Raw genomic sequence first — 131,397 nt, forward strand, 5'->3', positions numbered from 1 at the left:
CCTTCTGCCTCAGGGTCAGGGGTAACCCCTCACTGAATAAAACCAGGTTAAGTCGCCCCAATCCTCTGTGGACCCCCCGCCAGACTGATTAAAGCTCGTCCAACCAGAATCAGGGCGCTGCTCAGTGGGTCGTGTTTGTGTCCTGCAGCCTATAGCAGCACAGCTATGACCTGAGGGACAAACAGGGACAAACCACAGGATCAAAGACTCCGAGGTCCCTCACAGTCAGACTGGAGGCTAAAGACAAGATAATCTGGATCTGACCCTGTTTGGGTCCAAAAACTGACCTCAGTTTATCAGAGTCTACCAGCAAAGACTGCAGGTCAACCAGTCCTCCATGTCCTGCAGACATGTCCTTTATGTCCTGCAGACATGTCCTTTATGTCCTGCAGACATGTCCTCCATGTCCTGCAGACATGTCCTCCATGTCCTGCAGACATGTCCTCCATGTCCTGCAGACATGTCTGTAGTCTAACGGCTCTGCTTCTTCAGGCTTTACAGTCTGATGTTGTCATTATTGACTGATGACTAGTTATTGATCGCCTAATGAGGACTGCTCTTCTCCTCTTCACAGGTGTGTTACCGGACAGCAGTGAACTCTGGGAGCGCTCTGGAAGTCCAGCTGTCCTGATTCAGGCTCACAGCTGTTTGTGTCTACTTGCTGCCATCTGGTGGGAAAACACAGAAACTGCAGAAGGAAATATTTTCAGTAAACCCGGCTCGGTGCAGGCAGAAAACTAACCACTGCACACAGGTGTGCAGAAACAGCACCACCTATTGGACCACCTGAGCCACGACAGACCAACTGATGCCTCACTGAAAGACCTTAGGGGGACCATGGTTTCTTCCTGGTCCTGGTTCCCCTCCCAGAGGAGGTCAATGCAGGCGTTGCAACCTTGGACATAAAGTGAGGACACAGCATCCACATTCAAAATGAAACTTTATTTCGTGAACAGGAATGTTTGGGTGAAGCTGCACACGGTGCAGACACACACCTTCTGATTCAAAAGACCTGCACGGCACTTCCTGTCACGTCTGTGAGGAGCAGACAGTCTGCCCATGGAGACAGTTTACAGAGACAGGCTGGACTGTGCCCCCCCCCCCACTGAACTGATATGGCATAATCAGAGGAGGCGGGGCTTATGGCACAGGGCGAGGCGACACGTGGCCTCCTCACAGATAAAAACACTGAGAAGGTCAGCGCGCAGCGACATGTGAAACCAACAGAGATAACAGGCTGGTGGTCAGGGGGTGGGGCTTTGTGTGGGCGGGGCTTGTTTGGTCATTTGTGTGCAGTGACAGCAGACGCCATCAGAGTTCAGGAATGTTTCTGTGACTTCAGTTCGCGGGGGTGGGAAGGCAGCAATCTGCTGGCGACGGCGGTCGAAGCTCCTGGTCGTCCACGGCATTCAGCAGCCCCGCCCCCGCTGGTGACGTCATCTACATGCCCATTCTGATGCTCTGGATGATCTGAAAAATGGCTGCAGAGGAAGAGCGGGAGTCAGACCAGAAGCAGACCGCTACATACTTCAATCAATACAGAGTGATCAGCGATCAATGATCTGCAATCATCGATTACGAAACGTGTCAAAGTATCGGAGTCGATCACCTGATCGCAGACAGCTGGACTTTAGTGTTTGTTTTGGTGAAACAGCGTGAGACTTCTGCTCGCCGCTGAGCATGCTCAGATAAAGTAAACACACACCTGAGGCGCCAGGTGTTTGCAGAGGTCACAGTGACATCACAGCTCAGAGACAACAAGCTCCGCCCATAGGGAGGCGTCATCGCCGTCTGAACTGATTTCTACCATTATTGGGTGAAACAGATGTTCAGACCACCGCCACATAACTCCATCGGTTATTGATCCGAACAGGAAGCATCAGAAACAAACAGGAAGTAGAAATGAATCACCTGATCCACAGACAACGAAGATGAAGAGCGCCAGCAGCCACGGCCCCACGCCTTTATCATCAGTCAGGTTCCTCTGAAAACAAAGCATCACTGGTTAATGTTCAGTAGACCCTTCATCAATAAGGTCATTGATTGGCTGGGATTATGAATCTGTTCACAGGCCTTGATCAGATTGGCTGATCTGTTCCTAGGTCACTGGTCACAGGTTAAAACACAAACCTCCTGGATCCATGCTGAGTGCTATTGATCTCTGATTGAACACTGAGCTGATCATTCATGTGTGAGCCTCACAAACTGAACTACTGATCCAGCTGATCAGACGTGATCGACGCTGTATTGATCACAGTACTGTGCCGCGGTGGCGCCCTTTCTGCTGCCTGCTGTGAGCCGGTCCGGCCGGTACCGGGCCGGTTTTCCCGGTTCAGACACTTTGAAGATGAGAAGACTTTGTGGAAGAGCTGCTGTGGACTCACCGTCGACTTGGCCACGTTCCCACGCTGCGTGATGTTTTTGCTGTGTTTCTCGTTCGCCATGCGGATCCTCTGTTTGGCCACCATCTTGTTTTCCGCTTTTGGTTCGGTTCGGTCGGTTTCTTCTTCGGCGGCTCGGACCAGCTGTTTACTCGCTGCTTCACGGACTGGGACAACTCTCGTTTGTCTACGTACTCAAAAACGTGAAGCCCCGCCCGCCAGCCGGTGACTCCGCCCACAGGCTCCGTGGGTTCCTGGGTAAATTTACTGCCTGCCAAAATAAGACTTCCTGTCCCGGCTGTCACAATAAAAGCCCGGTCCGAGGCTCTGGTGTGAGATGTCTTATGATGATCTCGTGTTAATAACAATAGAAGAGTGAACTTATTATTATTATTATTATGTTATTATAATATTATTATTATTATCATTACAAGTCAAGTCTTATATAACTACAACTATGACGTGGTCAGACCGTGTTCGGGAAAAACGGCCTTTTGTTTTGAAGGCGGAAGTCACGTGACGGTGTGTGACTTCCGGTGACTTGATGGATCTTTCAGACTCGGGTCGAACGTTAGCTTTGATTAAACTCTGCGCGGCGGGTTATTGATTTTGTCCACGTGATCTTCCTGAGGACACTCGGACATTCAGCGCAGGACGATTCACTCGGCTTTTATCTGTGACGTCAGCGTTTAAAAATCACAGATCGTATGCTGATGTGGCACTGAGTGACTCGCCTCCTGGTCATATGACGCACTTCCGGGAGGCGTCATTATTCTTCCGGCACACGGAAACATGGCGCCGTGCGTCCCGCTGCTAGCAGGTGAGTAGCTGCGGTTTTCTCTGGTCTCTGTGAGTCTGTGAACGAGCCTTCAGGCAGGGGGACGGGTCCGACAGCCAGTACCAGGTCCGGAACAGGCGTGCTGAGGGGACTGCAGAGTCCGTTAGAATCCATGAACAGCTCGGCTTGATGCGGCCTCAGTGAACCCAGCATGCTGGATTCAGATACGAAAACCTGTGGAAGCTGGTTACACTGATGGCCCAGAACCAGAACCAGAGAGCTGAGGTACACTTATCAAAGTACACGGCTGATGGCCCAGAACCAGAACCAGAGAGCTGAGGTACACTTATCAAAGTACACGGCTGATGGCCCAGAACCAGAGAGCTGAGGTACACTTATCAAAGTACACGGCTGATGGCCCAGAACCAGAACCAGAGAGCTGAGGTACACAGTGTGAAGGGTCCGCCTCCATCAGTGTGTTCTGTAGGTTCCTGTGGTCTGCTCAGCCTGGAACACTGTAAATGAGGAGCTTTCTGAATGGAACTGGGCCAGTGAACAGAGCGGGTCGTGTGAGTGTGGACTGGGTCAGTACATGAAGGAAAGGGGATCAATGTGTTCGTAGGCTCACAGGACCTGCATCATGATGATGTTTACATTTGAACGTCATTGTTCATTTCAAGTAGAAACTAAGAGAACAGCTGTGACCTGATAACAACAGGATCAATAAATCATAATGATCAGGATCCAAACGCCTCCTGTGTCTGTTCCAGTGCGAGGATCAGAGGGTACGGCTCTGCTCTGCGGCCCGCCTCAGTGTGAGCAGCACCCAGCCTTCCAGAGGTACCAGCACAACCAGCAGAGGCCTGCTGTGGAACACACACACAGACACACACAGACACACACACACACACACACACACACACACACACAGACACACACACACAGACACACAAACACACACACAGACACACACACACACACACAGACACAGACACACACACACACACACACACACAGACACACACACACACAACCAGCAGAGGCCTGCTGTGGAACACACACACACACACAGACACACACACACAGACAGACACACACACACACAGACACACACAGACACACACACACACACAGACAGACACACACACACACAGACACACACACACACACACAGACACACACACACACACACAGACACACACACACAGACAGACACACACACACACAGACACACACACACACACACACACAGACACACACACACACAACCAGCAGAGGCCTGCTGTGGAACACACACACAGACAGACACACACACACACACACACACACACAGACACACAAACACACACATAGACACACAAACACACACATAGACACACAAACACACACATAGACACACAAACACACACACAGACACAGACACACACACCAGCTAACACCAACACACATGTGTCTGTGTGTCTCAGGGACCCTCGGGTCAGCAAGACTTTGACCTTCAGCAGAGACGGGACCCTGTTTGGCTGGTGTAACGGACAGAGGTAGGTCTCCATCCAGTCAGTGACACTGTTTACTTCTTCAGACTTACTCCTGGTGTGTGTGTGTCAGTGTGTCTGTGGTCAGGTCTTCAGATGGGTCAGTGGTTTCGACCTTTGACCTCCCAAAGACGACCCTGCTGGAGTTCTCTCCTCTAGGGAGCATCCTGGTCACGTGGCAACCGTACACCAGTAAGGCAGCACGCAGGACGGAGCGATGACTGTTGTGTTGTTGTCGCAGCGTTAAAATAACGGTGTGTGTCTGCAGAGACTCAGGACAGCCCTCAGGGGGAAGCCAACCTCCAGCTGTGGGACGTGCAGAGCGGCCAGCTGCTTAAAGCTCTGTATCAGAAGAAGGTGGACTCCTGGTCAGTCACATTCTGCTGTCATGCATGGATGGATGGATGATTGCTTATTGACTGCAGCTGTAATGTGTCTCATGGCCTGCAGGTGTCCCAGCTGGTCTGAAGACGAGAAGATCTCTGTGAGGAGTGTGAACAACGAGCTGCACTTCTATGAGAACAATGACTACAGTTAAGCTCGTTACACACACGGAAACAGAGAAGCCCGTTCTGGCTCTCAGCGCTCCGACAGGAAGATGTGGCGCTGTCTTCTCGGAGCGCTGCTTTGGGAGTTGTGCAGAATCCGCACATCTCAAACGATACTGTGTGCCAGACCGGTTGTTCACTCTGGTATCATGCTACACGCTTGTTGTCATCGTTCAGGCACACAGATCTCTGGGGAATCCTGAACTGTAAATTGCTTCAAGCATGTTCGCCTAAACTGCTGTTTCTGCCGTTGTTCAGCAGCGAGGCGTCCTCACAGACAGATGTCTCTGTTCACAGGGACTATGTAACAAGCTGAACACTTTCAGACATGTCTTCTGTCTCAGACAGGTTTGTTGTTTTTCAGACTCCATTGCCAACAAGCTGCACATGCAGAAGGTGTCGGACTTTGCGCTCTCACCTGGAGGTCAGCCCAGTAAGGTGAGTCCACATTTATTGTGAGCTGTGGTGTTCTGAGCCGCGCACCGACACGTCTGTCCCCTGCAGGTTGCAGTCTATGTCCCCGGCAGTAAAGGAGCGCCGTCGTTCGTGCGCCTGTACCAGTATCCTGTGCTGGGAGGACCCACTGCTGCGCTGGCCAACAAAAGCTTCTTCAAAGCAGACAAGGTGTCCCTGCAGTGGAACCGGAAGGGTGAGTCCAAACACGAGCAGACAGAACCCCCTGTGAAGCCATCTGACCCCTGTCTATGCGCTGCAGCCTCTGCAGTTCTAGTGACTGCGAGCACTGAGGTGGACCAGACCGGGGCATCGTATTACGGCGAGCAGACGCTGCATTATCTGGCTGTGAATGGAGAGACGGCGGTGGTTCAGCTGGGTAAATATTCAGCCTGACGTCTCAGCCCTGATGGTCGTTGGATGTGCTGTGACATCGCTCTATGTCTCTGAAACAGCTAAGAATGGTCCCATCTACGACGTGGCTTGGAGCCCCAGCTCCACAGAGTTCTGCGTGGTATACGGCTTCATGCCGGCCAAAGCAACCGTCTACAACCTGAAGTGTGACCCAGTGTTCGACTTTGGAACCGGACCACGAAACGCCGCCTACTACAGGTGAGCGAGCACCTGAGTTCAGATGCTGGTCTCTGCACTGTCTGTGTAATCTGATTACAATGCCATACTTCAGCCCACAGGGCCACATCCTGGTCCTGGCTGGCTTCGGGAACCTGCAGGGTCAGATGGAGGTCTGGGACATGAAGAAATACAAACAGGTGAGGACGTGTCAAACAGAAAACGATCGATGAGTCGCCGGTTATAATCCAGCTCTCCTCCTCCAGGTGTCCAAACCTCAGGCACCAGATGCCACTTACTTTTCCTGGTGTCCTGATGGCGAGCACGTTGTCACGGCGACCTGCTCCCCGCGGCTGAGGGTCAGTAATGGGTATAAGATTTGGCACTACACTGGCTCCGTGCTGCATAAGTGGGACGCTGCGGCTGGCTCCGAGCTGTGGGAGGTCCGCTGGCAGCCGTTCCCCGAAGGCAGCTTCCCTGAGCGGCCAATCAAGTACCAGGCAGCTCCCAGTGGGCTGGGCAGCACGCAGGCCCCGCCCACTCAGGCGTACCGCCCCCCGGCTCTGAGACACCTGCCGGCAACGGCTAGTGCCAAACTGGTGAGGAAGAAACATTCATGTCACTTAGTAAGATGAAGATTCCAGAAACAAAGCCCTCTGCCTGTCTGATGCACTCGCTCCCTCCCTCCCTCTGTCCGATGCTCAGCATGAGGAAGAGCCTCCTCAGGACCTTCGTCGTGGACCTGCAGGGGAGAAAAGTCTTTCTAAAGCTGCTCTGAAGAATCAGAGGAAGCGAGAAGCAAAGAAAGCAGCCAAGCAGGTGACTGATCACAGACCTGTTAACATGCGCATGACAGATGCAGCCTGATTGGCTGCTAGGGAAGGGACACCTTTACTGCTGGATAGATGTGTTATGTGAACATTTGCAGGAGGGGAAACCTGAACCTGAACCCGAACCTGAACCTGTGTCCACGCCTGTCAGTAACAGCCAATTGGAGACAAGCAGCGGTGACCCAGAGACAGACAAGAAGATAAAGAACTTAAAGAAGGTGAAGGGTTGGTCTGTAGAGGTGCTCTGCACTCTGATTGGTCAGAGCCATGATGTGTTGGTGTCTTTCAGAAACTGAAGGCCATCGAGGAGCTGAAGGAGCAGCAGGCGTCTGGAAAAGTCCTTCAGAAGAACCAGGTGAGGAGCATGATGTCTTATGTTGTTAAAGTGACATCAAAGAGTCTGAGGAACATCACACATCAGATTGGATTAGATCGGATTGAATCAGATGGCATCAGATTAGATCATAGTAGATCAGATCGAAGCAGATTAGATCAGATTAAATCATCTTGGAGAAGATCGGAGCAGATTAGATCAGATTAAATCACTTTAGATCAGATCGGAGCAGTTCAGATCAGATTGGATCATAGTAGATCAGATTAAATCAGATTAGATCAGATTGGATCATAGTAGATCAGATTAAATCAGATTAGATCAGATTGGATCAGATTAGATCAGATTGTATCATAGTAGATCAGATTAGATCAGATTGAATCAGATCGGATCAGATTAGAGCAGATTGGATCATAGTAGATCAGATTAGAGCAGATTGGATCATAGTAGATCAGATTACATCAGATTAGATCAGATTGGATCAGATCGGAGCAGATTGGATCATAGTAGATCAGATTACATCAGGTTAGATCAGATTGAATCAGATCGGATCAGATTAGAGCAGATTGGATCATAGTAGATCAGATTACATCAGATTAGAGCAGATTGGATCATAGTAGATCAGATTACATCAGATTACATCAGATTAGATCAGATTGGATCAGATCGGAGCAGATTGGATCATAGTAGATCAGATTACATCAGATTAGATCAGATCGGAGCAGATTGGATCAGGTTCATGTTGTGTCTGGTGTCTGAGCTGCTGTGTGTATCTGCAGCTGGAGAAGATGCAGAAGGAGGAGCAGCTGCTGAAGGAGCTGCAGCAGCTACAGATCGGACAGTAGGAGGCGCTGCAGGATCAACAGGCCACGCCCCCAGTGGGGCCCACTGACTGTGTCACACACAAACACAGAGGAGGTGTGTGTGTGAAGCACCGTTTGATTACGAAATGTTCCGTTTGGTTACGAAATGTTCCGTTTGGTTACGAAATGTTCCGTTTGATTACGAAATGTTATTGCAGTGGGTGGGTTTTTTGGAGTGGGTGGAGCTTGACACGCCTCCTCTGTAAATGCGGCCTCGGTTTCCATTTCCTGCCTGTGAGCGCCGGGTCTGTCTGTCCAGAGGCATTCTGGGAGATGTGCAGCTTTAATAACATGCAGAGGAGACAAACCCAGCGGCAGACACCTTTTCATATTTTGGTCTTTGTTGTGCTGACATGAGGCGGCGGCCATGTCGGTGCGACTTCACTGAGTGTTTATTAAACTAAATGTTCACCAAACATCAGCATGAACTCTCAGTACGGGACGGCCTGGACTCCAGGACTGTCCTCAACAGGTGTGTGTCCACTGAAGCCTGTAGACTGTTCAGTTCAGAATAAAAGTGTTCTCTCTGCCACCAGAGTCCTTCAGATGTCTGAGCACACACACACAGACACACACACACACACACAGACAGACAGACACGCACACAGACACACACAGACAGACAGACACACACACAGACAGACAGACACGCACAGACAGACACACACACACACACAGACACACACACACACAGACAGACAGACACGCACACAGACACACACACAGACACACAGACAGACAGACACGCACAGACAGACACACACACACACACACAGACAGACACGCACAGACAGACAGACAGACAAGCACACACACACACACAGACAGACAGACACACACACACAGACAGACAGACACACAGACACGCACACACACAGACAGACAAACACACACACAGACAGACAAACACACACACACACAGACAGACACAGTGTACAGAGTTACATCTTTAAGTCTGTCTTAGTGTAAGGTGTGTGTGTGTGTGTGTCTGTGTGTGCTCGGCTGCTGATCAGTCTAAACCAATAACACACCACAGACTGATCTGAACGGACCAATCAGCAGCCGTTAGCAGCATGCTAGTGTTTGATGGGCTAACTCAGCTTCAGCTGTTCACATCCAGCTCTGATACAGGATCAATACTGACCTGCCTGACCTCTGATGACGTCACTGATCACTGCTGCTCAGTCAGAGCGCCCTCTAATGGAGCTGTGGACAGCTGCAGTGGAAGTGTGACTGATTGACAGCAAACTCTCACGGTTACCATGGAGACGGCCTATGAGCTGCCTCGACTTGTTCCGCTGCGTGTCCAGCGGTTCTGCTCTCTCATTGGCTGGTTCTTTTACTTCCTGGGGTTAGCGCGAGCGGCTTGTTGTGACTCCAGGCCCCGCCTCCGTCAGACGGTGTGAATACTGAACCCCGGAGAGACCCGGTGCGTGTGGCCGTGTGTGGACCCAGTCTGAGGGGAGAACCGCGTCAGATTACGGCAGGTCGTAATCTCTGAGTTTACACAGCGGAGCTGAGCTGAGCCACGTGCAGGTAACACCGCAACAGTTGGACTGGTGGGTTACGGGTCCACGTGGAGTCCACGAGCCGAGTGTCGTGCTGTGGTTCTAACGACCGGTTCTATCTGCAGGTTCTGCTGATGGAGGAGGAGGACCCGCCTCCAGTTGTGGGTCTGAGTCTGTGTCATTCCGCCCCCCTGCTATGGCGGGCGCCGGACCTACGGGCAGTGAGGTCACAGGGTCTGGTCGGGGCGCTGCTGGGTTCACTACCCAGAACTCCCCGCCAGAACGGACGACTGGGCCGACCGCTGCTGCTCCTGCCAGAGGAGGAGCGGCTGCTGACGGAGCACCGGGCCGCTGCGGCGCTGCCGGACCACGACCAGGTCAGTTCACCAGAACACACTTGGGTCAGGGTGCGGCGGCGCAGAGGGTGCGTTTGATTTTCTTATAGTGTCAGCTGAGAGCAGAGGGTGCGTTTGATTTGGTGTCAGCTGAGTGCAGAGGGTGCGTTTGATTTTCTTATAGTGTCAGCTGAGAGCAGAGGGTGCGTTTGATTTTCTTATAGTGTCAGCTGAGAGCAGAGGGTGCGTTTGATTTTCTTATAGTGTCAGCTGAGAGCAGAGGGTGCGTTTGATTTTCTTATAGTGTCAGCTGAGAGCAGAGGGTGCGTTTGATTTTCTTATAGTGTCAGCTGAGAGCAGAGGGTGTGTTTGATTTGGTTTCAGTGTCAGCTGAGAGCAGAAGGTGCGCTTGATTTGGTTATAGTGTCAGCTGAGAGCAGAGGGTGCGCTTGATTTGGTTTCAGTGTCAGCTGAGAGCAGAGGGTGCGTTTGATTTGGTGTCAGCTGAGAGCTGAGGGTGCGTTTGATTTGGTTATAGTGTCAGCTGAGAGCAGAGGGTGCGTTTGATTTGGTTATAGTGTCAGCTGAGAGCAGAGGGTGCGTTTGATTTGGTGTCAGCTGAGTGCGGAGGGTGCGTTTGATTTGGTTATACTGTCAGCTGAGAGCAGAGGGTGCGCTTGATTTAGTGTCAGCTGAGAGCAGAGGGTGCGTTTGATTTGGTGTCAGCTGAGTACTGAGGCTGTGTTTTGTTGATCCGCTGCGCCAGGATCGTGGATGGGTGGAGCTCCGTCAGCAGCATGAGGAGGAGCAGCAGAGGAATTTTGAGGAGCAGAGCGTCCTGGCTTTGGAGGACAGGAAGGCGTCGCTGCTCCGTGCTATGACTTCTTCACTGACACGTGAGTATTATGACAGCGTCGTCTTTCTATAGCAGTCTGGTCTAACCAGTCTGGTCTCCTCAGAGTCTGGAGCTGGGACCACAGATGAGGACCTGCGGGGGCATCTGGAGGCCTTGGACCGGAACTTCTCCTTTCCCTGTGCAGCGCTGGCGGTCCAGCTGAGCACGACACGGGCAGGCCTAGGTTACTGTCCGGAGGCCCGGGCCCTCCTGCTGGCTGACTGGCCGATGCGAGAGCTGGACGCGCCCAGCTGTGACACCAGGTACCAGGTGTTCAGAGACCTGCGGGGGCGGGGTTTCTACCTGACGTCAGCGGGGAAGTTTGGAGGAGACTTCTTGGTGTATCCAGGTCAGAATAATTCTGTGCAGTATGATGAGAAGCCGTCACACACTCAGCACGGAGGTTCTGATGGTCCAAACAGAACCAGTCAAGATCAGACAGGTTCTCGTTTGTCCCTCCAGGCCTCCATCCACAGGCGGGTACTGATGTCTTCATGTCCTTCATCAGGTGACCCCCTGCGTTTCCATGCCCACTTCATCGCTGTCTGTCTCGCTCTGGACGAGTCCCTCCCTCTGCTGGACGTCCTCGCTGTGGCTCGATTGGGGTCCAATGTGAAGAAAACGGTCCTGCTGTGCTCGCCTGGGACGGACAGAGTCCGCTACACGTCAGTGCAGTGGAGTGGAATGGTGTAGCACCCACACCCACTGGGACCAGTGGAAGGGCCAGCCCTGGTTCTGCTGGTCTGTGCTGTGTTGAAGTGCACAGACTGTGGACTCGTTGAGTGCGTCCCCTCAGAACCAGCAGAGTTCTGAATGTGAGTCCTGAGCGGTAAGAAAACCGTGCAGCTCCTGGAGCTCGGACCAAGTCTTACCGGGTCTGTGAGACCCACTCGTTCAGCATTAACCCTTCAGAGCGGCCACAGGGCGGCGTTCGTGTCATGTGACAGTTAGTTTCATTCTTTTCTGACATTTTATGGACCAAACATGTGCTGAGTTCATCCAGCAGGGGGCGGAACACGGAGCTCCAACAGCCTCATACCTGTAAGGAAATATGAAACTGAGAAAAGGAACGTTTGCAACAATCCATTTGACCTCAGACTCTCAGACACATGTTGACCAGAGGTGAACGTTTGTCCTTTAAAACCTCAGTTAATAAACATCAGCTGCAGATGAAGACGCTCTGTTGATCAGTCATGGTTTATTGTCTTCATTTAAAATGCTACATGTAGGAAAATCAGGGGTTGGTGTGTGGTGATGGGACACAAGGGGGCGCTGTCACGGAGTTCAGTAGAAGGGGGAGGTCCCGTTCCAGTCAATGGCAGCTCCGTCCCACTTGGTCCTGATGGCCATTTCCAGTGAAGGAAACCTTTTCTCTGGGTCCCCGCCAGGGTCTGTGGACAGAGCCTCCCAGTGGTGGGAGTGAGTATCTGTGCAGAGAGCAGAGGTGAGTTAGGCATTTACCGGATCGGACCTTAGGCAGCAGGTCCACGGTCCTCACCAATGGTCAGTCTGGCCGTGGCGCTCTGTGAGCTCTGCCCGTTGTAGTAGTACAGCTGGAACTGATGCTCCGTTCTCCAGTCAGAGAGCAGCGAGCGGGTCAGGCTGAACAGGACCGAGTGGCTGCTGTTAATGCAGCAGACCCAGACCGGAACACAGGGGGTCTTCAGCATGCTGCCCACATGCAGGAGGACGTTCAGGAAAGCTGTCGGTCTCAGAACAACATGTGGTCACCTAATGAGAGAGCGCTGTGGACCCCTCATCAGAACCCTGTGTCAGGCATCCTGAACACGCACGGTAAGATATTTACAGTGAAGGTGATCGGGTCGATTAATCAGATGGTAAGAATGAGTTCTGATTGGATGTTCAGCTGCAGCAGGTAACACATGTAACCACTGGGCTGGACTTTGGAGAGGGGCTGAAGCCTCTGACTGTGTGTGGAGGTTTAGCTGTGTGTCATTAAGCTGTCCAGGTTTACACCGAGTGGAATCAGAGCTGGACCGTGGCTGCGGCGGGCCTCGGGTCGCTCTGCTCTGCAGTAACTGGGACTCTACCTGCGGCAGTTTCCCTCGGTCCACCTGCTCTCTGCTCCAGTGCAGATATCCCACGTCACTGCGAGTCAGGACGCCCTGCAGGGGGCACTCTAGTGGCAACCCATCCTCCCCAAAACACAGCTTCCCATTGAAGACCTGGGGACTGGCTCTGCCCGTCAGCAGCAGGTTCAGCAGAGCCTGTGAACACAGCGGTGTGAGCATGTTGCAGCTCTGCCTGCTTAAACTGTCAATTCAGCTCAGGTCAAGTTGTGTGGCGTCTTTTAGGATTAGTCTCTGCACTGAACAGTTACCTGACGACAGACAAAGTTTCCCAGACTGAGGTGAAGCAGGTGAGCAGTAGTCGAGTCCAGATCCTCCTTGAGCCTGCAGGGAAGACGAGCACATCCATGGCCAAAGCACAACACCTGTCCTAGTCCCTGAGGAACCAATGGCGTGTTGGCGTGTGGTGATAGTGATGTGGTGTTTACATGGCCGTTACCTTTCGACTGAGCGGGAGCAGATCAGGCTGTACAGGAAGAGGATGACGCCATGACCGCCCTCCTCCTTAAACTGCAAAGACAGGGGTCAAACAAAACGCCATCACTGAGCGTGTCGGGTCTCACCTCAGTCCGCTGAACGATGATCACATGACCGAGGCCCAGCTGTCTGTGCCTGCTTTAGTTAGGAGTGTTGGACTGGTGCTGTGCTGCTTAACCCGTCACCTGGATCAGACGTTTGCCCGGGCAGCCAAGCTAGCAATGTGCCGCATCACGAGACGTCTGTGTGTGTGTGAGGTGAAGGTGCTAGTAGTAGTAAAGCAGTGGTGCGGCATCCATCTTGGATTCTACCGTCGTAAAACAAGCGTTCAATCTGACATCATCTGACATCATCTGACATCAGCAGCTCAAGATGGCAGCACCTGTTTGTTCTGGCAGTGTTCAGCGGCTCAGGGGCTTTTTAAAGGATCTTTTGGACTCACACACTGGATGTGGTCGAGGATGAACTCCCGGACGGCGTCCTTGGTGTCGAACGTGAACAGCTGCAGCTGGAACACACGATGAAACCAACATGTGACAGAACTCCGATGTTAGAGCTGCATGCAGACTGAGCCGTACCCGCTCTGTGAAGGTGTCCAGCTTGTAGTCCAAGTGCGGTGTAATGCAGTAGTCCTCTGTCACCAAGGTAACGGTAGCGCTCTCCTCCTGGCCAGCCAACCAGAGGCTGTCGGACAGCGAGGCCGCCAGCGCCCTCTCCTGCTCCCTGTGACTCACATCGGTCAGGCTGAAAACAGGTGGACAGAACAACACGCATCACAGCCATGACCTCACATGTCCACTGTGACATCACTGTGACATCACTCAGCCTTTACGTCACATTTCAGGCGTCATGTTGTGGTCACATGCTGGTGTATGTTTCCTGTCATGTGACCTGTGATCAGGTGGGAGCGTCACCTGTCCTCACCTGTGCAGCGTCCAACTGTCTGAGAGCAGGTGTTTGATGATGCGAGCCTGGATCACCATCTGAACAGCCCGAGCCCCGCCCTGAAAGACACCGGTTCAGGTGAGACCCTGGTAGACACACCTGGACTCTGACAGACCCTGCACCTTCTCTGATTAACCACTGGGGGAGCTCACACTGAACATGAGCAGACTCTGTGGTTCTTCCTGCAGTGTGAGCAGAGCCATGCTAACAGAACCTCTGAGTGCGGTGCCGGGTGTTAGCCGGGGTCTCACCCTGTCGGCCCGCAGAGCGTACGACAGCTGAGAGTCCGGCTCTCTGAACTGGAAGCAGGATTTCCTCCACTCATAGTTGAAAACGTGGAACGTCCGTCCGAACAGAATCCTCCTCAGGCTCTGACAGGACACAGAGAGCAGCGTGTCATTGCTGCTCCCTCCACCAGGTGGAGCTGTTTGTTCTGAAATGTGGGTTTACCTCGGTCAGGTTGGGGGTGACCGGGGTCCCTCCGAGGCCTGCTGAGATCGCCAGCCTCTGTGGGATGGAGCAGAGGGACGGGAGCGTCCTGCTGCGTGGAGGCAGCTCCTCCTGCTGCTCCTCCCTCCCCACGTCCAGCAGCCTCTGAGGAGGAGACAAAGAAGCGCCTGGCTGTTCCTCCACACACGAAGAGGCCGCATGTTTCAGAGCTCACAGAACACACACAGCACAAACACACAAAGAGCCTGTCGGCAACCTGTGGAGCCGCAGCAGTAATCAGAGTAACCAGAGTAATCAGAGTACACATGTGACTCACGTCAGGATTCTTCTTGACTTCTTGTTGAAGCAGCTCGATGTAGCCCAGCCCTAGGTCTGTCATCACCAACTACACAACTACACAACTACTGCCTGCTGCTTTGTCTGACACTCAGAAACACACAAACACACAGCACCGACACACCGGACCGCCTCCTCCTGTCAGACCGGACGGAGCAGCAGGAGCAGCAGGCAGACGCCGCTGAAACTGGATCTGTCACATGCTCACGTTCCCTGATCGCTGCCACACACACACACACAGACACACAGAGACAGACACACACACATGCATGCACACACAGACACACACACACATGCATGCACACACAGACACACAGAGACAGACACACACACAGACACACACATGCATGCACACACAGACACACACACAGACACACACATGCATGCACACACAGACACACACACACAGACACACACACAGACACACAGAGACAGACACACACACAGACACACACACATGCATGCACACACAGACACACAGAGACAGACACACACAGACACACAGAGAGAGACACACACACAGACACACACACATGCATGCACACACAGACAGACACACAGAGACAGACACACACACTAAAAGCTGAGCTAAGTGGACCACAGTGAGCTTGTTTGTTTTTGTTGTTCAGAGTTGTGATGATGTCACATATGATACTTACAACTCGGTGCTGTGACTGCAGCCTGCAGAGGGACACACAATACAGTACAGCCGACCAATCAATCAATTGTATTGATCTTAGTTCAACATGAGACTTGCAATTTTAGAGTTGGAGGTGAAAACTTTCCTCGTCCGCTGCAGGTCTGACACCTGTACCAGGATCTGCTGAAGCTCTGCCTCCATCTGAACACACACAGATACATGGAAGTAATCATTACTTTACAGTGTTTGTGAGGAATGATCATGAATCATTCCCGGGTCCTGGTCTCAGTCTGTACCTGACTCAGATCTAACCCTCGGGGCTGTTTCCACCTTCAGTGTTTTATTTTACTGAAGTCAAGAACTTTTAGTTCTGTTCTGTCACAACAGAGGATGATGGAGAGTTTAAAGGAGGCTCAGTGGAACAATGACCAGAGAGCAGCACATTACACACACTGCATACACACACACACACACTGCATACACACACACACACACACTGCATACACACACACACACACACTGCATACACACACACACACTGCATACACACACACACACACACTGCATACACACACACACACACTGCATACACACACACACACACTGCATACACACACACACACACACACTGCATACACACACACACACACTGCATACACACACACACACACTGCATACACACACACACACACACTGCATACACACACACACACACTGCATACACACACACACACACTGCATACACACACACACACACTGCATACACACACACACACACACACTGCATACACACACACACACACACTGCATACACACACACACACACACACACAGCATACACACACACACACACTGCATACACACACACACACACCTGCATACACACACACACACACACCTGCATACACACACACACACTGCACACACACACACTGCATACACACACACACACACACACACACACACTGCATACACACACACACACACTGCATACACACACACACACTGCATATACACACACATACACACTGCATACACACACACACACACACACTGCATACACACACACACACACACACACACTGCATACACACACACACACACACACACACTGCATACACACACACACACACACACACTGCATACACACACACACACACACACTGCATACACACACACACACACTGCATACACACACACACACACTGCATACACACACACATACTGCATACACACACACACACACACTGCATACACACACACACACACACTGCATATACACACACACACACACACACTGCATACACACACACACACACTGCATATACACACACACTGCATACACACACACACACACTGCATACACACACACTGCATACACACACACACACACTGCATATACACACACACACACTGCATACACACACACACTGCATATACACACACACACACTGCATACACACACACACACTGCATATATACACACACACACTGCATACACACACACACACACTGCATATACACACACACTGCATACACACACACTGCATACACACACGCACTGCATATACACACACACTGCATACACACACACACACTGCATACACACACACACACTGCATACACACACACACTGCATATACACACACACTGCATGTACACACACACACACACACTGCATACACACACACACTGCATGTACACACACACACACTCTGCATACACACACACACTGCATACACACACACACACACTGCATATACACACACACACTGCATACACACACACACACACTGCATACACACACACACACACTGCATATATATACACACACACTGCATGTACACACACACACACTCTGCATACACACACACACTGCATATACACACACACTGCATATATACACACGCTGCATGTACACACACACTGCATATACACACACACACTGCATATACACACACACTGCATACACACACACACACTGCATGTACACACACACTGCATTCACACACACACTGCATGTACACACACACTGCATGTACACACACACTGCATGTACACACACACTGCATACACACACACACACTGCATACACACACACACTGCATGTACACACACTGCATATACACACCCACGCTGCATGTACACACACACACACACTGCATGTACACACACACACACTCTGCATGTACACACACACTGCATGTACACACACACTGCATATACACACACACGCTGCATATACACACACACGCTGCGTGTATACACACACACACACTGCATGTACACACACACACACTCTGCATGTACACACACACACACACACACACTGCATGTACACACACACACTGCATATACACACACTCTGCATACACACACACACACACACACACTGCATGTACACACACACTGCATGTACACACACTCTGCATACACACACACACACACACTGCATGTACACACACACACACACTCTGCATACACACACACACTGCATACACACACACACACTGCATACACACACACACACACTGCATATATATACACACACACTGCATGTACACACACACTGCATGTACACACACACACTGCATACACACACACACACACTGCATACACACACACACACACTGCATACACACACACACACACTGCATATATATACACACACACTGCATGTACACACACACACACTCTGCATACACACACACTGCATATACACACACACTGCATATATACACACGCTGCATGTACACACACACTGCATATACACACACACACTGCATATACACACACACTGCATACACACACACACACTGCATGTACACACACACTGCATTCACACACACACTGCATGTACACACACACTGCATGTACACACACACTGCATGTACACACACACTGCATGTACACACACACTGCATGTACACACACACTGCATACACACACACACACTGCATACACACACACACTGCATGTACACACACTGCATACACACACACGCTGCATGTACACACACACTGCATATACACACCCACGCTGCATGTACACACACACACACACACTGCATGTACACACACACACACTCTGCATGTACACACACACACACACTGCATGTACACACACACTGCATATACACACACACGCTGCGTGTATACACACACACACACTGCATGTACACACACACACACTCTGCATGTACACACACACACACACACACACACTGCATGTACACACACACTGCATGTACACACACTCTGCATACACACACACACACACACTGCATGTACACACACACACACACTCTGCATACACACACACACTGATGCTCTGAATGCAGAGACTTTGATTTTCTCCGAGCGCCTTAAGAAGAACTTTCAGTACATTCTGTCCTCAAACGATCAGATATTTACAACATGACTCACCTGCAGCACCGGGCTCACACCTGAAGCGTCTTCAGGACTCCGCTGTCTGCTGCTTCACCGTGGTCCCAGCAGGATTTAAGATGGCTGACCTCACAGGGGTCCTGCTCAGTCTCAGTCTGCCATCAGCTGGATGAAATCCTGGCTTTTAATCGGTCATCCTATTGAACAAGACACCACCATTAAACACAGGGGGAGCGCTGAGTGGCTGTTTGATTCAGCCCGTTCTGTCAGCGTGTCCTCGTCTAAAGACTGATGGACAGGTTCGGTGTCACTGCAGGGGGCGAGACGAAGAAAAGCCTTCACTGCCTCCTCCAGCGTGCAGCTTCAGAACCAGGTCAGAGGAAGCGATGCTTCACGGCTGCAGCCAATGCTCACGCTGAGTGCACCTCCCCAGTTCCCCCATCAGCAGCTGGGGGTCTGAACTGGAAAGTTTTCTGCTCAATAAGTGGAGCTGAAAGTCACATTGATGAGATGTGTGTGCAGCAGGAGCTCCAGGAGCAGCACTGATGGTTCTGCTGCTTCCTGTTGGAGGAGGTTCTGCTCCTCACTGTGTTCAGACTCAGCAGCAGAGGGTCAGTGAGCCGTGTACAGTTAATGAAAGTCCTTTAATGGTGCATGGAGGGTTGGATATGTGCAGTAGTAATGACTCCCAGTGCCCAGCATGGAAGAAGACACACACGGCTGGGGGTCGGTTACCGGCCTTTACCCTAACATGATTGTTTTTTTAATACTTGCATTAATCAGTCATTGTTTTGCTTTATATGTTGCATTTATTGCCACTTCTTATATAAATGCTACAACAACCTACAGGGATGATCAATTATCTTGATGAAGGCGTGACCTTCAGAACCCACACAGCAGAGCTGCTCCTGTGTCCAGGGAGTCCCTGAGCTCAAGGACTGGGGGGAGCTTTAAGGACAGTCGTCCCACATGGACAGATTCTGAGTAAGAGTTCTGCCGCAGAGGCGGCGGGCCGGACTCCTGCTGTGAAGAAGTGAGGACAGAGAGGGTCTGCATATGAACTAGAAGCACAGTGTGTACACAGAGAGTCCAGAGTCCTGACCGGGAACAGACAGAGGTTCTGCTTTCAATGGCTGATGAACACAGCCCCAACATGAATCAGAACCAGAACCAGAATTCCTTTATTTATCCCCGAGGGGAAGCAGGGAAGGGCTCTTCAGGCTGATGATGGACACGTGGTAAACAACACGATAACTTCATAAAACCCATAAAGTTTAGAAACATTCAAATGATAAATATCAGTCAGCAGCTCCACCAGAACCAAGCGTCTACAAGAGTTCACACACACAGTGGAACAGGGCAGGGGACATGTCCCTCTGGACAGGACCGTGTGTCTGTCCTGAGTGTCTGCGTGGCTCCTCCTCCTCCGCCTCCTCCTCCTCAGTACATGAGGTCAGCGCCCCCCCCGCTCAGCTCCACCTCTTTGCTGTCCTGGAAGGGAAACTGGACTCCCGCCAGGCGGATCAGCAGGCCGTTCAGCCCGTGGACGAGGAAGATGAGGAAGAAGAGCCAGAAGGAGCGGTCGTAGCGCTCTGTGTACGTCTGGAAGACAAAGTTCACCTCCTTGAAGTTGGCGATGCGTTCGGACAGATGCTGCAGCTTCACTTCAGCGGCGAACAGGACCAGGACCAGGCAGCTGCTGACACCTGCAGGACAGACGCAGACCGCCCGTTAACCAGCGGACGCAGACCTGTGCTGTGTGGAGCTCTGCAGAGCCGGATCACACTTTACCAAAGTTTTATTTAGTTTAAATTACGGATTGTGAGCAGTTCTGATGAAGAACCTACAAGTTCAGCTGAATGAAAAGGAGCTGGATGATCTTCATCCACATGTTACTCTTATCTTATCTTATCTTATCTTATCTTACCTTACCTTACCTTACCTTACCTTACCTTACCTTACCTTACCTACTTGCCTTGCCTTGCCTTGCCTTGCCTTGTCTTGTCTTGTCTTATCTTACCTTACCTTACCTTACCTTACCTTACCTTACCTTGTCTTATCTTATCTTACCTTACCTTACCTTACCTTACCTTACCTTACCTTACCTTACCTTACCTTACCTTGTCTTATCTTACCTTACCTTACCTTACCTTACCTTACCTTACCTTACCTTACCTTATCTTATCTTATCTTACCTTACCTTACCTTACCTTACCTTACCTTACCTTACCTTACCTTACCTTACCTTACCTTATCTTATCTTATCTTATCTTATCTTATCTTATCTTATTTGATGTTCCTAAAGCTGCTACATTACATATATATATATTTATCTGGTCCTTTCAGAGTCAGAAGCACTTCCCTCATTTTTTTCCTTACATCTCTATGACAGATACTTTATTGATCCCACAGGGGAATTGTTAAAAGCCCCTTAGATGGGGAAGAAGTGGGGAACCAGGTGCATTGTGGGAAATGTAGTGTCCCCCGCCAGCAGCTTTCACATGCCCTTGATAACCTGAGGAGGGCGCATAGCTGTCTAAAGTCCTCCGCCTCTGGCTTGCTGAGCTCTGCTCCTCCTGCTCTTCTAGCTGTGGGTGTGATCAGTGTGTCCTTACAGCAGATGAAGGTCCACAGGTAGAGTCCCAGGGGGCCCTGCAGCGTCTCGTAGGGTCTGCCGAAGGCGTTGAAAAAGAAGAAGCCTGTGGCCACGGAGGAGAAGAGAATGGTGACACCACAAAAGAAGATGACGGTGACATGGAGGCCTGCAGGGATGGCGCTCAGGAGGTCAGGAAAGACTGATGGAGACCAGAGAGAAGGACACAAACTCACATCAAAGACACACAACAACTGAAAGAGACACAACAAAACCCCGAAACAGAGGCAACGTGTTGACAAATCTGCAGGCCTGCTAGAACCAAACCAGAAGCGAGGAGTCCACCCTGTCCCCGAGCTTCTCTGAGTGAATGAGCATCCTGCCGAGTGCCCCACGGATTCCTCGGACAGAACAGAGACGCTTTGTCCCTCAGCAGTGATCCAGTCAGGCAGAAACTTTAGTGCTGGTTGACTGCAGCCTGGACCAGAAACCGGTCTGTTCTGGTCCAGGCTGCAGTCCCAGAACCCCTCAGCACGAAGCTACAACTACTGAGCACCAACACAGCCCTGAGTAATGTAACGTAGTATTTACACTCTTTACTATAGTATCGGTGCCTCGCGCAGGCGCAGAACCTGCCTCTAAGTCATCGATCTCTCCTTCATCTTTGATGAGCAGCTGGTTCTCAGCTGACCGTTCACACTCACAAGAGAACCGGGACGGTCTGCCTCCCAGGCCGCACTGCTTCACCCTCTGTCCGTGGAACAGGCCGTAGCTCAGGTCTCCCAGGAACTTGTCTAGTTCGGGTCCCGTGGCGTTGACCAGGTCGGCGCCGGTGCGGCACAGCACGGCGCCGCGCAGCCAGAAGGGCAGGCCGGTGGCCACCGCGGCCGTCAGCGCGCAGCAGAAACCCAGGAGCCCGGACACGGAGAATATGAGCTGCTTCTGTCGGCTCGGCATGGTGGGTGTAGGTGGAGGGAGAGAGCGGCCGGCTCAGGGTTTAGGAGCCGGGGGAGGAGGACCCTCCATCACCCGGAACAGCTCCACCCGTGGAGTGACGGACGGAGGCGAAAGAACATTAGAGACGCTGCACTGCGTCTCCGCGTCACCACGGCAACAAGGCGTTCGATTACACACACACACACGCAGACCTCCATCAGGTGGTTCTGTGGGAGTGCGGCGGCGCCCTCTAGCGGCAGCTTCTGTCGGACCTCCGGTCATTCTGTTTAAAGTTTCATGTTTATCCACAAATGCAGTAAAATCAGCTTTTTTGTCACACGTGACGTGATGACGTGTTGGCTGTCAGTCACGTGTCAGACCTCAGCCCCCAGTCCGCCGGCGTGTCCGTGCAGAGAGGAGCGGAGCCGCAGCGGAGCGCAGCCATGAGGTAAGAACTGACAATACGGAACTCAGCGCTTATCGATTAGCTTGTGATCAGCTTGTTTGACCCTCTGTGAGTCACACAAAGACTGAGACACTGAGAAGCTGGTCCACGAGTGGACGGGTCAGAGGCAGACTCGGTGTGTATAAATGTTTCTGACCTTTCACTGTAGACTCAGTTCATCCTGATAAGTCTGGAGACACGCTGCAGTGACTGAAGCTCTCTAACCCGGACTGACTGCAGCGTTCTGGGTCAGCTGCAGGCTTGTCCTGGTGATGAGTTAGAGGGCTGGGAAGTAACCTGCATCAATCTGTTGTGATGTCACCGCTCTCCTTCAGGCTCGTTGTGATGTCACCGCTCTCCTTCAGGCTCGTTGTGATGTCATGGCTCCTCTCCCTCGGACTTAGCTCTCAGCTCCTGTCAGAGATGTACGGCAGCCTGCAGTCGCCAAACTTCCCGGAGGCTTATCCCAGTGAGACCGAGCTCTGCTGGAACATCAGCGTTCCTGACGGCTTCCAGATCAAACTGTACTTCAGCCACTTTGACCTGGAGCCATCCTACCTGTGCGAGTACGACTATGTCAAGGTGAGGAGCTTTTCCTGAGTAATCGGCCGCTCTTTGTGATACTTTCTGCAGCCATACGACAGACAGCGGACAGCATGACCTCTGATGACCTCTGGAGGGTCTGTGGACACATAGATTATCAATGTAAGAGTAAAGCTGTGCTTTTTAGAGCAGACAGAGTGACACATGTCGCCTGCAGCGCTGCATGAGCTTTTCACATGATTTGCATGAATGCATTGAAGGCACCCGTGGGCCCATGCAGCGTACTTTGTCCCGGCCATTGGACAGAACATTGGACATACACAGACACGTACTAACTTCCATCCCCATGAAGTTTCTTAGCAACAGTCCTCCTGCTACACCACATGTACAGATTAGAATTCGACTGATGTCACAGGGCACCGTGGCAACAGGCCCTACAAAGCAGCTACGTTACACAAAGGAGAGCATCGACTCCCCACAGGGCGCCGCTGCATGTGTGTAGAATGTGAAAGGGTTCCGTGTGGATGTGGGTCAGGGCTCCTGAGGATGTGTGAGTGTGGCCTGCTGTTCATTGACACTCAGAGTAAACAGATAAGCTGCAGTGTGTCTGAGCAGAGGCCTGTGTTTGATTGTGTGTGTGGTTCTCAGGTGCAGGCGGAGGCGGAGGTCCTCGGATTGTTCTGTGGGAAGGAGGACACGGACACGGAGGTGGTGCCGGCTCAGCAAGTTATCTCCTCTCCCAGAAACTCCCTGAGCATTCAGTTCTGCTCCGACTTCTCCAACGAGGAGAGGTTCTCCGGGTTCATGGCTCACTACAGTGCTGTGGGTGAGCAGCCGTCACAGACCCCGCCACAAAGCAAGAACCAGCCTGTAAGGTGCAGGCCGGCAAACACAGTGAAACACATCAATGATAGAGAGCGGCCGGCTCTTCGGCTGATCTGGTAACTCTACCACAGAGTACCAGCTGAAACATGGAGGACAGGTCGCCACACACACACACACACCTATGAAAGAAGGCATTTCCAGAAGTGGATGTTCCCACAGCCACCATCCAAGAAGGAGAGCATCAGCTGAAACATGTGAAGGCAGATTCAGCCTCAGCCTGTGATGTTCTCTGTCTCACACACATTTTCTGCAGAAATTCATCTTAGAAATGAGCACAGACGTTACAGGGAGTCTTAGCAGATGAGGACCTGAATGTGCGCTCTGGGCCGGCTGAAGGGAGCAGAGCTGATGGGACAGATGTCTTCTTTGTGTCTGCAGATGTGGACGAGTGCAGCGAGCGCAGCGACGAAGATCTGCTCTGCGATCACTTCTGTCACAATTACATCGGAGGGTACTACTGCTCCTGTCGCTACGGTTACGTGCTGCACTCTGACAACCGCACCTGCAGAGGTGAGCCCACACAGCTTCTGGTTCTGGAGTGTGTGTGAGGAGGCAGCCGCATGTTGGACATCACTGTAAGAATCTGAGTGTGCTTGAAGAAGGCTGATGTCAGTGCAGTGTGTGCGGTCACGTGTGTGTGTGGTAACATAAGGAGATCAACATCTGAAGTGTTTCAGAGCAGATTGACATTCCAGCAGTCTGATCCAGATTATAGTCTGCTGCCAATAAGTCACCCTCACAGCAGCAGCCGATCACAGTCACACAGACACAGCACTGCTCCTCTGATCTGTGTGAGATGGAGGGTGGAGGATCAGTGAGCATGAGCTGCACCCGCACGGTCTGTGAACTTTGTGTCAGGGAAGGTCCTCATGTATACAAAGATGTTTGTGTTCACATCTGTAACCTCTGTGTGACTGATAGTGGACGCCGATCGGCTCGCACTGTTTACATTCTCTGCATGTTCTGATTAAGACCATCGAGATAATTAGCATGCAGGACGTGTGAGGAGCCTCACAGTGACCAGAGGGTCAGAGGAGGAGCAGGAGTCAGAGGAGGAGCAGAGGAGCAGAGGAGGAGCAGAGGAGCAGAGGGTCAGAGGAGGAGCAGAGGAGGAGCAGGAGTCAGAGGAGGAGCAGAGGAGCAGAGGAGGAGCAGAGGGTCAGAGGAGGAGCAGAGGAGCAGAGGGTCAGAGGAGGAGCAGAGAAGGAGCAGGAGTCAGAGGAGGAGCAGAGGAGCAGAGGAGGAGCAGAGGGTCAGAGGAGGAGCAGAGGAGCAGAGGGTCAGAGGAGGAGCAGAGGAGGAGCAGGAGTCAGAGGAGGAGCAGAGGAGCAGAGGAGGAGCAGAGGGTCAGAGGAGGAGCAGAGGAGCAGAGGAGGAGCAGAGGGTCAGAGGAGGAGCAGAGGAGCAGAGGAGGAGCAGAGGGTCAGAGGAGGAGCAGAGAAGGAGCAGGAGTCAGAGGAGGAGCAGAGGGTCAGAGGAGGAGCAGAGGAGCAGAGGGTCAGAGGAGGAGCAGAGGAGGAGCAGGAGTCAGAGGAGGAGCAGAGGAGCAGAGGGTCAGAGGAGGAGCAGAGGGTCAGAGGAGGAGCAGAGGAGGAGCAGGAGTCAGAGGAGGAGCAGAGGAGCAGAGGGTCAGAGGAGGAGCAGAGGAGGAGCAGGAGTCAGAGGAGGAGCAGAGGAGCAGAGGGTCAGAGGAGGTACAGAGGGTCAGAGGGTCAGAGGAGGAGCAGAGGGTCAGAGGAGGAGCAGAGGGTCAGAGGAGGAGCAGAGGAGCAGAGGGTCAGAGGAGGAGCAGAGGGTCAGAGGAGGAGCAGGAGTCAGAGGAGGAGCAGAGGAGGAGCAGGAGTCAGAGGAGGAGCAGGAGGAGCAGAGGGTCAGAGGAGGAGCAGAGGAGGAGCAGAGGGTCAGAGGAGGAGCAGAGGGTCAGAGGAGGAGCAGAGGGTCAGAGGAGGAGCAGAGGAGGAGCAGGAGGAGCAGAGGGTCAGAGGAGGAGCAGGAGGAGCAGAGGGTCAGAGGAGGAGCAGGAGGAGCAGAGGGTCAGAGGAGGAGCAGAGGGTCAGAGGAGGAGCAGAGGAGGAGCAGGAGGAGCAGAGGGTCAGAGGAGGAGCAGGAGGAGCAGAGGGTCAGAGGAGGAGCAGGAGGAGCAGAGGGTCAGAGGAGGAGCAGAGGAGGAGCAGGAGGAGCAGAGGGTCAGAGGAGGAGCAGAGGGTCAGAGGAGGAGCAGAGGGTCAGAGGAGGAGCAGAGGGTCAGAGGAGGAGCCAGGCACACAGACATGTAGCCATGAAATGGAACGGCAGCGTGACCTTTAGTCCAAGGTCCTCACCGAGAGTGTGTGTGTGTGTGTGTCTGTGTGTGTCTGTGTGTGTGTGTGTCTGTGTGTGTGTCTGTGTTTGTGTGTGTCTGTGTGTGTGTGTGTGTGTGTGTGTGTCTGTCTGTGTGTGTGTCTGTGTTTGTGTGTGTCTGTCTGTGTGTGTGTGTGTCTGTGTGTGTGTGTCTGTGTTTGTGTGTGTCTGTCTGTGTGTGTGTGTCTGTCTGTGTGTGTGTGTGTGTGTGTCTGTGTTTGTGTGTGTCTGTCTGTGTTTGTGTGTGTCTGTCTGTGTGTGTGTGTGTGTCTGTGTGTGTGTGTGTGTCTGTGTTTGTGTGTGTGTGTCTGTGTGTCTGTGTCTGTGTGTGTGTGTCTGTGTGTGTGTCCTAAGTGGAGTGCAGCGGTGCTGTTTTCAGGGAGCGCGCTGGTGTTCTGAGCAGTGTGGACTTTCCTGGTCCATACCCAAAGAGTTCTGACTGCTGGTACCGTATAGAGGTGGATCTGGGCTTCAGGCTCCGCCTCCAGTTTGACCCCAGCTTTGACGTGGAGGATCACCCCGACATAAGCTGCCCCTACGACTACGTCAAGGTGTGGAAGTCACACTCGTGCATCCACTGTGTGTGTGTGTGTGGTTTACCTGCTCTGTGTGTGTGTGTGTGGTTTACCTGCTTTGTGTGTGTGTGTGTGTGTGTGTGTGTGGTTTACCTGCTCTGTGTGTGTGTGTGTGGTTTACCTGCTGTGTGTGTGTGTGTGTGTGTGGTTTACCTGCTCTGTGTGTGTGTGTGTGTGTGTGTGGTTTACCTGCTCTGTGTGTGTGTGGTTTACCTGCTGTGTGTGTGTGTGTGTGTGTGGTTTACCTGCTCTGTGTGTGTGTGGTTTACCTGCTCTGTGTGTGTGTGTGGTTTACCTGTGTGTGTCTGAGGTTTAATAATAATAATAATAATAATAATAATAATGCATTGGTCTTATATTGCGCTTTTCTGCTCTGTTGGGCAGGCACTCAAAGCGCTTACATTGAGATGCATTATTCTTTCACACCACATTCACACAGTGGCAGTGGTGAGCTACCAGTGGTGGCCACAGCTCCCCAGGGGGAGACTGACGGAGACGTGGCTGCCTCTCCGACCACCACCGATCCATTCATACGCATTCATACACCAGTGAGTGCACTGGAGGCAATGCGGGTAAAGTGCCTTGCCCAAGGACACACAACAATGACTAGGGAGGAGCTGGGGTCGAACCGCCGACCTTCCGGTTATTGGACAACCCTGCTCACCACTGAACCACTGCTGCTCTGGTTTACCTGTGTGTGTGTGTGGTTTACCTGTGTGTGTGTGGTTTACCTGCTGTGTGTGTGTGTGTGTGTGGTTTCCCTGTGTGTGTGTGTGGTTTACCTGTGTGTGTGTGTGGTTTACCTGTGTGTGTGTGTGTGGTTTACCTTTGTGTGTGTGTGTGTGGTTTACCTGTGTGTGTGTGGTTTACCTGTGTGTGTGTGTGTGTGGTTTACCTGTGTGTGTGTGTGGTTTACCTGTGTGTGTGTGGTTTACCTGTGTGTGTGTGGTTTACCTGTGTGTGTGTGTGTGTCAGGTCAAAGCAGGAAGCAGTGAGTTCGGTCCGTTCTGTGGAGACCAGTCGCCAGGACTCATCCAGACTGACAGCAACATTGTCACTGTTCACTTCCTCAGTGACAACTCTGGAGAAAACCACGGCTGGAGGCTCAGCTACACAGCCACAGGTGAGGACCACACACACACACACACACCTATGAAAGAAGTCATTTCCAGTGGATGTCTGTTTCGATGCTCTGCCGAAGGAGAGAATCCACTGAAACATGTGTTTAAAGGCAGACTCCATCCATCCTTCCATTAGTAATCATACTCTGAAGATGAACGGCAGGTATAGACAACAAACACAGGTCAGCATGTAGCTCTGAAGGCGGAGATAAAGTCAGCATAGACTCACTGTGAGTAAATGATTCTTGTTGTTATTACATGTGTGTGTCTGTGGGAGGCAGCAGACCTGACTGTAAAGACCACAGCCTGAACACACGGGCTCTTACTCGCTGTGCGTGGGCGTTGGTTGTTCAGCACAGAAAGCAGGCGCCTGTTCTCCACAGCAGGAAGTGAGTGTCCCGTGTCAGGCTGGGTCTGCCGCTGTCTGGGGTTGAATCCATCTGGGCCTGGCACTGTTACCTGGTTATGAGGGGGGTCTGTCCAGTGATGCCTTCATGTCCTTATGACCTATGGTTTCTTACCAGGAGAGCAGAACAGAGGACGGGAAATATCAGAATGACATGTGCATCCCACTGTACCACTAATGGACACTGCCTCTTTAAATGCTTCTATTTGGTCATGACAGGAAGTCAGTGTCCGGCGCCTGAGGCTCCACCCAACGCACTGATGACGCCTGTCCAATCAGAGTACTCCTTTAAGGACCACGTCCTGTTCACCTGTGAGCCTGGATTCAGACTGCTGCAGGTGACGCCTCTCATTTAAAGGGCCAGTTCACTTCTCGTCTGTCCTGACAGGAAGTGTGCCTTCTGCCTATGAGGGGGACCCGCTCATCAGTGAGGACCATTCACAAGCTGAACCCAGTCAGAACCTTTATTTTGAAAAGTCAGACTCCAAAATACAGAAATTCCTGCTATGTCAGAGAACTGAGTCTGAACAGTCTGTCTACTTACTTACTGTCAGCTAGAGGGCGCTCTGCAGACAGTCTGAGCAGCAGTGATCAGTGATGTCATCAGAGGTCAGTCAGGTCAGTATTGATCCTGTATCAGAGCTGAATGTGAACAGCCTGATGTCCTCTGGTCTCTCTGACAGCTGAAGCTGAGTTAGCCCATCAAACACTAGCATGCTGCTAACGGCTGCTGATTGGTCGGTTCAGGTTGATGGGACAGGAGGTCCTCCCTCCATGAGTCATAGGGTCTCTGCTGCTGCTGCTGCTGCTGTGTCCAATCAGAGCGGAGGAATGTGTTGGATGTGTGACTTAATTTGAACTATTTCCCCCCCTGCTGGCTGTGGAATGATTCAGATATTAAATTAAATATACTGTTTATATTTGTTATATATTTGTTATATTATTGATTTGAATGGTTTGTGTTTATTAATGATCTCCCCCCTTCTCCTCAGAATGGAGAGAGTCTGGATCATTTTCAGATCGATTGTCAGGCTGATGGATTGTGGAGCAGCCGTCCTCCTCAGTGTCAAAGTAAGAACTGATTCTGATAACGACAATAATCCAGACTGTTGTTGTTGTTATGTGTCTCTGTGATGCAGCAGCCTAAATAATCACCTGAAGAGACACGCTGCATTAACTGTCTTTGTCCCTGTGACAGGAAGTGACAGCGGTCCTTCAGAATAAAAGCTTCTGACCCTGAACTCCTGCTCTCTCCTCTCTGTAGAAACATGAGGAAGTGAAGATCTCTGTCCAGCTTTTAGCTAATCAGAGAGAAACAGAAGTTAAATCATTGGCAAATAAAACGAATCAAACTGGAATCTGCAGTCATGTGTCCCTGAGTCGTCCAGTCAGTGATTGATACATCAGTACAGACTAATAAGTGCTTAAAAAGCAGAGTACACATAAATTAAATTGTATTTATAAATCAATCCATAATCAATGAGATACTTTCTCAGGTCTCTTCAAAGTGCCCCTGTAGCGCCCCCTTCAGGACAAACCTCGATGTTTAGATCTGTACTAATGTACCTGATGTGACTGTAAACAGCAGTTTGAACAAAGCGTCTGAAAATGTGACGGAGCTGCAGGATGAGGATCCGAGTGTTTTGTCCTCATGTCCCATCAGGTCATGCAGTCCATGTCCTTATGTCCTTTATGTCCTTATGTCATTTATGTCCTTATGTCCTTTATGTCCTTATGTCCTTTATGTCCTTAATGTACTTGTGTCCTTTATGTCCTTATGTCCTTATGTCCTTTATGTCCTTATGTCCTTTATGTCCTTTATGTCCTTATGTCCTTTATGTCCTTAATGTACTTATGTCCTTTATGTCCTTTATGTCCTTAATGTACTTATGTCCTTTATGTCCTTATGTCCTTTATGTCCTTAATGTACTTATGTCCTTTATGTCCTTAATGTACTTATGTCCTTTATGTCCTTATGTCCTTTATGTCCTTTATGTCCTTAATGTACTTATGTCCTTTATGTCCTTATGTCCTGAAGACCTGCCTGCGGTCTGGCGGCTCTGTGTCCTCACTGTGGGAAGCTGTAGGAAGGCTCAACAGAGCGGACTCTGTCAGTCTGGCTTCAGTGTTAGAGAGGAAGCCGGGTTTTTGTTTTGCTGTATTAATGATGAACAATCAGCTGTTGCAGCCTCGGAGGGCCTTCGTATGTCAGGACGAACGGGGCTAACCTCCTGTAAGTCATGACTTCGTTTCAGTGGGGCGACCCTGTCCAGACCTTTATGTAATGTGACTGCTGTGTTATTACCATGACGACCATCTGATCTGAGCCCGCCGTGTCCTGCAGAGTCAGAGTAACACGTCGGCCACTGAGCGGCTCTGTATGGATTAGCATGTGGAAGTAGTGATGGAAGCATCCTGAGTCTGGTTACATCTTTATCAGATGTTTGTCTCCAATCTGTCACAGAGGTGGATTGTGGGAGTCCAAAGATGGTTGACATGGCAGACGTGGTGTTTGGTAGCCATGACAACAGCACGCTGTTTGGAGCAACTGTCCAGTATGTGTGCAGGGAGGACACGCTCCATCTGAACAAGAGTGAGGATTTAATTTGTAATCAATATAATCATTATTGGAATCAGCATCTATTTACACATTATGGGCTATTGATTATTCATTCTCCAGAATCTACAGTCATCCAATATCATACAACAGATTCAGCTCAGTTTGACTGACAATAAGCTGATCAATAAGCTGATCAATAAGATGATCAATAAGATGATCAATAAGATGATCAATGTGTTGCAGGTTCGTACAGCTGTGGACTGAATGGAGAATGGATCAGCTCAGAAGGACAAACCAAACTACCCACCTGTCTACCAGGTTGTCCATCCTGTCCGTCTGTCTCTTTACCTGTCCGTCTGTCTCTTTACCTGTCCATGTGTTTGTTTACCCGTCCGTCTGTCTCTTTACCCGTCTGTCTGTCTCTTTACCTGTCCGTCTGTTTACCTGTCCGTGTGTTTGTTTACCTGTCCGTCTGTTTACCTGTCCGTGTGTTTGTTTACCTGTCCGTCTGTCTCTTTACCTGTCCGTCTGTTTGTTTACCTGTCCATCTGTTTACCTGTCCGTGTGTTTGTTTACCTGTCCGTCTGTCTCTTTACCTGTCCGTGTGTTTGTTTACCTGTCCGTCTGTCTCTTTACCTGTCCGTCTGTTTGTTTACCTGTCCATCTGTTTACCTGTCCGTGTGTTTGTTTACCTGTCCGTGTGTTTGTTTACCTGTCCGTCTGTCTCTTTACCTGTCCGTCTGTTTGTTTACCTGTCCATCTGTTTACCTGTCCGTGTGTTTGTTTACCTGTCCATCTGTTTACCTGTCCGTCTGTTTGTTTACCTGTCTGTCTGTTTACCTGTCCGTCTGTCTCTTTACCTGTCCGTCTGTTTGTTTACCTGTCCATCTGTTTTTTTACCTGTCCGTCTGTTTACCTGTCCGTCTGTCTGTTTACCTGTTTACTTGTCTATTCACTGGTCGGTCTGTTGTTCTTCCAGCCTGCGGACGTCCGTCCCGCACTCTCCCCGTTCAGGTAAAGCGGATTGTGGGTGGTCAGAGTGCTGTTCCTGGTCTTTTCCCGTGGCAGGTCCTGCTCAGCGTGGAGGATCTGTCCCGGGTCCCTGAGGACCGCTGGTTCGGTTCTGGTGCCCTGCTGTCGGAGTCCTGGGTCCTTACAGCTGCCCACGTGTTGAGGTCCCAGCGGAGGGACACCAGCATCGTCCCTGTGGCCCCTGATCATGTTAAGGTCAGAGGAAAGAAGCCCAGCTGTTGGCAGCTAATTAGAGAAGCGGCTCCGTGGGTGTTGTTGCCATAACTGATCGGCCACTCTCACCTCTTTGTCCTTCAGGTGTTCCTCGGTCTCCACAATGCACGAGACAAACGTCTGGCCACCAACCGCTCTGTGGACCAGATCTTTCTCCATCCAGATTTCCAACCTAACAACTACAACAATGACATCGCTCTGCTGAAGCTGAGGGAGCGGGTGGAACTCAACCGGGACATCCATCCAGTCTGTCTGCCACCCCGTCAAAGACAGGTATGGTGTGAGAACAGTGTGAGTGTGGAAGCGTGGGTGCTTTAGAAAGACGTCTGATCTTGTTAATGACTTTATGTGATCACCTCATGTCTGTTCTTTCTATCCAGGATGACCCTCTTGCCCCTCTCCCCAACTCTCTGGGAGTAGTTGCTGGTTGGGGAATCTCCAATCCCAACACCTCCTCGTCCTCCCCCTCCTCTGCCCTGACCGCTGACCCTGCAGCAGCTGCTGACTTTGGGACGTCTGACCTCCTGCAGTACGTGAAGCTGCCAGTGGTTTCTCAGGATGAGTGCCAGGCGAGCTATACCTCACGCTCTGTTAGCTACAACATCACTGACAACATGTTCTGTGCCGGTTTCTTTGAGGGGGGGCAGGACACCTGCCTGGGAGACAGTGGCGGGGCATTTGTAATGGAGGATGAGATCACCCATCGGTGGGCGGTGTTTGGGTTGGTGTCCTGGGGTGGACCAGAGGAGTGCGGGAGTCAGAGGGTGTACGGAGTCTACACGCGAGTTTCGAAATATGTGGAGTGGATTCAGACACACCTGGATCCTGCCCCCTGGTGGTGAGATACAGGAGAGCTCGCATCCATGCCCAATGTTGTCTTGGCCTTCTGCAGGCTAGGAACAGTTCAGTGAGGCTGAATGGCTGGCTCAGCATGCTAATGGATTATTAGGGTAGTGGTGGTGTGGACTCTTGCATCTTATTCCAACATGGCAGTGCCCATAACTGAGGTATTTTCTCAGAGGTGGAGCCGTCCATCTGTGGTTCAGTCTGAAAGGCCCCACCCACCTGCTACTACTATTATATAACATACCACAGGACAGACGGGGTTAATAACACTCTGCATTTCTTTTTATTAGTGAACTGATGTCATCGGTGCATGGTGATGTTTCACATACCACAACAGGACCACGAACATGTTTTCAAATGTACACAGCTCTGTGGTAGACCGCTGCTCACAGCGCTGCAGCGTGACACGCTAACGTTTTTTTAACAGTGATAACTTGTATAACTTGATAACTTGATCATATTTGAAGGGACATGACAGACTAATCTCATCATATATGTGACACGTGTGTTATGTGTTGTGTTTAGTATGTCAGCAAAGCCCAGAGATGTGAACAGTCCGACTCCTCCTACTCGAACCCTCTTTGTTCCACAGTTGACTTCTGTTCTGACTTGGAGCCGTCAACACGTTTTCTTCTGTATCGGACCTCTTTAACCGAGACTGTTAGAGGTCAGTGTTTGTTATACACTCCTCGTCTCATTTCACCGCGTAAGATGTTTCCTCAACTTGTATTTAGCTAATACAGAAAGTATTTTATACTCAACACTGTGACCTGTACGTCTGAATCATACAGAAATAAACAAAGACACAATTCTGTGATGACAAATGAGTTCATTCAATAATATCGGTATGTACCGGGTCTCTGTACTGTAAGTGTGGTCCACTTAAATTCAGTTCAATTTAAAAGTATTCAAACGCACTCACTCTGCAGTCAGACCGCTGTTCTGTTGCATGATTACCAGACTGCAGGCGGCTTCAGGTCATAACGCTCTGTCTTCATCAGCTTCTGGTGCCATTCAGGCCCGGTGTCTGCATGGTGTCTGTGATCCAGTTCAGGAAGTTACCCAAGCGTGTGTAAACTCCATACTTCCCACGGGCAGCACATTTCTCCCCCCAGCTGACGACCCCAGTCAGAAACCAGGTCCCCTTATAGTTCACAACAAACGGTCCTCCACTGTCTCCGCTGCAGGCGTCAATGCTCGCCTCCAGGTAGCCCGCACAGAACATGTTGTCTGTGATCACCTGCATGAAGAGGACCATGATTTATTAGAACGCAAACACAGAAACTGCTTCAAACGCTGAATGGTGGTTCCTTTTAGGCTGCACTACTAAACACCATGTACAATTTTACAACTGCACAACGCTGTACGTCTCCCCAGAACCTTAGCATACTACTGAATGGCAACAGTCTTCTGGTGCATGAAGGGCGTAACGTGCGTCCTGATTGGCTGCCTCCATGATGGCTAATATGATCAGCCAGAACAGGTCGGTCCTTTGTCACACAGGTGGTGGTTTAGAGCTGCTGTCTCTGATCACCTGTTCAGTGGTGGCAATGCAGTCTGCGTAGCTGACCACCGGGAGTGTCACCTTCCTCAGGAATCTGGAGGAGCGACCCAGGTACTGAGTCGCCCCCCAGCCCGTCACCACACCACGGTTCTCCTCCTGCACACAGACACACAGTGAGCCCTGAAGACCGGTGCCCTACACACTCAGTGTTCAAGCACAGTTACCCTCAACAGGTAGTTGGACAGGTGGGCATCAGGCAGGCAGGCAGGGACGGCAGTGGGGCTCCTGACGACGGGTCGGTCGAGGTAGAGCAGAGCGATGTCACTGTCAAAGGTGAAGGAGTGGAAGTGAGGATGGACGAAAACCTTCTGGATCTTTATCAGCTGCTCGCCTGGATCTGGACGATGCTTGTCATAGTCTCCTAAAACACAACATACACCTTTAATGACACAGTGACAATCATTTCATGTCAGTGTGGGTGTTGGCGTACAAGCTGCAGCCTGCAGGGGGCAGTGCTGAGTCTGAACGTTAGCATTCCAGCACCCACTGGTCTGCAGTGACGGTAATGACCGTCCCACGATGTTAGCATGATGTTAGCATCGCAGTCATAATGTCCCCCAGGTGAGTGTGTGTAGGACAGGTGGACATGTGCTCACCTATAGTAACGTGATCTGCTGACTCCTCAAAGCAGTGAGCGGCAGAAACAACCCAACGATCCGAAACCAGAGTTCCTCCACAGAAACCGAATCCATCAGACCTGTGGATCAGAACCTGCACACACACACGTTTCATATGCAAATGTGCAGACTAATGACGTGTGTAACCATCTGTCCTCACCTGCCAGGGGCTCCCCCCATGCTTCTCCAAGAGTCCACCCACAATACGAGGCAGCATCCCCCTGTCTCCTCCCACCCCCGTCTCCCCACTCGTTCCTGTCTGGTTCTGTCCAGACGTTGTGTTGTTCGCCGTCAGTGCCTCCGCTGCCACACTCGTGTTGAGTTTAGGGACCAAGCTGGCTGTGACGGTGTTATCTAACATTATGTCTGTCTCCACTGTATCGTTCATGTCTTTAGAGGGATCCCACAGGGATCGACCAGAATACAGCGACTCCATCAGCTGTCGACCGCAGGGGAATGCTACTGGACAGGAAAGAGATGAAACTGTCAGATATCGTCTGACTTCCTGTCGGTGGCTTTCAGCTCAAAGCTGATTGGTTCCTACTGAAGAGTGAGTTACAGAGGTAACCTCGGTTCTGTGAGCATCACCTGTCAGGGAGCAGGTCTGTCCATCGGCCTCCAGTCTGAATCCATCAGCACAGCCACACTGAACTCCAGCACCACCTGTCAGGTCTCTGCAGTACTGCATGCAGCCGCCGTTTCTAAAGTGACACTGCAACAACACTACACATAACAAAGTCAAAGGTAAATGCCTGAGTCCCAGGCGTTGTTCACCTGAGTCTAAGGCGTTGTTCACCTGAGTCTAAGGCGTTGTTCACCTGAGTCTAAGGCATTGTTCACCTGAGTCTAAGGCGTTGTTCACCTGAGTCCCAGGCGTTGTTCACCTGAGTCTAAGGCGTTGTTCACCTGAGTCCCAGGCGTTGTTCACCTGAGTCTAAGGCGTTGTTCACCTGAGTCTAAGGCGTTGTTCACCTGAGTCTAAGGCGTTGTTCACCTGAGTCTAAGGCGTTGTTCACCTGAGTCTAAGGCGTTCTTCACCTGAGTCTAAGGAGTTCTTCACCTGAGTCACAGAGCTTGCCATGGTACTGTGGAGGACAAAGACACATGAACTCTCCACGGTCCAGAGTGCAGATGCCTCCGTTCTGACACGGGTTAGTCCGACAGGGGTTTAGGTCTACAACATGCAGGAAAGACAATCAAACACGGGACTTATCAGGTAGAATGATTTCATTCATCAATAAGGTCTTTACACTCACTTGTGTATCGGTACCAGAACTCCAGCTGTGGATTCAAAATCAGAGTTAATGCCTGCAGCCAAACAGGAATGATAGGCTAAACCTGGATTTACACCAGAAGCGTCTCCAGAGCAACATCAGTTCCCACCCGACGTGTTTCTGAAGTGTAGTGTAGTAACCTGCTTATTGACCTGATGGATAATGTCCTCTCTGCATGTATCAGCATGTTCTATCATATGAAACGCTGTTTCTCTGCTTCCAGAATGAATCTCCTCCTACGTGCTGTGGCTGTGTTTCTCGGCGGTTGGGATGTTAAATCAGCAGAGTTCAGAAACCCTCTGGTGTTCTGGTGCCTGACTTCCTGTCTGCTCATTGAGGTTGGTGCAAATTGCCGCTTCTTAGGTGCAAAGCAGCACCAAAAAAGAACCGGTGGGTATCTGCGGTGGAGTGGTGCTGACAACGCTCCTGGGACGCTCTGCTACGCGCTTGGTGTGAATACTCTCTCAGACTAACATGGACGCGCTTCACAGTGGCTGTGGCGCTGTGAAGCGTCATGTCCGTAACGCCTCGGGTGTAAATCTGGCTCAACAGGTGAGCTGAGCCTCAGTTTGAACCATCGCTGGGTTTGTACCGTCTTCTCTTGTGTCTGAAAGATCTCTGAAGCCTCCTCCTGCGAGCAGCTCTCCTCATAGCACTCTCTCTCTAGGTTCCCCGGCAGCATTTCCTCCAGAAGGAAGGAGTTGGCTCGGCGCCTCCTGGCAGCCGAGCGCAGCATTTGACCCGCTGTTGGTTGATCCAGGAACACTGAGGTGTGGACAAATACCAGAAACACCATCGAACAGACAACCCGAAGTACATGTTTTGTAACTGCATTGAGTTTGGTCAGGTGTGCTTCTCACCTGTACACTGGATCAGAACCGAGCCAACCAGCAGAATGCAGAAACTCAGAGTCACAGCTGTACGCAGCCGCATGTCTGGCTCCAGTTAGGATGGACGTCTGTGTGGAGGGAACATGGAGGACAGAAGTCCTGCTGATTTATCATTAACCACCATCCAAATATTGACAGACAGGCACCACATCAGAAGAACAACAGACACCTCAGAGGAGGTCAAAGGTCACAGCACCTCCTGATGATCCTCCCAAAGCTGGTGACAGACATACAGGACGTGTAAAAGGTGATGATCACTTGGTTTCACTGGTCATGCAGGTAAGGCCTGCTGTGACCCAGTTTAAGGGCACGCCCTGCTGGTTTTCAGGCAGCAGATAGAAGCAGCTCTGTGTATGCTCAGTGTGTGTTCAGTGTGTGTGTGTGAAGCAGGGGAGGAGATGCTGGGGAGCAGGAGGAGGATGTAGCTGAAGGGGTGCAGGGCTGAGGTAGGAGGATCCAGGTGGAGGCCTGATGAAGCAGTCTGTTGTCATTCTGCAGCTGTTGTTCTAAGGAGCTGATGGAGCAGGGGTGTTGTTTGGCTGGTGTTCACTCTGCAGTGGAGCCGTAGGCCGATCCTGAGGCAGGTCTGCCTCAGTCCACGTCCATTCAGTGCGGGCCTTATGCTTTGAACGGGTCATCACTTACTCTTCCAGTCTCACAGGTCGTAGACAGCCATGTGTTCAAGCAGGCGACCTCCTATCGATGTTTAGGAGCGGCCCGCTGATCAATGATTGGACCTCCACTTTTTTGAGAAATCTTTGTTTAAAGTTCTGATTCACCCTTTCTTGTATCAAAGTCCACTTGTATCAGTGACCATGGAATAAATGCTCATGTCACTGAGCAGCAAGCTCTGTCCGTCCTTGACGGCATAGACTCTTTGTCTCTGTGGGCCCGATGTTTCTTCTTCATGTATCTCCCTCTGCAGATGTTTTATTCTTTACGTCCCGGTTCTTGTTGCAGTGCATGCTGGCTCGGTTCCAGTCAGGCGGTGGTTGATATTTGTTTCTGAGCTGTGTGCCTCATGAGTTTTGGAACAGACACAGTTACATCCAGGTTATCTGATGAGCAGTGGAACTATCATGATGAACGCTGCTTCTTGTGGAAGTTCTGTCTACGGCAGGCTGCAGTCATTCAGCAGGTCCATTAAGCTGTCAGAGCGTTAATGGTAGAATAATAGAGAATTTCCCCTCAGGGATAAATAAAGGAATTCTGACGCTGATTCTGGGAAGAAGAAAAAAGAAGAGTCTGACTCTTCAGAGAGTCCTGGTACTAAGAGTTTATTTCCAGCAGTGGAGACAAACAGCCATTCTAAGTCAGAAGTATGTGAAGCCTGAAGGTCATAATTATCTCAACACTCTAATGTCAAAGGAGACAAACTGTTTACTTATATGGAGCTGGCCAACGTGTGGTCAGTGCAGGTCTGGGTGAGGGTGCAGGCGCAGGGGGAAATGATCCCAGACTCAACTCTTCAGGTTGGGTTCTGAACGCTGCGCTGCTTCCAAAAGATGGCTGGAAAATGTCAAACTCTTGATAACATCCCAGAATCCCTCTAGAACATCATAAACATGTGGAACTATGATGAAAACACATTTTATTGTCAGATATGTCAACATACACACTGGAAATGAACTTCTGGATCTCTTTCATTCCGAACACACACAGATTTAACATTGATAATGCAGAGAGACCACGGTGGGCAGTCGCTGATCGGACCTCTGTAGAGACGTCATTCTGTGGTCACACAGATCTGCAATTAAAAAAAACTACAAAATATGTTCAGAAAAGATTTATAATACAAACTGAACATAGGCTCACAAGGACGGGAATGTAATATTTACCATATATTAGTTATTTAATAAACATGTTTTTGTCAGTATCAGATATATAAAATAGAACAGCGTGAATATTGTCGAAGAAATAAGGAACATGAGGTTTTAATACCTCTGAAATGCAATCATAGAATAATGAGAATAAAACATTTACACCCACAGCAGGTGGTTGCTATCAGAACTGCCGCCTGCTGACATCTTGGTTTTGATTCCTGAATCGTATTATGTTAGCGTGACCTTTAACCATCTGCTGTCACACCTGAACTTCATAATCAAGTATCTATAGCTTTGGTGTCGGGTGATCAGCTGACCACCTGGACAGGAACAGAGCAACGCTCCGATCTAATTCAAACTCAGTGTTTAGTTTTGTAATAACCATGTTACTGTCTTATTATATGACTATTATACAAACATTTGAAAACAACAGGGCATTGTGGCTCACAGGCGTCCACGGCAGACCTGCTCTGTTCTGACTGTCTGAACCGGCTCATCCACATTTTCTGAAGGTCCATAATCAGCCATCACATTCCAAACGTGGAGCACTGACAGGAGGCTGTCAAAACACACAGGGCAACACACTTTGTTGTGTAGCTGCAAAGCAGGCAGCGTGTCCATGCCGACCCCCGTCCACTGCTGAAAGCTCCGACAAAGGACGCATCCGACCTGTGGCTCGGAGCAGTGGAAGGAGGCGGCCTGGTCTGATGGGTTTCTTGGACATCACATGGAATCCTTGGCTCCTGCTGTTCATGTGGATGTTACTTTGACACATAGCAGCTACCTTAGCATTGCTGCAGACCATGTCCACCCTTTGATGGACACAGCGTTTCCTGATGGACGATGCTCTCTCTCCCACATGCTTCGGGAATGGATTGACCAGTTGAAGGTGTTGACTTGATTTATAGTGGTCACAATGTTATTGCTGATTAGTGAAACCAATTTAGAGTCAAGGCCTGGAAATCAAATCAAGACAAAGCCTTGAGGATTGTTGTACTGGTTTGGTTACTTTATTGGTGTGTGGATAGGGGAACCAGATTCAGACATGCAGGATCAGATCAGGTCTGGGTTACAAACCCAACTGGAGCTTTTTCCAGCATAAACCCAATAAACCCAGTCCATGGTAGCTGATGTGTTACTCTGAGACTTTGACCCGGAAAGTGACGCGACCCAGATACTTGTCTCGATCATCATTGTTGCGCAGGTCTGATCCCTCCACTTTACACTCCACCGTCTGCTCCACATTAAAGTCATCTCTTGTTAATAACAGCTTCACTGCGACGAGCGGCTGCACATAGTCGGGCTGTAAACACAGGCAGAGAGGGTTGATCAATAAACTGAGAGGATGGTACCGACTCAGCACTCAGGTGGTCTCAGCAACTGTTTGTCTGGACAACAAGATTAACAAGGACTGTGATTCACTGTAAAACACGTCCAACGTACATAACATTACTATAACTGCCTGTCAAAGCTTTACCGCAAGTAGAACTGACATCTGTGTAGGAGAGATATTCTGCGAGGTAAGTCAGCCAGACTGTAGCAGCCCTATAGTAATATCAGTTTGAACCTCGAATACAACATTACAGGGGTGCAGGTCAGGAAGGTGCAGGAGTGAGCAGCAGAAGAAAGCTAATCATTTAAAAATGAACATGAACACAGAAGTGATCTCTTCAAACTAAAACCAAAAACCTGTGAGTACTCACGTGAGCCTTCTTGCCATAATAGGGAAAAAACATTTTGTCCAGGCGACCTTCAGGTGGGAAGTACTGCATCCGCAGAGGCCTGTCTCTCTGCCAGAGTGAGCAACACATGCAATGTGATGATTAGGACAACAGGCTGTAACAGCTATAGTACAGGCTCTGCTAACTGCCCATCACTACACAGTCTTGTAATTCATGTTTAGCACATGCAACGAAACATGTTGTGTTTTACGTTTTCATGGTGATTGCGCCCCGCAGTGGGCGGTCAGCTGTAGGCATGGTAAGAGTGCATTATTACCTTGACAGTACAGTTGATGTAGGGATCTCCTTCTGGTTTCAGGCCAATGACCTGCAGACACACTGCTTACAATGACTCACAGAGCAGACCCGCAAGGACTCACAGACATGATTAGGAAGATTAAGCTTGTACTCGATACATCTAGAACTATGCAGAGATCGACTGTGCACGATCTTAGCTTAACGTCTATAAGCTCATTTCACTCATCATATTAAGAAGACGTTCTACTGACCCGGTTCATCTTTATGATGATGCAGGGTTTACCCTCCCCGTACCCAAAGCTGGTGTCGGGCAGTCCAGAACACTGACGAAGCAAACTGCGTTTAAACTGGCACACTTTCTTGACTGGATCTTCGTCCTGCTCCGTGTATTCACCCACCAGGCACAGGTCGTTACGCTCTTGAATGCTGTCATTATAATCTGGAAAAAGTGTATACATTCAGCCAGCATGTGACGTCACTGCAGCAGACTTCCACTTCTTCTTTACATACAAGGCCCACGCTGCATTACACCTGCAGGACCTAATATAACCGTATTCTCCCAGTGTGTGTGCTGTAGTTCTTCTCTTCACATACAAGAAAAAAAACCTTTCAGGGTCTTAACAGTAAAGGCTCTAGGACCTTAGTGGCATTGACCCTGGCTCCACTGATGCGTTGTTCTTGTACTTACGCTGCAGGAGGTCATGCAGTTGTTGGATGTACGGTTTGTAGTTTGTTGGGTTGGTGCGGTTATAAGAAATCTCAACAGCATGAGGGCGAACCACCAGACCTACAACACAACAAATGTATAATCAGTGAGGAAAAACCAACACAGAAACACATACTTAAGGATGCAATATTATCCAGATGTCCAGAAGACATTAGGACACAGCAGGTCCTTTCATAGGCTGAGAGGAGGGGCTTCCATCAGACTTGTTAGTCCAGACTGAGATCTGGAGGCCGAACAACTTGAGCTGGGTGTTCTTCAAACCCTTCCTTTACCATTGCTGCTTTGTGGCAGGAAGTGTTATGTTGCTGACCCAGTGATGTCTACACTGTTTGGTCCTGTTTTGGACGTCAGCTGTGAGAACGAAATGTTCACTTGGTGCTTGCTACATTTAGAGAGAAGACAGAAGGCATGATGCTCCATGGAACACCTTAACCTGCTCAGAGAGCAGGCTGTTTATGTAAAAGCTGGGATAAGGGACAGCATCAGTTCACTTAATATATGCATAAGTTAGACAGAGACTCAGTGGAAGATTTGACCCTACAACAGCAAGGGCGGTTACATGGGATGAACAGGAAATAAAATGGTTGCAACTGGCAAGCAGTGGAAGTCACCTGGATTGGCCACTCGATCCTGATAGCGGGGAACATTTTCACTGAGCGTCTGTAACATCACCCACATGGTGAGAGTGAACATTCCGGCCAGAAACCCGTAAAAGATGAGGTAGAAGAGGAGGATGAGACCTGCAGGGAACAAACAGGTCTGTGTTTTAAACCAGCAGAAGAACCAGCAGAAGAACCAGCAGTGTCCCTGCGGAGTCTGTTCGGAGAATCTGCAGCATTGCAAACATGGCAGGTTGTAGATGTGTGTTTATAGATAGTGGATGTATTTATCATAAGTTATTACGTTATAGCAAGTGTCCACTGTCCCCTCACCGAGGTGCACCAGTTATTGTAAACATCTCTGAGCAGACACACAGGATGTGAAGTCGTCGCTATGGTGACCACTCAGATGATAAATCCTACTGTGTATTACTCCTTTATATGATAAACCAATAACCAGCATTAACCAGTACACCTGCTTCATTCATAAACACTACAGCGTGTTACAGTGCACATATATAGTTATGATCAGTCCTGCCTGACCAGATTCTGCCAGCAGGAGGCAGCGTTTGGCTCAGGGAGCTCAAAGCCCGTCTGGATTGGGCCAGCCTGGTGACAGTGGGTCAAAGAGAAATCTACCTATGATGGGACAATTCTTATGTACAGGATGCTTGGCTTACCCCAGCTGCTGGCAGTCCGACCCAGGAACTCTCCGGTCCTTGGATTATAGAAGAAATCCTTCCACGAGTCCTTCTCCTCCTTCTCCTCCTTCTTCTCCTTCTTCTCTTGTTTTCCCTCCTTTTTCTCCTCCACCTTCACCTCCTCCTTTGCTTCATCCTTCTCCTCTGCCTGATTCTGTTTTTCCTCCAGATTCTGCTCCTGTTTCTGCTCCAGGTTCTGCTCCTGGTTCTGCTCCTGTTTCTGCTCCTGGTTCCCCTCCTGGTTCTGCTCCAGGTTCTGCTCCTGGTTCTGCTCCTCTGTGCTAGACGACATGTTGATGTAATGGGCTGGACTAAGTACAGCCAGGCTATTTAACAGCTGGATTAAATCGATGACAGAGATTTCTGAGCAGAGCTTGGTCGGTGGCTGCACGCATACACACACACACACAAGCCCACACACACAGTCTGCTGCAGAATGAGACGCATGCGCAGCGTGGAGCCCCGAGGGTGAGGGGCTGGGGTCTGCCGTGATGCTGCTGAGCTGCACTGTGCTGTGAAATGCCTTCCATCCTTTTCACTGTGCATGTGAATCAACGCGCACACACACACACACACACACACAGTGGTAAAATTGTACCTAAATTGGTCTTTTCAGTCAGAAAATCTGAAAACAATGGATCAAATGCTTCAAGCACAGATTGGTTATAATAGAAAGAACAGCTGGCTGAAATTATTTCACATGAAGTGAAATGGAAATTATATAATCACACCAGAGATGACACTGTGTCACATGACCACAGCGATGCCGAGTTATTGGAGAAAGCAGGATGATGTTGCGCTGATGTCTCACAAACACACACACAAGGAGAAAGGAGGGCACGTGAGCAGGAGGAGCAGCGAGCGGCTCTGGTGGGGAGGTGGGGTGGCAGCACCACAGCACCTGTCTGTAGAAATCACATCTCAGCCCCTTTGTCTTAAAGCACTGGAGCCGTCAGCAGACCGCCATCTAGTGGGGAAGTGGTGAATTGGGATGTTCTGCTTGAGGCTCCTCCTTTGTGTTGCGCCTGTTGACCGACAGGACAAAGATTTCCACGATTTCACCACAAAGACACAACACGAGTTCCCAGAAAGCTGTTTGAAGTGGGTCAGACTGTGGCCAGTCCAGATAGAGAGATAGACTTTATTATCCTCAAAGGAGAATGGCTGTGGTACAGCAGCAGAGTACAATAGAACATATTTAATAGATACATAGATAAGAATTTAAAGTGAAGCAGATCTTTAAAAATCCTTGCAATGTAAAAATAGCAGCTAGAGATGTGGACAGTTATGTGCTCATAACCGCAGCGGTGCAGAGGTGTCCTCCTGCTGTGGGTCAGTAGGAAGTGTTTGGAGCTGAACCCGTCTCTAAAAGGAGCTCCGCTGTCTCCAGTGGAGGGGGGGGGGGGTGTCCATGATGGACAGCGTCCTCTTTGTCACCACCTCCTGTCTCCTGTCCGGTCATGCTGCTGCTCTTACAGATGAGTAAGAGGAGTTCTGTCTGGGCTTTTATTTTGTAGTTTCCTGTGTTATTTTGAAATCACTGTCCTCCCTCTCCTTTCCGGTGTCTTCCCCTTCCTCGTGTGCTCCCTCCTCCTCCTGGTGATCACCTGCTCCTCCCTAATGTGTCTCACCTGTGCCTCGCTGTGAATATCATGTGTGTTTTCCCCTCACTCGGTTCCGGTTCTGTTGTAGCAGCCAGCCTTGTTCTCCAGTAGTCTTGTGATGTCTCTTGTCTCTCCCTAGCCACCTTAGCTGTTACTGTTTTTGTGCATGACCTCAGACCGTTTGACTAGCCTCTGCCGTTTGTACTTCTCACCTGACTACCCGTGTTTGACCTAGGACTGGAGTAAAGGACCTTTTCCTTTGAACTTAGCCCTCCTCCTGTCTAGCGCCTGAGTCCGCTCGGTCATCTTGACAAGTTCATCCTGGTCTCTCTGGTCCTGATGCGGCTCTCCCAGCAGACCACAGCACAGCAGGTGGTGCTGCTACAACAGACTGGTAGAAGAGCTCCAGCATGCTGCTGCAGTCATTGAAGGATCTGAGTCTGCTCGTCCCCCTCTTCAGGTTGGAAGGTGCACCTGTCATCAAATCTGTTATGCACTTAGTTAATGAAGATTCTGAATATAATTAAAAGGTAACTAGAAATCAAACGTTTGTACATTTCTACATGGGTCTCATGTTCCCATCATTAGCAGGAGGAGGGACGACAGGCGGAGGAATTCTCTGCTGCACTTCCTGTCTCTAGCGTTCAGATTCACTCATGTGACACATGCTCTGTCACATGGTGTTTGACATCATGCACACTTGCACATACACACACAGACAAAAAATCATGCTGACAGACCACCGCCCCCCCACCCCCACCCCTCGCCTCTCCCATCAGCAGCAGGAGGAGGAGCCAGCAGGGTGAGGATGCTGTCAGGTTGCCGTGGTTTCAGCCTCTCGTTTCTTTTAGTCACAGTCATCGGGGATGTGTGTGTGTGTGCGGCTGAACGGTGTGTGAGTGTGGGATTGTGTGTGTGTGCGTGTGTGTTGTGTGTGTGTAAGCCGTGATTATTACAGCTGTGAGGATACATGAGTGAAGAAGGAAAGGAAGAGGTGAAAAAAGGAAGGAGGTGTAGGGTGGATGTGGATTAACGTAGCTGCCGATCAAATTCACAGAGTCATCGTTTCCTCTGAGTTGCAAAGATCAGAGAAGATAACCGGAAGCTTCATCATTCCATCTTTGAATCTTCGCAGGGACCGCTGAGAGCTAAGGAGATAGTAAAGGAGCGCTGAAGGCGGGATGAGATGAGTCTGAGTTGTCGCTGATCGGGTGAGTGTTTCATGTCTTGTGTTCACGTTTGTCTGCATTTCTTTGTCTCTCCTGCAGTCGCGGCTTTTCCTCCTCTCTGCTAGTGAAAATCTGTTTGAGCTGCTGTTGTCCTCACTGACAGTGTCAATAAAGTCTGTTCAAAACACCGTTAGTTCACACCCTGACACTTTACATAGGAACAGTCACATTTCATTCAATATGACGTCCATGGATCAAAACAATGATGTGAAAGTCCACCAAGTTCACTCAGTGCTGAATCAATCAGCAGCAGATCCATCGCTCAGACCAACTCCTTTTAACTGCCAATATAAACACGTTTGTCCACCTATGTCCCCTGACATCAAGCTTTAGTGTCATAAAATAAATGAATTGAACTGGTAGTGAGGATGGAATGTTTGACCCACAGCAAGAGCCTTTTCTACGTTCAGTTCTACAGTAACTCTGTCTTTTTGTTGTGTCAGTGGGGACACAGAGACAATCGCTAGATCCCTCTTATAGGTCGGTGGCTTGATGTCCTATAAGCATCGGGGGGAGTCAAACGGTCCCCTGTGAGAGGAGGTGTTACAGCAGAGTACCTCACTAATCAGCTCATGTACCAAAAACACAACTGAGGAGGAGGTGAGGAGGAGGAAGAGCCACAGAGAAACTAGAGGGATTTCAGGTCACTTCAGCCTAGGACAGCTCTGCCGTCACCTCCTGGAGGAGGGAAGGCAGCCTTAGGAAGGCTGTGCCTTACAAGGGACATCTGTAGGAGAAGGTCCATCTAAACTGGACCCTGATGTGGGCATTATGTGGTGCTCCTTCGTTTCCTGCTTCTCTCCTTTTCCTGCTCTCCTTGTGTCTTTTTTTCTCACCCATGTACAGGAAGCATTACATCATGCTCCTCTGAGAGATGCTGCTGTTGCTAGGTTACCACCGGCTGACTCCCTGTTCCATTTTTAGAAGGATGCTGAGAGACAGAAGAGTGGGGGAGGGAAAGGACAGGGACACGAGAGAAAAGAGAGAGGGGAATTCAAAAAATACCTGCTGTCAAACCGAAACCGTGGGTTTTTAGGATGACCATGGACCCCAGCTGAAAGCTCTCGGGCTGCCTAACATTATTTCATAGAAATAGGATAAAAAGAGCTTCAAATGTGAATTTGGCTCCTGCTGTATCCTGATGAAGGAGAGAGTGAGTGTCAGCTGTGTTTAACCGTAACCTAGTGAATGATGGTGGTCTGCTGCTTTCACAGCATCAGCATGAAGAGCATTAGCTGCTAATATCTAACAGTATGAAGGATAAACAGGTTGTAATGGAGGATGTGATGGACTGATGTGTCCTGTGGCAGCGTCTTCTAACCTGACCACTTCTCAGGCGACATGTTCTTAGTTCCTGATGTTATACTTACCAACAGTTTTATTTGAAATCATTTAGTTCTGTTACTGACCTTTAGGATTTCCACTAACTGAGCTAAACGGAGCACTAAAGACTAAAGCTGCTCAGAGGCTTGTTGTCATATGTCCATCAACGATATGTAAAGTCAGTATCAGGCCTGATCGGTCCTCTCTGATCCTTCTAAGGTCTTTAGGGAGTCATGACATCGCAGGAGGAGGCTTCTTCCTTCAGGAAGTTTTTTCAGTATGTGGAGGACAGTGGACTTCGCACATATGATGGTCTGGTTATTCAAAATGCTTCTGACATCGCTAGAGAAAGCGACCGCGTACGCAACCAGACCAACTGGACCTACCTGCAGGAAAAACAACAAAAGAAAAGGCGACAGGAAGAGGCCATCAAGAGGTAGAAACCATAAACCTCCAGAACTGTTTCCTGTAATGCTGTCATTATATATTGTATTAATATACCAACTGAACATGTATTGCATGTAGAATTTGAACATGAGCTGCTTTACAACCAGGGAACCTTTGAGTTTGAACACTGCAGCAAGAGTCAGTAAAACGACTGTTTTGGCCCCATAGGATTGGTGAAGACGTTCCCATGGCAACAGATGGAGCATACTCTGGGAAACATTTCAGAATGGGCTTCATGACAATGCCAGCACCACAGGACCGACTGCCCCCCCACAGCCAGGGCTTCACTGTCCGATCCCAGTCACTCCATTCGGTCGGTGGTGGGGATGACGACTCCAACCACAACCGCAAACAACCCCCGCCCAAACCCAAGAGAGACCCCAACACCAAACTGAGCAGCAGCTCCGAGACAGTGGACGGAAGTTCTGGACTTACTAAGAGAGACCACCAAGATACCAAAGAGCTGGTGGAACAGGCAGAAGGTGAGAACAAGTCTGATTCACATGATGTTGAGTCTTTTACTCTGACTTCTTGTTTTCATGTCTGCACTTTGGTCTTCTGTTATTATTGGTCACAGTAATTTGAGGATGAAGCAGGAAGTGATGTGTTTGTCTGTCTTTGACACTGTTCTGTGCCTGCAGCTCGGTGCCATGCCCACTCTGAAGACTGCAAAAAGATGCCTCCACCCAAGCCCAAAAGAAATCCTAACACTCAGCTCAGCACCTCCTTCGATGACTCTTACATCCGTAACCAAGGCAACAAGAAGTCTTCCTTACGATGGGACCGATCTTCATCTCAAAGTCAGAGCCCAGCATCCAGAGACACAGACGACGAGGAGCCAGTTTACATTGAGATGGTGGGAAACATCCTGCGAGAACTGAAAGGTCAGGACACTGTGGATGACGACCAGAGTGAGTCTGTGTATGAGGAAATGAAGTACCCGGTGTTGGAGGACTTCCTGCATGAAGCACACTCAGGCCTTATCGATCCTGAAGCCTGGTCATCACGTGACTCCCTGTGCGACATCCCTCCACCATTTCCTAACCTCCTGACCCACCGTCCGCCACTGCTGGTCTTTCCACCAGCCCCTGCTCAATGCTCCCCGAATTCTGATGAGTCCCCCCTCACCCCCTTAGATGTAACTCGACTGCCCATGTTAGAAAATGCCTCCTATAGCAAGTCAGGCAGTGTCGAACATCCACAGAGCTCCACCCACCATCGCAAAGAACGTGATCGGGACCGTGATCGGGATCGCGATCATGGTCGAGACCGGGATCTGTCCTGCACCCACACCATCACTTCATCTGGTCGGTCATCAGCTCCACCTCTCCCATCTAACCTCTACAAATCCTCCGGCTCTGCCCACAGCGGCCATGGGTACCCACGCAGCCAATCTGCATGTCCATCTCCAGTCAGCATGGGTCGCTCCCTGACTCCTCTGAGCCTTAAGAGACCACCACCCTATGACACCCTGATGGCAGGAGGAAGTATACCTCGCTCTTCATCTTCATCATCCTCTCATAGGGTTGGGGACAGTGGGTCTAAACTCAGTAACTCCTCTTCTACGCATGGCTCCATGCAGAATGTGTCAGTGAGATCACAGACTCCAACGAGCCCACTGGACGACCTCAACAACCTGTTCTCTGGAAAACAGGGCTTGAAGAGAGGGTCAGGCCGAAGGAAGAGTAGAGAGGGTGAAGGTAAGGTTATTACCGCCAGCAGTGAACCACACTCGCTCCTTGTTACACCAGAACTGCGCTGTTGTTACGTCCAGGACCTGATTGTTGTGTTCTCACTTTATTAGGGCTGCATTTAATTCTTGGTATCAATAATTCAACAAGGTGCTGGAAACACTCCTCAGATGTTTTCTCCACACTGACCTGGTACCATACACAGCTGCAGCAGATTTGTCGGCTGTACATCTGTGATCTGAAAACACACGTTGCTCGGGTGCTTTGTTGAACTGAGGCCTGCTTACTTTGGAGGCCATGTGACTACACTATACTAAGTTTCATGTGTTTGAGATGATTTGGGCGTTGTGACATGGGCTATTATCCTGCTGGATAAATGTCCGTGCATAAATGGCATGGGCATGATGAGCAGAAGCACTGATTCAGGCTCTTCAAACCTTGGTGCCAGGAGGTGAGAAGGTGCTAGGAAAAACGGGCGGTGACCGTCTGCTGCTTCATGTTGTTGTGAGTTCAGAGAGTTCTGTGGACTTCGGTTGTGCTTATTTGAGTTCCTGTTGCCTCAGCTCAGCCCAGTCTCCTCTGACTGCTGGCATCAGACAGCTGCTTCTCACTGGATGTTCTGTTTCAGACCGTTCTCTGTGAACACTGCAGGTGGTTGTGTGTAACTCCTTGAAACCACCTTTCTTATCCGTTCCACTGTTTTGGCTTTGTACTTCCAGTTAATCTTCTCCATGTCCACGGGCCTATATTTTGGCTGATTAGACTTTGTGTTAATGAGTAGTTGTTATCCTGAGTACACTAAAATATTTTAAAAGGATGAGCAGCTTAAGACAGAGAACAAAGAGTTAAACATCCTGATGATCTGAGGGGTGGAAGACTGCAGCTCTGTAAAGGAGGATTATCATCACTTTATTTTGTCTCCATGGAGACCGTGTTGCCGTGGTGATGACTGTCAGTCAGCCACCTGACTGAAGATCATTGTATGAAATAAAAGAGGTTTAAATGTTCACAGTGAGACTGCCTGGACACAACTCCACATTCTGTTATCATGTTGAAAACCTTCACGTGTGTCAGCTGAACCGCAGGACCTTCTGATCCGGTTTACATGATGGGAACAGGTCAGATGTTCAGAAACTCGGTGGTGGAGCTTTGAGGGTTTGTTCTCTGAGAGGTGGTGAATACAGTCACATTAGAGAGTCATGGCAGAACGTGTGTCTTTGTTCCTATATCAAATATGTTATGATGTCGGTCTGACTGGAATGTGATTTGTTCGTTGAATCCCTGTGATTTTAGTAGTTTAACAAGCCTTCATGTAGGTGACGTTCATCAGAAGAAGACTTCTTTTTGTCCTCTCCTACTCACTCCTTCCAAAATTAAGAACTCTGAATCTCTTTGTCTCAACACGTAGCATTAATATACCGGTAATCAAAGTAGTTTACAGTTGTTACAAAATGCCCCATCTCATATGAACCGCCTTTCTCTTTTTGTGTGTGTTCAGGAGACTGCAGGTCTCTGCCCAGACATGACAGTAAAGACAGAGACGGACAGTCGAGTCCAGTTTCCAGCAGGATGGGGCGGTCGTCTGTCAGCCCCACCATGATGCTGCCCGGAGGAGGAGGAGGTGAGTCACACCACATGTTTGGTTTACAGTTGGAGACAGAATTATGAAAATGGTTTTATATTAAATGGGGCAAAGAAATGTTAACCATATAAGGTATGACATGTGAAGGGGGGGGCGTTGCTTTTTAATAACATGGAGTTTACATATGTCACCGGTTCTGTCACAGTGCTGTGATAAGAAACACTTCTCTCTCTTGTCATTTCACTGATGTTGTAAATTTGTGTACATTTGTTGCCGTGGTGATTGGTTCTGACCAGTGATGATGGCTTTTCATAGCTGTGGTGCAACGTAAGCAGAAACTGTGTCAGGGTCAATGTTCAGTCAGAGGTAGTGGAGTGGCCGGGTTAGGTGAAGGTTTATGATGTCTCTGAGATTTGTTGATATAAATAATAATTCAACACATATTTGTATCTGCAGAAACAAAGTCTGTGTGTAAACTTGGCCGCTCTGCCTCCACATCAGGAGTCCCGTCACCCGGGGCGACACCACAGCGCCACCCGCATGAGCCGCATCATCCTGCCCTCAGCCAGGTACAGCACACGTAGAGCACCTGTGTGGATTTCTGTGTTCAGTTTTCTTTGAAATGACACATTTTAAATATTTCACACAGGACTGAGCTTATCTGACAGAACATAAACATATCACAGACCAGCAGCATCGGCCCATCGGCTGAAAGACGTCTCGTTCTCATGATGTTTGTTTTGTGTCTGAATCTTTATGTGTTCTGTGTCTCAGTATAGATCCCAGCATTAAGCATTGGTAAATTAATGTTTTACTACTGGTACTAATAAATTGTAGTTTGATCACTGATACTAACACTAAACTAACACGCTCACAGATTAAACATGGCTGCCAGATGTGTTTACATGTCATGAAACCAGGACTACACTGTCACCAAACCCCTAATCCACCCCTAATCCTGCTCATTCAGATTTAGCTCTATGCCATGATCTAACCTCCTCATACAAACCTAACCCCCACCAATAATTAACTGCACTTTGTCAACATTGAACAGTCCAAAGACTCTCTGTGCTGTTTGTTGTATTGTTCAGACAAACATCTTCTCTTGTGTTACTGGCGCTCAGTGTGCAGTTATTGTGTAATATCATTCAAATCTGACCTTCACCCAGTGGAGTCCAATTAAATTAGTTCAATGCAGCATCGGTGAAAACCTGAGAATCCAAATAAATGTTCTCCTGTCTTCCATCTGTCTGCCTGTCTGTCTGTCTGTCACATGACACGTCATTGATGACACCAAGAATAAAACGATCAGATAGATACATAGATATTTTATTTATCTGAGGACAAATGTTTAAATGTATGTGAGACACTAATATACCCCAGTACGATCAGTAATCAATTCCCACTGTGTACAAAAGTGTCCACAACAACCTGTAAGCAGCCGCTTCGTGTTTATTTTAATAACCTGAAGGGTTTCACCACGACATTGAACACAAAACCAACACTAGTCACACAAATCCAGATGAATCACAGAGAGCAGTTCATTCTCTGCATGACTGAGACCCCTGCAGGGAAGGGGGCTTCCAGCAGCACCCTGAGTGCAGCTGCAGTGTGGCCTCAGTCCTCTGCGGTGCTGCAGGCGGCTCTGCCTGTCTGTAGAGGTAACGGGCTGATGAGGCTGATGAGGTAAGTGAAGGTGTGCACTGAGTGTCCGTGGAGGAATTCTGGGTCTGCTGATGTTGAGTTGTTCTTTACCTCCAGATGCCATGGCTCTGCAGCGACACAACCATGATGGAGATGATTGAAAGGAAAAGGGTTTTGTGTCGAGAGATCAAAGCTCGTCAGCGACCGGAGAAGAATTTGTGTAAACAGGACAGTATGCCCATCCTGCCCAGCTGGAAGAGGAAACAGCCGCCACCGTACTCGGCCCCGCCCACTACTGCAGGACACACCACGGTTTTCTGGGACACGGCCATCTGAAGCACAAGTAACAGTAACAGGAAAACAATCCAGATGGAGATGATGGTGATGAAGATGTAGTCATCTGCCCTTGGCCACCTGATTGGACTGATTTTCCCTCATTTCCCTTTGAGCCTGTGCGGCTGTCAGTCATGTGAGCAGTCAACAAGGAATTCAGTTACTCAGTTCCATGTCTTTCTTTTTACCTGAGCCGAAGCTACAGACAGAAAATAATCAAAAGAACTAACAAACACCAAAGGGATGTACCACGAAGCAAGGTTCAGGGGTCTGAGCCCAAAGCCAGACGTAGATTCCAGAGTCGGCCTTCTCAGGTTATACGCACACTTTTAACCATAGACCTCACGCATCGATTCATGAGGAGCCATTTTGATTCTGCCAAGTGTTCTCTGTCAGTGTGTGTGCAGTGGGCTGCTGCAGGTTCTGTTCAGAGGTGGAACATGTTCTGGATGTTCCAGCACCAAACCCAGCTGTCACTGTCAGACTGAGAATATGTTCATGTGAGGGTCACATCATGTGATCACAGCTTGGATCACAGCCTCATTCAGTCTGTCGAAGGATTTCTCTGAACTCTGAATGAACACACACACTCTTCATCACTCCAGACCCTGAGAGGTGTTAAAGTCATTAAATGATCCGCATCAGATGAAGGCTCATTCTGCCTCTCTGCTCTGATTGGCTGCAGCTGATGATGTTCTCTGTAACAACCAGCTGGTCCTCTGGATGAATCCAGACCCACAAACACAACATTTTATGGCAGTAAAAAGTGTCAAATGACACTTTAATGTGAACACACACTGTCCAAAAACAGTTAGAGAGAAAGTCCAGGTCCACATTGAGGGTTCAGGCTTGGTCGAGGTGGCTCACGAACAGACTGGCTTTGTCCAGCTTGCTTCTTAGTATATCCCTCAGGTCCCACACACAAACACACACATCCAATCAGAGTGCAGAGAAGCAGAGTTGTCCAGGTGTAGCAGAGATTTCTGTTGTTGACATGTTATTTTTCTATCTGTGTGAGAGGTTTATTTTTAACTCTCTGTAGCAGAAAACCACTTTATTTCATATTCCCTGAGTTCAAATAGAAAGTGTCACTTCAAACATGTTTTTATATGGAAAAGAAGAGAACATGTTCTGGTTGTCTGTGTGTGAACGAACAATCAGGACATGATGTTTTTATATTTCAAAAACTTTATTAAGATGGAGAAATATTTTAAAAGGAAAATATTTTATCAGGCTGTTTGTTCAGTTGATCTCACCCACTGTCCCAAAACCAGAGTGGGCATTTTAACTCCACTTTCACTCCGGATTGACTCCAGATTGACTCCGGATTGACTCTGGATTGACTCCAGATTGACTCCGGATTGACTCCAGATTGACTACGGATTGACTCCAGATTGACTCTGGATTGACTCCGGATTGATTCCAGATTGACTCCGGATTGACTCCAGATTGACTCCGGATTGATTCCATTGTGACTCTGAGTTGACCTGTTTGTTTTGGTGGTGTTGTGGTTCTTGGATCTTGGACTTTAGAATCACTGTCCTTTATGAGAAGACAATCCCACATCTGGCCTGATGCTGACTGACCTGACGATCACTGGGGCTCAGTTTGTTGTGGATTTTTTTCACTTTTCCCACAATTGCACTTCAGGTTTGAGGTAAATCATCTCAGATCATCTACAGGAAGTGAAAGAACCAGAACCTGAACTGAACTTCAGCTGGAAGTGAACAGGAGGTTGATGGGGTCAGATGTCATGAGGCCGTGTGCTGGCTGCACTTTGGGGCAGTGGGTGACTGGATGCAGAGTTTTAGCTTGATGAATGCGCTTTATTGGTCTTTGATGAACGATGTCAGTTTAAAGGTACCTTCAGACTAATGCAAAGCATTCTGGGATACCTGATAAATGTAAATCAGCCTGAAGCCACGGGGAGATTTCATGTTTGAATATGCACACATACACACACTGCAAGGTTCAGCGGCCTCTGTTGATTGTGACCATGTGATCGATGGGGTCTGGCCGTCTCACCTTTTTCTTCTGTACAAAACCGTTTTTGTTGTGAAACCAAGTGCACTTCTTGAGTTTGTCAAATTCACACAAGCACTCCACATAAAGACGATGTTACATTAATCAATGAATCAATATATTGTTTATTATAAAAGAACTGGTTTTACTACAGCACTGAGTAATACCTTTCTAACATAATCAGAGAAGACACAGAAAACAGGAGCTGAACTGGCTTCATGGTGTCTGAGGGTCATCATGTAGGTTTAGTTCTGTCCACATGGTGGCGCTCCTTCAGATACCCCTCCATCAGTGTCATGTTGTCACCTTTACGTGTGTGACGTAAACAAACCTTGATGTGTTTGCACTGTGAGGATGAGAGGAAAGTTTCGTGTTTTTGCACTCAGAGTCTTTGTTTATTTTTATTGAATGAATTTTATTTTATCGTCTGCAGAAAAAAAATCAGTCTGAATATTGTGACTGTGTTTTCATCTGTGTGGGCCATGATGATGGAAATAAATCAGATTTTTCTAAAAGTGTCTGTGCTGTGTGCTGGAGGGCGCAGCGGGTTCAGGTCATGGTGGATGTGTTTATTCATCATAAGGCACCACAAGCTGTTTTATGAAAGCTAGCGTAAGTGTCCATGAATGTGGCTTTGTATACACAACCGGGACTACACACAAAACTGTGTGATTGAGATACATTGATATAGGCTGTATAAACATGTCCCACTCCTGTGGGGCTTTCCTTCCTTGAACACCAGGACCTCTACCAGAGGTACCAGAGGGTGCTGCGTATATAAGCACCATGATGATCCACGCCTCCACTCTCAAAAAGGTTAGCCAGCCAGGTTTAAACCAGATTATGTGTTTACACAAAGGGAACTAAAGGACAGAGAGATCAGCCAAAGACAAGGAACCAGCACCTAACCCAGAGCGATCTAACACACAGCTGAAATGTGGAGAGACGAAGCAGAGAGCTGCAGTTTGAAAGGCCCCACGTCTCCCAGGACCCTGTGGCCCCACGTCTCCCAGGACCCTGTGGCCCCACGTCTCCCAGGACCCTGTGGCCCCACGTCTCCCAGGATCCGTCCCTGTGGCCCCACGTCTCCCAGGATCCGTCCCTGTGGCCCACGATCAGAGGATGAGCCAGCCTCACCAAAGCACCGCCTGCTCCTGGTTCATGCCACTCACATTGCACTCAACCTCTCTCTCTCTCTCTCTCTCCTCATCCTGTGTTTCCTCCACGCCACCAGGGGGCGACATGTTTGCTTCTTGCCAGGCAGCCGCTAAATCAACAGTCAGCGGACGCCATCTTGGAATAAGCGGCAGCAGATACGCTTCCTGCCGGGCAGTGGTGGACTTTACAGCCGCTCTCAGACCTGGCTGGGGGTCCCGGAGCCGACATGAAGCAAAACAAAGACGACATGACGGCGATGGAAACGTTTTCCTCCCAGACGGAGCTCATCATGGAGGTGGCGGTGGAGTCCGCCGTCTGTGTGCTGCAGAGGCGAGGACGAGAGGAGGACCGGGTGAGACGTTAAAGTTATGTTACTGTCCACAGAGGACCGGGTGAGACGTTAAAGTTATGTTACTGTCCACAGAGGACCGGGGGAGACGTTAAAGTTATGTTACTGTCCACAGAGGACCGGGGGAGACGTTAAAGTTATGTTACTGTCCACAGAGGACCGGGGGAGACGTTAAAGTTATGTTACACAGAGGAGGACCGGTCTGTCAGAGACAGCAGCCTGTCTGCAGTCTTCTGTTCATAACTTTGTTGAAATACAAACGTCCAGACCCAGTTCTTGAACACGGGTTCACACGGTTCAGGTTAAGCAGCTGGTTTCAGACTGTGTATTTAACTTCGACGGAACGTCGAATAAACAGAGTCCCTGACCTCAGGGGCGCTGATGAGAAGACGTCTTGTGGCTTTAATCCTTCAATAACGCCGCGCTTTGGTGTTGGTTTCAAAATAAGAGTTGGAATGGACCAGTGCTTGGGTGCAGCTGTGTCTAAGAACTGTGTGAGTGGACTCACTTCCTGTCTCCCTCCTGCTGCAGGCCCAGCTGACCGCTGTGTTGATGGCGATGTCCAGAGAGGCTGCTCGTAAAATCTGCAGCCTGTTCAGAGAACTCTGTATGAAAATGATGACAGAAAACGAAGCGCTGAAGGACCAGGTGAGGCGGACCGAGAGGCCCAAACAGCAGACAGTGTCAGCCGCTCTGAGGAGACCGTCGGTGTGTCAGATCAAGCCTGCGGGTGAGTCTGACGGGGATCTCTGCAGTCTGACCTCAGGAAAACAAACCTCATCTTCTTCGTTTGTTCAATGCTTTCACAGCTCCGCCCTCCCGATCACTGGACGTCCGGTCAGCAGCCAGCACTGCGGCTCTGGCCATTCTCAGCTCTGCCAGTCCTAGCAGCTGCCCTCAGGGCCCTGTGATCATCGTCAGGAAGCCACTTCATGCACCAACCCCAGGCAAGAGCAGCTGGCCCCAACAGGAGAACCTATGTCCACACGAGTCCATGTACAGTCAGGCTGAGCGGGGCCCAGGCACAAGAGTGAGGTCCTCACAGGATGGAGTCCAGGCCTCTTGGGTCATGGCATCGCTTCCTGTAGCTGCTGATGAGCCGTCCAGTGACCCCTCAGGTGACTGCATGTCCACAGCTGTAAGTTTTCAGATGAGTTTAATCTCTACAAACACATGAGCTTAGTACTGACCTGTCACAGCGGACCAGGCAGGTTGACATTCTGGCAGCCAGCAAGATAACGCGTCACGTTCGGACTAGCTCCCCACTAACATCTGTTTTATAATGATGTTACAGAAACTACCAGAAACCCAAACACATGTGTTTCTTGAAGCCCTGTTCTGTTGCTCTGTCAGAACAGCAGTGACCGGCTGATGGTTGCTCTCACAGAGGCTGTGGCACGATGTATCTAACGGCATGTTTGCTCGCAGGCAGCACAGGTGAAAGTGAGCAGTGAGGACCAGAAGGAGGCCGACAGTCCAGCAGGTGAGCCATAAAACACACACACAACGTTCACCAGCGTTCGACCTCTGACTGAAGATCCAGGATGCCTGTCTCACTGTGTACAGGCCAGCGTGTCTTTTTATTCACAATGTTCTGCTCCGAAGAAGGTAGGTCACATGACTGAGCTGCAGAGAACCAGTGAATGGCATCCTGGTGTATCTCCGTTTTATTTTAGTATTTAAATTAAAGTAGAGGATCAAAGGTCAGCATCTGTGCCACATCAACATCAGTCTTCCATGTTCGGTTTGTGATGCCAGTCTGTTTTGTGCAGCTGTGAGCGAGGAGGAGCAGAAGGAGCAGGAGAGGAGGAGGAGGAGGGAGCTCTACAAAGAGAAGAGGTTCTTCTGTGAGCTGTGCAACAAAGGCTTCCACCAGAAGCACCAGCTGAATAAACACGTGTCATGCCACGTCAAGCCGTTCCCCTGCACCTATTGTGAGAAGGGTTTCTACCGGGCCCAGACTCTGCACAAGCACCTGCTTATCCACCAGCTGAAGGATGCTCAGGAGAAGGACCCCAATAAGCTGCTGCACTGCGACCAGTGTGACAGGAAGTTCAGACTGCTGCGGCAGCTCCGAGTCCACCAGGCCTCTCACCGCATGGAAAAAGCCCCACTGAAGTGCCACTCCTGTGACCGCACCTTCACCTCCTCCAGCGCGCTCAGATACCACGAGGTGTGTCATGCCGACATCAAGCCCTTCATATGTGGTGTCTGCGGGAAGAGCTTCATGAGAAAAAAGAGCCTCCGAGAACACCTGACTGTTCACACCGGAGCCCGGCCGTACACCTGCCAGACCTGCATGAAGAGCTTCTCCACCTCCAGCAACCTGCGTGTCCACACGAGGTCGCACTCAGAGGAGCGGCCCTACAAGTGCGGGGAGTGTGACAAGGCCTTCAAGAGTAAGATGGGCCTGCTGCAGCACAGATTGGTTCACTCTGGAGAAAAACCATTTGTATGTCCCACCTGCGGACTCGGCTTCGGTCTCAAATACAACTTTAGGAGACACCTGCGGCTCCACAATGGCGAGAAACCCTTTAGGTACACAGAGAATCTGGATCAATAAAATTTCTATTCTATTCATACAGCACATTTACAGTCAGAATTATCTCAGGGTGCTTCACAGAGACCCAGAGCCTGAACCCCCTTAAGATCAACAGGGTCAGGAAAAAGTCCCTTTAACAGGAAGAAACCCTGAACAGGACCCGACTCATAAGGAGAACCTTCCTGCTGACAGCCGGGTAGAGGAGGAGAAGAAGAGGGAGACAGGACAGAGGATGAAGGAGAAAGAGGAGAAGAAGAGGGAGACAGGACAGAGAGGATGAAGGAGAAAGAGGAGAAGAAGAGGGAGACAGGACAGAGAGGATGAAGGAGAGAGAGGAGAAGAAGAGGGAGACAGGACAGAGAGGATGAAGGAGAGAGAGGAGAAGAAGAGGGAGACAGGACAGAGAGGATGAAGGAGAGAGAGAGAGGAGAAGAAGAGGGAGACAGGACAGAGAGGATGAAGGAGAGAGAGAGAGGAGAAGAAGAGGGAGACAGGACAGACTCTGAGGTCTGAGGGTTCTGTTAGGAACATACGGTTCTATCAGGTCCTGCAGAGATCATGGAGCTAGTCCCTCTAAACATGTGTCTCCTGCTTGTTTCCCACCTTAGGTGTAACAAGTGTGGGGAGAGCTTCACTGGAACATGGGCTCTGAAGACTCACATGCTGGTTCATGGTGTGGAGAAGCCCTTCATGTGCGACCTGTGTGGTAAAACCTTTTTCTACAACTGTCAGCTGCAGAAGCACCAGCAGCTGGTCCACCGCGGTCCAGACAGCGGGGCGTCCGGCCGAGAGATGAAACCATTCAGCTGTAAAATCTGTCTGAAGAGTTTCAGCAGCAGCAAGGCGCTGAAGACCCACGAGAAGAGCCACGCCCAGAACAAGGAGTTCACCTGCGAGACCTGTGGGAAGACCTTCTACATGCGGCACCTGTACCTGTACCACCAGAGGCAGCACAGCGGCGATCGGCCACATGTCTGCAGCGTCTGCCGCAAAGGCTTCCTGCTGGCGCCACAGCTGAAACGACACGAGCTGCTGCACGGCGGGGTCAAACTGCACCGATGTGAGCAGTGCGGCAAGGAGCTCAGGACTCTGCACAACCTCCAGCGCCACATGCTGGTCCACACCGGAGAAAAGCCCTACCAGTGTGCCGAGTGTGGACGGAAGTTCAGGCAGTCCAACCAGCTGAAGTCCCACATGCAGATCCACACCGGGGTCAAGCTGTACACCTGCGGGCGCTGCCAGCAGGGTTTCTCCGACTCCAGGCAGCTGAAGAAACACAGCTGTGGAGACCAATCGCTCGATGCCGGCAACAAGACCAGGAAGGAGAGGGACGTGTTCCCCTGGACGGACGAGTTCACTGACCAGTAACACTGAGATGATCTGGGAAGAAACCCTGCTCATCTCTTCCTGAGCAGCAGGCTGTCTTGAGCTCAGTCCGGACGTAAGAAGCTGGACTGTCTCATACAAACATCCAACAGTGAATCCATTGTTATATTCTACCTTTAAAGTGTCTAGCTGTGCTTTAGAAATAAATGCTGCAGAGGTGTCGGTGCTGTTCTGGTACTTGTGTTTTGATGTTTGGGTTCTTCCTGCTGTAATGACTGAGCATGCGCGGGGTGTCTGCAGTGTTTCTGCTTCGAAATGGGACGTGTCCACGTTCCTTCTTTTTATTATCCGGCCGCAGCGCAGTCTGAGTGACATCATCAGCGCATGCGTACTTCCGCAGTGTAGCCGCGGGGATTCGGCGCTAACAGGTTAGCTCTCAGTGGAACCTGCTCGACCCGCCTGAGGCTCGTAAGTGTTCGGAGCTCAAACTGTAAACATGAAGCTGCACGGCGTCGGTCCGAGCTGTCGGGTCTTTCGACCTCTAAATGTTGGCAGCTAGCTTTTGGTTCCTTCACATTAGCTTCTGTTTTTAAACCAGAGCCGTGCTGTTAGCTTGCAGTTTAGCCCAGGAGCTAACCGGGAGCTGCATCAACTGAAGGCAAACATCCGGAGTTCAAGTGAGTTTAACAGCTGCAGCGTCTAAAGCTGAACGGCGCAGTGATCCTAGTCAGTAACAATGAATGCTGCTGTGATGTGTGGATCTGCGCTTTCAGGCCGACTCTCCAGTCCTCCTGTAGGACTGGTACTGGAGGAGGAGGAAGATGGCACCCGTGTCAGACGCAGCAGTGAGGGGGCGGACAGAGGGGGCGCTGTCTCGGGATGACTGTGTCTGTCCGGTCTGTCTGGAGATCTTTGTGGAGCCAGTGACACTTCCCTGTACACACACCTTCTGCAAGGTAACGCACACCTACTGTAAGGTAACGCACACCTAAGGTAAGGTAACACACACCTAAGGTAACACACACCTAAGGTAACGCACACCTGCTGTAAGGTAACGCACACCTGCTGTAAGGTAACACACACCTGCTGTAGGGTCAGGGGGGTCTGCGCTGTGTCCTGACTCTGTGTGTCCCCAGAGCTGCTTCCTGGAGTCTGTGGACAAAGCCACTCTGTGCTGCCCGATGTGCAGGAAGAGAGTTTCCACGTGGGCCCGGCAGAACAGCAGGAACAACACACTGGTGAACCAGCCACTGTGGGCGCAGATCCAGACCTGCTTTCCCCTGCAGTGCCAGCGCCGGCTCAGTGGGCAGGACACAGATGACGGCGACAGCTCAGGTACCATACAGGATAAACACAGTGTCTGTGGTGGGGTTGGCTGTGCAGCTGCAGACTTCGGTCATGTGTTGTCTACAGACGGACAGTAGCTGAATCATTGATTGTATGAAACCAGCTGTTGTCAGATGTTCACCTGTGTTTGTTTGTGTGTGCACATGTGCAGTGTCTGGGGTTTTCCCCAGAGTCAGTGAGCCTGGAGAGGTGAGGCAGGAGTACGAAGACCAGGTGACCAAAGTAAGTTCTGATGTCCCAGCGTGGCAGATTGTAGACATACTCAGGAGGAAGTCAGGAGTGAATGTGTGTGTGGCCCCTGTGTTTCAGCTGGTGGAGGAGAGGCGAGCAATGGATGAGGAGGAAAGGAGGGCCAGTGAGGAGTACATCCAGAGACTCCTGGCCGAGGAGGAGAAGTCTCTGCTGGAAGAGAGGAGGAGAAGGGAGGACGACGAGCGGCTGGCCAGACTGCTCAGTAACCAGCTGGTCAGATGTCCTGCTTGCTTAGTTTAATCGTCACCGTGCTCCTGTCTCTTACCTTTTCCCTTGTTCTGTCCGTCCGCTGCAGAACTCTCCTCCCGTCCCTCAGCAGACCCCTCTCCGTGTTGATGGCACTCCAGCAAAGAAGAAGAAGGAGGTTGGCATTGGACAGATTGAGAAGTGAGTTTCATAAATAGACCAGTTTAAAGACTGCAGCTGTAGCAGCTATCTGTCCTCCATAACGCCTGGCATGATGGATCAGTCACTGTTTTCAATGACGGTGAGTTACTGCGATGACCAGTCCATCAGAATCAGACATACTTTATTAATCATCAGGTGCTCCATGCAGGAAACGGGTCAGAAATGTAAGATAAGGCACAACAGCCAGAAAGAACTGAACGTTTCAGGATCAGCTGTAGATCATTGAAGTGTTAATCAGCATGAGTTAATCAGATTCTGTGTGAGTTTTGATTTGTTACATGTTTATGTTTGTTTCAGGTACCTGTGTCCACGGCCGGCTCAGACGGGCCCGGACTGCAGCTCTGTCAGCTTTGTGTCCAATAAGGTCAGTGTAGTAGCTATTTATTGTTTAAAACTTCAAACAAAACAAAGTAGATGAACCTAATTCAACTAAACTCAAATAATCACGTGTGCACAGGGGTTTCTGGTCTACACAGGCAGTACATCAATGTTCATAAATTGTTTTGGTGGCGGGTTTATTTAGTCCTCGTAAAAACAGTCCAAACCTGCTGTCTCTGCTGTACTGGTAGATAAAAGCCCGCCCAGGTGCATTCTGGTCCACCAGTATCTACTCATGTGCCTATATAGCCTCGGTGCCCCCTAGTGACATTAAAGAAGGTAAACTAATCAATAACAAATTTACACTTAATAAACATCCCAAAAATACCTAAATAAAACCAGCCCAACAGTCAGTGTGCAGTTTACAGCCGTTTGTAGAGGTTAAGCAGAAAAGACGTCACATCTCTACTTCCTGTTTCAGGAGAACATCCTTCTGTCCGAGGCAGGCCCGCAAGCGGAGCACCCCCTCCCTAGATCGGATCATTATGGACCTCAGACAAGCAGACAGATGGACCTTGAGCCAGCATCTGAGAAGCAGCAGCTCTGCCAGCTAATCCGAAATTCATCCCCCAAGAGGAAGAATTCAGATGAGGAGGTGGAGGAGGACGTGAGCACTAAACGAGCCTGTCACCTTCTGGTTTCCTCTGCCTCCTGTGCGGATGGGGAGGGACTGGCCATGCACGGGGTGGCCGAGCTTGAGGTGGAGCTGCAGAGCAGACGGCAGCAGGAGGAGGAGGACCGGCGGCTGGCTCTGCTTCTGCAGAAGGAATTGGACGAGGAGGAGAAGAGAAGAGCCACTGACAGACGTAAAGGGTCCACTGACGCCTACCTGCTGCGCCAAAACCGGGGAGGAAAGCTGGAAGCTGGCAGCTCTGAGACACCCAAGAGAGCCTCCAAGAAGACGGTGAGAAGTTGCAGCGCCTCTTCATCAGCTTCGTCTGTGAAGACTGCAACACCCCGCTCCTCCAGCAGAGGCAGTAAACAAACTGTTCTGACCGAAATGTTCTCCAGCACGAGCAGATGATCCGTCTCTGCCAAAGACTTTTCCCTGTTTCCTAATAAAAACGGTTCTCTGGCCTGCTGGTGTGAGCCTCCACATGTGCTCAGTCAGGTCAAACACCTGCTGGGTGAACAGTCTGTGCCTTTAGAAAGCTTTAGAACTCAGAATCACTGCCAGCTGATCGGGTTCCTCCTCTGATTGGTTAAAAGGAGGTCTCCACTTTTTCATTTTTTTTCCTTGGCAGCACTTTTGATCTGAGTGAGACCTCTCATATCTTCAATGACACATGCAATGATCAGGTCCTTCAGAGGCTCTCTGCTAGTTCAGCTGCTTTGTGTTGTGATGATCGAAGCCACTGGGGGCAGCACAGTGGCTGGACATTGTTCTTGTTCGTTTTCATGGTAAGAAATCCAATAAAGAGCTCAGTCATGTTACTGCATGTGAGAGTGTACTTCAGTGTTACTGATCCGAGCCCCCAGCAGCCATACTGCATGAAACTCCAACCAAACCTCCTGAACGGCTGCTGTGATGTGCTGAGCTGTAAATGTGAAGCAGAGCAGCGTACCTGTCCACCGTCAGCTCTGCCCTCTGTCAGTCTCAGTCTGACAGATAAAAGCATGAGACCAGGCAGATTAAACTGCTGGTGACTCAGCAGCAGAGTCCAGTGACTTGTCAGTCACAGGAAGTGTCATTACCGCACTGAGGTTTCTGTCGTTTGTGGTCATGTGACTCTGAAGCTGACCTCATCAAACCGCAGTCCTCGAGAATGACAGGTGTCATGTTCATGGTTCTGGATGTGACGTAACGCCGGTCACATGAAGTGCAGGGGGATGTGTTGCTCAGCTGCCAGTGAGACGGCAGAGGTCTCACAGGGGTCTTACACTGCTTCAGCAGGTCTCCCCACACATGTGTGATTCTGTCCTCCATCCAGTTCTCTTTGAACCGGATCCTGTGGCAGGTGGTTCCCATGAGTCCTGGAAAAGCAGCTGATTCACAGATGAGCTGAAATTAGAGCTCCGATTTTAGAAGAACTAAAAGAAGAAAAGCTGAAGTGGCCCAGAGCAGCTGAGCGCTGACACGGCTCCGCCTGCTTAATGTTCAGAGCCGGTACCATGCAGAAATGTTTCCAGTGGTGCGTTGATCTGCTCTGCATACTGCCTTTGTGCAGCAGTGGCTCAGTTGGTTGTCCAATAACCAGAAGTCATTGTTGTGTGTCCTTGGGCAGGACACTTCACCTGTGCCTGTGGCGCCTTGCTAGTCATTGTATGACACTGCTTGGCAGCAGCCTTAAAACAAGTTCCCTCTGACATTACTAAAGTATCTAAATAAAAATAAGAATACAGCCACATACATCAGACGGTCCCCAGCATGTCTTCGTCCGGCATCCTCAGACCCAAACCAACAGACGACAAAACATGAACTTCAGCCCGTTCATGGAGGAGCCCTGGTCTGCTTCCTTATAGGGATCTTTGATGGTCCCTGTCCTCTCGTGACCTTTGTTTACGTCCTCGGAGAGCTTCCTGTTTCCAGACACAGCAGCAGGCGTGTCCTCCTCGTGGTGCTTATAAATGTGTGTTCTGACTGAGCGAGGAACAAACACACACAGACCCTGAACTGGATCCTTGTTTGCACTTCTTCATGGTAAGTTCACTCTTTCATCTGAACGTGTGACAGTGAGTCACAGCTGAGCAGACGTCACATGTTGGATGATGTTTATTGTTCAGTAACTGAAGGAGTTAAAGCTCTGGAATGTTTCTGAGCCCGAGCTGCTGAACAGGATTTCAACTTTATCAATGATCATCAGGACCACTGATCTGTAGCGATGCACAGCTGGTGTTTATTAACTCTTTTGTGACTGGCAGATGTGTGTGTCAATGTGTCTGCGGTGTGTTGGAGTGTCTCTGGTTCCCATGGCGATCATCTGCATTCTGTCTAACATTCTGTTGCTGCTTCCTGAACTAAGGATCCAGTTCCTGGTGGAGGGTCATGTGACCCGAGAGGCAACCTGGGCCACTGGCCTATGGGGGTCCGGTTTCCTGGTAAGTATGTTGTACACACTGTAAAGTCCTTACTGTAAGTTCAGCCTGAAGAGACACGATGGACCTTTCACACACACCAGAACCAGTGGAAGGTCACAACATCCAGTCTAGTTTTTGGGAGCTGCGCATGTTTGAGTCCCCTGCAGGCGTATTCTTTGAGCTCTGGATCATGCTCAGTGTGCCACCAACATGAAATCGAATGACGGTCGAACTGCGGAGAGCTGCCTCACGCTGCTGTTGTCCTGTTTCAGGTCCTACTGGGAGCTCGAGCGTTTGTCCAGAGCAGCAGAACCAAAGGCTGCTGTGCTTTTAGGAGTCAGGTGGGCTGACAAACATCCGTCCACTTTAGATGGACGTGTTTTCACACGTAGAGGCGGGTCAGGTGTTACGGTGCCTCTCTTTGTGCGCAGATGCTGTGTCAGGCGCTTTACTCCTGTGTGTGTCTGCTGGCTGCTGGTAGCTGCTGCCTCGTCAGTGCCACTGGTCTTTCTCAGGGTCCTCTTTGTCTCTACAACACATCCTCTGGTGCAACCTGGGGGGTCCCGCTGCAGCCTGTCCCAGACCGGTGAGACATGAATAAAGTCGAGATGTTTGACTTCCCGCTAACTTTGGTCTAACTTTGGTCTGTGTCCTCAGGCACACAGGGTATCTGTACAACAGCTCTCTGTGGTCCAGTGTTTGCCTGGAGCCCCGGTCCGTGGTTCAGTGGAATGTAGTTCTGTTCAGTTTGATGGCGGGGTCCAGTGGCCTGCAGACCGTCCTTTGTGGAATCAATGTCCTCAACTCCCTGCTGGGCCTGATTCTGGGTCAGGGCTTCTGCCACAGCAAGGTGCCTGCCCTCTGGGTTTTACTCAGCGATCAGCAGCAGATCCTGCTTTTCACGCCCAAAACCAGCAAGGGTTAAAAGTTCTTACCAATGCGGTGCCTGTGTCCATGTGTGTGTTACAGGTCAGTCCAGTCTCCGCTTGAGACGGCCCACATCCGGATCCCGATTGAGAAAACCAGCTCTGCCAGAAAACGCACTTTAGAGAATGACAATAGGATCAATAACTTGAACATGAAGGATGTGTGGTTCTCGGTCAGGCTCAGCTGAACCTCCTCACTTTGCTGCTCGGGTATGAGGAGCAGTGTCGCTCAGGCTGAACTTCTCATGGACTTGAACACCTGTCTCAGGTTGTCCATGTCACACATCTGTGTGAGGACATAGACGCTTTGAAATCCTCAGGACCTCTGAAGGTGAGCTCTCAGCAGCAGGTCTTGAGTTATTTATTTATTGAATGAATGTTTGGCTCATGTGATATTTATACATATATGGTGTGAAGGACAGTTATGATTCTGTGTTGCTTTGTTTTCTGTGTAGTGTCATTCCTGCCCCGACCTCTTGTGAGTCTGTGATCGGTGTGTTTGTAGTTGTCTCGTGTTTCCTGTTTTATTTTGAAAATCCATGTTTCCCTGTCCCTGTGTGTTACTTTGCTGTCCCTTTGGTCTGTTTTTACTCCTTCTGCCTTCCTTTGGTTTGGTAGTTTTGGTTTTAGGTCGAACTTACTGAGTTGACCTCGGCCTGCCTTCGGGTCTGCATTTGGTTCCTGTAAAATGACTAACCCTAGCAATTAGATCCTGCAGATACAACCAGTTCAAGGTTGTTGTATGTAGATTGTACCAGAGAGAACTGTATGTAATGTGCCTGCAGCCCCCTCTGTTATTCTAATCCAGGGACTCTACAGAGGAGTGTGGGGTTACACTTTCATTTGGTTACTTAATCTGGAATGGAGCGTTTTTTCCTGTGTGCTGTGAAGTTCAGACCTACAGGCTGACCTGATCTGGACTCTGATCGACCCAGAGTTTGCTGTTTATCTTTGCAGCACTAGTGTAAATAACAATATATCAATAAACACAATAATCTGACCTAAAACAACTTCAACAACATGTTTTCTCTGTAATGTAGCTGCATGTTCCTCCTGTCTCCCTCTTCTTCTCTCTCTCTCTCTCTCCTTCATCCTCTCTGTCCTGTCTCCCTCTTCTTCTCTCTCTCTCCTTCATCCTCTCTGTCCTGTCTCCCTCTTCTTCTCTCTCTCCTTCATCCTCTCTGTCCTGTCTCCCTCTTCTTCTCTCTCTCTCTCTCCTTCATCCTCTCTGTCCTGTCTCCCTCTTCTTCTCTCTCTCTCCTTCATCCTCTCTGTCCTGTCTCCCTCTTCTTCTCCTCTCTCTCTCTCCTTCATCCTCTCTGTCCTGTCTCCCTCTTCTCCTCTCTCTCTCTCCTTCATCCTCTCTGTCCTGTCTCCCTCTTCTCCTCCTCTCTCTCTCTCCTTCATCCTCTCTGTCCTGTCTCTCTCCTTCATCCTCTCTGTCCTGTCTCCCTCTTCTCCTCTCTCTCTCTCCTTCATCCTCTCTGTCCTGTCTCCCTCTTCTTCTCCTCTCTCTCTCTCCTTCATCCTCTCTGTCCTGTCTCTCTCCTTCATCCTCTGTCCTGTCTCCCTCTTCTCCTCTCTCTCTCTCCTTCATCCTCTCTGTCCTGTCTCACTCTTCTTCTCCTCTCTCTCTCTCCTTCATCCTCTCTGTCCTGTCTCCCTCTTCTCCTCTCTCTCTCCTTCATCCTCTCTGTCCTGTCTCACTCTTCTTCTCCTCTCTCTCTCTCCTTCATCCTCTCTGTCCTGTCTCCCTCTTCTCCTCTCTCTCTCCTTCATCCTCTCTGTCCTGTCTCCCTCTTCTTCTCCTCTCTCTCTCTCCTTCATCCTCTCTGTCCTGTCTCCCTCTTCTCCTCTCTCTCTCTCCTTCATCCTCTCTGTCCTGTCTCACTCTTCTTCTCCTCTCTCTCTCTCCTTCATCCTCTCTGTCCTGTCTCCCTCTTCTTCTCCTCTCTCTCTCTCCTTCATCCTCTCTGTCCTGTCTCCCTCTTCTTCTCCTCTCTCTCTCTCCTTCATCCTCTCTGTCCTGTCTCCCTCTTCTTCTCCTCTCTCTCTCTCCTTCATCCTCTCTGTCCTGTCTCCCTCTTCTTCTTCTCTCTCTCTCTCCTTCATCCTCTCTGTCCTGTCTCCCTCTTCTTCTCCTTTACTCCAGCTGGCAGCAGGAGGGTCCCTTGTTGTGAGCCAGGTCCTGCTCAAGGTTTCTTCCTGGAGGAGCTATTTCCTGCCACTCTTTGCTTTCAGGTGCTTGTTGGGGGTCAGGATCTAGGTCTCTGTGAAGCACCTAGAGGCAATTCTGATTGCAAACAATGCTGTACAAATAGAATTGAATTGAAACAATTTAAATTCAAACATTTTATTTAAAATGTACAAATGAAGATTTCAACTGATGGAAGAATCAGGGAAATAAAGTGCAGAAAGTCATGAAGGGTGTGATGTAAAAATCGGAGGAGCTTCAGTCCGAGCTCAGTGTGGTTTCAAGAGGCAGCTCTTTGTGTGACTGTATGCTGACATCAGCTGTTTAAGCTGCAACCTGGAAGTGAACCACGAGAGCAGGAGAAAATCTACATCACCTAAGGTTGTTCTGAATCCAGTCAAACACTGAACCTCTCAATAATTTGATGTCTGGTTGAAAAGAGAAACCTCTTTGTGTTTCTGGCAGACAATGTTGTGTGTTTGATTTTTACAGCAGCTCCTTCTGAACTAATAAATGAACTGTGTTTTATCGTACAGCAGAGACAGAATACACTTGATAATCTGACAGTTGAGGAGAATTTAGGTTTGAGGTGCATTTGTCTTCCAGAGCAGCTGCTCCTGTCTGCTGGAGGGAATGTGTTTTTGGGGAGGTCAGGATAACGTTGGGTATGCTTGTTTTCTCAGTGCAGCACTTCCCTGTTAACTGAGCTGGAGCGGGTGGGGTAGATGTGGAGCTGGGGGAGGTCGATGCCATCATTATGCAGATCCTCCTGTGTCTGTAAGCCGTGAAGCATCAGTACCAGCCCGCTGATGAACGTCTGACAGGAGGAGACACAGGCGGTTAACAGGAGAGTGCCCCCTGCAGGCTGCAACAGCAGTGTAACTATGTTTCCAGGAGTCTCCACTGTGTTAAATCAGCTGCATCGAGCCATCCACAATAACAACCTCAGCAGCTATCAGCACTGTTAGCAGCAGTGAATACAAACTAGTGTCTACAGATTCTTACCGCTGTGCTGTTGGGACAGGAGTGAAGGATGTCCTGCGAACAGAGAGCAACCACACATGACACACTGAAGGAGTACAGGCAGAAAGACAGGCGAGTGTGGCGAGCTGTTACCTGCAGTCGGTGCGTCCTCTCCCCGTCGGTCTTCAGGTCCAGCAGCTCGTCGATGTTCACCTCCTCTGGCATCTCCTCCTCCTGACAAGCATATTTACTGATTTATTGATAACAGTCTTAATGAATAATAACTGTGTGTTAATCAGCTGATAAAAATGTGTTATAAAATAAATAAAAACAGCATAAACAAGAAAGAACACAAAACAATGTTTAAGTCGTATTATATATATATATATATATATATATATATTATATATATATATATATATATATATTATGAACAATAACAGTGTGTGTGTGTGAGAGAGAGATGTGTAGGGACGGACATGGGGGATTTTGAATATGCAGAAATGCTCCACATCTGACAGAGATTACAGCATTGACCATCCTGAAGGTGAGGCTAATTATTTCATATTTTAATGTTGTTTATTTTCATACCTTCTGCTGTTTATAACCTAATTATAAATACAGTGAGACATTACTCATTGCTTTTATTTCATTTTCTTCAGCTTGGCCTGAAACAGTCAGGTCAATGTTTTATTTGGTTTGAGGCCTGTTACAATGATCAGAGACACATAAGCACATGCCCCTGGTCAGTGTGCAGCGCCTGCGGCGGTGTTTGGGCTGTCGGCTCCTGTTTGGATTCTATGTCTGCTAAATGTCCTCAGACTGTTTTCTGATCCAAACTCACAAAAACAAAACCGCAGACCTGCTTCATCAGCTTTCTGTGTGTGAACATATGATAAACATCAGCAGGAGCAACATATTTGGAAGCCTCCCTTTGCTGCTGTCACACATCCACGGACAGAGTATTCTTCACCTCAACATGTCAGTGGCATGTTCCTTTCAGAGCAGTGACTTACTTTGACAGAAAACAATCACAGGCTGGCCTCAGATACATCTGTCAGCACTTTTAGAACCACTGATAGAACCATTCATAGAACCGCTGATAGAATCATTGAAAGAACTGCTGATAGAACCATTGAAAGAACCGCTGAGAGAACCATTGTTAGAACCCTTGATAGAACCATTGAAAGAACCGCTGAGAGAACCATTGTTAGAACAGCTGATAGAACCATTGAAAGAACTGCTGATAGAACCATTGTTAGAACCCTTGATAGAACCATTGAAAGAACAGCTGATAGAACCATTCATAGAACAACTGATAGAATCATTTATAGCTGATAGAACCGTTGAAAGAACCCCTGATAGAACCATTGAAAGAACTGCTGATAGAACCATTGAAAGAACTGCTGATAGAACCTTTGAAAGAACCGCTGATAGAACCATTGAAAGAACTGCTGATAGAACCATTGTTAGAGCCCCTGACAGAACCTTTGAACGAACCGCTGATAGAACCATTGATAGAACCCCTGATAGAACCATTGAAAGAACCGCTGATAGAACCATTGTTAGAACCGCTGATAGAACCATTGAAAGAAACACTGATAGAACCACTAAAGAAAAACGCTAATAGAACCAGTGATAAAACCATTGATAGAACCCATGATATAACCATTCATAGAACTGCTGATAGAACCATTGATGAAACAATTGATAGAGCCGTTTATGAAACCATTGATATAACCACTAATAGAACCGTTGATAGAATCGCTGATAGAACCATTGATAGACACACTAATAGACTGCCTGATAGAACACCTGATAGAACCATTCATAGGACCACTGATAGAACCATTAATAGAAACCCCTGATAGAACCACTGATAGAACCATTGAAAGAACCCCTGATAGAACCACAGATATAACCATTAATAGAACTGCTGATAGAACTGCTGATAGAACGCCTGAGAGAACCGTTGATAGAACCATTGATAGAACTGCTGATAGAACCTGTGATAGAACCACTGATAAAACCGTTGATAGAACTACTGATAAATGCACTGATAAAACCATTAATAAAACCCCTGATAGAACCACAGAGAGAACCGTTGATAAACCCACTGATAGAACCATTGAAACAACCCCTGATAAAACTGTTGATAGAACCGCTGATAGAACCACTGATAAAAGCGTTGATAGAACCGCTAATAGAACCATTGACAGAACTGCTGATAGAACCACTGATAAAACCGTTGATAGAACCCCGGATAGAACCGCTGATAGACGCACTGATAGAACCACTGGTAGAGTGGGGAGGTTCTCAACAAAACCAGGTTGTTTTATTGCGCAGTATTGCAGCGGTCCCCTGGCCTGTCCAACATTTATGGTTCCTTATAGGTGAAGCTCTGCTCGTTCGCAGCACTTCTGGCAGGAATACTGCAGAACCCACCTGGCCCCGATACAGCTGGTCCAGCTCACAGTCGATCCACTTTTCCACATCCAGCCGCCTCTGCAGCTCCTGTCTGTTGTATTTGACGGTGACCCGGGCCTGTCGCCGCGGCAGGTTCTGCGCTGAGTCTCGCCCACCGCCCGCACGGTTCATTGGGTGATTATTGCCTACCCTGTTGACCCGCCGCCCCACCCGGTTGGCCGCCATGAGGAACCAGTGAAGTCCAAAGAAATAAAGAACTGATAACAACTTTCTGGTAAATGAACGTTTACAGTTTGAAAATAAATAAACCGAATTTTATAAACAGAAATAAAATGCACAATCTTGTCAATGCAGCGCGTGCACACTGCGGACCGGGGCAGGGTGGAGCGGCTGCTGATGCTGCATTCACAGAGCGCAGGAAAAGTGACAGACGGAGCTCTGCTGAGACCATGGATGAAGGAGCGTCAGCTGATTCTCAGAGACGTACACACGCAGCGTTCAGCGTCCGCTTCAGCGCGCTGCGTGCTTTTGATAAAAAAGCTTGTAAATCAATTCACACTTCAGATCTGACATGTTTTTCTAATAAATCAATACATTTGATAATTAATAAACACGTTGTGTAATCAAACACCGCGTATTCTGGTTCATAATTACATTTTACAATCATCTGTAAAATGACGTCAGAAGCCACACACGCTGGTTTAGATGTTTACGAGCAGACAGTGAATGCAGCATAAAGGGCTCTGCTGGGTCCTAGTGCTCCTGGCACAGGGTAGCTGGTGGCGGTGAAGGGGCAATAGCACCACCTGGCGGAGAGCCAGTCAATAAATCAGAGTAAACGGCCGCCGGACAGGAACAAGCCCGCACCGCGTGACGTCAGCAGAACTGATGAAACCGTCTTCAGACAAACCAGTGATCTGTGAGACGTGACATGACCCGGATGAGCGCGTCTTCACAGACATCCATCATGTGAGTGTCTGGGCCAACACCTACGTGTAAAACGTCAAATGTTTCCTGTTGTGCAGTGGTTATTGATCAGTGATCACCTCTGCTGCTGATCACTGATCACAGGCTCAGTGGTTATTGATCAGTGATCACCTCTGCTGCTGATCACTGATCACAGGCTCAGTGGTTATTGATCAGTGATCACCTCTGCTGCTGATCACTGATCACAGGCTCAGTGGTTGGTTGATGTAACTTTGTATGAAGTCAGGCTCGGTGTGTGTGTGTGTGTGTGTGTGTGTGTCGTCTTGTGTGGGCGTGGCCTCACGGGCCTCACCTGTCGCTCAGGTAAATCTATCTGCGACAACAAAAAGCCACCAGACGCGGAAGTGACAGTTTCCTGCTTGCGCCCTGGAGGAGCAGGCTCGAGGACGGTGCATTCTGTAACCTTTGAACGTTTGATCACTTTGATCGATCTCTTCGGAGCGGATGATGATCAGCCTAAAGCTCCTCGCGCTCTGCTGTCTCCCCATCTTGGGTCTGGCTGTGGGCTGTGACTGGGACACATCCGTCAAAGAGGACCAGGGCCTGGACCTGAGCTCTCTGACCGGCGGAGCGAAGCAGCTGGGCGAGTTCAGAGAGGTGTCCGACCCGGAGAGCTGCCGCGCCGCGTGCTGCGCGGAGCCGCGCTGTGACCTGGCCCTGGTGGGTCTGCCGGCGGACGGACGGCCGCAGTGCTTGTTCGTGAGCTGTGAGAGCGGCGGGGAGAACACGTGCGTCCTGCAGCCCAGTTCCCAGTTCAAGGTTTACCGCAAGAAGAGGCCCGCACAGGCCCGCAGAGAGGAAGGCGCCGAGAAGCCACGCGTCGTCCCGCTGCTGGGGTCCTGGGAGCCGAAGAGCAACGAGACCAACAACAGTAAGAACCCACGGCGGAGGGATGGGTGATGGGTGATACATTCAAAGTTCATTAGTAGTCACTCATGTTTGTTATTGATCTAATCACGTCATTGATCCAAATACCAATCATTTAAATTCTCTACTGATCAAGGCTTCTTGACGCCTTCATTAATAATACAGATAAGAGAATGGATAAGGAAGCTATAACTAAATCCACTGACGTCAGACGTTGTCCTACACAACGATCAGCTGACTGATGGTTTCAGTCTGAAGCCCTCCAGCTGGACGTCCTGCTGGAGGTCAGGCTGGTCAGTTTGCTCTGTCCAGTCCCATTCATAGAGAACGTAAACATGACAAATCATTTCATTTGACTTAATAGGAAAAGCTCCAGGTGTTGTATTTGTGTTTTCGGTTGTGGAACCAGGGGGATGTTTCCACCTTGTGTAGTAAATGTAGTGAAGCTGACGGAGGGCCGCCTGGGTGCATGTTTCACAGTGATGTACGCTGTTTCCTGCTGAGGGTTGCGTTATGGCGGCTCGCCTTTTGACACAGGGGCAACAAAATACGTCACCATCGACATAGAACAGGCTCTGTGATAACATCAGACTGCTTCCCCAGAGCAGCATGCTGTGTTCTGCTGGGAATCAGCTTGTTCTGTGAGGGTTTCCTGTTCAGCTGGTTTTTCTGGCTCCTGCAGGCTCAGCTGTGAACACAACACCTGAGACACACCCACAATGCACTGTGTTTGTTCTGGTTCTCTGTTTCCTCCTCTGAATACAGCCCGTTCACACAGCTTGATTCTTCCACCCAGATAATCACAGGCCTCACCGCTGCATGATGAAGTTCCTCCATTATTGTCATCTTCTCTCTGAACATTTCACTGGACGGTCAACCAGTGATCAGCTCCTGATGTGTCCTTCTGATACATTTTTTAAAGTCAGTAACTCCTTTTCTTTCAGTTCTTTGCCGTCTGCCGATGAAGGTGGGTCCATGTCGAGCTGCCTTCCCAAAGTTCTTCTACAATGTGTCCAGTCAGAGCTGCAGTAGCTTCATCTACGGCGGCTGCGAAGCCAACGGAAACAACTTCGACTCCCAGGAGGAGTGTGAGGCCACATGCAGTGGAGTGACAGGTACACAGACACACACAGTGGCAGAGGTTTCTGAACCACAGACTCACACCCTTTGGCCTTCATCATGGCAGCACCTGACACCACCTAACTTCAAATAGGGGCACACACCTTTTAAATGTAGACCAACTCAAAAAGATGAAAATAAACCACATACATTTAAAACCAGGTGTGTTCAAAGCAGCTGTGGACGGTGGGTCAGTCATGGAGCAGCAGGGAGGGCTGAAGGGTCCCTGCAGCTGTCTGTGACTCGGTCAAACCACCAACTTTACTGCAGCTTATTCTTATGTTCTTTTTGATCTAATGTTTTATCTTAAATATTTTTACACCCGAGGATGTTTCATGAAAATGTTTTTAGTAACCGGTGATGAACAGCTGGCTGAAGTTTGTGTGTGTGTTTCTGTTCAGGCTCTGTTCTGCCTGATGACTCCACTCCTGCTCCTCCTCTGCTTCCTGCCAAATCTCCTCGAATGGCTCCAGCAGCTCCAGAAGAGTCCGCCATCCCTCAGAAGACGGGTAACTGCACATGCACAGTGTCCTTAGGCTGATCATTGTTCATTACACATTCTAGGAGTAGGCTAACTGACTCCAGGTGTTGATCTGCATCCATGTTTGTTTGTGTCCCGCAGAAATGTCCACTGAGGAATACACAGGTGAGTGATTGAGGCTTTCAGCTTGGATCAAACGTCAGTCACTGTAATATCACAAATGTGATTATGAACAGATGACTGCAAAACAAAAGAGCATCATTAAGCTAAAATCAGCACCTGTGTACTGTGTACTGCAGAGAACTGTGAGGCAGAACCTCAGGTCGGTCCCTGCAGAGCCGCGTTTCAGCGCTGGTACTTCCACAAAGAGACGGGTAGCTGTCAAACGTTCATCTTTGGAGGCTGCAGAGGAAACAAGAACAACTACATCGACGAGAACAGCTGCATGACCAAATGCCGAGGTACGCACTGAACAGTTCTACCTGTGTCGGTGTCCCCTCCAGCACGTGTCTGAGTGGGTCATCGATGACACGTATTGTCTTTATGTCTCACAGCGGTGACCATCCTGCCGTCCTCTAAAAAAATGGATGAAGACAACACATCTGGTGAAAAAGGTGAGAAGTTCCTCAGACAATATGAAGGTGTGCCCAGATGTTTGTGTGTGTCCAGGGGGTTTGTGTGTGTCCTCCTGTTGGTAGTGACCAGGGGTTTCCAGGTGTCCAGATGTTTGTGTGTGTCCTCCTGTTGGTAGTGACCAGGGGTTTCCAGGTGTCCAGATGTTTGTGTGTGTCCTCCTGTTGGTAGTGACGAGGGGTTTCCAGGTGTCCAGGTGTTTGTGTGTGTCCTCCTGTTGGTAGTGACCAGGGGTGTCCAGATGTTTGTGTGTGTCCTCCTGTTGGTAGTGACCAGGGGTTTCCAGGTGTCCAGGTGTTTGTGTGTGTCCTCCTGTTGGTAGTGACCAGGGGTGTCCAGATGTTTGTGTGTGTCCTCCTGTTGGTAGTGACCAGGGGTTTCCAGATGTTTGTGTGTGTCCTCCTGTTGGTAGTGACCAGGGGTTTCCAGATGTTTGTGTGTGTCCTCCTGTTGGTAGTGACCAGGGGTTTCCAGGTGTCCAGGTGTTTGTGTGTGTCCTCCTGTTGGTAGTGACCAGGGGTTTCCAGATGTTTGTGTGTGTCCTCCTGTTGGTAGTGACCAGGGGTTTCCAGATGTTTGTGTGTGTCCTCCTGTTGGTAGTGACCAGGGGTTTCCAGATGTTTGTGTGTGTCCTCCTGTTGGTAGTGACCAGGGGTTTCCAGGTGTCCAGGTGTTTGTGTGTGTCCTCCTGTTGGTAGTGACCAGGGGTTTCCAGGTGTCCAGGTGTTTGTGTGTGTCCTCCTGTTGGTAGTGACCAGGGGTTTCCAGGTGTCCAGGTGTTTGTGTGTGTCCTCCTGTTGGTAGTGACCAGGGGTTTCCAGGTGTCCAGGTGTTTGTGTGTGTCCTCCTGTTGGTAGTGACCAGGGGTTTCCAGGTGTCCAGGTGTTTGTGTGTGTCCTCCTGTTGGTAGTGACCAGGGGTTTCCAGGTGTCCAGGTGTTTGTGTGTGTCCTCCTGTTGGTAGTGACCAGGGGTTTCCAGGTGTTTGTGTGTGTCCTCCTGTTGGTAGTGACCAGGGGTTTCCAGGTGTTTGTGTGTGTCCTCCTGTTGGTAGTGACCAGGGGTTTCCAGGTGTCCAGGTGTTTGTGTGTGTCCTCCTGTTGGTAGTGACCAGGGGTTTCCAGGTGTCCAGGTGTTTGTGTGTGTCCATGTAGTCGGCAGTTGATGATGAATCTGTATGTCTGTCTCAGCTCACTGTCTGCTGACCTCTGACCCTGGACCATGCCGGGCTGCCTTCCCCATGTACTACTACAATGCTAACGCTGGCACCTGTCAATTGTTCCTGTATGGTGGTTGTCGGGGCAACGAGAACCGCTACGAGTCTGTGGAGGAGTGTATGAGTAGCTGCAGCGGTGACGGTAAGGAGGACACACAGCACCAGTATGGAACCAGTCTCTGGACCAGTAATAGACCGGTCTGCCTCTCTTTCAGGTTGGTTTGATGGCCGAGGTAAAAGTCGAACTCGATGGACTGCAGGTGAGAAGTCCCAGGATAATGATATTATCAGGAAACACTCGGGCCTTTAAAGAGCTCCTTAAACAGCAGCATTTTCTCCTCCAGCCTTCTTCCTGTTCGTCACTCTGGCTGCCATCTCTGCTCTGCTGCTGGCAACACTGGTCATCGTCACACTGAGACGTCACCGCCTGTCCCGCCGCCCATCCTCCATCAGGTAACATTCACCTGCTGCCGCCTGCTGGCCTCATGTAACAGCTACACGCAGACACATTATTTAATAAACCTGTTCCTCTTCCTGTTTCCTGTGACTCAGCGATAAGGAAGAACTGCTGCCAGAGCTAGACGAGCAGTCCTCTCTGGATTCTCTGACCGTCCCCGAGAGCCCCGAACCACAGCACAAGGCCTGAGGAGAGGCCTCGCTTTGGGCCCACTTAGGGTTCAGGTTAGGGGTGGCATGGGATGATTAATGGATGGTCTGCCTCAGAACTGATTGTTCCTCTGATTTCCAGCACGACAAATTAAATAGATTAACCAATAAAAAATAGATTAACCAATGACCTGATTTTGGGGGGGGGGGGGGGGGGGGTCAGTTGTGAGGTGGATTTAATTTCCATGTAAAAAATGACACTGAATCTGTCAGTCAGTGATCAGTCTCTTTATTGATCAGGAATTATTTAGTCAGGAAGCTGATCAGTCTCATCGCAGACAGCTAGCCTAGCGTAGCATTGAGCTGTTGGTCACCAGGAAAGCGGATGCGACATGTTAATCAGAAAGAGAAGACGATGAGCCTTTCCTTACAGAGGTGATTGATCGCTGACCTCTGATTGATCGCTGACCTCTGATCGGCCTCTGCTGTTTCTCTGCTTGTGAATGAAATGACATTTATTTTGTTTTAATTCAGTAAAATTGATGTTTTTGTTGTGTGAATCAGCTGCATGAAGGTTTGACTTTATTATTGTATATCTTACATTTTATTATCGTATTTAATCAACCAGGACTTTATTGATCATATCGTGTTTAGCCTGAGTATGAAATATAAATCTGTCCTCATGTTCCCATGATGCAGCAGAATCCAGTCCGTCCTTTGATCTGCACTAATCACTGAATGAGTCTTATTGATTATAAGGATTACCTCTGATATTATTTATCAGTCTGTGGAATTAAAATCTGTTTCTGCGTTTGAAAAATAAACTTTTCTTTTCTCCAAATATTGACAGTTAATGTTTTTGACCTGCAATAGACCAGCAGCCGTTAGAGAATCAAGTCTTTGAATTTGATTGTTTGGTTTTTTAGTAAACTGAATTTGCTAATAAAGCAACAACATGTGACTACTTCCTGAAGTTATCAGAGATATTTTTAATTAAATGAGTGGTTGAGAACGTTGACTGTGGATTTAGAACCTCAGGTGACGTAAGTCTAAAGAACGTGGAACAGTCAGAAGGTGTGATCTATAAATCTGGACCATCTACCGACCCCCCTCTGAAGGCAGAAACGGAAAAAAGATACGACACTAGGTCTTACGTCATTTTCTTGCGACTTTCCCGGAAGTGTGTCTTTAGAGCCAAAATGGCGCAGAGTTGGAGCGAGGCGGTAGAAGAGCCTGATGTCGGTTAATAAGAGAGAAACTGGACCTTTAATCTACAGAGACGACAGCATCGCGTTTAAAGGCAGTCGTTAGAGGAACCGAGCCGCCGCCCGGGACTCCGTTAGATGGTGTAAGTTTAATTTAAGCAGTTAAATGCGCACGGAATGCCGCAGCTAGCATGCTACCGCACTGACAGGTAGTATGCTAACATGTTGAGTCATGGGTGCTTGTGTTCCAGGGAGCTGTGCTCTGAAATCTGTTCGGTAACACGAACTGCAGAGGAACAACACGCAGCGCCGACCCGACGAGCACTTACGATCCGACTGCGTCAAAGTTAATGGTTCTGAAAACTGGCGGTTGGTTAGCACGTTAGCTTGGCGGCTTCCTGTTTGTGTTGTTGTTCCAGTTAGCAGCCGATGCTAACAGACGCCGCTGGTGGAATCTTCTCCTCGGTTTGCTGCAACGCTTCCTGGTTTGTAGTCCTACCCCCATCAGCTGTACAGGGCCTGTCTGTTTGTGCTTTAGGTGGTGATGGCGGAGAAGCTGGTGGAGTGCACCTGGAAGAGGCACATTTCAGAGCAGCTGAAGCTCCGAGACCGAGTCCAGAGGCAAGCTTTTGAAGAGATTGTCCACCAGTGTAAGTGAGGACACAGTAATATGAAGGACACACATGTCTGTCCACAGGTCTAATATTGGTTGATATGTTTCAGATAATCGTCTACTGGAGAAGTCAGATCTGCAGGCCGTCCTATCCGAGAGGTACCAGGCTGAGAAATATGACGTCCAGAGAGGACATGAGGCCAGGTGAGACTCGTACGGAGCCCCCTGATGACATGGTCAAAATACAAATAAATCATGGCCACGAACTATGTATAAATACTACGCACGAAATACTAATTCACGATCACGAGATAGTGTTGTTATTGATGGGGCTCCAGGCAGCAGGTACAATGAGCGTCCCTCTCTGGGCAATGTGCTGGAGCACTGGGGAGCTCCAAGACCACAGGGGAGCGAGCTGCCCAGCCAGGACGCACCCTCCCCGGGCAGCCGGGAGCAATGATCGAGAGCCATTAGAGGAGTTAAAGCAACATGATGGACAGGGCGAGGGACGATCATTGCTCCCTGCTGCCCGGGGAGGGTGCTCCCTGCTGCCCGGGGAGGGTGCTCCCTGCTGCCCCGGGGAGGGTGCTCCCTGCTGCCCGGGGAGGGTGCTCCCTGCTGCCCCGGGGAGGGTGCTCCCTGCTGCCCCGGGGAGGGTGCTCCCTGCTGCCCGGGGAGGGTGCTCCCTGCTGCCCCGGGGAGGGTGCTCCCTGCTGCCCGGGGAGGGTGCTCCCTGCTGCCCCCGGGAGGGTGCTCCCTGCTGCCCGGGGAGGGTGCTCCCGTGTGCCCTGTCAATAACAATACTATTTCATGGCCACGAATTAGTATTTTGTGCGCATGTTGTACATAGTTCGTGACCACAATTTATTTATTTTTTGGCCATGTCATCAGAGGGGCTCTGTAGACACGACATATACTGTTAGGAAAAAATTATTTGAACTCCTGCTGATTTTGAAAGAATTGATCAGTCTACAGAACAACAACAAAAAATCCTAAAGAATACATTTTTAAAAAGTTAGAGACCTCATTTACACATAACAGGGTATTTTTAAAAATTTCCTTCCCTCCGTTTTCCAAAATAACATCGCGCACACATCATCGTTTTCAAAAAAGTTTCCGTTTACATTAACCCGCATAAATACGCCCCCAAGGCCCTCGTTACTATGCCAGGCCTGTGGGTGGCAGTGTAGGAAGGAGAAAGCCGAGCAAGCCAATCAGAAGCCTCATCATGTAGTCTGACTGTTTGTGTCAGAAGTTGTTCCAAAGTTGCTGAACCTGAAGACCTGACATGTCTCCGCTCCTCTGCACAGTGAGAGGAGCTGGATTTAAACCTGCTGACACCAACAGAACTGCAAACGCTGCCCGGAATGCTTCCATCACTAGACTACAGCTGACTGGCAGCTGTACTCCACAGAAACAGAGCGCACCAACTGACGGCAGACTGCCGCAGACTCTGCTTTTCTCCATTTCTGTCAGTTCACATTGAAACACGGCAGTTTTTAGAAAGATTCGTTTTCAGAGGCCAAAACTCAGTTTATGTGTAAATGAAGGCACAAAGGAAGGGGGAAGTCTCCGTTTTTCAAAATACCTGTGTATAATTAATTATAATTTGCATTTTTACGAATGAAAAAAGTGTTTGATCCTCCATCAGGCAGCAGGATGTCTGCTCCCAGGTGTATTGTGATCAGGTAACGAGCTGACAGTGGGAGTCCTCTCAGCTCGTTACCTGTATAAAGGACACCTGTCCACAGAAGCAATCAGTCGATCCAGATTCCAAACTCTTGACCATGGCCGAGACCAAAGAGCTTTTCAAGGATGTCGGGACAAGACTGTGGACCTAGGCAAGGCTGGAATGGACGACAAGACCACCTCCAAGCAGCTGGTGTTATTATTGGCAACTGGAAGAAGGATAATTGGTCTGGAGCTCCAAGATCGTGGAGTTTCACTGGTAATGAGAATGGTGTGGAATCAGCCCAGAAATACTCAGGAGGAGCTTGTCAATAATCTCAAGGCAGCTGGGACCATAGACACCAAGAAGACAGTTGGTGACGCACTACGCTGGGAATGACTGAAATCCTGCAGTGCCCGCTGGCCGCATGCTGCCTGTGACAAACATGGAGGTGGAAGCATTATGCTTTAGGGGGCTGGCAAGGGTAGGAACAGTCGTGGGTGTGTATTCCAGCATGACAATGATCCAAAACACACGGTCAAGGCAACAAAGGATTGGCTCCAGGAGGAGCATATTAAGGTCTTGGAGTGGCCTAGTCAGTCTCCAGACCTTAATCCCATAGACAAGGTTTGGGTTGTCAAACATCAGCCACAAAACATTAATGACTTGGAGAGGATCTGCGGAGTGGGACGACATCCCCCTGAGATGTGTGCAAAGCTTGTGGCCGACTACATTTGAACTTGTAGATTAACATTATGATTGACTGATCATTTCTTTGGTGGCAAACTTTAAAACCAGCAGGCGTTAAAATATTTCTTTCCCTAACTGTAGCTAATGAGTTACAGTAGGACAGATGCGTCTCCTGTCTTCTGACATGTCCTCGTGTGTCCTGTCCTCCATGTTTCAGTCCTGTGGATGCAAGTCGCAGCACCGCCCTGCAGCAGGAAATGGCTCAGATGAGGATCAAGCATCAAGAGGAGCTGACGGAACTGCATAAGAAACGCGGAGAGGTAGGTCACATGGGAGCGTGTCATTACTCACACCTCTGAGTGGAACAGATGTTTGTCGGTCAGTCTGCTTCAGCATGAATTTGTTCTGCTGCCACTCAGTGTGTCCTCAGTGTTTACTGCAACACTGCCCTGCTCCTTTATGAAGAATCGTGTCTGCAGTCAGGTGTGTGTGTGCGCAGAATAACTCAGCTGCAGGAAGCTGCAGGTCAGACTCTGTTGGTCATGTGACTGCTGCTGACAGTGACTCCATCATGGCGTCCTGCTGAGGAGGACAGGACTTTTGGTTTTTACTGCATTTGTCAGAGCAGCCTCTGTTCTGCACATAGATCCGAGGAAGTATTACAGCTGTTGTGTTACTGGAATGTGTTGGAAAGGTGTGTGCACAGATTGTTTTTTCTGTCCACAGCTGGCCCAGAGTGTGATTGAACTGAACAACCAGATCCAGCAGAAAGACAAAGAGATCCAGAACAATGAGGCTAAGTCAGTTAACAGTCACACACTGCACCTGACCAAGTCTTCGTTTACCTGATCAATAACAGATGCTTTGACGATGTGTTTCAGAATGTTGGAATACCAGCAGCAGATCACCGGCTTGGAGGGAGACTGTCGGGAGCTGAGGAGCTGCCTGCAGGTATGACGGTGTCACCTGGATCAGATTAGGATTCACAGAATTTAATCTAGCCAACTGGACTTGATATTTAGCCACTTCCCTGAGTCCGGTTCAGCTCTCAGTAGAACTCAGCCCAGTGTCATAGATTTTCACTCTTGGAGATAACATGACCTGGGTGAATGAATCTTCAGACATGTCGGTGTGTGGCAGAGTTGCTGCTGTGAACTGACGAAAGTCAGTGAGAAGCTGTTAACATCTGATTACCCACAATCCTCCTGCTGCTCTCTGCCACCATCATTCTCTGGTTGTGTATGATGGCCCTAGCACCTGCTGACAGACAGGATCAGGAGTCTGTACTGACATCAGTGACAGTAAAAAGTATGCATACATGCTCCTAGCATGCTAATGATACACACATGTATACACACTGCCCTTCACATGCAGCACACACACACACACACACACACAGAGGTTTTGAAGAGATTTCGCTGATGACAGCAGGAACGGCAGCAAACACAAGCGCAGAGTTTTTGTTTCATTTCAGCCATGGCTTTCTGCACACCTTGGATCTAACAGGGAGGCTGCCATTGGTTGGTCCGGTTCACATTCAGCGCACTGAGCTGGCCGAGGGGGTAAAAAAATACTCATGCCAAACTGCAATTAATAGAAGGTGCCCCATGCGATGTCTGCTCTGGCGGATCGTGTCCAGCATGTTGTAATCCTTCTCGATCTTTTCCCCTCATTGTACACCCCTACCTGAGCCCTTCATCATCTGAGGATGTGATGAGTAATGACTCCCTGTGCTCCTGCAGGACCTGGAGCGGGCAAACCAGACTCTAAAGGACGAATACGACGCTCTGCAGATCACCTTCTCTGCTCTGGAGGAGAAACTAAGGAAGACTACTGAGGACAACCAGGAGCTGGTGTCTCGCTGGATGGCAGAGAAGGCTCAGGAGGCCAACAGGCTGAATGCCGAGAATGAAAAAGACAGCAGGTAGCGCATGGAGGAGGAGGGGGTCTCGGCTGAACTGATGTGACCCTGTTGGTGTTTGTCGTTTCAGACGTAGACAGGCCAAACTGCAGAAGGAGCTTGCTGATGCTGCCAAAGAGCCGCTGCCCATTGACCCGTCAGTGATTTCCTGCTCTGTATTATTATATTCTCAGGCTGGAGCTCAGGGCTAATCACTTTTCCTTCTCAGGGACGATGACATCGAGGTCCTGGCAGAGGACGGAGGAAAGGGCGGAGGAGAGACGTCCCCGAACCGGCCACTCAGCAGGACTCCTAGGTGAGACCCTTTCCTGCTCACAGGACATCATCATCAGCATTCCACTAGTTTCCTTCTCTAAAATGTGTCACATATTCCTCAGAGGCTGATTGTAGAGCCATGTGAAATTGTGTTCTTTACGCAGTAAGAAAATATCCCAGCAGCCCCCTGGTGGTCTCCTCGACTCCATCTCCAACATATTCGGGTATGTGACGTCGTCTGTCCAGTGTCACTGTCTGTCCTGGTGTTTGAGGGTCTTTGCAGGTCTGTGGTGGTTTGGTCTGTTCATGCTGTGATTGATCGTCTGTCTGTCCACCTGTTTGTCTGCAGCATGTCTGAATGTGTCCAGCATGGACTCGTCCATCCGCACTCCAGGTGAAGGACTGTGTGTGTTCACCTGATCACTGTCAGTAGGTCATGTCCCATGACATGATCACACTCACTCTGTGGCACCCTCAGCGCCGCGTGTGTCTGCATGAAGCTTTTGTGTAATTGGCCGACACAAGGAGATGAATAGCTAATCAGTGTGCTGATGCAGTGAACACACGGTGACCTTGTGATCAACACTAATCAATAATTAGCTGATCAGGTGTCAAGCTGTGAGTCTGACCTGAGCACAGCTGGACTCTGATCTGTACTGAGTGTAGGTCTGCCTGCTCTGACTGAAACATTCAAACAATGAATGTATTTCCAAATTAACCTGAGCACGTCTAGAGGCTCCACAGATTCTGAGCTCTTCACATTTCCCAGTCGGTGTCTTCTCAATTCCTTTCCTTGCCATTCCCCCCTGAGATGTGAACACAACCAAATCACACCCTCTCCTTGATGACACCAAATCAAGGCAGCGCTGTATTAAACGTCGTTCTAACAGTTAATCCCAATCCAGTTCATTCTATACTCTTAACAAATACCCAGATTATTTTGTCCATGTCTGACTCGAATAACAAAAGCTACAGTGCTGAAAGTTTAACCCTTTAGAAAATGTCTTTCAGTGTGAATGAGCCATCCGAGTGGTAAATGTATGTGAGCCTCAATGAGCAGGGTATTATCTGTTCAGTGCTGACTGCACAGCACTGGACACTGGAAGGGTTTCCTTCAGGCTTCTGTCTTATGGCAGCTCAGGTGTGAATGTATAAAACACTCCGTTTCCTCGGCAGGCGTCGAACTGCCAACTCTCTGAGCACTTCACCTGAAAACACAGAAACTCCGTCAGGAGGGTGTGCAGAGGTCAGGGTCCCTTCGACTGCTCTGCACAGCTTCGTGAGTACCTCCCTCGTCTGCATGTCATGTTTGATTGACGGACTGATTAGGTGGGTCAATGAGGAAACCACAGACTGGCACAACAGTCTGAGGGAGAAGCACATCAGTCGTCTTCCATCGTCAGTCTGACTCCAGGAGAATGGTGACATTTGATATTTGAGTGTTTTCATCCATCCTCATGTGTGCCCCTTCAGGAAGCCCACAGTGGTGAAGTAAATGCAGCAAGGTTCAGCCCTGGGTCCCGTCTCCTAGCAACAGGAGGGACGGACCGCAGGGTGAAGCTGTGGGAGGTGATTGCTGGTAAGTTCCGTATCGAACACATGTGTGATCTACACATGTGGTGAAGGTCTGTGATGAACTGTAAAAGGTCTGATTACCCACAATCCTCCTGCCGCTGGCCAGCTCCCAGCAGTCCATGCTTCTTGCCCCCATTATGCTCTAGTGATGCATTATGGTCCCTGCAGCTGCTGACACAACAGGATGTGACATCACAGTGAGAGTCTGTGCTGAGATCATCCAGGCTTCTTGGTGTGATAACATCCCACAGAACCGATCCATATGGAGCATCCAGCTTAGGAGGAGGGGGGAGCTGATCCAAAGTTTTCAATCTGAGACCTTCATCATCTGACTGACAATAGCTCGGGAGACAATTCTCTTGGTTGAAGCCTGTCTGGGTCTCAGCAGCCCGCTCTGATGGATTTGAAAGCTAATATGGCTGCTGGCTATAGACAAATGAACTAATGTGCAGAATGTTAATATCACTTTCATAGAAATTCATCTATTTATTTTGAGAGATTTTCTCACCCACTAAGTGCAGAAGACAGGAAGTGTACACCATAACATGTCACTGTGTGTTACAGTGACTCCAGAGCATTGTGCATGTTTGATGTTATTTATGTAGAGCTTTACACTGTGCAGTGCTCATGAAGTATAAGAGCTTAAAGGCACTTCTGAAGACTTTGAAGCTGCATGCATGGAGAACTGTTGGTGGTTCATGTTTAACACGGCTCCTCCTCCTGTCATGGGTCTTTCAGGACGCTGTGAGGCCAAAGGAGCTCTGACCGGCAGCAACGCAGGAATCACAAGCATCGAGTTCGACAGTGCTGTAAGTGTCGCACTGTGTGTTCAGTGTGGGTCGCACTGTGTTCAGTGTGTGCGCTCTGCAGCTCCACACTAGTCATGTCTGAAGGCAGGTGTGCGTTCTGTCTCTGTGTGCAGGGCTCGTACCTGCTTGCTGCCTCCAACGACTTCGCCAGTCGGATCTGGACTGTGGATGACTCCAGACTGAGGGTGAGTGTGTAATATCTCAGCTGAGCACAGAGCAGGGTTGTGTGATGAGCGTAGTCATCAGCAGCGCATGGCAGAGAGTTGATTGACTACTGGTCAATAGTTGTTCATCAGAACTGTATCGGCAGTAAATGCTGTTCTCTGGTCGGTGATGTGATGTAAAAGGTCTGATGCTCAGGCTCCGCCCTCAGCCACCATTTTGGCTCCCAGCAGTCCGTGCTCTCTGCCACCATCTTGCTCTAGTGGTGCATTATGGTCCCAGCAGCTGCTGACAGGCTGGATTGGACATCACAGAGTCTGGACTGAGATCATCCAGACTCTGTGATGTGATGACATCCGACAGAATCAATCGGTAGGAGCGTCAGGCTGAGGGAGCGGGGCACGAGTGGTGATCTCACTCTTTTACTGAGACCACACACTGCCAGACAGACGCTCCTGTGAGCACGCTCGGTGCATCATCTGTACTGTGTCTTCCGCAGCACACCTTGACGGGCCACAGCGGGAAGGTCCTGTCTGCTCGCTTCCTATTGGACAACGCCCGCATCGTCTCGGGGAGCTATGACCGAACACTCAAACTGTGGGACCTCCGCAGCAAAGTCTGTACGTAACCGGATGATTTGAGAGCGAGCCGCTGCTGTCAGTCCGTGGTGTAAGCATAACCTGTGTGATCACCCGTGTAGGTATGAAGACCGTGTTTGCTGGGTCCAGCTGTAATGACATTGTCTGCACAGAGCAGTGTGTCATGAGTGGACATTTCGACAAGAAGGTGCGGTTCTGGGACATCAGGTCAGTTTCCTGCTCATCGCCACGCCTGACGATGTAGACGCCCTTAAAGTAACGTTTTTTCTTCCTCTCATACACACACCTGAAACGTGTGTCAGAGCGGAGAGCATTGTGCGGGAGCTGGAGTTGATGGGCCGAGTGACCTCTCTGGACCTGAACCATGACCGGACTGAGCTGCTGTCATGTTCCAGAGACGACCTGATCAAGATCATTGATTTGCGCACTAATGCCGTCAGACAGACATTCAGGTGTGTAGCAGGGTGAGCCAATGTGACACCCTGACAGTTTCAGTTCAGACCACTGCCGCTGTTTGGTGTAGTAACTGTGTGTGTGTGTGATCAGTGCTCAGGGCTTTAAGTGTGGAACTGACTGGACCAGAGTCACCTTCAGGTGGGTTAAACCAGTTTCACTTTAATCCAGCCTCTCCCTCAGAGGAAGAGCAACTGTGTGCCTGATCATTCTTTTCCTGTTTGTTCTTAGTCCTGACGGCTGCTACGTAGCCGGAGGCTCCGCTGACGGAGCTCTGTATATCTGGAACGTCCTGACAGGAAAAGTGGACCGAACCCTGGACCGGAACCACAAGTAAGAACTGGAGCCGACAGTGCCCCAGGCCTAAAAGATGAGTATTGCCGTGTAACCACCTCCATCATGCTGCTTGGCCAGGTGGTTGTTAGGTCAGGCGTGTGTGTTCTGGGCTCTCATGTTCAACCTGTTGTCATCTGCAGCTCTGCCATCAACTCTGTGTCCTGGTCGCCGTCGGGCGCATACGTTGTCAGCGTGGACAAAGGTGGCCGGGCCATCCTGTGGTCGGACATGTGATTGGCTGAACTTTGTCACAGCTGGACCTGAAGGGGGCAGAGTTTGGCTGTCAGCAGCTGGACAATGAGACATCTGTGGCCTTGGTGGTGACACAGCACAAGAGGGAGTCACAGACGGGCTGCTTCGGTTTTATGTTTGGCTTCAGGAGCTTTTTTATGTTGTTCATTGTCATTTTAACTGTGACAGAAGAAGCACTTCATCTTTGGACCGCCTGGTGGTTCATGATCTGGACAGCTGCTGTGTGAAGGACACGTTCACTGAGCAGAGAAACACTCTGCATACACATGCTCTGTGTTTTCTTACATGACATTTGCACATTGAGAACACACATGCGCTTTAACCTCACATACACAGGAACCTAAAGGAAACTTCAAAATAAAAGCCTCTGCATAAAACTGGTTGTTTATGTTAGTGTTTAAAGGCAACAAAGGTTTCTGTGACCCCTGAAGGGTCTAACGCTGTGTGTGTGCAGGCTCTGAGGCAGCTGGAGTATGTTGAGGGGACGCTTTCCCACCAGGATCAGTAGAATGTACGAGTCCCACTCCCAGGCTTTGGAGCTCATGTTGAACCATGTGTGGTCCAATCGGAGACCTGTGAGGAAGTGCCGTCAGCACCGTTTGTTTCAGCAGTGACTTGCTCTTGTTTCTTGTCATGGGTTGAAGTTTGCTGAGGGACAGATCTTCAATCAGAACTGATCCAGCCTCTGCCTGCAGTGATGTCATCCTGGATGTTTACATTTATCCCTCACAGTTTTCAAAATCAAGTGTCATCTTAAATATTCTGTCGAGTGCCTCAATCGCTGTTAATCCCACAGTAGAAGTGAATTGTTTTAGTATAATAGAAATGTATTTATTCTTATTTATGGAACCACTTATTTATCTTGGCTGTCTCACCATCACACGTGTGTGAGAGGTGCTGCTGTCAGCAGACAGACTGCTGAGTCTGACTGACAGCATCTTATCGGCTCAGGCGTCTCACAGCTGACAACACAACACATGGTGAATAATTTCAATACTGACAGTTGTGAAGAAGCTTCAAATTTCAAGCTTCTGTGGTCAAAACAATGTGTGACAGTTGCCTTTGATAAAGCCCATATTTAAATCAATAACCACTGATATATTTAATCAAGTTTGATTGACAGGTCAGATAAATAAATCCTTCCATTGATTTCTGTTCCACTTCCTGTTTGTGTTGGAAGCTGTGCATCATGTGTACTGATCAATGTCAATCACTTATCACATCGAAATATCAATAAGTACAAAGAAACAACCTAAAGTACAAATCAATCTGAAGTATCGGTTTAAGTAGATATCCATGAAGTGATCGATCAGTCAGTTTATGTACTGTTGGGTTTAAAATGTTGTGAGTGGACACAGAAGAAGAGGGGACAGACAAACCTCCTGCAGGATTATGGAGTGTGTAATGATCTGCGTGCTGACCAGGCTGTGTGTGTGTAGATTATAAATGCAGCTGATCAGACTGCTCAGATCATTCATACAAACCCACGGTCCTCATCTTCATCATCCTCACCACTCTGGTCAGGTCAGTCTTTCTGTTCGATCATCGATCAATACTTAAAACAGTCTTCACTTTGAAGCTGAAATGATATTTGCATTGTTTCAACATGAGTTAACCTGTGTGGTCCAGTGATCGTGGTGCAGCTCAAAGTTCCTTTGAATCATCCTTTGTTTCCCGGGTGATGAAGGGTGAACGAGGAGTTAACCATTTATGTCAGTAACAAGTGCAGGCTGCTAGTAAACATCTGCAGGAAGGACGCGGTGTCAGAGACCCTCGAGGGATCAGACCCCTGCTCGGGACACGGCTTGCATTCATTTGATCACCTTAAGCTGCAATGATCCTCAAATAGTCATCAGTGTTATACAGAACCATGGGAAAGATGCTCTCCTGCCAGCTGTGCTAAAACAACAAATACATTTTCAAAAGACATTATATAAATATATATGAGAGCAGCTTTAATTGTTGGTGTTCTTGCAGGTCCACATCTGTCCATCAGGATGAGTCCCAAACACGTCGTCTTTAAGAAGGTTTCCCGCGACAAGTCGGTGAGTCCAGCTTGAATCTCAGCATGTAGTGGTAACCATGGTAACAGTCACAGTAGTGGCCGTGGTGGTTGCTGTGTCCCAAACAGCAGAACAAAGCTGATGTAACCATCCTGTCTGCTCTGCAGATCACCATCTACATGGCCAAGAGAGACTTTGTGGATCACTGTGACTTTGTGGATCCAGTTGGTGAGTTCTCACCAGAGCCAGCAGCTTATGTTTCACTGTGTTGTCATCGACAAAGAAGGAACAACAGCAAACACTGTCTCACCTTTGTACTCGACAGTAAAAAGCTCGTCTGAGTCATTGTTGACTGATTGGACTCGATTCCTGTTTTCTGTCCCACAGATGGAGTCATTGTGATCGACCCAATGCAACTGAAAGGGAAGAAAGGTCAGTGTGTTCGATCTTTGATGCCCCTTTGACAGAAGGGTGCGCCTGCAGCACTTATTAATCTGAATCAGAGACTCATCCAGCCAAAGGGCTTCTTCAGACCGGCCGCTGACCCTTTCAGTATCTAGCCTCCTAAAAAGTCCAGATGTGGCTCTTGAAGTTTCTGGGAGTTAGCTCCCTCCTGTTTAGGATTGTTTCCTTTAAGCAAGGACGTTGTCCTCAATAGAGTCTCTTCAAGTACTACTGTCCTTTTTTGACCACAGGGGGGACAGTGGTCAGGACTCAGTAGTCCAGGGTGTGGAGTCTAACTGAAGGACAAAGAATACTCTGCTAAGGACAGCAATGTCCACATTGTCTCCAGAGAGCTATCGACTAAGAAAGGGAGATGCTCTGAATAATCCATTTTAGGGCAGTCTAGAGAACCCCAGACCAGCCAGCACCTGCTCATGCTGTCATCAACCTCAGTGATCTTTGATGACCCCTGACAGACTGAAAGCCTCTAAGAAATTAGTTCCAGTCCAGCTGCACTCAGTTCTTAATATACGCAGCCTAATTTAAAGATCAGTGGTTCTACGTGTTTTCTACAGATTCTTGTACAGTAATGACTGTGAGGTCCCATATCACCATTGTATTTCATCTTTGCACAGGAGTCACACCATCATTATATTTTATTTGAATACCTTAGGCCCCACACATCGACTCATTTTCTTTTATTTAGGACCCTACGTTTATCCTTTTTTTGTACGTTGTCTGTTCTAATGCCACTTCAACAATCTACTTCGCCTTCTCAGCCTCATCTGGAGCTCTTCTCTTCTTCTGAACAGACTGGGGAATCAGCTCCACTTGTAGTCTAGGAAAGCTCTTATGTAATGGATGATGAAGTTCTTTAGAAGTTCAGCTAAAGACAGCGCAAATGTCTCCTACCGGTCCTACATCCTCCTGTTAATTAACCCATTGATCTGTTTTTGTTAGTGTACGTGATGCTGTCATGTACATTTCGGTATGGCCGCCAAGACATGGATGTGATGGGTGTGGCCTTCAGGAGGGACCTGTTCCTGGTGACCCGGCAGGTTTATCCAGAGCTGCAGGACAAAGAGAAGCTCGCCCACACCAAAATCCAGCAGAAGCTGATGCGGAAGCTGGGAGACAATGCTTTCCCCTTCTTCTTCGAGGTGAGCTACAGGATTGATCTGGGACTGATCCAGGATTGGTGCTTATCTCTTAACCTGGGCTGTCAACACATTTTTCTTTGACATGAAGGGTCCTTAGATGGACCAGTGCACCTGACAAGCAGAGGAGGAATTAGGCAGAGGTGTGTTTATTCATGAATCATGATGAAATCACTGATTTAGGCTTCGGCCCTTTGGATGGAGAGACCGACCCTCAGCTGCACTTTTAGTTCATGAGACAGGAGCAAAGAGGAGACGAGCCAGCCGGTTGGTTTTTGGTAGTGATTCACTTCACTGGTTCTTGACAGACTCTGTGTGATCTGCGGGCGCTGTCTGATTGAATTCTGAAGCTCTTCGTAACTCTTCAAATAGATTGATTTAATGGTGATTGAAGAATGATTCTCTGTCTGTGTTTCAGTTTCCAGACAACCTGCCGTGTTCTGTTGCTCTTCAGCCAGGACCGTCTGATGTTGGAAAGGTAACGCAGATCTGACTTTAACTCCCTCCCTTAAAACCCTCTCTGTAGGGAGGAGATCTGGAAAGCATGAACATGTACTCCATCATTACTACTACTACTATTACATTAATTTATATAGTTGTTGTATCACCAAGCCCCAAGGACAGAACTCCCAGGGACAGACAGAGCAATGTAATCTATGCAGTTCAGTGCAGTGAGGAATGCTCTGATCTCTACATTGGTGAAACCAAACAACCACTACACAGAAGGATGGTACAGCACAGGAGAGCCACCTCCTCAGGACAAGACTCAGCCGTTCACCTCCACCTCAAAGACAGTGGCCATTCCTTTGAGGATAATAATGTCCAAATCCTAGACAGAGAGGACAGATGGTCTGAAAGAGAATAGTTGCAGAACTGAAGAAGCCCCTTGGGGGAGTGGCGCAACGTCAATTTAACCTCTTGGAAATGACTATGACCTGGATGAATGGGAGCATGCACAGATATATGTATAACCTAATGTTCTTCAAGGTGTAATTGCTCTTCAAATGTCCTCTGGCACAATAAGTTCCTTAAGCATTAATTTTATGGTATTGTATCTTAAGAAAGCACAAAAAAGCAGGACCGGCTCTGCAGACAGGACAGTAGAGTGGAACAAACGTCACACATTCCAGCACAAACATGGCAGGTTGTTGTTGCTTGAAGGTTGGAAAGGTTTTGGGTATTGTTAGATTAATGAATCAGGATTCTAAAGATAAAGAAGTTAGGCAGTAAACGCTGGACTCCCAGGGCCAGACTGCAGGTCAGAGAGAGCGAGAGAGGGACAACACAGGAGGAGGACACACGCTTGATTACATGTTATTGCTGTGTTTGAAGTGATCTGTCCATGTCTCTGTTTGTTGGACAGAAATGTGCAGTGGAGTTTGAGGTGAAAGCGTTCTGTGGTGAGAATCAGGACGAAAAGATCGACAAACAGTGAGTCCCTGAGCTGTCAGACTGAATCTATCAAACCTATGTGTTGTTTAACTTGTGTGTTTGTGTTCAGGTCTTTCATGGTGATCTCTCTGCAGGAGTTCTGTTCGTCTTACTATTCGGAAGATCCAGTTCAGTCCAGAGGACAGTAAAGTGGTCCCAGCGGCAGAGACCACCTTTGAGTTCCTGATGTCTGAGAAACCTCTGCACGTCAAACTCAGCCTGCCCAAAGAGGTCAGTGACACTTTAGGATGTGCAGATACATCTGATGCAGGTCCAACCAGCACTGACTAACCTGTCCTCCTGTCTCTCTGCAGACATTTTATCATGGCGAGCCACTCAAAGTCAATGTTGAAATCACCAACTCATCCAGCAGGAACATCAAAAACATCAGTGTCTCAGGTGTGACCCTGTGGCTGCACATGCATCTGTTCATATGTCTTATCTGTGCACGAGAGACGTCTTACATGGATATCAGATCTATTTTAGATTTGTAATGTTGACACTCTGACATGTCAACATATAAAATAACTCATCATGATGAGAGCTGAGGCTGTGAGCCTCAGTTTTCTTTCACTAACTCGTGTCGTTTCTCTGTTTAGCGGAGCAGGTGACCAACGTCATTCTTTACTCCAACGACAAATACATCAAATCTGTTGCCAAAGAAGAGACTGAGTGAGTGTTTCAAACTGTCAAAGCACCTATAAATACACCGATCAGCCATAACATTCTGAGTTCTGACAGGTCAATCACACTGATTATCAGGGAGGACGTCTCAGGCAGTCAGTGGACATTTTGTCCTCAGAGTTGATATAGAAGCAGAAAGATTTGATGTGTGGGCGACTGAGTCAGAGCGTCTCCACAGCTGCAGCTCTGTGAGTGTCCCTGGTCTGCAGGGGTCAGTGTCTTATGGAAAGGGGACGAGGGGAGTGGAGACAGGGACAGGTTCATGGAGAGTGAAGGTGGTCCATGTGGTCTGATCCAAGAGACCAGCTGCTGCAGCTGGTTCTGGTACACACAGAGCAGTCAGGGTGTCCATGCTGACACATGTGGACACATCAGAAGAAGAAGGTGGTCTGATGGGGTTCTTTGACATCGCGTGGACGTCCAGCTGCGTCTCTGAGCCAGGGGACACATGGAACCAGGATGTGGAGGCAGTGTGCTGCTCTGTGTGATGTTCTGCTGGGACACTTTGGGTCCTGCTGTTCATGTGGATGTTACTTTGACACGCAGCAGCTAGCTTAGCATTGCTGCAGACCATGTCCACCCTTTGATGGACACAGTGGTCCCTGATGGACTCCTTCAGCAGGATGATGCTCCCTGACATAAAGCAGCTATGGTTCAGGAATGGTGAGCACAACAACCAGTTCCAGGTGCTGAAGCCTCCTAACTGCCCAGACCTCGTGGACGTGGGACGGGCTGGACAAAGCAGTCTGATCCATGGAGGCCCACCTCACAGCTGAGTGGACTTAAAGGACCTGCTGCTGACATCCTGGTGCAGACACAGCTCACCTTGAGGTCTGAGGAGTCCATAGGGGGACAGGCACAGTGTCTGGTCACAGTGTTATGGTGCTGATCAGTGTACCAGCTGTCATTTACTGCTGTTACTTTACTGAGAAAAACAAGTTTGTGTGAAGTATTTGCTTCTTGAGAAAAAGGAGCAGCCACATTTCAAACAGCTGTAACTGGCTGCGCAGCAGGTAAAGCACAGATGTGCTCTGACGTCGCAGGAAGTGTGATTTAGATAAGAAAACATGCTTCTGAATTTAAAGCGAGACTTGATGTTCTGATGTTCTGTTTGGTCTGACAGTGACTCTGTGCCGTCTGGTACCAGTCTGAAGAAGGAGTACACTCTGTACCCCCTGCTGGCTCACAACAAGGACCGGAGAGGCCTCGCTCTGGATGGACGACTCAAACACGAAGACACCAATCTGGCTTCATCCAGCATGTCAGGGACACACCAAGACACGCACACTCACACACACACACACACACACACACACTCACACACAAACACACACACTCACACACTCACACTCACACACTCACACACACACACACACAAACACACACACTCACACACACAAACACTCACACACTCACACACACAAACACACACACTCACACACACACACTCACACACTCACACACACACACACACACACAAACACACACACACTCACACACACACACACACACACACACTCACACACACAAACACACACACACAAACACACACACTCACAAACACACACACTCACACACTCACACACACCCACACACTCACACACTCACACACTCACACACACACACACTCACATTTTAACCAAAGACAGCAAAGCAGACAATAAACCCATGTGGTGCTTGCACATATCTGTCTGTCTCAGAGTGAAGCAGGAGGTCCTGAAGGAGGTGCAGGGCATGCTGGTCTCCTATAAGGTCGTGCTAAGGATGACCGCCTCTGGGTGAGTCTGAGCCACTTGCCATAATGGGACGTAAACACACCAATCGTAAACCAATCCCCAGAGTGGGCAGAATGGATGAAGCAACATGAGGGAATTGTCTTCAGGACACAGCTATGTGTCCAGTTGCCTTGATTTTAAACTCCTGGATTCTTGGAAACCTGCATGAATGAATGCGCTCCACTTGATGCTTGATTGACGAAGTGATCACATTAGTGGCCAACTAATTGAAACCTGACTCATGTGTCTTTGTGTCTCCGCTGCCGGACAGGACGGTGGGATCGAGGTAAGTTCACTCTCACACAGTTTCAACGTGTGTCTAAAGCTTGCTTGTGGACTCATAGCTGTGTCTCTGTTACAGCGAGGTGTCTCTGGAGGTCCCCTTTAGACTGATGCATTCCAAACCTGAACCAGGTACAGACCTCCTTCAGACCTCAGACAGATCCAAGAGCTGAGCTGTCAGTTTGTCTTTACTGTGTGGTCCAGCAGAGGTCACACAATTTCAGGCCCCTCCAATCAGCATTCATTCTACAGATAACTGTCTCTGGGGCTCACACGCTGCTCACTGATTGGAGGAGCGCCGGGCAGCTTTACTCTGTGTGTCTGTGTTTAATCTGTATTGATCAGCAGTAATCTGGATGTTAATCTTCTGAATGTGACGTAGCTCCCTGTTTATAAACTGCTGTCAGCAGAACATACCTCAAGCTGCTTAACTTAAAGTTGTCCCTTAACAGGTTCAAATGTTGATGAAATGTGAGATGAGCATAAACTGTCCTGAAACATGACGCTGAAATATACAGGAGAATTCTAACCTCTTCTCTCTTCTGTCCTTCCATCTCTGTGCTGTCTGGACATCAGCCAAGGAGAGGTAAGATCCACAAGAAATCAGGGGCTGTATTCACAGATTCTAGGCACGAAGAGTTTCCCTTAGTGGTGACATGTTCAGAATTATGAGGGAAGCATCGATCTGCTGCGCTGTGTCCTCTCAGGTCTGTCTCTCAGATAGAACCGAACTGACCGGCTGAATGTTCTCTGCTCAGCTGACTGTGCTCAGACGGAGCTCTGCTCCTCTGTCCAGTCTGGTCTCTGCCTTCTTTCACCTGTTTCCATTTGTTTGCAGGTAAATCTGCTCCAACCAGTCACAGAACGTTGATGACAGTCCCAGCCTAACGTCTTATAGGATTACACTCACTGTCCATTCTATGCTGTTTATGTTGTTAGGAGCGTGCTCTCATGTTCTTCTGTCAACCAATCACATCTATAACAATGCTTCACTGAGACCAAACGTTCAGTCTGCTCCTTCCTCAGAGTCTCTGAAAATGTTCCTAAATCACTTTTTAGCTGAGAGTCCTTACTAAGATTTTGTAGGTTAAAATAGGATTCTTAGAGTCTTTGTGAATACGGCCCTGGTTCTGTTGTCTGGAAACACTCTAGTTTCAGACTCACAGATTTGTTTTGGAGTTGTGTTCTGTTTGTTGTTCGGTCTGCACTCCACAGCTGAGACATAAAGTCACCTGAAAAACCTCCTTACACTCATCTGTGGATCGCAGAACTAGAACCTGAACAGATTTTAGGGGTGGTCAGGGTGGTCAATCAAACATGGGGCCTGTGGAGCCTCAGGTGGTGACGGGAGGAACTCCTTTTGTGTTTCTGATTGGTTCTGGTCTGTACTCTTTGTCTGCAGTGAATCAGACGACATGGTGTTTGAGGAATTCAAACGGGCCTACCTGAAGGGAGTTGTCTACGGAGATGATGACGAGTCGCCCACCGAGGCCTGAGCTGTTTTGGTTAAGTTATTGATGCAGATTGAGGCGATAAATATCCTCAGTATTAAATATTTAATAGTGTCTCAGCTAACGAGGTTTTAAGCAGTAGTAGTACCTGAACTGTCTCAGTGTACGTTTTTGACCCTCTGCCGGTGTTCGATGCTGCTTCCTGTCTGATGCTTTCACATTAAAGACATTATTGTCTCATTTTGTTTTGTTGAGACTGTTCAGCGCTGCGTCCTCCACACGCACCATCGGCATACATGTCACAGCTGTAGTTTGGAAGTCACACTAACCAAGAAATATGTTTTCATGTTAAGGTTCTTTTTATATCAAATGAAAACTCCAAAGGACTTTGAGTCATTGGTACCGTTGTTAAAGGGGGACAGGCCCACAGCATAAACACAATACACAGATACAATGGATCAAGGTGTGGACTTCTGTTAGCTGCTGTTTATTCTCCTTCAAGTCTCACAGTTCTTAAACCAGTTGGTAAGAACAACCCTAAGTACTACAAGGCTACATGACTGTAACCTCATCATGTTGACACACACGCTTGGTGTGTTAGGAAAAGACACACTCATTTTGTATTTTTATTTTTCTGAAAACATCGAAGACAAAGGTTGTGTTTAAGGACTGAAGCACTCTGTAAATATGATATATTTTCTTGCTGTAAAACACATCAGGCCGTGCCTGGACACAAAGAGTCCTCTGCTCAGATTTCAGGTCAGATACTCCCAATGAAAACAGACACATCCTCTGATTGACTCATCAAAGCTTAGTTCCATTACACAACAGAGATACTTTAGGGAAACCCAGCCCAGATGAAACCGTGTCAGGATCATCAAATATCTTGCTGCCATAACACTTACACTGGACCATTGACAAAGACAGTGAGGACAAACAGACCCACACCTGCCGACAACCCAAAAACAATCAAAGACAATCACACCACTGCTGCAGGGCGTTATTACAGCAGATTCCACAACAGACACCAAATAAGCTCGTCTGATTGGCTACTACAGTCTGTTACATCACTCAGGTGGCTGCCGTGTGTTTCGTTACACAGCTTTTAGCTGGAACTGTTAATGTATCAGAAATAAGTCAGAAGCCAGCTCAGATCACAGCTGCTCTGTGTGAGTCTGCGTAACCGCGACACCTCTTTGATTTTTTCTGTGTGTTGTTTTGGGTGAAAATGTGCTGCTTTGTTTGATTCAGAACCATGAAGTGTGTGTTTGATAAAGACTTGTCATGATGGAAAACCTTCTACAGGTGGCCAGTAGTAATTCACTTATCAAGGAAGCTAATTGGTTCTGCTAGCAGAAGTAGAGGGTGCAGCAGTGGACTCTGGTGCATTGCCCCAGCTGTATCCACCATCAGGAACCATCATGATGGGCATGGGAGATCTCAGAGAGGGTTCGTCACATGTGTCAGTGTTCAGCAGGAAGCCAGAGAAGGTACTGCTGGTCTCTGTGCCAGCATACATACCATTAGTAATCGCATCCTTGACTTGAATCCACACACGGTCCCCCCTGGTTAGGTGAAGGATCACTGAGTGTGAGGTGGTCCCTAACACTTTGGGCTCAGTGGTCTTCACTACAGGCATGAAGTTATGAAAGAGGCCGACTTTGAGGACTCGGTCGTAGACAGTCAGGTGATAGCTGAAGACATAAGTGCCATTGACAGGGGCAGTGTAGAGGCCGGTGTCAGGGTCGTAGCTCCACTGGTAGTTGTAGAAAACTGTGGCAAAAACCACAGGAGCGTTGGGTGGGGGAAAGCTTGTCTTTAGGCCCACAGCAAAGGCTGACTGAACAGTGGGCATGCAAGGACCAGGAGGACCCATCATCCCCATGTCCCCCATGTTTCCCTTATCTCCCTGTGGCCCTCTCTTGCCCTCAGGACCCACCTTTCCCTCATCACCCTTGTTTCCTTTGTCTCCTTTTTGCCCTGGACTCCCATTTACTCCATCTGTACAGTTACACTCACCCCGTGGCCCTGGTTCTCCTTTCATACCCCCAAATCCAGGGACACCAGGGTGACCCACTTCCCCATTGTCACCCTTTTCACCTTTGGGTCCTAGTAGTCCTTGGGTACCAGGCAGACCTCTGGGTCCTGCAGAGCCAGGCAGACCTGGTGGTCCGGGTGGAGCCTGGCTGGACTCGCAGTTATCTTGACAGACACCGTCATCTCCTTTAGGACCCTGATCTCCTTGACGGCCCTCGAAACCTTGTTCGCCTTTTTCCCCTGCAAATCAATAGGAACCCAGTCAGCAGCGAGACCTGAAACCAATAGTGACAAAGTACCTGATGAGGCCTCCACACTCACCTTTAAACCCTATGCTTCCTTTGAGTCCTGCAGGCCCCTGGGGTCCACTGTCTCCCTTCTCACCATCGTCTCCTTTCTGTCCTGAAGTTCAAAGTGACACAGTCAGCTGAAACTTTTAACAGAACCAACAGAATTGGCAGGACTGCTTACCTTTGGTTCCTGGTCTGCCCACAAACCCGGGAGGACCTCTGAGCCCAGCTAGGCCTCTACTTCCAGGACTGCCTGGGCTACCTAAGGGGGAGAGAACTGCCAGGTAAGATTGGCTAATCAGCAGCAGAGGCCTCAGTGCTGCCTCTAGTGCCTCTAGTTCAACATCACCATTCAGTTGGAGCGCTTGGGTTTGCTGCAGATCATCTTACCCGGCAGTCCGCGGGGTCCCGGGTTTCCTTTGGGTCCCTGGTTGTTCTGGCACTGTGTGCATAGACAGAACCAAGGAATCTGGTCTTGGGGAACATCAGAAAGAAGCAGCATTTGGCAGTACACACTGCGGTCATTTTCGTCAATAGGCGGAAAGATGCCCGGGTCTGTTGGAGGAGGAGAAGGGAGGGGGGCCTCTGTGGCATTCTGGGGCAGGGGCTCACTTGTTGCCGTGACAACGGCAAAGGACACCACCGTCACCAGGAAGTGAAGAAGAAAGGTCAACATGGTCTGCAGGGAGACAGAGTCATTTTTCAGTCATCACAAACAGAAAACATGTGTGGTCCTAATTATCATTATTATTAATAACAGTAAAAAGGTGAAAGTCTGTGTATCGATCCCGCTTTCAGATGTTTTTAGGAAATTAAATAATAATAATAATAATATAATGGCATCTATATATAATACATCTCATTTTTAATGTTTTAACAAAACACTGTGTATTTGTATTCAGTAAATATTAACATGTAGTTTTGTTTTTTTGTCACATCATCAAAAACAGAAACACTTCATATGAAAATAATTTGGAAGGAAACTCACCAGATCAGTCGACTCTGCTGTTACCTGGAGCTGTGCTCACCTGATGCTAATAAACCCAGAGACTCCGCCCACCTCCTGCTGCCCCACCCAGGTGTGTGTTGAGTAAGAACTAGGCCTGTGTTTTGTGTTATTGTCTGTAAGGCATAATGTAACTGCAAAACACACAAAGGTGTCACATCGCACACACACACACCAGTATGATGAAGTACAAACACACATGATGATGAACACACACACACATATGTGATCATCATCTTCACTAAGCACTCGGGTTCTGAACTGAACATTTTAACAATGTGGTGTGTCTGTGTGTGTGTGTGTGTGTGTTTGTCTGTGTGTTTGAGTGTCTGTGTGTGTGTTTGTCTGTGTCTGAGTGTGTGTGTGTCTGTGTGCATGCGTGCGTGTGCGTGTGTGTGTCTGTGTGTGTGAGTGTGTGTCTGTGTGTGTGTTTGAGTGTGTGTGTCTGTGTGTTTGAGTGTGTGTGTCTGTGTGTGTGTGTGTGTGCCTGTGTGTGTGTTTGTCTGTGTCTGAGTGTGTGTGTGTCTGTGTGCATGTGTGCGTGTGCGTGTGTGTGTCTGTGTGTGTCTGTGTGTGTGTTTGAGTGTGTGTGTCTGTGTGTGTGTGTGTGCCTGTGTGTTTGAGTGTGTGTGTCTGTGTGTGTGTGTGTGTCTGTGTGTTTGAGTGTGTGTGTCTGTGTGTCTTTGTGTCTGTGTGTGTGTGTCTGTGTGTGTGTGTGTGTGTGTGTGTGTGTCTGTGTGTTTGAGTGTGTGTCTGTGTGTTTGAGTGTGTGTGTCTGTGTGTGTGTGTGTGTCTCTGTGTGTGTGTGTGTGTCTGTGTGTGTGTGTGTGTCTGTGTGTGTGTGAGTGTGTGTCTGTGTGTGTGTGTGTGTCTGTGAGTGTGTGTGTGTGTGTGTGTGTGTGTTTGAGTGAGTGTGTCTGTGTGTGTGTGTGTGTGTCTGTGTGTGTGTCTGTGTGTGTGTGTCTCTGTGTGTGTGTGTGTGTCTGTGTGTCTTTGTGTCTGTGTGTGTGTGTGTGTGTGTGTGTGTCTGTGTGTTTGTGTCTGTGTGTGTGTCTGTGTGTCTTTGTGTCTGTGTGTGTGTGTCTGTGTGTGTGTCTGTGTGTGTTGTGTGTGTGTGTGTCTGTGTGTGTGTGTCTGTGTGTGTGTGTGTGTGTGTCTGTGTGTGTAGATGGTTGCTTCACTGCATGTTGTCGTGTGAAAGTGTTGTTGTTCCCACTGTGTATGATCTGACCTCATTAGTGCTTCACAGACCGGTGATAATGCACAAGTGTAACTTAAACCCTGTCCTGGATGCATGGATCCGATGGGCTGACCCGTCACCTGATCCTGCAGAGACAAGTGCTCCATAGGTGTGACTTTATTAGTCGTGTCCTGGGAATCAGGATGGAAAGATCCATGTAGGACACCTGGACAGGTGATACACCTGGACCAGGAGCAGTCTCAGACCTAAAGGTTAAGCTTCACTTGAAACTGTTCGTGTTAGGGATGCAAATCATTGATTAAGTCATTAATCGTTAGTTGAATGACCTTATTGATCGATTACCCTCTGAAGATTGTTTACTGTCCTGTTCCTTAATGATTTATTTGTTTATACAGTGGTTTATGCAGCATATCATCCAGTGGGCACATTAACATGAAGATAGGTTGTGCACATGAAACATCAGTAACATAAAGTACAAACGGCAGAGTATCACCACGCAGTCTCTTAGGTTGAACTATTTTGGGACTTTATTCTGCTGCATGGGCACAGAGACCACGCAGCACCTGAAGACCCACAAACTCCATCAACACACTGGCATGGCCCGGACACCGATAATAACAACAACCACGCCATGATACAGAAAACAGTGCAGAGATGTGCGATCATGAATCATATCAAAGAAACGGATGACATTCAGGACACGTTCACTGGGGAGATATGTAGGTGTGACACGTCATTACAGCTGAACCTGATCCTGAACCCTGACACTTTGACCAACAGGACTGAATGCTATCACAGAGACACGAGGAGATGGGGAACAAGGCACGCTGGGCTCATCAGAGCGTGTTGTCTGAAGAAGGCGAGAGTGAGAGCTGAGACACAAACAGCCAATCAGAGCACAGGGCACCTGTGACAGCAGGTCTGATCTGCAGTGATCCAGCCTGGCATAAGGATCCAGGAACCGATGTGTGAGCTGAGTGTGTTACTTTCCCTTCCTGCTGGCTTAAAGGGTAACAACAATCTAAAACTGAACCTGAACCCAGTAAACAGAAACCACACACACACACACTAAACATCGTGCTGTGACCACAGTTTTATTAAGAGTTCCTTGGAAGTAAAAGTCTTAGACAGAAATACATTAATGTAAAAAGACGTAAACATGTTCATTTAAACAGACTCAGTTACATTTGTTCCAGCAGCTGCCATCTCTCTCGTTGTGATGTCACACTTTGACCACCAGAGGTCAGTCTGCGCCGCTCCATGCACCCCGCTGCGTTGCTTGCTCGCTGCCGCTGGGGGGCGCTGCCTCCCCCGGTCCTCCTCAGGGGTCTGATGGCAGGATGGCGGAGGCAGGGGGACCGGATTCCACCGCGGCCCGGTGCCCAGACGAGTCATCGGACAGCGAACCGGAGCAGGAGCCCGGAACCCCGCAGAAACTCATCCGGAAAGTCTCCACGTCCGGACAGATCCGCAGCAAGGTACGGGGTCCGACCCGGCGCGTCCAGAGCGGCCGTGTTCGGTCAGCGGCTGTTTTCATTCAGCGGGGGTGGGCCACACCAAACCTGGCTGCATCGCTCTGTGCGGGGTCAGACCGCCCCACAGAACTGCATGCATAGACCCGGTTCCGCTCCTCCACGGATGTCCAATATGAAAGGTTTGCTTTAAGGGGGCTTTGGTGAATCCGGCACAGCCTCCTCACACACTACCCGTGTTCCTAGGTCCAGCTTTGCCCCCCTTCCCTCCATCCTCCTCCCGGTGCCGGCTGTAGCCTTACGAAGGAGGATTTCATTGAAACCCGAGCTTCTCGGTGGATGTGGATTCTGCCGGACTGTGGAGGGGTCGTGTTGTACTCCCGGCCCGTTTGATCCGCGTTGGTCGAAGCGTCTTCTGAACGTTCATTTAATAAGCAGAGTCCGGACCGGGCGGCTCGCAGAGCCAGCAGCAGAAGGGCCACAGACACCGGGACTGTGCAGCAGCGGTCCGGACGTCGAGAAGTCCAGACGTGAGTTTTAGCTTAGAGCCCAAACAATGGAAACTAAAAACATCACAAACAGGCGCGTTCGGGTGTTTCCGTGAACCGGCGCTGTAGGCTAGGCTAACCCGGCTAGCTGCTGCCCGCTGGATGGTCCGAGGCCCGCGGGAAGCCCCGCTGTTTCCCACCGCAGCCAGGCGCCACACGCCGGCTTGACTCCGAGCTGCGGCCCGACTACAGATCGGGGGAATAAGAGGAGCAGAGCCGGACGAGGAGGATGTGAGGACCCGTTTAGAGACATAACGGGTCAGGGTCTGAGGACCCGTTAGTTTAGAATAATGAGACCTAACGGGTCAGGGTCTGAACCGCAGTGTGTGAGCGTGGGGGTGCAGGACTTCACAGAAACTCAACATAAACCCAGAGCAGGACCAACAGGTCTGTGAGTCCTTTAACAATAGAAATAAAACAGGCCGATGGACCTGAAGGTGGCGCTGTTCACCTGTCAGTGTAATGGGGGTCAGGTTCTGGAGTGGAAGTGGTCTTTAGTTCCTCACATGTTCAGGAGTTATACTGAATGTTCGTACGGCCCCTGAAGGCAGCAGCCCGGTTCAGCCCGGTTCAGCCCGGTTCAGGAAGCGTTTCTATTTAAAGCTGTTCTCCTGAAGAAGGAGTCATGTGGGGAAGGAGGAGGTTTTCCTGCTCAGAGCTGCAGCTTCACTCTCATGTCTGAGCATCTTAAACCGCTCATCCAAGCAGGACGTTCTAGAAGACGCTTCGCTTGGAGCGAAACGTCTTCTAGAAAACTCTACAAGTCCAGACGCCTTGCTTCAATCCTCTCTACGTATGATGACCTGGATGACTGAGAATCTTCATCAACAAACATTATGATTGTTGTTGTCGTTGTTGTTGTTGTTATTGTTATTATTGTTGTTATTATTATTGTTATTGATCAGTCGATGCTTCAATCAGCAGCTGGGCTACATGAAGCAGCTCCGTCCCTGAACCGTGTCAGAGCTGAGGTGCATTGTTGTTGAATCAGCTCTATGTTCACTCAGAAACCATCAGTTCCTCCTGATGTAGAATCAGACAGTTTAAATTACTCTTGTGAGGCTGGAGCCTGCAGCCCTGACGCTTGTCTCTGTCTCTTCACTTCAGCGCTCAGACTAAACTCTTTTTTCCGGCATCTTGTCCAGGGAAGCTCTGAGAGCTCTGAGAGAGTTCAGACTAACAAACTGAAGAGCAGAGAATCTCATCCCATCAGTTAACATTTCTGCTGTAAGCGGCTCATGAGGGGGAGCTGCTGATGTACTGATGCCTGGCTCAGGTGAGACTCTCTGTGTTTCAGACGGTGTTGAAGGAGGGGAACCTGCTGAAACAAACCAACTCATTCCAGCGCTGGAAAAGACGATACTTCAAACTAAGAGGGAGGACTCTGTACTACGCTCAGACTGCCAAGGTGACTGACCGACTGGTCTCAGGTAGAGGGCAGAGAGATGAGGCGGGGCTGAGTGACATGTGTCCTGAAGGTTACTCTTACAGTAGCATTAGGAACAGTTTGAGGAGTATGTAGAGTAAAGCAGTCCGGATGATGCGGTGCTTTTGTCCTGATGTTTGCTCGTCTCTGTCTTTAGTCCATCATCTTTGATGAGGTCGACCTGACAGATGCCAGCGTCGCAGAGTCCAGCACCAAGAACGTCAACAACAGCTTCACTGTAAGTCTGCTGTCTGCTGCTTGGCCGCTTCGCACAGTGACTGTCGCTGGTCCATCCAGCTGCTGCGATAGAAAGCACTGACACATCAATGTCCGTGAAGCACAGTGACGTAAACATGCATGTTGACATGGTGAGACGTTTAAAACACAGGAAGTTTGTACAGAGCAGCTTCTAGCAGCTGTCTTTGATGTGTTCAAACAAACCTCAGCCTGTTTAAAGAAGACTGTGTGTGTGTGTGTGTGTGTCATACAGTATTCATGTGACTCTGTATTTATAGCAAACACACTGTGTGATTGTTCTCATAAAGTGAGTGTCATTATACAACAGACTCACACAAACAGTAACCCCCTCTAGGGGTGGAGGTTTGGGAGTCAGACAGGAAGTAGGTGTGAGTCATATGAGAGGAAGTGGGTGGAGCTAATGAAGGGAGAATGAGGCAGAAAAGGTTTGGCAGACGAGACATCAGGTCTCCTTGAGAGGACTTTAATTTGTTTCTGATCTGCATCAGAGCTGCTACTTCAGCACGGTAAGAAAGCTAACTGGTTAGCTACAAGAGCAGCTGACTGATCACACATCAGGAGGTGACCAGCAGCTCCATTAGACTGTGATGGTTAAAACGTCTGCAAATCTGTCAGACTATTTTCAGTGGCAGAGGAATCACCGAGCACCGAGTGTGTCTCTACACAGCTCTGTAACACTGACCTGACTGTGAGGTTTGCTCACAGCTGACTTTCTGTCTTCATGGTTTGACTTAGAAAAGGAGCCTCAGTGTTTCTGATAGCTCAGAATAGAAACCATGAAGTGATCAATAGCTGCAGTTCTGTGAAAACTGAAGTTTGTTTTAGAATTCACAGTCCTCCTAGAGACACTTTGTGAGTGTCTGACAGAGATGTTTCCTGTCAGTCGTCACCAGTGACGTCAGTGTGGCAGTTTATTTATAACTCTGGAGAATGTTTGAGGAATGAAGCAGACTTTGTTGCTGTTGTTGGTTCAGATGTTTTGAGCTGTTGCAGCTTTGCCGTCTGACTGATTGTTGCCTCCTGACTGACTGATTGTTGCCTCCTGACTGACTGATTGTTGCCTCCTGTCTGATTGTTGCCTCCTGTCTGATTGTTGCCTCCTGACTGATTGTTGCCTCCTGTCTGATTGTTGCCTCCTGACTGATTGTTGCCTCCTGACTGATTGTTGCCTCCTGTCTGATTGTTGCCTCCTGACTGATTGTTGCCTCCTGTCTGATTGTTGCCTCCTGACTGATTGTTGCCTCCTGTCTGATTGTTTGTTGCCTCCTGACTGATTGTTGCCTCCTGACTGACTGATTGTTGCCTCCTGTCTGATTGTTGCCTCCTGACTGACTGATTGTTGCCTCCTGTCTGATTGTTGCCTCCTGACTGACTGATTGTTGCCTCCTGACTGATTGTTGCCTCCTGACTGACTGATTGTTGCCTCCTGTCTGATTGTTGCCTCCTGACTGACTGATTGTTGCCTCCTGTCTGATTGTTTGTTGCCTCCTGTCTGATTGTTGCCTCCTGACTGATTGTTGCCTCCTGTCTGATTGTTGCCTCCTGACTGATTGTTGCCTCCTGACTGACTGATTGTTGCCTCCTGTCTGATTGTTTGTTGCCTCCTGTCTGATTGTTTGTTGCCTCCTGACTGATTGTTGCCTCCTGACTGACTGATTGTTGCCTCCTGTCTGATTGTTGCCTCCTGACTGACTGATTGTTGCCTCCTGTCTGATTGTTGCCTCCTGACTGACTGATTGTTGCCTCCTGTCTGATTGTTGCCTCCTGACTGACTGATTGTTGCCTCCTGACTGATTGTTGCCTCCTGACTGACTGATTGTTGCCTCCTGTCTGATTGTTGCCTCCTGACTGACTGATTGTTGCCTCCTGTCTGATTGTTTGTTGCCTCCTGTCTGATTGTTGCCTCCTGACTGATTGTTGCCTCCTGTCTGATTGTTGCCTCCTGACTGATTGTTGCGTCCTGACCTTCCACCTGAGCGGTTTGCCCCCTCCGTCATATGAAACAGGTCTCTCAGACCGCCTTGTTTCACCACCGTAGTATCACTAAGATCAGGAGCATCCTCTCAGAGTGATGCTGAAAAACTCCTCCAGGCCTTTGTTGCTTCTAGACTGGACTCCTGCAGCTCACCATGTCAGGATGTCCACATCACTGCATGAACAGCTGCAGCTGGTCCAGAAGCAGCAGCTAGAGTCTGACAGGAAGCAGCCAAAGGATCTCTGCTGTTCTAGTGTCTCTTCACTGGATCCCAGTGGACTCAAGAATACACTTCATGATCCTTCTACAAGGCTCTTCATGGACTAGCTCCATGATCTCTGCAGGACCTGATAGAACCGTATGTTCCTGATAGAACAGTCAGACTCAGAGTTCCTAGGATTCATCACAGTAGAATGGAGGACGAGCCTTTAGCTGTCAGGCAGCTCTACTACAGAAGCAGCTTCAGTTCATGAGGCAGACACCGCCTCCACCTTTAAGACCAGACTACACCCTCTCTGTTCAGTAAGGTGTAGTTAGCCTCAAACACAGTGTGTAGGGCTGATACAGTCACAGTCAGGTCCTGACATCCAGCCACAGGTACAACAGGCCTCTTAGTCTTTAACTTCATCATAGCTAAGCTGCTGTAGGCCGACGCTGCCGGGGGACACAACATGATCCACTGAGCAGTCCTCCACCTCCCCAACACCATCTCTACTCCCCCACCTCCTCTCCTTCCCCCTCCTCTCCCCTCCGACCTATCATCCATTATGTTACGTCACTGACTGTGTGTCTAGTCCTTTCTTTGTAGTTTTGTGTTGCCACTGCTTGCCCGGGCTCTGGGCCTCTGTAAAGCACCTAGAGACCTAAAGGGGCACGTGGGGCTGGGGAGAGGTGGGGTACTCGCTAGACAGGTTCACCAGTCCATCGAAGTTGTGTTGAGCTATTTAAATGATTCTTGTTTGATTTGTTTATTGCGAACAGCTGCTACTTTGGCCTGTTCCCAGTAAACCTATTGTGTTGTGGGGGTTAAACTGTAAACTGTATGTCTTCAAACACACACTACCTGTCTTCAACCATCACGTCCCAGTTTGACGGATCCACGGTGGTAAATGATGTCCTACAGAGAAACAGACACATCATCAAATCATGTGTGTGTGGTTGCTTTTTTGTCTCGGTTGCGTCGTACAGGAGCATCACACTTCGGTCAACAGCTGACCCAGTGTCCCTAACACTGACTCTGTATCCAAGGGCAACCACCGAAACACAACTGACAATTGATTCTTTTACTTCTGTCAATCACCATCACTGCCACACGGTGTGTGTGTGTAGATAAGGCTTTTGCTGTCGGTGTGGAAATGGAAGCTTCACTGTAGAACAGAAAGAGGAAGTCAATGAGTCTGGAAACACATAAACAAATACACACAGACACACACCTGATGGCTGCGTTCATGTGCTTCAGGTGATCACCCCCTGCAGACGACTCATTCTGTGTGCAGACAACAGGAAGGAGATGGAGGAGTGGATGGCGGCACTGCGCAGCGTCCAGAACAGACAGAACTATGAGGTGCGTACCGGTGTTACTAGTACACATAGCCGGAGTCCCAGTATGATGACTTTGTCTTTGTGTCTCCCAGTCCACCCAGTATAGCATGGACCACTTCAGTGGGATGCACAACTGGTATGCCTGCTCTCACGCCAGACCCACATACTGCAACGTGTGCAGAGAGGCGCTGTCAGGAGTGACATCACACGGCCTGTCTTGTGAAGGTTCTCACACACACATATATATATATATATATATATATATATATATATATATATATATATATATATATACACACACAGCTACACAAGAAAGAGAACACACTGATATAGTGCAGTCAGAACACACACACAGGCCTTCTCTTTACACACGTTGCTTACACACCTGTGTGTCTGTGTTGCAGTGTGTAAATTTAAGGCCCACAAGCGATGTGCAGTGAGAGCCACCAACAACTGTAAGTGGACAACTCTGGCTTCTATTGGAAAGGACATCATTGAGGACGAGGATGGGGTGAGACAAACGCACACCTAGAAAATCTGTAAAGACCATGTGGGAATCTGTTGTTAACTTGTGACCGCTCTGACCTCAGGTGTCAATGCCTCATCAGTGGTTGGAGGGGAACCTGCCAGTCTCTGCCAAGTGTAACGTGTGTGATAAAACGTGCGGCAGTGTCCTCCGGCTGCAGGACTGGAGGTGTCTCTGGTGTAAAGCTATGGTAAGACAGTATCTGATCTGGCAGCTGGTGAGTATGTGTCAGCATGTGTCTCAGAGCGTCCTTCTGTCTGTCAGGTGCACTCAGCCTGCAAGGAGCAGCTGTCCTCTAAGTGTCCTCTGGGTCAGTGCAAAGTGTCCGTCATCCCTCCGACTGCTCTCAACAGCATCGACTCTGACGGTGAGTGTCCTTTATCTGGCGCTGTGAGCTATTTATGTAGCAACAGCACCCTCAAGCGGCCAGACACAGCAACTACACATTAGCTGAAGCAGAGCCTATTCTGCTCTGTTCTGTTCATTTAGGTTCTGGCTCGGCTTCAGTTAATGGGTAATCTAGTAGTAGTTTAGTCATTGAATTTCCGTCTAGGGATCAATAAATGATCTCTCTCTATCCTGTCATTGAGGTTAAGGCTGTATAAACAGCACACATTGAAGGCTGTTGTGTGTCCAGGTTTCTGGAAGGCATCCTGTCCTCCGTCCTGTACCAGTCCTCTGCTTGTGTTTGTCAACTCTAAAAGTGGGGACAATCAGGGTGTGAAATTCCTGCGGCGATTCAAGCAGTTACTGAACCCAGCGCAGGTGTTTGACTTGATGAATGGAGGACCTCATCTGGGGTGAGACACACACACACACAGGATCTGTATGCAGTGTGTGTCTGTACACAACACCTAACCCTCTTTCTCTCTCAGTCTACGCTTGTTCCAGAAGTTCGATACATTCAGGATCCTGGTGTGTGGAGGAGACGGCAGCGTCGGATGGGTTCTGTCTGAGATTGACGCCCTCACGCTGCATAAACAGGTACAAAATCTGATTTACTTGGGGAGCAGCCTAATGTCCACTTGTGCCTCACTATCAACGTCAACTTTTTGTCTGTGTTTCAGTGTCAGCTTGGGGTTCTTCCTCTTGGGACTGGGAATGATCTAGCCCGGGTTCTGGGCTGGGGTTCAGCTTGTGACGATGACACACAGCTGCCCCAGATACTGGAGAAACTAGAGAGAGCCAGCACAAAGATGTTAGACAGGTGATGTGACGTCAAATGGGATGTCTGAAAGGCGACGTGATCTCAGGCAGGGGACGTAATGTTTTGTCTTCCTGCTGCAGATGGAGCATCATGGTCTATGAGACCAAGTTTCCACGGCAACACTCTGCCTCCACCGTCACTGAGGACTGCAGCGATGACTCAGAGGTAAGAGGAAATTGCATCACTTCCTGGTCGAACCCACTGAGACCATAACACTGAATCATGCAAACCATGGTTGAAAGAAAGAACGTGTTCTGAAAGGCTGACGGCTTTGATTCTCTGATCAAGGTGCAACAGATACTGACCTACGAGGACTCTGTGGCTGCTCACCTGTCCAAGATCCTGACCTCTGATCAGCACTCTGTCGTCATCTCTTCTGCCAAGTACGAATGTCTATCTGCCTGCTGTAGTCTGACGCCACGCTGTGTGCAGCTGTGGACTTTTCATTTGTGTGTCATTGCAGAGTTCTGTGTGAGACAGTGAAGGACTTCGTGGCTCGAGTTGGCAAAGCTTATGAGAAGAACACAGAGAGTTCAGAGGAGTCGGAGGCTATGGCCAAGAAGGTACGACTGCCACTGCACCTTTGATTGTTGTCACTCTCTGTTGTTAGTGCGGAGTCCCGTTTGTGTGTTTGATGAGTCATGTTTCTTTAGTGTGGCGTGCTGAAGGAGAAACTGGACTCTCTGCTGAAGACCCTGAACGAGGAGTCTCAGGCCTCCTCCTTGCTCTCTGCAGCTCCTCCACCCCCCATCGCTGAGGAGCAGGAAGAGGTCGAGGGGGTCATCCTACCCCCTACTGTTCCCGCTGCTGCTTCCCAGGCCCCATCCAGCGCCACCCTCTGCTCCCCTCGAACCAACACCTCCTCTGCAGCGGCGGCCATCTTCAAACCTCGGGAACAGCTGATGCTAAGAGCTAACAGTTTGAAGAAGGCCATCCGGCAGATCATTGAGCACACAGAGAAAGGTTCGCCACCGGACCGACTGCCTCCACGCATTTGTGTTGCTGTAATAGTGAAAGCTGTTTGTTTGTGTTTCGTAGCTGTGGATGAGCAGAACGCTCAGACTCAGCAGCAGGTGTTCTCTCTGAGTCGAGCAGAGGAGGAGGGTCTGGTGGAGGAGGAAGAGGAAGAAGACAAGGAAGAGGACAAGATGTCTCTGCAGTCATCCTACAGTTCCAAACACCGCAACACCCGAAGGGGTTAGTAAGAAGTTCACTCAGGCCGCCTCTCCTAATCACTCAGGTGCTAAGTAGTCTGTCTGTCTTCAGTCAGCAAGACGCCCTGTGAGAAACTAATCAGTAAAGGCAGCCTGTCCGTGGGCAGCTCTGCATCACTGCCTGTCCAGACAGGAAGTCGGGACAACATGCCCATGCTCAACACAAAGATCCTCTATCCTGGTGAGAAGACTGGTATCATTATCTGCTGTTTGTCTGGTATATGGGTCAGCTGTTAGTGCAAGCTGTGTGTGTGTGTCTCAGGCTCTCTGTCCAGCAGCTCAGTCATCAGTCGGCTGCTGGTCAACGCCGACCCGTTCAGCTGTGACCCTGAAAACATGTGAGCCACTGACTCATGATCAGTTGATTCCTGTCTTCCTGTGTTCTGACATTAACCTCGGTGTCTTTGTGTGTCAGGGACTGCTACACTGAGAAATGTGTCATGAACAACTACTTTGGCATCGGACTGGATGCCAAAATCTCTCTGGATTTTAACAACAAGAGAGACGAGCATCCTGAGAAGTGCAGGTACGAACAAACAGCAGAGAACAACTGGTAATCCGTCTGATCCTGAACTGCCCTTTATGACCACAGGAGTCGCACAAAGAACATGATGTGGTATGGAGTGTTGGGAACTAAGGAGCTGCTGCACAGAACCTACAAGAACTTGGAACAAAGAGTCCTGCTGGAGGTGAGACCCAAAACCGGTGTGTCCACGAATCAGTGTTTACCGTTACGTCACAGCACACACACATCAACAGAAAAAACATCTACTCAAAAATGCAACGCAAACACATCAGGGTCCATTTTATGAAGGAGGTTAACAAACTCTGAGTTATATGTGAAGTGAGATGGAACACTCTGTGTTAAGCATGTGCACCATGACTTTACACAAGCCACCATCAATGGAGCCCCCATGCCACGATTCACCATGGCAACACAGCAAAAACAACCCAGCTGCAGCAGTGAGGCATCAGAGGTGGGAGATTATTATGCACGAGACAGTGCAGAGGTGTATTATTTAATTAGCATATCATAGGTATAAAAACAGCTGTAATATTAAACCTAAAACTTATTTTCAGTTAGCTGCGGACTCCACTAAGGTGTCTAGAAAGCAATGGAAGCATGAATGAGGAGGTGTGTCTACAGTGTGTCTGTAAAGGAGGAGTCGGAGGAAGCTCAGGGGTTCTTGAAGAAAACCTGCTCCAGACCAGGTTATGTTGAAGACTGCATTACCATGGTAATTTCGCCTCTATGCACAGCTTGGCCTTTGGAACCTTGAGAGAGGTTGGAGTAGCCCACGGTGAGAGGCAGAGTACCAGACCTTTCTACTGTCCCTACTGGGGACAGGTCATCTTGCTGGGGGACTTCAGTGCTCACGTGGGCAATGACAGCAACACCTAGAGAGGCGTGACTGGGAGGAACGGCCTCCCCTGATCTGAACCCGAGGGGTCTCTGTCTGTTCGAGCACAAGGCGGTCTACCTGGCCCCTGTCTTCATCATACTGTGTGTGTGTGTTGCAGTGTGATGGTCGTCCCATCCCACTTCCCAGTCTGCAGGGAATAGCAGTTTTGAACATCCCAAGTTACGCCGGAGGAACCAACTTCTGGGGAGGAACCAAAGAGGATGACGTAAGAACTCAACCTGTCCATACGTGCCTGTGTGTGTGTGTCTGTCTGTGTGTGTGTCTGTGTGTGTGTGTCTGTCTGTGTGTGTGTCTGTGTGTCTGTGTGTGTGTGTCTGTCTGTGTGTGTGTCTGTGTGTGTGTGTGTGTCTGTGTGTGTGTGTCTGTCTGTGTGTGTGTGTGTGTGCGTGTCTGTGTGTGTGTCTGTGTGTCTGTGTCTGTGTGTGTGTCTGTGTGTGTGTCTGTGTCTGTGTGTGTGTGTGTGTGTGTCTGTCTGTGTGTCTGTGTCTGTGTGTGTGTCTGTGTGTGTGTCTGTCTGTGTGTGTCTGTGTGTGTCTGTGTCTATGTGTGTGTCTGTGTGTCTGTGTCTGTCTGTCTGTGCGTGTGTCTGTCTGTGTGTCTGTGTCTGTCTGTGTGTGTGTGTCTGTCTGTGTCTGTGTGTTTGTGTCTGTGTGTGTGTCTGTGTGTGTGTGTGTCTGTGTGTGTCTGTCTGTGTGTGTCTGTGTGTGTGTCTATGTGTGTGTCTGTCTGTGTGTGTGTGTGTGTCTGTGTGTGTGTGTCTGTGTGTGTGTCTGTGTGTGTCTGTGTGTGTGTCTGTGTGTGTGTCTGTGTGTGTGTCTGTGTCTGTGTGTGTCTGTGTGTGTGTGTGTGTGTGTCTGTGTCTGTATGTGTGTGTCTGTGTCTCTGTGTGTCTGTCTGTGTGTGTCTGTGTCTGTCTGTGTGTGTGTGTGTGTCTGTGTGTCATGCTCTGTAGTCTTGAAGACCCTGTCAGCTGACCAGTGATGTCATAGGTCCATCTTCTGTCCGTCAGACTTTCACAGCTCCGTCCTTTGACGATAAGATTCTGGAGGTGGTGGCCGTGTTCGGCAGTATGCAGATGGTTGTGTCTCGAGTCATCAATCTGCAGCATCACCGCATCGCACAGGTACCTGTCCACCTGCCTTTATCTTTTCATCTTTCTGTCCCAGTCCAATTGTCTCCTTCCTTTTCGTCTCAGTGTCGGACAGTGAAGATCACCATCCTGGGGGACGAGGGTGTCCCGGTCCAGGTGGACGGAGAGGCCTGGATCCAGCCTCCAGGCTACATAAAGATCATCCATAAGAACCGCACCCAGACTCTGACAAGGGACCGGGTGAGTACAGAGGGGTCAGGGGGACATGCTGCTCTCGTCCGGACACAGTTGCCATATGTCTGAGTGTGTTTTAGGCTTTTGAGAGCACACTGAAGTCCTGGGAGGACAAACAGAAGTGTGAATTCCCCCGTACTCCACCGCCTCAGCCCCCGCTGTCCTCCCAGCCAGAGATCGTCTCAGAGGAGGAGGCGTCGCTTGTCAGTGAGTTTGGTCAGGCAGCCGGAGCTCTCATACACAGGTGAAACCCAGGCCCACATTCATCCATCGGTCCACCGATCCATCCACCCATCACGTTCTGTCTCTGCTCTTTTAGTATCCGTGAGGTTGCTCAGTCTCATCGCAGCATGGAGCAGGAGCTGGCTCATGCAGTCAACGCCAGCTCAAAGGCCATGGACGTGGTCTATGCTGACTCCAAGAGTGCTGGGGTACAGCAGCATGTGTCTAATCTGTCCTTTGAAGTCCTTTACTACCTGTCCTGTCCTCTGCATGTAACTGTTCAGATAACGGTCCTCCTCCTCTCTGTCTTCAGGCCCTCAGCTGCAGTGTGGTGCTTCATATGGTCAGTAATGTCAAAGCTCTGCTCAGTGAGACTGAACTGCTGCTGGCTGGAAAGATGTCCATGGTAACCAAGCCCTGCTGCAGCATGTTGTTAGAGTTGTGTGAATCAATCATCTCTGTCACTATGCAAGGCACCATGAAATGTTGATAAATATAAAATAGAATAAAGAATAAAACGAGTAAAACCAAGTGACCAGTATGAATGTATTCTGTCTGCAGCAGCTGGATCCTCCTCAGCAGGAGCAGCTGAATGCAGCTCTGAGCTCTGTGGCTCAGCAGCTCCGTCGACTGGCCGATGTTCCCTGGCTGTGTCCCATCATCGATCCTTCAGACCACGAGGTAAAACGCCGTCACTTGTTTGTTTACTGTCTCCTTACCTGTCCAATCACCTGTCCACCTGTGTGTTGACCTGCGCTCCTGTCCTCAGGGGCCACTGACAGACTTTTCAAAGCACAGTCGCAGTGCAAAGTTTCGTCTTGTCCCAAAGTTTAAAAAAGACAAAAACAACAAGAACAAGGAGACCTGTGCCACTGTCTCACTGCCAGGTAAACTCTTTCTCCGTCTCCCCTCATCCTTTTTAACCCTTTATCTAACTGGCTGTCAATAGTATTCTGTTGATTCACCATTGGTGGTGACTCTCTGAACCACGTCCCTTTGGTGTCACAGTTCATCAGTGGGGAACAGAGGAGGTGGGGATGTGGCTGGACTTTCTTTGTCTCACCGAGTATAAAGACATCTTTATTGGACATGATGTCCGTGGAGCCGAGCTCATCCACCTTGAGAGGAGGGACCTAAAGGTACTGCTGCTAGCTCCCACAGCTAACCGCTAGCTGTTTATTGTTGTGGTCTGTGCTGTGTACGATAATGAATAGTAACCAATGTGTGTTTCTAAGGACCTGGGAGTGACGAAGGTGGGTCACATGAAGAGGATCCTCCAGGGCATCAGAGAACTCAACAGGAACAGCAGTGCCAGCGAGGCCTAACAAGGTGACTTACTGAGTTCTTCCCTTTGAATATAGTAGTAGGTCAACACTAATCAATGAGCTGTGATACAGATTTTTACTTAGTATTCTTTTGTTTTGTTGCTCAGCAACCGCTGCCAGCTCTCCTCCTACCTCTGCTGCTCTTCACCACATCATCCTCCCAACCCCTGACCCCAGCACGCCTGATTCAGGTCTGTGACATCAAACCTGACTCACTGTGATTGGACCAGGACCTGTGATAGGACCATTAATCAGTGGATCAGCGTGTGCCTTGTCATCTCAGCCACCAGCCAATCCTTACAGAGGTCAGCCAGGGTATGATGATTAGTGACCACCATGTGTCATCACATGACCCCAGACACCAGATGTGCCAGCTGGACCAATCCCTTCTGACTGCCTGTGATCTACACACCACTGAGCCACCCGCTCAGAATCTGTTCTGAGACCTGACATTGGACCAAGAAGCAGCAAAACCCTTTAAACACAGAGAATGTCTCTAACCTGCAATACAAGACGGACCGACACAGAAGAGAACAGCCGTGACAACATCAGTGTGGGACAGCAGTGGACAGATTGAAATGTCTTTCAGCTGTGTCTTTAACAAACAGGCAGGTGGTCAAATGACAAAAAGACCAGGACAGAGGCTTCTGGACAGATCAGGTGCATCTGCTGCAGACAATCAGAGGACAAGCTGTGTGTGTGTGTGTGTGTTTGTGTGTGTGTGCGTGTGTGTCTGTGTGTCTGTGTGTGTGTGTCTGTGTCTGTGTGTCTTTGTGTGTGTGTGTCTGTGTGTGTCTGTGTGTGTCTGTGTGTCTGTGTGTGTGTGAAGACAAAGCAGCTGTCTTGATCTGAACTCTCATCAGGTGTCTCTGTGCTGCTGCAGCTCTAACCCTAACCCAGCCACAGGGATGAATGTGTCACATCTTTATCCCCTCAGCTGTGAAACACTGTGAGTCCACAACATTTCATTTTTTGAACCAAGTGATCACAAAATGGAGAATCACGAGTTTACAGACATTATCAGATGATGCCTTAAATCCATGCTGATCACATATCTGCCAGCCTCACTGATGTGGTGTATTGTTCTGACATGAACGGCTGCTTGTCCGAGGAGCTTGTTCAGTTTGTGAATCAGAAGCTTGCTGTGACTTCGTGCTGGCTTCACATGTTTCCAGTCTGTGGTCTGATATGATCAAAGAGCACACAACTGGAGTTTATGTGGATCTGATACACGAGAAAATGTTCTCTGATGCTCACCACATAATTATTTGATTACAGACATATGGAAGAGGCTGATGTGCACCGAGTTAAAAACACAGAGTTCTGAACAGTTGCCCTAATGCATACAGGAAGGTGAGCTGTTTTTGATCAGCAGTTTTACATCTTTGTGTGTTTTTGTATGGACTGAATCAGGAAATGTACAAAACAATCACACACCATGGATTGGCATTTTTTACTGCTGTGGACACAAGGATACACCCCATGTCGTGAGTTAGATGTGCTGCCAGCATTTAGCGATCAAACTGTCACCGAGAACACACCAGTGCCTTATCGGGCATTCAGTGAAGTAATCCATCCTGTGTATTTATTGGATAATTTATGGGTTCATTCTGAGATGCTGCCATACCTCTGTTTGTACATATGCCCCCTGCAGGGCTGTCACTGTAAATACAAGTTCTGTTGCATATTGAGACTGAGATCATGTGCTCATTGTGAATTCAATTTAATTTTATTATTAATAATAATAATGATAATGAGTTTTATTTGTAATGCACTTTACAGACAGGACAGAGAGGATGAAGGAGGGAGAGAGAGGAGAAGAAGAGGGAGACAGGACAGAGGATGAAGGAGAGAGAGAGGAGAAGAAGAGGGAGACAGGACAGAGAGGATGAAGGAGAGAGAGAGGAGAAGAAGAGGGAGACAGGACAGAGAGGATGAAGGAGAGAGAGGAGAAGAAGAGGGAGACAGGACAGAGAGGATGAAGGAGAGAGAGGAGAAGAAGAGGGAGACAGGACAGAGAGAATGAAGGAGAGAGAGAGGAGAAGAAGAGGGAGACAGGACAGAGAGGATGAAGGAGAGAGAGGAGAAGAAGAGGGAGACAGGACAGAGAGGATGGAGGAGAAGAGGGAGACAGGACAGAGAGGATGAAGGAGAGAGAGAGGAGGAGAAGAGGGAGACAGGACGGAGAGGATGAAGGAGAGAGAGAGGAGAAGAAGAGGGAGACAGGACAGAGAGAATGAAGGAGAGAGAGAGGAGAAGAGGGAGACAGGACAGAGGATGAAGGAGAGAGAGGAGAAGAAGAGGGAGACAGGACAGAGAGGAGAAGAAGAGGGAGACAGGACAGAGAGGATGAAGGAGAGAGAGAGGAGAAGAAGAGGGAGACAGGACAGAGAGGATGAAGGAGAGAGAGAGCAGAAGAAGAGGGAGACAGGACAGAGAGGATGAAGGAGGGAGACAGGACAGAGAGGATGAAGGAGAGAGAGAGGAGGAGAAGAGGGAGACAGGACAGAGAGGATGAAGGAGAGAGAGAGCAGAAGAAGAGGGAGACAGGACAGAGAGGATGAAGGAGGGAGACAGGACAGAGAGGATGAAGGAGAGAGAGGAGAAGAGGGAGACAGGACAGAGAGGATGAAGGAGAGAGAGAGGGGAGAAGAGGGAGACAGGACAGAGAGGATGAAGGAGAGAGAGAGGAGAAGAGGGAGACAGGACAGAGAGGATGAAGGAGAGAGAGGAGAAGAAGAGGGAGACAGGACAGAGAGGATGAAGGAGAGAGAGAGGAGAAGAAGAGGGAGACAGGGCAGAGAGGATGAAGGAGAGAGAGAGGAGAAGAGGGAGACAGGACAGAGAGAATGAAGGAGAGAGAGAGAGAGGAGAAGAAGAGGGAGACAGGACAGAGAGGATGAAGGAGAGAGAGAGAGGAGAAGAAGAGGGAGACAGGACAGAGAGGATGAAGGAGAGAGAGGAGAAGAAGAGGGAGACAGGACAGAGAGGATGAAGGAGAGAGGAGGAGAAGAGGGAGACAGGACAGAGAGGATGAAGGAGAGAGAGAGGAGGAGAAGAGGGAGACAGGACAGAGAGAATGAAGGAGAGAGAGGAGAAGAAGAGGGAGACAGGACAGAGAGGATGAAGGAGAGAGGAGGAGAAGAGGGAGACAGGACAGAGAGGATGAAGGAGAGAGAGAGGAGGAGAAGAGGGAGACAGGACAGAGAGGATGAAGGAGAGAGAGAGGAGAAGAAGAGGGAGACAGGACAGAGAGAATGAAGGAGAGAGAGAGGAGAAGAGGGAGACAGGACAGAGAGAATGAAGGAGAGAGAGAGAGGAGAAGAAGAGGGAGACAGGACAGAGAGGATGAAGGAGAGAGAGAGAGGAGAAGAAGAGGGAGACAGGACAGAGAGGATGAAGGAGAGAGAGGAGAAGAAGAGGGAGACAGGACAGAGAGGATGAAGGAGAGAGGAGGAGAAGAGGGAGACAGGACAGAGAGGATGAAGGAGAGAGAGAGGAGGAGAAGAGGGAGACAGGACAGAGAGGATGAAGGAGAGAGAGAGGAGAAGAAGAGGGAGACAGGACAGAGAGAATGAAGGAGAGAGAGGAGAAGAAGAGGGAGACAGGACAGAGAGGATGAAGGAGAGAGGAGGAGAAGAGGGAGACAGGACAGAGAGGATGAAGGAGAGAGAGAGGAGGAGAAGAGGGAGACAGGACAGAGAGGATGAAGGAGAGAGAGAGGAGAAGAAGAGGGAGACAGGACAGAGAGAATGAAGGAGAGAGAGAGGAGAAGAGGGAGACAGGACAGAGGATGAAGGAGAGAGAGGAGAAGAAGAGGGAGACAGGACAGAGAGGATGAAGGAGAGAGAGGAGAAGAGGGAGACAGGACAGAGAGGATGAAGGAGAGAGAGAGCAGAAGAAGAGGGAGACAGGACAGAGAGGATGAAGGAGAGAGAGGAGAAGAGGGAGACAGGACAGAGGATGAAGGAGAGAGGAGAAGAGGGAGACAGGACAGAGAGGATGAAGGAGAGAGAGAGAGGAGAAGAGGGAGACAGGACAGAGAGGATGAAGGAGAGAGAGAGGAGAAGAGGGAGACAGGACAGAGAGGATGAAGGAGAGAGAGGAGAAGAAGAGGGAGACAGGACAGAGAGGATGAAGGAGAGAGAGAGGAGAAGAGGGAGACAGGACAGAGAGGATGAAGGAGAGAGAGAGGAGAAGAGGGAGACAGGACAGAGAGGATGAAGGAGAGAGAGGAGAAGAAGAGGGAGACAGGACAGAGAGGATGAAGGAGAGAGAGAGGAGAAGAAGAGGGAGACAGGACAGAGAGGATGAAGGAGAGAGAGAGAGAAGAAGAGGGAGACAGGACAGAGAGGATGAAGGAGAGAGAGAGGAGAAGAAGAGGGAGACAGGACAGAGAGGATGAAGGAGAGAGAGGAGAAGAGAAGAAGAGGGAGACAGGACAGAGAGGATGAAGGAGAGAGAGGAGAAGAAGAGGGAGACAGGACAGAGAGGATGAAGGAGAGAGAGAGGAGAAGAAGAGGGAGACAGGACAGAGAGTATGAAGCAGAGAGAGAGAGAAGAAGAGGGAGACAGGACAGAGAGGATGAAGGAGAGAGAGAGGAGAAGAAGAGGGAGACAGGACAGAGAGGATGAAGGAGAGAGAGGAGAAGAGAAGAAGAGGGAGACAGGACAGAGAGGATGAAGGAGAGAGAGGAGAAGAAGAGGGAGACAGGACAGAGAGGATGAAGGAGAGAGAGGAGAAGAGGGAGACAGGACAGAGAGGATGAAGGAGAGAGAGGAGAAGAAGAGGGAGACAGGACAGAGAGGATGAAGGAGAGAGAGGAGAAGAAGAGGGAGACAGGACAGAGAGGATGAAGGAGAGAGAGAGAGGAGAAGATGGAGACAGGACAGAGAGGATAAGGAGAGAGAGAGGAGAAGAGGGAGACAGGACAGAGAGGATAAGGAGAGAGAGGAGAAGAAGAGGGAGACAGGACAGAGAGGATGAAGCAGAGAGAGAGAGAGAGAAGAAGAGGGAGACAGGACAGAGAGGATGAAGGAGAGAGAGAGGAGAAGAAGAGGGAGACAGGACAGAGAGGATGAAGGAGAGAGAGAGAGGAGAAGAGGGAGACAGGACAGAGAGGATGAAGCAGAGAGAGAGAGGAGAAGAAGAGGGAGACAGGACAGAGAGGATGAAGGAGACAGAGACATTGGATTATCTCTGGCTTCGGTCTACCTACAGTCCAACTGTTTTAGCAGTTGAACTGTAGCAATAGCAGACAGCTAGCATTGTTAGCTTCCACCTTCCATCGATTTCCTCCTGCCATCAGACTGGTTGTTTTCAACATTGTCTGCTAGTCATCAACCATCACCTGTGCTTGCTGATCTCTGGCTACTGGACTGCTTGTGGGCCTTCAGGCAGAGGCCTGCTTGCTAGCCTCCTGTTAGCCTTCAACCATCGGCCTGCCTGCTACCCCTTCCCCTCTGCTAGCCTCCAGCCACTGGCCTGCCTGGCACACTTTTCACCGCCTTCATCCATTGGCCTGCCTGTTAGCCCTCTACAAGCCTTGCTTGTTGGCTTCCAGTTGTTGAACCTTCAGCTATCATCTCTACCTACGTACTAACAACTTCAACAGTGGTAAAACAGTGGAACTTCATGTTCCTTTCATGATGTCACAAATCTTTGTGCTGTGCTTTATACTGCTGTGTAGTTTCTCTGATATTCCAAATGGGTCTGATAACCATTCCTTACAAGCTATGCTACTTCAGAATGCAGTTTGATAACTATGAGAAGTTAACAAGTCAGGATAGCAGCTATAATATAACCTCAACTTCATCTCAGCTGGCCGTTTTTGTGACTTTAGACAAAACAAAATGGTTGCATATGCTTGAGCCCAATCACTCTTATTGTCTCCTTGTGTTAAGGGTCCATTTCACTATTGATACAGCTTCGCCTTTTGTGAGCACTCTTTAAAGGCCCAAAAGATGGTAACATAAAGCTAGTTGTATTAGTTGTTATTGCTCTCAGGAAATGTTGAGAATCCAGGCCCTGACGTACCTGCACAGAGTTTTACACCTGCAGATTTTAAATGTAGATCTGATCTTGGGTTTATTCATATCAATGTCCGGAGTTTACTCCCTAAACTGGACATGGTTAAGATCTGGATAAACTCAATAGATGCTGATATCGTCTGAAACTTGGCTAAATCAATCTGTGCATGATAAAGATATTTACATCTCTGGCTATAATGTTTCTGTACTGATCGCCATAGAAAAGGTGGTGGAGTAGCCATATACAATTAGATGATGATGCAAAATTAGTGCTTTCTGAGACCGTAAGTAAAGAGCTTGAACATTTAGCAACAGAGATTAAACCAACCAAAAACCACCACATTATGTTAGTGGGATGTTACAGGCCTCCGTCTGCGCCCAGTAGCTCTCTATCTACCCTTCTGAAACTTTTAACACAACTGAAATACAATGATATTGTATTGGTTGGTGATCTGAACTGGGACTTGCTCACATCTGTGTCTGATCCACTGAAGGCACAAAGTGAAGCTTTAAATTGTACACAGTTAATTAACTCACCTACCAGACCCAATCTTAAATGCTTTATTGACTTATTTTTAACAAACATGCCTTTTACATATGTTGCATCAGGTGTTTTCTCTAATGATGTGAGTGATCATTGTGTGATTGCAGTTGTACGACACAAGGATTCCTAGAAGTGAGCCTCGTTTAGCTGAAAAAAGTAATATGAAATTATTTGAGGCACAAGCTTTTATACATGACTTGTACCAGTTTAATTGGGGTAGAATTGTACTTTTTGATGATGTTGAACTGGCCTGGAAATATTTCCACAAAAACCTTTTGAGTATTGTGAATAAACATGCCCCTTTCTGCAAATTTAGAGTGAAAGGGCGTGATAAGCCATGAGCAAAATACTGCTTGGGCCAGGGCACGCAAGTCAGGATTAGAATCTGATTGGCTGAATTTTAGACAATTAAGAAACAAATTTACCTCAATTATTCGGAAAGCAAAATCAGAATTCTATTTCTCCATGACAACAGAGTCTCAAAAACCCAAAGAAGTTCTGGGCGTCCATCAAATCCTTGTCTGCTCGCTGTAACTCTGTCAGTCTGCCAGCCAGCATACTTGTTGATGGTCATCTGTTTCAATCGGACAATTCCGATGAAGTACCTCCATCTCCTGATAGCCTTATTGGGAATACCCAAGTTTTTAACTTCAGTCCTTTTAATTCAATTCAATTCAGTTTTATTTATACAGCGCATTTTACAATCAGAAATTGTCTCAAAGCGCTTCACAGAAACTCAGAGCCTGAACCCCCTAAGAGCACTGTGGCAAGGAAAAACTCCCTTTAAGAGGAAGAAACCTTGAGCAGGACCCGTCTACTTGTCCAGAATGTGACTTTGCAGAAATGAGCGTGATGTGATCGACAATTGGGGTGCGCGCCGTTGACGAGGAATGGTAAGTGGCGCTGGCAAGTGAGGTGTATTTTTAAATGCAGTGTGTGTTTGAGTTGGCGATTCACTGACATGTTTTTCTCTTGTCTTCCAGATGTTCCGGCGACGTCACTCCCCGGCCTCGCTGTGTTCCAGCCTGCGACTTTTCCTTTTGTACTAATGCCATGTTGTGAAATGACTGAATAAAAGTGATCGGTGGAAGTTTTTCTTGTTTGCTCATATTTGAGTTTGGAACATTGTAATGTGTTTTGATGAAGACAGATTTAAAGTTTACACGATTGCAGGTGTTATGTTTTTGTGTGTTTTACACAGGGACTGGAGGATCTGGAGTGGGTGGTTGTGTCCTGCCAAACAGTACCCTGGTTTCACCTAATGTCAATGCCTTGGTATTGTAGTCAATGAATTGTCCCACACAATGTTGTGTTTGTCTACAGTTGAGTGACATTGTTGTGATAAGGTGTCTTTAAAGAGAGACGTGTCATTAACGGTTGTTCACACAGTTTGTGTGAATCATGCCATGAAGTTACAATCATTGCATACAATCTGTATTTGAATCCAAAAACTCTGCCATTGCTCATCATAACAGTCATGTCACTGGGTGCAGTCCAGCCACGCTGACGTCTCCAAAATGGTAAATGTTTGAAATGCATTGTAGGGGTGGACGAATCGATCTAAATATCGATAGTATCGATACCAAAGTCAGGATCAGTAATTACTCGATACTAGCGTGATGAGATCGATATTTCTGTGGAAGTTCTCCTCTCTGTCCTGTCTCCCTCTTCTCCTCTCTCTCTCCTTCATCCTCTCTGTCCTGTCTCCCTCTTCTCCTCTCTCTCCTTCATCCTCTCTGTCCTGTCTCCCTCTTCTTCTCCTCTCTCTCCTTCATCCTCTCTGTCCTGTCTCCCTCTTCTTCTCCTCTCTCTCCTTCATCCTCTCTGTCCTGTCTCCCTCTTCTCCTCTCTCTCTCCTTCATCCTCTCTGTCCTGTCTCCCTCTTCTTCTTCTCCTCTCTCTCCTTCATCCTCTCTGTCCTGTCTCCCTCTTCTTCTCCTCCTCTACCCGGCCGACTGGCAGCAGGACTGGTTCCCCCTTAAGTTGACGGGTCCTGCTCAAGGTTTCTTCCTCTTAAAGAGAGTGTTTCCTTGCCACAGTTCTCTTAGGGGGGTTCGGGTTCTGGGTCTCACGCTCTGAGTTTCTGTGAAGCGCTTTGAGACAATTTCTGATTGTAAAATGCGCTGTATAAATAAAACTGAATTGAATTCAGTTGAACAGCATATATGACATAGTTCCACTGTTAAAGCTGCTGCGATGGTGGATTGTGGTCGTACTTAATAAAATGAAGCTTAATATGTCAAAGTTCTGGATCCTTATGACGCCTCTTTGTTTGTTACAGTTCTACCGCTGCTTCCTGATCCTGTTCCGCTGTGAACACCAGCTGACAGAGGCCGCACAGTCCTCCATGCCCTCAAAGACCACCGTGCTGCAGCTTAACCGTCGAATTATGGACAGTAGCCCCGTCACTAAGGCCCAGGTGGAGGATGTGGAGCGAACCAATGCTGCTGTGTCAGACAAAACTGAACCTGATGAAGCACTGCATGAAATTTCTTCCTGACTCTGGTTAAACTGATGAGAGACCTGCAGACACTGAGCCAGATCCTCCAGAAGGAGGAGCAGTATATAAACACTGTCAATGAAGCACTATTGGTGCATCGTGAGCAAATGTTTGAACAAATTCATCAGCTGAAACAAAAAACATTAGTTCAGCCGAAGGAAAAAACAATGTAGCTTTATTGTCCCTTTATTATTGTAACAATTGTAAATGGTCTAAGTTATAAATCTGCGTATGAGTGAGTTATGTACTGATGATAATCATCACACAAACATGCTGCAGGTTCAGAAGTCCCCCTGTGAAGTCCAGCAGCATCTGTCCTGTCTGTCTGAGCAGCGTTCATCAGGGTGTGTGTCTTGGGTCCGGACGGACCCTTGAGTTCAGGTCAGTGTTTTCTGAGCAGTTACACTGAGCTGTTTTAAATGATGCCTCTCGGCTGTGACAGAGCACATTCCTTTCACAGTGATTCAATGATTGTGCTATAAAACAGTGATCTAGTTATTTATGAGTGTGAACACAGAAACTAGGACCACTGTATTCATGAAGACTTTAAAGACACTTTTTGTAAAATAAACTGCAGGGACGGGCAACAAAGGGTCACTGGAGTCTGTGCCGGACTGAAATGTGAATATTTGTTCTTTGGTTTGTTAACTGTTTGTGTAAAATTGTTGTAAAAGCTCCCTTCTTTGTTCCATCTCTGGAGTAAAGTATCTACTCTGACTGTCCTGCTGCTCGGGTTCTACACTGCCTCTGTCTGCAGAGCCCTGGTTCTGCAGCTGTATCATAATGAAGCACCTGGTTCTAACCTGCTGGTTATTGTCAAAAAGTTCAGGTTTGAATGATCCACATACATTCTGTGTTCGTGTGCAGAGGTTACAGATCTGTGTCTCAGTACTCTTTGTTCTTCAGTTTTCTGTACACATGGATAAAACAGAAAAGGCAAATGTACCAATTAAATGAATTTGTATGTTTACTCAACAGGCTGTAAGTCTTGCTTCTTATAGGAGAGATGTTGAAAAGTGCTCTGTGCCACAGTGAGGAGACGCCTGGGATGGTGAAGCTGCTTCAGAAGGACGGACAAACCTCTGGCTGGAAGAACAGAAGATCAGACATGGAGGCCGAGCGCGGCCTGCAGGGTCAGACTGAGAAGTTACTTTGTAGTCACAGTCAGTCTGTGTGGCCCAAAATAATAGTAAATGGACCGATATAATAATAACTTAGATCTACGTTGGTTGGTCACATGATCCATGACGTTCCCTCTCTGCCCTGACGTCGTGCCCTGTAGCAGAGCACTGCTAAGCTGCTAGAGATGGTCGGCCACTGCTGGTGGCGACACCGAGGGAGTAAACTACTGGTCTGGTGAGCAGGTTCTGACACCAGACACCAGAGCCTGGAAACCCCTAGTGACAGACAATGGACAATAGTTTGTTCCCATGTCAGCGTAAATGTGAAGCTAAGTGTGTCTCGTTAAACTCCTAAAGCCACCATCCTGTCATGTACCTGCTCATTGAAAGCTTCCCCGCCTCCATGTTAAGGATCTGTACAAGGTATGAGCTGCCATTGTTAGTGGCTTCTAACTTTTCTAAGGCTGGCTTCTGGTTTTGGTCAAATACGGAGCATTCATCCCCCTTGAGCCTCCACCACTGTCTCTCTTCCCTCCCCTGCACCCGTGCCCTGATACATACCACTCCAGAGTTCCTACTATAGAATCGACTGCTTTGTAGAAACACACTGAACCGCTCGGCAACAGTTTGCTGCCCTGAAAACAACTTTTTCATGGACTGCTGTTTGCGGCATGGAGCCTCATGTGCAGGTGAAACTTTGTGACTTTGAATATAAAAAGGCTGTTAATAAGACTAACAGTGAGTAGGCTTGGGGAGTTTAGACCATTTGGACAATGTCATGTGGAGAACATTTGCCTTGCTCTGTTGTAGGTGTCACTTCCAGAAAAGAAGCAGGAAATACAGACACAGGGTAAGTCACATTTATCTGAATTATGTTGATGTGTGTGTGTGTGCACGAATCTTTGCACATCAACATACGCTCCGTGTTCAGTGCAGCTGTTGTGGTGACGCTGCTGTCTACATGAACTTTATGAAAACCCACCGTGTTTTGTTCGTGTGGATTATTGTTGTGTTTTGTGAAATGTCGACCAAGTCTATGTGAAGTCTTTGTTTGACTTCAGTCCTAATTAAACTGCCCAGAGATGGGGAGTCCCCATGTCTTTCCTCTGACAGGAAAGACTTCTCCTCTGCCATTTTGTCTTTTTGCAGGACAGTGTGGTTGGCCTGGTCCGGGTTGCTTTGCAGTGCAAACTTCGTTTACCAGCTCTGCACATTAGTCAAACCAGTCTTAGTTCAGCATTGTAAGAGAAGACTGGAAGCCAAGCCAAGAAAGCGCCCAAGAGTCAGAGAGAACTGCTCGAGTACGCTTTTTAATTTTTGAAGGCCTCAGATTTAGGCAGTGTTGTAAGTGTCTGAGAGAGTGGCTAGGAGACTTAAGAGAGTGGCTCAGAGAGTTGGCTAGGCCAAGGACGGACCTGAAGGACCTGGGTTTAATTCTTGTATTTTTTATTTTGTGAACAGTCAAAGTGAAGAGTGAAAAGTGAGTGGAGAAAATGTGCACGCATCTGAAAGAATGGCTCAGAGGGTTAAGTGAGTGGTGTGTTGTTCTGTGGGACTGGGTTCAGTTCCTGTGGCTGCCTGTGTTTTTTCTAGTGAAACACTCCAAGTGAAGAGTGAAAGGTTCACTGAGGGGAGGTCCAAATGCCTGAGTGGCTCAGGTGGTTAAGGGAGTGCTTTGTGCCTTGAAGAGTCAGGTTCGATTCCTGGAGGGTGAAGAGTGAAGACAGAAGATCCGAAGTCCAGGAGGGCTGGAGGAGAAGAAGGGGGGCACCCCCTGCGTTTCGTGGGTTTGTCAACAGTGGGTTATGGAGCCAAAGCTGGTGATAGGTTTTATTTTATTTTTTTTTTATTATTATTTTAGATACTGTATTAATCCCAGAGGGAAATTCTTGGGATCGAACCACCAACCTTCGGTTACTAGACAACCCTGCTATACCACTGCGCCACTGCTGTCCCCTTTTTTTTTTCTTTTTTTTTTTTTTTAGGTTAGGGTTTTATTTCCTGTCTTGCAATGTCTGAGTAAATCAAGTTAAAACTGTAAAGATAATATTTAATGAAACATCTCTAATTGTTTTTTGTGACAGTGTCATTATTACTAAAGATATGAAATTGCTGTAGTGGCACTGTAACGCAACCACAGAAAAATCATAAGACTGTAAAAGTGCTGTCTGAAGAACCTAGCTGGAATACGAGTCCACAAACAGCTGCTGTGTGTGAATGGAGCTACGTCGTACACTGACACTGCTGCTATTTGCAGCACTACCTGATCCGCTAATGTAAATCAAATAGTTCAAACCTAAAGACTACAAAAATAATGTTCATGTCTGCTCTTGTTCTCAGTCGTTAGCCAGAAACTGTGGGCTTCTACTGGTCATTTATATATTGTTTATATGTAAATTAATTGTGTGATTGATAAAGCCAAAGAAAAACAACATCCTGTGGACATTTGACTAAATAAATAAATAAAAAATATAAAAACACAGTCAGTGTTTAGGAGGTTTTCAGGTTTTCATGTTTAAATGAATGGTGAGAAGGACAGTAGGTGGCAGTAATGCACCTCAAACATTGGTTGTCACTCTCCATTAAACAGAAGAAGAAGAAGTTCAGGAAGTGATAAGTTGGCCGCGCGTCAGCGCCATTTTGGAGACAACCTGAAGCAGGTATGGAAGTTCAGCTGCTTGTTCTAATTTACTGGTGGTGTAACGGCAGCTGGCCAGTATCACTGCACATCACCGCCAGCTTTGGTGTAACATCCACCGAAGGGTTAGAGAAAGGGCCCTGGTTCGACCGAAGGAGAAGAGAGAAGGCCTGGTTCCACAGAAAGGCCTGGAAGCAGAGGCAGCGGCCTGCTGCTGGCGGGCACATGGCGCACAGCGAGGAGCTGCAGCAGGTGCTGTTGACTTGTTTGAGTTTTGAGTTCTTGAGAAGATGAAGACAAAAGTTGATGAATGTTGCTTTGTCTTTAGAAGCCAGAGCAAGTGCTTCCACCCTGTGAATGGCTGCAGATCATCTGGACTTCATTACAGAGTCACTGAGATCAAAGGGAAGCATTGTTATTGTCTGTGTTCAATAATAAGTGTTAAATTCAAACGCCTCATAAATATTAGTGTGAAGTCAATGCTTCCAAACTAACAAAGTTTGTCTCCATCTAGTGTTGAACAGGAGAAATGTGCCATTTCCAGAGACACAGCTGAAAGCAGTGATAATCAGAGCACATGGCGCTCAGGAGCAATGCACAGGCTGCAGAGGATCCAGGCTGTCTGAGGACGAGTGCTGAATTTACAATGAAGTTGAATTTAGTTGTAAATTGTGTCATCATGTCTGATTTTCCCTCTTCAGGCCTTGAAGGCC

The 131,397-nt window shown here is 49.0% G+C and overlaps 18 protein-coding genes, 1 long non-coding RNA gene and 2 other non-coding genes across 37 annotated transcripts; 14 read left to right on the plus strand and 7 right to left on the minus strand.

Moving 5' to 3' along the window:
- Nucleotides 1-923: 923 nt before the first annotated feature.
- On the minus strand, nucleotides 924-2,587 carry LOC114444767 (stress-associated endoplasmic reticulum protein 1). Its single transcript, XM_028419566.1, has 3 exons — nucleotides 2,385-2,587; nucleotides 1,912-1,984; nucleotides 924-1,481 (listed from the first exon to the last, which is right to left on the minus strand). The coding sequence occupies exons 1-3, from the start codon at nucleotides 2,466-2,468 to the stop codon at nucleotides 1,441-1,443; spliced, it is 198 nt and encodes a 65-aa protein (XP_028275367.1). The 5' UTR covers nucleotides 2,469-2,587; the 3' UTR covers nucleotides 924-1,440.
- A 321-nt stretch (nucleotides 2,588-2,908) lies between these two features.
- Nucleotides 2,909-8,818, plus strand: eif2a (eukaryotic translation initiation factor 2A). 2 transcript variants are annotated; one of them, XM_028420203.1, is made up of 16 exons: nucleotides 2,909-3,201; nucleotides 3,930-3,999; nucleotides 4,626-4,697; nucleotides 4,765-4,883; nucleotides 4,960-5,059; nucleotides 5,142-5,224; nucleotides 5,604-5,677; nucleotides 5,744-5,888; nucleotides 5,955-6,071; nucleotides 6,148-6,304; nucleotides 6,378-6,462; nucleotides 6,529-6,861; nucleotides 6,968-7,081; nucleotides 7,191-7,310; nucleotides 7,382-7,447; nucleotides 8,203-8,818. In XM_028420203.1, exons 1-16 carry the CDS (start codon nucleotides 3,174-3,176, stop codon nucleotides 8,266-8,268), a joined length of 1,749 nt encoding a protein of 582 aa, XP_028276004.1. In that variant the 5' UTR covers nucleotides 2,909-3,173; the 3' UTR covers nucleotides 8,269-8,818. The 2 variants fall into 2 exon arrangements, with proteins under 2 accessions (XP_028276004.1, XP_028276003.1); XM_028420202.1 differs by lacking the exon at nucleotides 2,909-3,201 and having other exon boundaries at nucleotides 3,878-3,999.
- An 807-nt stretch (nucleotides 8,819-9,625) lies between these two features.
- Nucleotides 9,626-12,216, plus strand: tsen34 (TSEN34 tRNA splicing endonuclease subunit). 2 transcript variants are annotated; one of them, XM_028420205.1, is made up of 5 exons: nucleotides 9,626-9,822; nucleotides 9,920-10,171; nucleotides 10,896-11,025; nucleotides 11,089-11,373; nucleotides 11,487-11,603. In XM_028420205.1, exons 2-5 carry the CDS (start codon nucleotides 9,929-9,931, stop codon nucleotides 11,534-11,536), a joined length of 708 nt encoding a protein of 235 aa, XP_028276006.1. In that variant the 5' UTR covers nucleotides 9,626-9,822; nucleotides 9,920-9,928; the 3' UTR covers nucleotides 11,537-11,603. The 2 variants fall into 2 exon arrangements, with proteins under 2 accessions (XP_028276006.1, XP_028276005.1); XM_028420204.1 differs by having other exon boundaries at nucleotides 9,627-9,822; nucleotides 11,533-12,216.
- A 92-nt stretch (nucleotides 12,217-12,308) lies between these two features.
- On the minus strand, nucleotides 12,309-15,366 carry mindy4b (MINDY family member 4B). The gene is made up of 11 exons (XM_028420212.1): nucleotides 15,303-15,366; nucleotides 14,987-15,130; nucleotides 14,788-14,907; nucleotides 14,516-14,595; nucleotides 14,170-14,335; nucleotides 14,034-14,099; nucleotides 13,554-13,624; nucleotides 13,366-13,438; nucleotides 13,065-13,252; nucleotides 12,523-12,695; nucleotides 12,309-12,451 (listed from the first exon to the last, which is right to left on the minus strand). Exons 1-11 carry the CDS (start codon nucleotides 15,363-15,365, stop codon nucleotides 12,309-12,311), a joined length of 1,287 nt encoding a protein of 428 aa, XP_028276013.1. The 5' UTR covers nucleotide 15,366.
- Nucleotides 15,367-20,203: 4,837 nt separating this feature from the next.
- clrn1 (clarin 1) lies at nucleotides 20,204-23,035 on the minus strand. The gene is made up of 3 exons (XM_028419001.1): nucleotides 22,646-23,035; nucleotides 21,964-22,143; nucleotides 20,204-21,054 (listed from the first exon to the last, which is right to left on the minus strand). The coding sequence occupies exons 1-3, from the start codon at nucleotides 22,896-22,898 to the stop codon at nucleotides 20,789-20,791; spliced, it is 699 nt and encodes a 232-aa protein (XP_028274802.1). The 5' UTR covers nucleotides 22,899-23,035; the 3' UTR covers nucleotides 20,204-20,788.
- A 227-nt stretch (nucleotides 23,036-23,262) lies between these two features.
- On the plus strand, nucleotides 23,263-34,663 carry masp1 (MBL associated serine protease 1). 3 transcript variants are annotated; one of them, XM_028418988.1, is made up of 13 exons: nucleotides 23,263-23,325; nucleotides 23,658-23,904; nucleotides 24,514-24,691; nucleotides 25,129-25,260; nucleotides 27,445-27,641; nucleotides 28,641-28,788; nucleotides 29,412-29,530; nucleotides 30,185-30,263; nucleotides 31,657-31,785; nucleotides 31,996-32,070; nucleotides 32,732-32,979; nucleotides 33,082-33,270; nucleotides 33,378-34,663. In XM_028418988.1, the coding sequence occupies exons 1-13, from the start codon at nucleotides 23,321-23,323 to the stop codon at nucleotides 33,837-33,839; spliced, it is 2,208 nt and encodes a 735-aa protein (XP_028274789.1). In that variant the 5' UTR covers nucleotides 23,263-23,320; the 3' UTR covers nucleotides 33,840-34,663. The 3 variants fall into 3 exon arrangements, with proteins under 3 accessions (XP_028274789.1, XP_028274788.1, XP_028274792.1); XM_028418987.1 differs by lacking the exon at nucleotides 23,263-23,325 and having other exon boundaries at nucleotides 23,517-23,904; XM_028418991.1 differs by lacking the exons at nucleotides 23,263-23,325; nucleotides 31,657-31,785; nucleotides 31,996-32,070; ... (1 more) ...; nucleotides 33,082-33,270; nucleotides 33,378-34,663 and adding an exon at nucleotides 30,457-30,974 and having other exon boundaries at nucleotides 23,517-23,904.
- LOC114444441 (coagulation factor VII) lies at nucleotides 34,104-38,301 on the minus strand. Of its 3 annotated transcripts, none has more exons than XM_028418998.1 (10): nucleotides 38,159-38,301; nucleotides 37,891-38,063; nucleotides 37,281-37,305; nucleotides 37,085-37,198; nucleotides 36,613-36,747; nucleotides 36,185-36,483; nucleotides 36,004-36,118; nucleotides 35,572-35,768; nucleotides 35,378-35,503; nucleotides 34,104-35,083 (listed from the first exon to the last, which is right to left on the minus strand). In XM_028418998.1, the coding sequence occupies exons 1-10, from the start codon at nucleotides 38,229-38,231 to the stop codon at nucleotides 34,841-34,843; spliced, it is 1,500 nt and encodes a 499-aa protein (XP_028274799.1). In that variant the 5' UTR covers nucleotides 38,232-38,301; the 3' UTR covers nucleotides 34,104-34,840. The 3 variants fall into 3 exon arrangements, with proteins under 3 accessions (XP_028274799.1, XP_028274798.1, XP_028274800.1); XM_028418997.1 differs by having other exon boundaries at nucleotides 36,185-36,486; XM_028418999.1 differs by having other exon boundaries at nucleotides 36,185-36,486; nucleotides 37,891-38,277.
- On the plus strand, nucleotides 37,963-56,075 carry nyap2a (neuronal tyrosine-phosphorylated phosphoinositide-3-kinase adaptor 2a). 5 transcript variants are annotated; one of them, XM_028418992.1, is made up of 8 exons: nucleotides 37,963-38,467; nucleotides 46,757-46,832; nucleotides 48,393-48,609; nucleotides 48,789-49,102; nucleotides 49,262-50,320; nucleotides 51,810-51,932; nucleotides 52,350-52,462; nucleotides 53,655-56,075. In XM_028418992.1, the coding sequence occupies exons 3-8, from the start codon at nucleotides 48,407-48,409 to the stop codon at nucleotides 53,871-53,873; spliced, it is 2,031 nt and encodes a 676-aa protein (XP_028274793.1). In that variant the 5' UTR covers nucleotides 37,963-38,467; nucleotides 46,757-46,832; nucleotides 48,393-48,406; the 3' UTR covers nucleotides 53,874-56,075. The 5 variants fall into 5 exon arrangements, with proteins under 5 accessions (XP_028274793.1, XP_028274794.1, XP_028274795.1 ...); XM_028418993.1 differs by having other exon boundaries at nucleotides 37,963-38,435; XM_028418994.1 differs by lacking the exon at nucleotides 37,963-38,467 and having other exon boundaries at nucleotides 46,500-46,832; nucleotides 48,401-48,609.
- LOC114444443 (sodium/potassium-transporting ATPase subunit beta-3-like) lies at nucleotides 40,727-44,428 on the minus strand. Its single transcript, XM_028419000.1, has 7 exons — nucleotides 43,997-44,428; nucleotides 43,329-43,457; nucleotides 42,679-42,777; nucleotides 42,242-42,429; nucleotides 42,010-42,060; nucleotides 41,715-41,801; nucleotides 40,727-41,314 (listed from the first exon to the last, which is right to left on the minus strand). The coding sequence occupies exons 1-7, from the start codon at nucleotides 44,307-44,309 to the stop codon at nucleotides 41,147-41,149; spliced, it is 1,035 nt and encodes a 344-aa protein (XP_028274801.1). The 5' UTR covers nucleotides 44,310-44,428; the 3' UTR covers nucleotides 40,727-41,146.
- A 1,088-nt stretch (nucleotides 56,076-57,163) lies between the features above and the next one.
- On the plus strand, nucleotides 57,164-61,504 carry LOC114444661 (zinc finger protein 708-like). Its single transcript, XM_028419382.1, has 6 exons — nucleotides 57,164-57,402; nucleotides 57,931-58,129; nucleotides 58,209-58,537; nucleotides 58,828-58,882; nucleotides 59,172-59,937; nucleotides 60,550-61,504. The coding sequence occupies exons 1-6, from the start codon at nucleotides 57,277-57,279 to the stop codon at nucleotides 61,307-61,309; spliced, it is 2,235 nt and encodes a 744-aa protein (XP_028275183.1). The 5' UTR covers nucleotides 57,164-57,276; the 3' UTR covers nucleotides 61,310-61,504.
- A 151-nt stretch (nucleotides 61,505-61,655) lies between these two features.
- On the plus strand, nucleotides 61,656-65,086 carry rnf168 (ring finger protein 168). Its single transcript, XM_028419383.1, has 9 exons — nucleotides 61,656-61,735; nucleotides 61,866-61,944; nucleotides 62,041-62,223; nucleotides 62,404-62,602; nucleotides 62,766-62,836; nucleotides 62,924-63,079; nucleotides 63,162-63,253; nucleotides 63,572-63,638; nucleotides 64,074-65,086. Exons 3-9 carry the CDS (start codon nucleotides 62,089-62,091, stop codon nucleotides 64,674-64,676), a joined length of 1,323 nt encoding a protein of 440 aa, XP_028275184.1. The 5' UTR covers nucleotides 61,656-61,735; nucleotides 61,866-61,944; nucleotides 62,041-62,088; the 3' UTR covers nucleotides 64,677-65,086.
- Nucleotides 65,087-65,218: 132 nt separating this feature from the next.
- LOC114444663 (transmembrane 4 L6 family member 1) lies at nucleotides 65,219-68,648 on the plus strand. The gene is made up of 6 exons (XM_028419384.1): nucleotides 65,219-66,293; nucleotides 66,515-66,691; nucleotides 66,943-67,011; nucleotides 67,102-67,256; nucleotides 67,328-67,520; nucleotides 67,640-68,648. Exons 1-6 carry the CDS (start codon nucleotides 66,291-66,293, stop codon nucleotides 67,658-67,660), a joined length of 618 nt encoding a protein of 205 aa, XP_028275185.1. The 5' UTR covers nucleotides 65,219-66,290; the 3' UTR covers nucleotides 67,661-68,648.
- A 1,285-nt stretch (nucleotides 68,649-69,933) lies between these two features.
- Nucleotides 69,934-73,574, minus strand: LOC114445206 (protein phosphatase 1 regulatory subunit 14A-like). The gene is made up of 4 exons (XM_028420168.1): nucleotides 73,199-73,574; nucleotides 70,907-70,987; nucleotides 70,796-70,828; nucleotides 69,934-70,607 (listed from the first exon to the last, which is right to left on the minus strand). Exons 1-4 carry the CDS (start codon nucleotides 73,403-73,405, stop codon nucleotides 70,470-70,472), a joined length of 459 nt encoding a protein of 152 aa, XP_028275969.1. The 5' UTR covers nucleotides 73,406-73,574; the 3' UTR covers nucleotides 69,934-70,469.
- Nucleotides 73,575-74,475: 901 nt separating this feature from the next.
- spint2 (serine peptidase inhibitor, Kunitz type, 2) lies at nucleotides 74,476-79,929 on the plus strand. The gene is made up of 10 exons (XM_028418956.1): nucleotides 74,476-75,038; nucleotides 75,979-76,149; nucleotides 76,555-76,662; nucleotides 76,776-76,799; nucleotides 76,934-77,095; nucleotides 77,189-77,248; nucleotides 78,457-78,624; nucleotides 78,698-78,742; nucleotides 78,827-78,935; nucleotides 79,035-79,929. Exons 1-10 carry the CDS (start codon nucleotides 74,612-74,614, stop codon nucleotides 79,126-79,128), a joined length of 1,368 nt encoding a protein of 455 aa, XP_028274757.1. The 5' UTR covers nucleotides 74,476-74,611; the 3' UTR covers nucleotides 79,129-79,929.
- A 320-nt stretch (nucleotides 79,930-80,249) lies between these two features.
- Nucleotides 80,250-90,004, plus strand: atg16l1 (ATG16 autophagy related 16-like 1 (S. cerevisiae)). Of its 2 annotated transcripts, XM_028418954.1 has the most exons (21): nucleotides 80,250-80,436; nucleotides 80,832-80,943; nucleotides 81,017-81,110; nucleotides 83,483-83,585; nucleotides 83,992-84,065; nucleotides 84,147-84,216; nucleotides 85,008-85,189; nucleotides 85,257-85,322; nucleotides 85,395-85,481; nucleotides 85,606-85,665; nucleotides 85,791-85,835; nucleotides 86,618-86,720; nucleotides 86,915-87,020; nucleotides 87,755-87,825; nucleotides 87,939-88,010; nucleotides 88,487-88,607; nucleotides 88,688-88,793; nucleotides 88,889-89,038; nucleotides 89,133-89,180; nucleotides 89,271-89,372; nucleotides 89,516-90,004. In XM_028418954.1, the coding sequence occupies exons 2-21, from the start codon at nucleotides 80,838-80,840 to the stop codon at nucleotides 89,607-89,609; spliced, it is 1,860 nt and encodes a 619-aa protein (XP_028274755.1). In that variant the 5' UTR covers nucleotides 80,250-80,436; nucleotides 80,832-80,837; the 3' UTR covers nucleotides 89,610-90,004. The 2 variants fall into 2 exon arrangements, with proteins under 2 accessions (XP_028274755.1, XP_028274756.1); XM_028418955.1 differs by lacking the exon at nucleotides 85,791-85,835 and having other exon boundaries at nucleotides 80,251-80,436.
- LOC114445563 (small Cajal body-specific RNA 6) lies at nucleotides 87,066-87,336 on the plus strand. The gene has a single exon (XR_003671672.1).
- On the plus strand, nucleotides 88,151-88,420 carry LOC114445562 (small Cajal body-specific RNA 6). Its single transcript, XR_003671671.1, has one exon.
- A 1,114-nt stretch (nucleotides 90,005-91,118) lies between the features above and the next one.
- sagb (S-antigen; retina and pineal gland (arrestin) b) lies at nucleotides 91,119-98,934 on the plus strand. Of its 2 annotated transcripts, XM_028418901.1 has the most exons (16): nucleotides 91,119-91,151; nucleotides 91,605-91,672; nucleotides 91,798-91,858; nucleotides 92,018-92,062; nucleotides 93,035-93,234; nucleotides 93,650-93,709; nucleotides 94,595-94,662; nucleotides 94,758-94,893; nucleotides 94,977-95,061; nucleotides 95,262-95,334; nucleotides 96,470-96,607; nucleotides 97,047-97,124; nucleotides 97,393-97,407; nucleotides 97,483-97,535; nucleotides 97,980-97,989; nucleotides 98,806-98,934. In XM_028418901.1, exons 2-16 carry the CDS (start codon nucleotides 91,625-91,627, stop codon nucleotides 98,897-98,899), a joined length of 1,164 nt encoding a protein of 387 aa, XP_028274702.1. In that variant the 5' UTR covers nucleotides 91,119-91,151; nucleotides 91,605-91,624; the 3' UTR covers nucleotides 98,900-98,934. The 2 variants fall into 2 exon arrangements, with proteins under 2 accessions (XP_028274702.1, XP_028274701.1); XM_028418900.1 differs by lacking the exon at nucleotides 91,119-91,151 and having other exon boundaries at nucleotides 91,551-91,672.
- A 1,256-nt stretch (nucleotides 98,935-100,190) lies between these two features.
- LOC114445213 (inner ear-specific collagen) lies at nucleotides 100,191-101,857 on the minus strand. The gene is made up of 4 exons (XM_028420172.1): nucleotides 101,572-101,857; nucleotides 101,363-101,443; nucleotides 101,213-101,293; nucleotides 100,191-101,131 (listed from the first exon to the last, which is right to left on the minus strand). The coding sequence occupies exons 1-4, from the start codon at nucleotides 101,855-101,857 to the stop codon at nucleotides 100,191-100,193; spliced, it is 1,389 nt and encodes a 462-aa protein (XP_028275973.1).
- Nucleotides 101,858-104,708: 2,851 nt separating this feature from the next.
- On the plus strand, nucleotides 104,709-119,542 carry dgkd (diacylglycerol kinase delta). 5 transcript variants are annotated; one of them, XM_028418895.1, is made up of 31 exons: nucleotides 104,709-104,866; nucleotides 106,706-106,816; nucleotides 106,992-107,072; nucleotides 110,527-110,631; nucleotides 110,702-110,834; nucleotides 111,014-111,120; nucleotides 111,200-111,325; nucleotides 111,400-111,502; nucleotides 111,773-111,935; nucleotides 112,011-112,119; nucleotides 112,203-112,342; nucleotides 112,423-112,507; nucleotides 112,631-112,725; nucleotides 112,806-112,905; nucleotides 112,996-113,305; nucleotides 113,381-113,539; nucleotides 113,609-113,737; nucleotides 113,819-113,894; nucleotides 113,972-114,082; nucleotides 114,149-114,245; nucleotides 115,078-115,185; nucleotides 115,990-116,103; nucleotides 116,176-116,310; nucleotides 116,385-116,548; nucleotides 116,624-116,735; nucleotides 116,840-116,932; nucleotides 117,088-117,207; nucleotides 117,296-117,413; nucleotides 117,535-117,665; nucleotides 117,762-117,855; nucleotides 117,959-119,542. In XM_028418895.1, exons 1-30 carry the CDS (start codon nucleotides 104,729-104,731, stop codon nucleotides 117,849-117,851), a joined length of 3,663 nt encoding a protein of 1,220 aa, XP_028274696.1. In that variant the 5' UTR covers nucleotides 104,709-104,728; the 3' UTR covers nucleotides 117,852-117,855; nucleotides 117,959-119,542. The 5 variants fall into 5 exon arrangements, 4 of the variants coding, with proteins under 4 accessions (XP_028274696.1, XP_028274699.1, XP_028274697.1 ...); XM_028418898.1 differs by lacking the exons at nucleotides 104,709-104,866; nucleotides 106,706-106,816 and having other exon boundaries at nucleotides 107,036-107,072; nucleotides 110,702-110,745; XM_028418896.1 differs by lacking the exons at nucleotides 104,709-104,866; nucleotides 106,706-106,816; nucleotides 106,992-107,072 and adding an exon at nucleotides 107,479-107,598.
- Nucleotides 119,543-130,736: 11,194 nt separating this feature from the next.
- Nucleotides 130,737-131,317, plus strand: LOC114445491 (uncharacterized). Its single transcript, XR_003671652.1, has 3 exons — nucleotides 130,737-130,936; nucleotides 131,013-131,104; nucleotides 131,199-131,317. It is a non-coding gene; the product is annotated as an uncharacterized LOC114445491 (long non-coding RNA).
- The last annotated feature ends 80 nt before the right edge of the window (nucleotides 131,318-131,397 follow it).

This window comes from Parambassis ranga, chromosome 13 (genome assembly GCF_900634625.1).
Source record: "Parambassis ranga chromosome 13, fParRan2.1, whole genome shotgun sequence".
Classification (NCBI taxonomy): domain Eukaryota; kingdom Metazoa; phylum Chordata; class Actinopteri; family Ambassidae; genus Parambassis; species Parambassis ranga.

Excerpts from the sequence above, each read along its gene's own strand:
- rnf168 (XM_028419383.1), top strand. The coding sequence starts at position 62,089 with ATGGCACCCGTGTCAGACGCAGCAGTGAGGGGGCGGACAGAGGGGGCG. Across the intron at positions 62,603-62,765 it reads AGATGACGGCGACAGCTCAG|TGTCTGGGGTTTTCCCCAGA; the intron begins GTACCATACAGG and ends GCACATGTGCAG. Across the intron at positions 62,837-62,923 it reads ACGAAGACCAGGTGACCAAA|CTGGTGGAGGAGAGGCGAGC; the intron begins GTAAGTTCTGAT and ends CCTGTGTTTCAG.
- masp1 (XM_028418987.1), top strand. The coding sequence starts at position 23,638 with ATGTCACCGCTCTCCTTCAGGCTCGTTGTGATGTCACCGCTCTCCTTC. Across the intron at positions 25,261-27,444 it reads TGACAACCGCACCTGCAGAG|TGGAGTGCAGCGGTGCTGTT; the intron begins GTGAGCCCACAC and ends GTGTGTCCTAAG. Across the intron at positions 30,264-31,656 it reads CCGTCCTCCTCAGTGTCAAA|AGGTGGATTGTGGGAGTCCA; the intron begins GTAAGAACTGAT and ends AATCTGTCACAG.
- LOC114444661 (XM_028419382.1), top strand. The coding sequence starts at position 57,277 with ATGAAGCAAAACAAAGACGACATGACGGCGATGGAAACGTTTTCCTCC. Across the intron at positions 58,130-58,208 it reads GTGTCAGATCAAGCCTGCGG|CTCCGCCCTCCCGATCACTG; the intron begins GTGAGTCTGACG and ends ATGCTTTCACAG. Across the intron at positions 58,538-58,827 it reads GTGACTGCATGTCCACAGCT|GCAGCACAGGTGAAAGTGAG; the intron begins GTAAGTTTTCAG and ends GTTTGCTCGCAG.
- LOC114444767 (XM_028419566.1), bottom strand. The coding sequence starts at position 2,468 with ATGGTGGCCAAACAGAGGATCCGCATGGCGAACGAGAAACACAGCAAA. Across the intron at positions 1,985-2,384 it reads GGAACGTGGCCAAGTCGACG|AGGAACCTGACTGATGATAA; the intron begins GTGAGTCCACAG and ends CTTTGTTTTCAG. Across the intron at positions 1,482-1,911 it reads CTTCGTTGTCTGTGGATCAG|CCATTTTTCAGATCATCCAG; the intron begins GTGATTCATTTC and ends CTTCCTCTGCAG.
- LOC114444663 (XM_028419384.1), top strand. Across the intron at positions 67,012-67,101 it reads GCTGTGCTTTTAGGAGTCAG|ATGCTGTGTCAGGCGCTTTA; the intron begins GTGGGCTGACAA and ends CTTTGTGCGCAG. Across the intron at positions 67,521-67,639 it reads AGGGCTTCTGCCACAGCAAG|GTCAGTCCAGTCTCCGCTTG; the intron begins GTGCCTGCCCTC and ends TGTGTGTTACAG.
- clrn1 (XM_028419001.1), bottom strand. The coding sequence starts at position 22,898 with ATGCCGAGCCGACAGAAGCAGCTCATATTCTCCGTGTCCGGGCTCCTG. Across the intron at positions 22,144-22,645 it reads CAGACCGTCCCGGTTCTCTT|TCTTTCCTGACCTCCTGAGC; the intron begins GTGAGTGTGAAC and ends GGTCTCCATCAG. Across the intron at positions 21,055-21,963 it reads CCTGTGGACCTTCATCTGCT|GTGTCAGCAGCTGCCTGGTC; the intron begins GTAAGGACACAC and ends TCTGTCCTGCAG.
- LOC114444441 (XM_028418997.1), bottom strand. The coding sequence starts at position 38,231 with ATGCGGCTGCGTACAGCTGTGACTCTGAGTTTCTGCATTCTGCTGGTT. Across the intron at positions 37,306-37,890 it reads TTCAGACACAAGAGAAGACG|CTGGAGTTCTGGTACCGATA; the intron begins GTACAAACCCAG and ends TTGAATCCACAG. Across the intron at positions 35,084-35,377 it reads GCATTGCCACCACTGAACAG|GTGATCACAGACAACATGTT; the intron begins GTGATCAGAGAC and ends CTCTTCATGCAG.
- LOC114445206 (XM_028420168.1), bottom strand. The coding sequence starts at position 73,405 with ATGGCGGCCAACCGGGTGGGGCGGCGGGTCAACAGGGTAGGCAATAAT. Across the intron at positions 70,829-70,906 it reads AGAGGACGCACCGACTGCAG|GACATCCTTCACTCCTGTCC; the intron begins GTAACAGCTCGC and ends CTCTGTTCGCAG. Across the intron at positions 70,608-70,795 it reads CCTGTCCCAACAGCACAGCG|ACGTTCATCAGCGGGCTGGT; the intron begins GTAAGAATCTGT and ends TCCTCCTGTCAG.
- dgkd (XM_028418895.1), top strand. The coding sequence starts at position 104,729 with ATGGCGGAGGCAGGGGGACCGGATTCCACCGCGGCCCGGTGCCCAGAC. Across the intron at positions 115,186-115,989 it reads GAGGAACCAAAGAGGATGAC|ACTTTCACAGCTCCGTCCTT; the intron begins GTAAGAACTCAA and ends TCTGTCCGTCAG. Across the intron at positions 116,549-116,623 it reads GCCGGAGCTCTCATACACAG|TATCCGTGAGGTTGCTCAGT; the intron begins GTGAAACCCAGG and ends CTGCTCTTTTAG.
- mindy4b (XM_028420212.1), bottom strand. The coding sequence starts at position 15,365 with ATGACAGACCTAGGGCTGGGCTACATCGAGCTGCTTCAACAAGAAGTC. Across the intron at positions 15,131-15,302 it reads AAGTCAAGAAGAATCCTGAC|AGGCTGCTGGACGTGGGGAG; the intron begins GTGAGTCACATG and ends TCTCCTCCTCAG. Across the intron at positions 12,696-13,064 it reads CTGCCGCAGGTAGAGTCCCA|CATGCTGAAGACCCCCTGTG; the intron begins GTTACTGCAGAG and ends GCATGTGGGCAG.
- LOC114444443 (XM_028419000.1), bottom strand. The coding sequence starts at position 44,309 with ATGTCGTCTAGCACAGAGGAGCAGAACCAGGAGCAGAACCTGGAGCAG. Across the intron at positions 43,458-43,996 it reads TCGGACTGCCAGCAGCTGGG|GTCTCATCCTCCTCTTCTAC; the intron begins GTAAGCCAAGCA and ends TGTTCCCTGCAG. Across the intron at positions 42,430-42,678 it reads ACTGCATGACCTCCTGCAGC|ATTATAATGACAGCATTCAA; the intron begins GTAAGTACAAGA and ends CACTTTTTCCAG.
- LOC114445213 (XM_028420172.1), bottom strand. The coding sequence starts at position 101,857 with ATGTTGACCTTTCTTCTTCACTTCCTGGTGACGGTGGTGTCCTTTGCC. Across the intron at positions 101,294-101,362 it reads GGGCAGACCAGGAACCAAAG|GACAGAAAGGAGACGATGGT; the intron begins GTAAGCAGTCCT and ends TTTGAACTTCAG. Across the intron at positions 101,132-101,212 it reads AGGAAGCATAGGGTTTAAAG|GGGAAAAAGGCGAACAAGGT; the intron begins GTGAGTGTGGAG and ends ATTGATTTGCAG.
- eif2a (XM_028420202.1), top strand. The coding sequence starts at position 3,893 with ATGATCAGGATCCAAACGCCTCCTGTGTCTGTTCCAGTGCGAGGATCA. Across the intron at positions 5,889-5,954 it reads CCTGCAGTGGAACCGGAAGG|CCTCTGCAGTTCTAGTGACT; the intron begins GTGAGTCCAAAC and ends TATGCGCTGCAG. Across the intron at positions 6,305-6,377 it reads CGAAACGCCGCCTACTACAG|CCCACAGGGCCACATCCTGG; the intron begins GTGAGCGAGCAC and ends GCCATACTTCAG.
- spint2 (XM_028418956.1), top strand. The coding sequence starts at position 74,612 with ATGATGATCAGCCTAAAGCTCCTCGCGCTCTGCTGTCTCCCCATCTTG. Across the intron at positions 76,663-76,775 it reads CGCCATCCCTCAGAAGACGG|AAATGTCCACTGAGGAATAC; the intron begins GTAACTGCACAT and ends TGTGTCCCGCAG. Across the intron at positions 78,743-78,826 it reads TCGAACTCGATGGACTGCAG|CCTTCTTCCTGTTCGTCACT; the intron begins GTGAGAAGTCCC and ends TTTCTCCTCCAG.
- atg16l1 (XM_028418954.1), top strand. The coding sequence starts at position 80,838 with ATGGCGGAGAAGCTGGTGGAGTGCACCTGGAAGAGGCACATTTCAGAG. Across the intron at positions 83,586-83,991 it reads TGCATAAGAAACGCGGAGAG|CTGGCCCAGAGTGTGATTGA; the intron begins GTAGGTCACATG and ends TTCTGTCCACAG. Across the intron at positions 84,066-84,146 it reads ATCCAGAACAATGAGGCTAA|AATGTTGGAATACCAGCAGC; the intron begins GTCAGTTAACAG and ends GATGTGTTTCAG.
- tsen34 (XM_028420204.1), top strand. The coding sequence starts at position 9,929 with ATGGAGGAGGAGGACCCGCCTCCAGTTGTGGGTCTGAGTCTGTGTCAT. Across the intron at positions 11,026-11,088 it reads TATGACTTCTTCACTGACAC|AGTCTGGAGCTGGGACCACA; the intron begins GTGAGTATTATG and ends TGGTCTCCTCAG. Across the intron at positions 11,374-11,532 it reads AGACTTCTTGGTGTATCCAG|GTGACCCCCTGCGTTTCCAT; the intron begins GTCAGAATAATT and ends GTCCTTCATCAG.
- sagb (XM_028418900.1), top strand. The coding sequence starts at position 91,571 with ATGAGAGCAGCTTTAATTGTTGGTGTTCTTGCAGGTCCACATCTGTCC. Across the intron at positions 94,663-94,757 it reads GACGAAAAGATCGACAAACA|GAGTTCTGTTCGTCTTACTA; the intron begins GTGAGTCCCTGA and ends ATCTCTCTGCAG. Across the intron at positions 95,335-96,469 it reads GTTGCCAAAGAAGAGACTGA|TGACTCTGTGCCGTCTGGTA; the intron begins GTGAGTGTTTCA and ends TTGGTCTGACAG.
- nyap2a (XM_028418992.1), top strand. The coding sequence starts at position 48,407 with ATGACATCGCAGGAGGAGGCTTCTTCCTTCAGGAAGTTTTTTCAGTAT. Across the intron at positions 51,933-52,349 it reads GCTGCCCGGAGGAGGAGGAG|AAACAAAGTCTGTGTGTAAA; the intron begins GTGAGTCACACC and ends TTGTATCTGCAG. Across the intron at positions 52,463-53,654 it reads ATCATCCTGCCCTCAGCCAG|ATGCCATGGCTCTGCAGCGA; the intron begins GTACAGCACACG and ends CTTTACCTCCAG.